Source organism: Trichoplusia ni, chromosome 6 (genome assembly GCF_003590095.1).
Source record: "Trichoplusia ni isolate ovarian cell line Hi5 chromosome 6, tn1, whole genome shotgun sequence".
Lineage (NCBI taxonomy): Eukaryota > Metazoa > Arthropoda > Insecta > Lepidoptera > Noctuidae > Trichoplusia > Trichoplusia ni.
The window spans coordinates 14954496-15076391 of record NC_039483.1 but is presented as its reverse complement, the minus strand read 5'-3'; the positions used below and the strand labels follow the sequence as shown (position 1 = coordinate 15076391).

Sequence of the window (121896 nt, the reverse complement as noted above, 5' to 3'; positions counted from 1 at the left end):
GAGAAGATTAGGCAGAAGGAAAATTAGTCTAAAGTAGAAAGCTTTTTGATTAAGATTTAATTATTACTTCACAGGAACAGCTGAAACTATTCTCATTAGCAGACAGTTGTTGAGATTCTAAAGACATAAAATTCATCACCTACTAAACTATGTTCAGACGATGTTTCAAGGTTTTATATGAATTTGTATGCTCGAGGTGCAGGTTCGTTCTCATTGCAGACAAAGTACCAAAGTAGCTTTTTCTAAGTTACATATCATCTTTAATATTCTAAGACAAGATAATCAAGGCTCACACCTTCCCCATACGGGAAGATTTGACGTTTATGTAGACTGATATTATTTTTTTTGTGAAGGAAATGGCGATCATCTCCATTGCCTTAGCTTTAGATAAAGTGCTCAGTCTGGAACTGCAATCATAGTATCTTTGCTCAATGCTTTGAAAAACTGTTGAACTACATTGATCGTAATCAAAACAGCGGATAGTATCTCCAAAAGTATGTTTTCAATTTATCACGGAAAGCCGCAATGTTTTGCAGTCAATGGCGCGGCACGATTCGTAATGGGCGCATCTTAGATTTACAGGGGTCGTCAACATAAGGTATGTAATTAAAATTCGTAGATTATTCATAATTGTAGCTAAAAATAAAGTTCATATTAAAAAAAAGCTTCATAGCAACTTTTGTAAGACTAAGTCTAGTTTTATGTGTCATAAAGTTGTATTATACGTTAATTATACTCTGTTCTGTACTGGCACTATAGTCAATTGGTTTTGTCCTAAATATGGTAGATAAGATGGGAAAAAACCCAGCCACTAAAGTACCTAACGAAGTAGTAAACAAACAATAAACAAACATTTAATACTTAACTTTTGGAATTTCACGTGTCAGCAAATAATTTTTGCGTATCAATAGCTTAAAATAGACAAACGGTTGTTGACCACTGCATAAAGTGAATTGTGACCGTCTTGTCTATAAATGTACTACCGGACTTGTTGATCACAGACCTTCGATCAAACAGCCAAGATGTCACAACGTCTTGACAATACGGTACATTGTACTACATTTTATTTATCTGATGTTATCAATAAATAAACATTTGAAGATCGAAAGAGATTTGTAGTATTTAGTGAAAGTGATCGTGATACAGTGATGTTCAATTGTTATAGTTGTAATCTTTGTTTTGCATGAATCGGAACAAACTCTCTTTCGTTATAAACCTCTTTTTTGATAGTTTAAAGAAAATAATTGAAGTGTTCGAATGATTTGATTCATGAATTCGTATTACTTCAGATTCGGCGATCCTGATGTTGTTTAAAAAATGTTCAATTTACTATTTCTTTTAAATATGGTGATAATTGGACAACGGACCGACTTGCTAAATAACTTTTATGTATCTCATCAGGGAAATTCAGAAATCATGTTCAAAATGTTCAAAAAATGTTTTAATATTTTCAGAAATGGTTTTGGTGCTTGCTAGCCCTTCATGCGGGTTCATTATGGGGGACGACACGCTCAGCTACAAAGACCCCTTCAAATACTCCATCGACCATTGAGGCCCAAGCGAAATTTTTCCAGTAAGTAGTGACAATTGACCGCAAAATTGATTTAGAAGCTTTCTTTCAAGGCTGTTCGCTTAAATCAAATGTGTTTCGGTAGTGGAACTTTCAATTACGTTTCTAAGATCGTTGCTCTTTAAAGTCACAAGCAAAATTGACTCTGAAACCGTCTATAGAACTGTCATTAAGGAATATTTTCCCGTGATATGTATAGCACAATAGTCGTTAAGTTCGACTCTACTTTTGCCAGTACTGGCGCCATTTGTCAGCTTTTAAATTTTACTGATTCGTTTCAAGAGTAATAACTCAATAAACGAATATATAGTTATTGAAATAACCTCGTCCAAAATTTCGACTTTTAGTCACAACCTTCACGTTAATTGGTTCTATTGTCGCATGCAAATAAGTTTCGTCATAGCCAAACATTGACATAGTTAACACAGTAATTAGAGAAAGGGGTTTCGCGACACTAATTCTTATTACTTTTAAGTTATTTTTGTTATAATTGAGAAATCGGGCACCTTGAAAGGCTATGTTCGTTTGACCGCCATCGATTGAATTTATCAAAATAATAAGTGTGATTAAAACTCTCCAGTGGGTTTGAAAACGTGAAATGTGGTCGATCCTCCTTTATAGTTAAAGAATTATTGTCAATCTAAATACGCTGCTGATGGGAATTTAATTTAGTTTTCATATATATGTATTTTAGAAAAATGATTAGCATCCTTATAGTAATTATTTTATTATCATAGATGTTAACATGCCATTTTCTAATAAATTATTTAAGTAAGCACAGAAAATACTTTGCTTTATAGGGATTTTTTCTCAGTACAGTTGAGTCCGTACAAGATAGAGTTCGGTCACGTCTGCGAGGACCCCAACACATGGGAGCAACGTTACGAGAAGAAAGACTTTAAGAATCACAGGGACATGGGAAAAGTAAAACACATCTTTTATCTCGCTCTGTCTCTAACCATTTCTGTTTCTCTCTCTTTTCCGCTTTGCTTCGCTTGGCTGAAGGTATAGGAACTTACCGACAGCGGACCAGTTTAATCAGGGACATCGGTTGGGCAGCGAACGACACTTCACTGAAAGACATGAGAGGGCTAAACCCTCGGAAGGAGTGTTCTCTGCCAAAGTATGCTTCTATCGTGCTTATTTAACCATTTCCTAATTTTCCTTGATTGTACAAATGCGTGACAGTTATTGAATTATGAAAAACTGCCAAAGACCGTATAGTTGACTCTTGAACCCTTTGTACATTCTAGGGAAAGGACTATAAAGACGTAGATATGTTTTTTGCGAGCTTTAAAGTACTATTAATCAAACTCTTGTAAAGGACAATATCTGCGTCACTTATATTAATTAATTGTTTTCTTTAACATCTTGTGAAGCTAACCTCAATTTCTGTTTAACCTTTAACTATCTTCTCTTTCTTCTTTCATTTCAAAACTAATTATTTTAATTACTAATACTATATTTACTTAAATATATTCTAACATTTTGTTTTTCAATTATTAAATTTTTCTTCATCGTTAATGTATACTTAATGTGTACTTATGTCAAAATAAAGGTACGATGGGGCGACAAAAAGGGTGGGTATGGAGAACACTATTGGGATCTGAATCACGCTGGAAACGCTGACAGTCACGGTGACGACCACTATGATGGAGACAATGGTTCTTATCACGAGTTAAGCGATAATGACCCTTATGATGAACCCAGTGACAATATCCCAACATACAACAATGATGAATATGATCCAGAGAAGTCAAGCTATGAAGAGAGTGGACGGGCTAAGAGAGCCCATCCTAAAATAAGGGTCGAACGTAAACATCACAAAGTAGAAAGAGACTATGATGAAGAAACTCGCTCTCAAAAGAAACAAAAGCGTAAAAACAAAGAACAAATTAAGGAGGTTGAGACTTCCGAAGAAGAAGAAGAAATAGAAGATGAGAACAGTGAGGAAGACGAATCTTATGAGAAACCAAAACCTAGAAGACAGAAACAGAGAAAGCAAGAAGACAGCTCAAAACCAAAGGATAAGAAACAGTTCGTTTTAGTAGTAAGTCACAAAGATGACGACGAGAAACAAAAGAATGAGGAAGCAACTGAGGAAGAAACAGAAAAGCCACAGTACGTAACTGAGGAACAACTACCTCGGTATGTGCAGCCACCGCCAGAATTACCTCAATATGTACCTCAACCTCAACCCGATTATTCACAGTACCCTGCAAATGTACAAAATGAGCAACAGCAACCTCGTTACTTCCCTTATGAAGGTGGGGCTGGTGTAAGACATCAACCAGAGGCAGCAGCTACAACTGTTCCAAGGCTTTTCTTCGAAGCCTCGACAGGTCACGTGGTCGACCGAGCAACGGGTCAAGCTTATGTATTGCAGCCAATTGCCGTGCAAAATAATTACAATTAGAAAGTTGTAGTAACAGATTAGTTTAGTAACGTAGTTTTGTTAAAGTTATTTATTTTTATAATTAAATTTTTGATACCTTTATGAGTTGCTTTTATTTTTTCTTGACATTTTTGTTTCAAAAATTCTTGTATTTCATGCACAAATATGAAATCGCACATAAATATGCTTATATGGTGCCTATCTTCCCGTGAATCATTTACAAATTTTAATAATTTATTGATTTTTGGTTTCTCAAAAGTTAATTATTTGCTCTAACCTTTTGATAGCAGGATCTAATATAGGAAATGGTTCTAAGGTACAGTTTTAATTTGCTAGTTATAAAGCAAATGCAAATGAGTATAATATAATCGTTTGTATTACTGGAAAGTACTAACCGGTTTGCCAGGAAAGAGAACCAGATTTGCTTTCCATCTATTAATGTTCAAGAAAATGCCGTTTACTGTATTTTTTAAAAGAAATCTTCAAGACATAAAGTACCGTTTAGATTGATGATAAAATGTTTCTTTACAAAAAAAGTCACAGTCACGTAGATACTGTAGATAGTCAGATTCCGCTTTGGTTGAGTGATTTCTAAAAATGTAAACCAATCTCAATCCTTACTAAAAATGTCAGATGGTTTCATTTATACTAGATTTTTATTGATTTTGTTTCATAAAAAAACAACAACCATATCATAATTTTCTCTGAAAGTGAACTTATTCATTCCATGCAAAAAACATCTACCTTTACAACATGTCATAGATTTAAAAATCATTAATAATTATGGTTAGGAGCTAGATTTACCTCCAACACAAATATATGAAAATTTTAGCTTCCATTTCACATTAACATCAAAACTCAATTGAGTTCCTTGTGGTTTGTAGTGCAGGGCAAAACTATATAAATTATATAACTGTTACTGTCTGTTACGTTATTCGTAATAATAGCTGTTGACCTGCCACCATATCCTAAAGTATGACTTTTGTTGGCTGCGGAAGCGAGACAGCGCACGTCCCGGTATAGCGCCATCTCTTTTTTACGTAAAGGTGTAACTTTAGATAGTTTTTAGGGTTCCGTACCTCAAAAGGAAAAAACGGAACCCTTATAGGATCACTTTGTTGTCCGTCTGTCCGTCCGTCTGTCCGTCCGTCCGTCCGTCCGTCTGTCAAGACCCTTTTTCTCGGGAACGCGTGGAGGTATGAAGCTGAAATTTATATCAATTACTCAGGTCTACTGTCCCTTGAAGCTGTGAAAAAATCAAACTTCTAAGGCAACGCAATCAAAAGATACAGCCGTTTATGCCGCAAATTTTCGACACTTGCAAGGGAATCAAAACCTACAGGGTGCTTCCCGTGAACTCAGAATCTTGAAATTTGGTACGAAGCAACGTCTTATACCATAGATAAAGGAAAAATTACAAAAACCATAAATTTTTAGTTACATCACATAATATTTTTTAATAATTTTAAACTTACTACCTATTTCCTCATAAACGCGTAGAGGTATTAAATTGAAATTCATACCAAATACTCAGGTCTATAATACCTTTAAGCTGTAACAAAATCAAACTTCTATGTCAACGCAATCAAAAGAAACAGCAATTTAAGCTGCATATTTTGAAACTCGCAAGTACTCGCAAGGGAATCAAAACCTAAAGGGTACTTCCAGTCGACCTAGAATCTTGAAATTTGGCATGAAGCAACGTTTTACAATCGAGTCATATATATTTATATGACTCGATTGTCGTAATGAACGAACTTTGTAAACCTTGCAGGTTTGTACGGAACCCTCGGTGCGCGAGTCCGACTCGCACTTGGCCGGTTTTTTTTTGGTAGGCCTACAGGTAGTTCGTGATGTCATTGCTCGCTGTTGATATGATCTGCATACCGCTTTATGTCTGCAGTCATTATGCGTAGCGATACTTTGACTTTTACTTTTGAGACGTCTAGACTAAATACGTGTAAGTTATTGTATCGGTAATTAAGTGGAAGGTAACTTTTGTAATAATTTGAAGCTTGCATAATAGGTCTATTTAAAGATAAAGTTTTATTCTTGTTATCATAAAAAGTAGAGTCATTACTTTCGATGCATATCGGTAGAATTTCTTAGGATTTTTTTATTTGACTTTTTTATATATAATGGAAACAGGTATTGCTTATGACTGATGATGGCTGTTCTTCTGTTTCGAGAAAAAATAAGTAGAGTTTTTGTCCGTTGATTCGATCCCAAGAAAACCATGTGATTTACTATTCTAATAAATAAACAAAAAACCAACAAAATACGTAATATGAATTTGATCGGAACACAAAATTTAGTTCGAAATGCACTCTCCATTCCAAGAAAATCCATTCCTTAACTGTATATCCTTGTTATTACTTCCCATTCAAAGTGTGTTCACCTTTTTATTCAACAATAAACCCTCATACATTCATCGGGTCATGTGGGGTCCTTCAATGGGATATGTAAAAAGGGGTCAGTTGTTTCCCAGGTCCCTAATGGACGAACAGGTTTGGACTGCGAATTATCTTGATCAGTTTCGGAGTAACTGTCCTTCAATTCGGATGCGGGCTATGAAGTTTTTGTTTTGAATGGATAGATGGTATCTGAGATTGTAAGTGGAGTTTTGATGGGAAATGAAATTGGTAACTGTTTGTTTTTTGTATTCTTATTAACATAAGAGGAAATACTAGAATTAATACCAAATTATAGTGTTGATTGAAATCCTTTTTTTCATAATAAAACAAAATTTTAAGACTTCCCCTGGGCATTCAAAAACTTCACTTAATTACAACAGATCGATTCTAAAGTCAATCATTTCTCTAAATGACTCTACATATTTTTTTCATTCCTTTAGTTGACTCTACATTTTTTAAAGTTCAAAGTATTTTTACATATTCCATACTATACACATCCAAATAAAACATGATACTACAATAAACTCTTAACCAAATACTTGTATAAATAAATCAGACAGGTTGTTTATCCCCCTGCTCCAAGGAGAGCACAATGCATCCCGCTCTTCCATACAGATGCAAAGTGCGCACGCGTCTGAGATGAAAAAAATGTTAGGGCTGCTGGGTCCCATCCATTGTATTCTTACGATTATACCTTAGTGTGAAGTTAGTGTAAAATTTCATATTTCATCACCTCCAAATGAGATTTGGAGAATAGGTAATTGTATAGCTGCAGAGAAACTGTTAGAAGGATTTCGTGTCTAAAGAGTGATGATGTTGAGGAATAGCTAAAGGTACCTTAGTTTATTTTTTTTAATATGGGAAGAGCCCTAGCAATGGGATGGTTCAGGCCGGTATTATTATACTTGGAACTTTCTTATCTTATTACCTGAAGAATAGTAATGATTAGATTATTTTTTTGGGCAGTATTTTGGTTATTTTAGTAGGTTTTAGTTTCATTACTCTCCCGTATCTATCAAATCTTTATTTACCTCTACCAAGTATTGTCCCTTTTCATCACAGACTTTTTTACCTTCTCCACAACATCTCAGATTAGTTCACTTGAATTTGATCCCTCTCTTCATCCTTTACCTCAATACCACTTGTAACCAATCTATACTTATCTCTGTATCTCGAACAATGCGTTACGGTACCAGGTGTTCTGTTGAGCCGGCACTAATACTTCCGTAAAATAACATCTGGGTTAAAGAGTTACTCTTGTTTGGTTCGTTGTTCCTGTTTCGCTGAGTCATTGATCTTCGTTGGAGGTTCCAAGAGCTATGCGTGTATAACATTCAATGGACTTTGAAGTAGTATTGTAGGTAGGTACATGATCGCTATAATCCTTAAGACTTTCTCAATAACAAAATGATCGATCATTTATTGAAAGTTATCATCAGAATAATTCTCTAGTTTAAAAAAGCACATCGTACGAAAGATGAACTTTGGTACTTCTTAAGTACAAAATTTTGAGGTGAAACTTCTCATGTCAGCTGATAATTAAAATTCGCAAAAATTGTACTTCAGTTTTTCTTAACTCAAAAGAGTTCTTAACCACATTGGAACTGCTAAAACCATACATCGACAAAACAGTTATTCTTACCTACAGCAGTAACGGCCGTCACACCGGATTCCCACACATTAATCCTTGCAAAATAACCGCTGTCACGTTCGCATTGTACTATCTTTAAGACGGTCAAAGGGTGTCCACCCTTCCCGGTGGCTAGCCAAACCAGTTTGACCAGTTGCAACGTGGGAACCATTGTCCAGTTCCTTGCAAATATTACGATGTACGTCAATTGTCTTTCGTCCCTTGCCTTGCACTTGTTCGTTAGGGTTGAATTGAATGTCCCTTTTAAAAAGAAGGGTCGACTTGGGGTGAATGGATGATGGATATAAAGATAAGTTGTTTAAGTGTTTTGTTTTATTTCCGTTTTGTTGTTTCTTGAATGTTATGATAAAGATTTAGTTAAACTGTTACTATGATACAATATTATTAATAATCATATATTACTTTGTGTTTTGTATGTTTCTTGAAATAATTATTTTATATTCATATTTAGAATTTTACAGGAAAAAACGTTTTTTTTTTTCGATGACTTTTAAAATGATACTATTCAAATGAGGTCGACTCTTAATTCTTAATTTGACTAAATGTTTAACACTTCTATTTTTCTTCAAATTGCCAAGCTCAACCAACCACACTGTTCGTTTCAATTCAAAAGGACACAATTTCTAATAACAATTGAACCACGCATCACTAGCTAAACATCCTTTTAAACCGTGTGTCACTTTCGCAAGGAACTCAACATGCAAATAAAGGGTCATTCCAAACTGTCCTTTCCCACACTGCAACTGGTCAGACCGGTTATAGGACCCTTTTCCCAATTGAAGATGCAAGGACAGTGGTGTCTTAGGAGCCCATTGTCCAAAACTCGCCGAACCTGTTTTGGTGAGAAAGGATAGTACTGAGCTAATTATTTTTTAGAGTGATTGGTATTTTGGGTGTTTTGTTCCGGGATTCGTGAGGCATGAGAATATTTCTTTAATTTTTAAGTAGTAGTAATAGCTGTATCCGATTTTAAACTAAACATGTAGACCGTTTTAGGATTTAGAAATCTAACCTTCAGTAAGTTATTTTATGCTTAGTTGGTTCTTCCGGTATGTTATCTACATATATTAGGTACCTACTTTGTAAAGCTGACGAAATAACGTCATCCTACCACCTCCTCTTAAAGTGTTGTATAAAAGAGGTAAATAGGACTGGCGAGGCTAATAGATTTTGTTTCTGTATTTTTTTGGAATAAATTACAACTAAATTATAAGAAAGCTGTTTTCATTGAAACATAAACACATGCGGCACTATTTCTATCTACCACTCGAATCGGGAACCTGTTACTCGTCCTTTTTCCCAACCTGCCAAAAACTTTTAAATCGGACAATGTGTTAGCAAATAAAATTATTATTATTATTTGTTTATTTTTATTCGTTAAATATACAATTACAATATGTAGTGCTCCACAAAACCGGTTTATCGGTTTGCCTGTGGACGAGTCGCCATTTAGTTAATTTTACACATATATTATACATATAAAAGTTATACACATAGGTATGTATTTACATATTATTTAACAAGTACTTTTTAAGTCTCCGTTTGAATTTTTGTTTATTTGTTTCTTGTCTGATATCTGCTGGCAAACTGTTCAACAGATATGGTAAGCGTTTCTTTAATGTTCTGTCGCCGTAATCTCATTAAGTACCCCAAGAATAATAAGACCCGATCTAACCGAGTGTTTGATTGGTACTGTAAGTCATTAAATGACGTTTACATAATTCACTGAGAAGGGACGATTGCTTAAGATATATTATTGACCGTATTATTTTATTACGTTTACCTTTTTCTTGCGAAGTCGTAAAAGTTAATAATGTATCATGATTTCGAAATGCTTTAATGCTTTCGAGATATGATCCAGTCATTTTGAACTTGGTGAATAAATCTCTTTATTTCATTTTTCGAACAATGAGCTGGTTACTAAACCACATAAGTTATTATTGTGGTATCTTCGTTGTATCTGAATTCCATTACACAAGTGCTTTAGCAACTTACTTTGGGTTCAGAACAATGTATGTGATGTTTTCCGCATTTATTTATCGGTAAATAAAACCAGGCAAGTTCTAGTCTAGTCTGTGGGTCAATATCAACAAGTCGGTTGGGTAACAAATGAATTTGAGGGTTGGTACAATTGTTTGTTTGTCGTCCAAATTCATGACTTCGATCTTTATTTCCAGTTTTCTTTCTAAATTTTAACCCTGATGACTAGATCACGGTTCAGGATATAGAATACGGGATAGTGACAAACAAAAGGAGAAGAACGAAAATGAAGAAAAAATTTTTTTGCTGTCTCTATCACCTAATTTGTTACCGATATTAACCAATTCTAAATTTACATTTTGACCGTTATTAGTGTAAGTTGTGTGAAGATATGTGATATCGAGACAGCCAATACTTACATCTGCTGCCTATTAATAAGGTGAATTATTGCTATTTTATGAAAAAACTTTACTAGTGAGTTTAGTGATTTAGGTCACCGTTCTATGGCTGCTAATAGATAATTACTTGACAGAAAATCCAATTAGACTTTAGTCTTTTTAAAGATAATCTAGTAGAAAATAGCTTACGACTTTTACATTTTTTTAGTTTTATGTGGCAATATGGAGAACAAGATCAGGAAAGTCGATTCTATAGTGATCGAAGATGGCTGAGTCGAAAGACAATAGACGAACGATATGGACCACTGCCCAGCGTGAAGTGCATTTTCTACAAATTCAATAGCCTTTCAGAATTGTATCCAAATAATTTCCAGACCTTATTTCGATACAATTCTGAAACAGATGGATATAGGTTACCAAAACCGGCCTCGCTAATACTGAAGGCACAAGAAAAATCTCAATCGCCAACAATTTTGTGTTTTGGTTTTGTGCAGTTTTAAGGAAATGACTGATTGCGATAACGTCACCGTAGCAACTGGTCGCCGCTTGGGTAGTACGGGAAAGAGGTAGTCGTAGATTACCAGCACCCGGAATTTAAGAGCTAAGAAGAACAATATTCCCACATCTTCCATCATAATAAGTAAGTAAAAACAAACGGATGCACTGAATAAATATCACATAACCATAAAGCATGTACGTACAAAATTACTATTTACCAAACAATAATTATCTAAAGCATTTAACATTTTTGTGGTTACTAACATAGCGGAATTTCGTATAAGTATTTATTGATCCGTTACGTCGTGAATGTTGAACATATTAAACCTAGATAGTCTGCGAAACCCGTTGAAGGCTTAATTAAATATTAGTTCTCACATGTCTGGTATGCGGGCCATATAACATTCAACACATTTTCCACAGATGATAAAATAAGTGAAGAAATTGCTTTAACGGTTGTCAGTGATCCGATTTTTTACAGAGGTTTCTTAAATTTGAAATTGTACCTCAGTAGGAACACCTTTATCAAGCTGTGAATGGGATGTGGAGGTAGACTAGTGAGTTAAGGAAATCAAAGTTTCAATATCAAGAAGGTAACAGAATAATTTATGAAGAAAAATGGTCACTTTTAGTTAAATCCAGGGTGCCGCCACGTATAAATATGTGGAATTTGGGTGTGATAGAAAGATCCCACTCTACGTCTTGTATTGCGCTGTTACACTCTTACAACCATAATAATATTACTAAAAGGCGTGGTTGACATTTTTAAACATCTTTCATGAAAAAAGACAGAAACAAACCAAGATAAATAAGTATTTCTTTTAGCATCGATACGACATTATGACGGAAGACATATTTCCGGGACGCGGCAAGAATCCACAATCACAATAATAAAGACCCGTATTTGACAGTGAAAGTCTAACGGACTGATATTAAGGTCACAATGGTCATGAAACTGATGCTAAACAAACGACAGAATGTTTTCTAGTACATCTTTAAAAGGGCATTATTTACCTACGGTTTAACGTACCTACCTATATTATTAAGGAAGGTCATATATACGTGCGATGGGCCTTATTATTTAAAAATACATAAGAGACAAGAGAGAACTTTATTAATTCGTAAATTAAATTTACAGCTCAAATAAAAAAAAATACAAATAACAATTTTACAGAAAAAAATCTTTTCAAATGACGACACACGAAACACGACCGGACAGTGGCTGACAACTACAACGCCTTTGCATAATCGTTGTTGTAATCATATGCATGGGGTGCCAAATAGGGCGGGGAAATCAAAACCCTTTTTAATCGAGTAACAATAGAATATGCAAAAAAGTATACAACTTAGATCCTACCTTTGATCTTACGTCAGTGGTGTATTAGACGTGGTAGTGGATACTTCATATCATTAGAATAGTGAAGTCAAGGTGAAAGAAAATTCAAAGATTTCTGGTGAAGTTTATTTTCTAATAACAGGATTACAGGAAGGTACACATATTTCTTTATACTAAATTTTGAACACGAGATTACAATGTGTTCTAAATATATGATTGTTTATCTACTTTTAGAATAAAATTGAGTGATTGAATACAACATCTGATTAAAATGACGTTTAAGTATAGTAAGACACGATCGTGTGGTATGGACCTCGATTTTTATTAACCGTCTGATGTTAATGACTTAGCACATGAAGTACTTTGGTATAACTTGCTTGATTCCCAATTTTTTTTTGTATTTTATTTTTAATTTTTCTGTTTTTTTTTGTGTATGAGTTTTACGAAAGTATTTACTCAGGCTCGTTCATCCTAAGACGGGCGAAGTCCTCAAACACAATGTTATCTTCCTCCTCGTTGGTGTAAAGAGAGTTCTCATAACGGTGTCGTTCAATAGATTGCATTTTCTTCATAGCGTTGAAGCGTTGACGTTCAATAGTTCCTGGAATATCCGAAACATTTTAAAAATCCATCTGGGAACTAAGTGTGATTACGGTCTAAAGTATTACCTTCAGCTGGGTGGAGTAGTTTGAACGGCACGTCGGTGACCAGCTCTCCTCCCAGAGTGCCGCAGTTCAGCTTGACACGCACGGAGTAAGAGATCACGATACCAATGGCATCAGCTGGGCATTTGCCATCAGGCACGAGAGTAGAGCTGGCCAAGTTCACATCGTCTTCCTTCAGGTGGCCGTCAAGAGCCACACCTAATATACCAAACAATTGTCATTAAGAACTATTTAAATTAGGTGATCAAATTATTCAAATTATGTGTTTGAGTGATATTATACTGACCACGAATGTCCTTATTGCTGCGGGCCAGTGGCACCAAGTAGAAGGTTTTGGAGAGACTAGCTCCAGGAGTAACAGGGCATCCTTCACGGCTCTCAAGGGAGGCAACATGGCGACTGAATTGAGAATTGATCATCGTGATCTCAACGTGCTGCACAACCATGGCGCGGATGTTGCGAACAGACTTCCTAGAGTTGTTGGAAACAATGACGTTGGCAGCGATCTTCTCTCCATGGTAGTAAATCTCGCGATCCAAGGTCACTTCGAGGTTGATCTTGCCGTTGCTGAAGGTGAAACCTTTGCTGACGAGAGAGCTAGGGAGTCTGCGTCCACGAGAGGCGGGGGCATGTTGCAGCTGAATCATACAAAAAGACAAAATTTATTTTTAATTGTGTTCCAATTGGACTCATATGGGAAACCGATTAAAAAATATGAGGTACCTTCTTAATGGCAAGAGTCACTGAGCTCCTCTTGTGGCTCTTTTGGTCTTCCTGCTCGGCGACGTAAGTGCGCACGCAGTATTCGACGCCCATAGGCTTGCCTTGATCTTCTTCGGCGGGTTGCAGAGTCACCTGTAGTTTAATATTGTTAGTATGCTTTCTTTTGTATCTAATAAGTGCAAGCAGTGTCGTTAGGTCTTACCGAGCTTGGGGCCAAGTCAGGGAAGTTGAAGGTGAAAGGATAGGCATGAGGTCCAAGCTTCTTAAGCAGCTTCTCCTGCACAGGTGTCAGTTCCATTTTGGAGTTGATCATAGGCACGACTTGGTCCTGGCCTATCACCATCTCCTTGGAAAACTTCAATCCCATCACTTCATCTTCCTCCCTACCGTAGCGGTACGTCGTAACGAGCTGAACAAGAACACATTGATCGCATTAGAATAATGATTAAACAGTTCATAACACATCACTTTTTGATTCACTGAACACTGCACTTTGTACCTGACTGTAAACTTTTCTTCCTTTCAGATATTCGGTATCCACCACCACAACTCCATCGACGGGATCGCAGTAATCCATATGATCAATGAAGTCACGCTTGCCAAGGTAAACCGTGACTTTGCCATTTGGAGTAGTTTTCTTGAAAACTTTTACGGCAACCACAAAAGCCAAAGAAAAGTAGTCCAACATTTTGTTGGTTTCGGTAAAGAAGGCCAAGTAAATGGAAAAAACGTTTGGAATTGAGAGGACAATACAATATTCAAGTTGTTAGTTTGAATATATTGGAGTGTAGGTTTTGAGGTGTCCACCAGAAATAAATGTGTACAGGAAATTTCGCTTATATATGGGGGTAACATGTGAGGTTTCCTGCAGAATACGAGCGGCTAATAGGATTTTGTTCGTAGGCGTACTAATAAGATTTGAGCCGTATGACGCATACACGCAAACCTCTTGGCTTGTTTGAACGTTGTAACAGTTGCGTTAGATGCATTGTCAATGACGTATTTATGGATCGTTAAAATAGGTACCATTATTTATAACCCTACGTGTTACTCAATTTAAAAAAGTTTCTAAAAGAACGGAATCTTAGGCGTTTCTGCGCAAGTTTTAAGATTCTCACATTTTTGGTCTGATTACAAGCTATCATGGCAAAACTATTAAAACATGTCGCAAATTGCAGCAGTGTTTATTTTTGCATTGCAAATTCTTTGTTAGTAAACGCAGACATTTACAATTCTATTCGAGTAGATAATATCGATTTGAGATTCCCATTTATGGAATAATCGTTTCGTTTACCGAACGTCAAAATTGACGTTTGTTGTGACAGTGAAGTCTAGGAAAAGGTTATTTGAAGATGAGATTATTATTTACGCAACAAAACCAATAAGATCCTAATATAAATCGACTTTAGTACTCATTTTCGTGAATTAATATTTACGTAAAGAAATATGACGTATTGAGTTTAATCATTGTAAGTGTTCATAAGGTATTTTATTACCTTTGCTCGTTTTTAGAATTTAAAAAATATTTTTGTTTTTTTTTTCTTTAGTTATACGCTCAGTATGCCTACTTTCCTGACACCGGGTCGGCATGGCTATAGTGTGCGGTTTTCTCGGACGCGGCCCGATACTCTCGCTGTTGCCACAAGCCAGTACTACGGCTTAGCTGGTGGTGGAACTTTGTTCTTCTTGGAGCTCTCCCCTGATGGTAGCACCTTGATAGAGGTCCAGAAATTAGAGTGGAGCGATGGCCTGTTTGATGTCGTAAGTACCATCATCGTGTCTTTAAATCAAGTTTCATATCTTTCAAGACTGCGTAAAAAATCCAATTAGAATTCAGTGTTATTGTCAAAGAAGAAGTAGTAAATCAAAAACTAAGTCTACAGTTCTATAGCTCTCTAGCTTTATATTATAAAGCCATTTATATATCTACTATTCTCAAAACAAAGGCAGTGGTTTAATTTCACTATTGAAACTAAACTCAGTCAGTCAGAAGCCATAATTCCAAACCTTGACCTAAATCTTTAGTCACAATTCAATTCACATTGTGAATTAAATATCACTGCTCCATATTCTTTTCAAAGAGCTGTTGGCAGATTATAAATTCCTTTGCTTATTTTAGAAGTGATTTTCTTTCATTTGACTTTCATCAATTTTATTGTCGGGCTAAGTATCTCACATTCATCCAAACGTCTTCTCCCATGTAATTATATTAAGACCTATTTTATAGCCCTTAGAAGGCCTAAATACTAAGAATATGATACAAAATATCATACACTGTAGTAATTCCCACCGTGAAGCCTAACAATACAAACTATACTTATAATAGGCCGACATGTTTGTTTGCATCACCACATAATTGGATTACTTGCTGTTGGCATTACTTTATTTATAGACAATTGACTTAAGTTGATGGTTAATTTGTGTTCAGGATTTGTCATGTAATGAAAATTAAAATAACATTTATACAATGTTCACAAACATGTTTAGGATGTACTGAGTTAACAACAGTTATGCCATCTTAACAAAAAAATATAGTTATATGTCTTCTTGATATCAGACCCATATCACACCAAACTAATCAATCTGCTGTGTGGTTTGTTATAAATTTATGTTGAGATCACCATGCAGACTGACTAAAAGAGAATTTTACATTGACTGGATTCTATATCCCATTTTACTGGGTAAGCAACATATCATCGTCTCATCGGTGGTCATTAAAACTTATAGACTTTACATCAGTCAGTTAAGTACATAAGATCATTTTTTTAAAACATTGTTAGTTCAGAAATAATCATAATAGATTAAAAAAACCATCATGTTTTAGTACCCTTATCATACTTCAGTAATAAAAATTAAATGATTGTAAGCAGGAATGTTGGTTATCAAATACTAAGCCCCATAAAATGTTTGTAATAATTGTGTTGTAAAAGACTGATTACAGTTATAAATTATCAAGTATTAGTCAAAACAATCTATATTTTATTTAAGTGAATTAAGTAATGTTTTTAATCAATGTTTACTGATATAAGTACTATAGCATAAAATTATTGTTACATAGTAAACTTAGATGAAAATGTTGCCAGTTTATAAATATGTTGTATAATTACTCCTATGTTCAAATTCATTCTGAGGATATTTAGCTACATATTAGCTACTAATGAAAATTTTATTATCTTCAATTTCTATGCATACTAAAATACTATAAACCAGTAAAAGACCATGCTCCTGCTCATTCTAAAAATCTGCTATAGGTAGAAGAATCATACTCCAGAGGGCCTACCACATTATGTCATAGCAGCTGTGAAAGCATGACCGCACAATACACATTGTAGACCACTGTCTTTCTTTCACACACACAATAATCTATACTAATATATAAACCTGAAGAGTTTGTTTGTTTGTTTGTTTGTTTGTTTGTTTGAACGCGCTAATCTCAGGAACTACTGGTCCAAATTGAAAAATTCTTTTTGTGTTGAGTAGACAATTAATCGAGGAAGGCTTTAGGCTATAAACCATCACGCTGCGACTAATAGGAGCGAAGATACAATGGAAAATGTGAAAAAAAAACAGGAAAAAAAAAATTTAGATTCTTAAACAAGAACATCAATTAACCTAATTTTCTTCTTTCCACAGACATGGTCCGGCACAACAGAGAGTGCAGCGGCCTGTGGGGCAGGGGATGGAGCTGTCATAGTTTGGAGGGTTGGCTGTGCGGCTCCATTGAGAGTCCTGAGGGCTCATACAAGCGAAGTGTGCTCTGTGGACTGGCCGAGGTCACACCTCCTTAGTGCTAGCTGGGATACTACAGTTAAATTGGTATGTTACTGATGTTTTCATTGCACTAATATTATAAATGCGAAAGTGTGTGTTGTATGGGTGCGTTTGTTACATCTTCACTTCTTCCTCCAATTTGAATGAATTTTCTTATGGAGGTAGCTAACACCTTCAATTAACAGTCTGTTGTTACTGGCTGTGATAAAGGAAGGTTACGTTTTCAGCTACGATATAACTGAAAACCACAGGCAAAGCCGCGAGCAAGATCTAATAGCCATATAATAGTCTGGAACTAATGAGAGTATATGAAATTATTAAATTGATAGGCATTTTCATTGTATGTGGTTTGTTTCTAAATTGCTGATATAATAATGTTGGTAGATGCTGTTGCTTTGTAATCTCCTACTAATTTACTCTCTGTCTGCTACTCCTTTCTAAATAATGATAGTAATTTTGGAGATTTTGGTAATTTTTAAAGGTCGTTTTTCACATAGCAAAAAAAAAAAATGCTATCTTATACTTTAATGATATCTGTTTACAATATTATGTTTACAAACGTGAAACTGAACTGTTTCCTTGATCATTTCAGTGGGACCCTGAATCGGAAGCATGCCTGAGTACATTCGTGGGTCATTCCCAACTGGTCTACACAGCTGCTTTCTCCCCCCACTCGCCGGCCACCTTCGCATCAGTGTCAGGAGATGGGCACCTCAAACTTTGGACGTGTACTGAACCTTCAAGGCCGGCCGCAGTCGTCAAAGCACACGATGCTGAGGTAATTTAAAGTTTACGTCTTACTGCGTAGGTTCTGATTTTGATTGGATTTCATTGAGACAGCCATGTTCTATAAAACTTAGATGCTGAGATAATTTCAACTTTAAGTGTAACATCATAAGGTGTAATTTAGATTGGTTTTAGTTTCACGGTAATCGGCCCGGTGTAAATACCTAATCCTTTTAGTAGAATATTAAGACGCATGTGCTATTTTTATTCCCAGTAAGTTTATATAGAAACGCGTGATTGCTTACGCAAATGCGAAGGTTGTGGTAATGAAGATAAATAGATATATTTATAAGGTATATATGTTTGTTTTGTCTGGAACGGTTGAGGGTGTCACTGTCAAGTATCTAATTAACTTATGGTTGACTTTAGCTAGTTAGTGGTAACCTTCGTTAACATTCTTAATAAACAACGTCATTAAGTTGTTCACTGACTTTGTAATTTGAATTTAAAGTAAAAAAAAATGTGAGGCGATGATTTAGTCCGACGTTTTCATCACACTGACTAGTTTCGGACACAACCATAATCCTTAGTCACGTGCTGCCTAGGTGAGCCTAGATGCTGAACTTGTCGGGCTATCACGATAAATAAGCATGAGCAAAAGGCTGCTGTTATAGTATTTCATACGTGTACGGATATGTAAACCTCTATCTAGTTGTTACTAGCTATTGCCCGCGACTTCGTCCGCGTGGTTAGAAGATATAGGTAAGTTATGATTTATATCTGCCCTGTTTTTTCCACATTTTCCATTGTATCTTCGCTCCTATTAGTCGCATCGTGATGGTTTATAGCCTAAAACCTTCCTCGATGAATGATCTATTGAACACAAAAATATTTTTTCAATTTGTACCAGTAGTTCCTGAGATTAGCGCGTTCAAACAAACAAACAAACTCTTCAGCTTTATATATTAGTATAGATTAGTATAGATTATAAGAAAATAATTGAAATAAATGATAGGTCAACAAAAACGGCAAAGGGTTTTTAGCTAATAGTTTATATAATAACTTATTTAATTAGACAAAGTCTAATAAGTATCAATTTGTCGTTCATTTCTATATTTTGTTTGTAAGTTGGTCAGTGGGTTACTGAATGTAGGTTAAGCAATTAATTGGCTTCGAAGGTGTGCACTCACAAGTGTGATTCTAATTCCATTTCCAATTTTAGTTACTGACACGATTTATTCGTAAAAAATATAGCTGTATCGGAGGTGACTCCCATTATTGGTTTTCGTTTGGTTTTTATTCACTTTTACCCAAGAAACTGTAGATTAGGAATCTTCAAACCTTGTTCTTATATAATCTCTTTAATTGGGGCTCACGTGGCCAAAAATCGCAAAAGATAAAGAGGTCTGGCAGAGGCCTTTGCCCAGCAGAGGGAACTAAAATAATTTAACGGTTAAATTACAAAATATTATATTGGCATTCTAAAGACTAGATTATTTGCTAGGATTGTACGCCTGTCCTAGTCCCAATTTCCGTCCTCTTCGTTCGCTAGTGCCTTGAAACTTATCAAGTATATAATTGTATTCACAGGTGCTATCATGTGATTGGAGCAGAACGGAGACACACGCGCTGGCGACCGCTGGCTCAGATGGTCTAATCCGAGGCTGGGACTTACGGAGACTCACCTCTCCTATGTTTACGCTTAAAGGTATGTATCGAATTTAACTGTCCAAAATTTTGGAACTAATAAATATAAGCACAAAGAACATTAGAAATCTGATGAGTCTTCTTTAAATTGCTTGTATTTTTCGAGTTATTGTGTTAAAATGAAAAATAACTCATTGTGTAATGTTTTAGGATGTGAATGTGCTGTTAGAAGGGTGCAGTTCTCACCGCACGCGCCCTCTATAATAGCGGCTGGCTCGTATGACTTCACTACACGGTAATTAACTAGATTTAACATATAATTAAACTAGCTAGCTTATCTCCCTTTTCAATTCATTAATATTCCACAAAAGAGCCATCTTCACGTATATGGTTGACGTCACTACGCCAAACCCACTGTGCGCGACGTGCCGTAGGTTCCATCCTTGCGTAGGTCGAACATTTGTGTGATCCACAAATGCTTGACCTGAGTTTGGGTGTCTTTAAATTGTGCATGTGATTTGAATGTTTGTGAAACCCCCCGAGGATTAAAAAAAAACTATAGAAATTCATTGCCGCCAGCATGGACTGTTTAAATTGTATCTACCCATCAACACGTCCAAAAGACAAAACGCGAAACTAAAAAAGAACTTCGTGAAATTGTTGCTTCTTAATCTCCCAATTTAAGATGTGTTCCGTCCACAAAAGCGTACCTAAGCGAAAAATTAAACCTAAAAAACATCGTGAAATTGTTACAATCTCCAATAAAAAAAATGCTACAGAAATTCATTGTTCCCAGCTGTTTCAATTGTACCTATCATAAACGCGTTCCGAAGAAAGAACTTTTTAAATTGTTGAAATCTCAAATCTGTGATGTGTCCAGGATATGGGACCTGAAGCGTGGCTGCGAGCCGCTGGAGACCATCCGCCACCACTCGGAGTTCACGTACGGGCTGGACTGGAACGCGCTGCGCCCGCACCAGGTGGCCGACTGCGGCTGGGACTCGCTCGTGCATGTCTTCACGCCGCGCTCGCTCGCCTGAACGTATCTCTCATGTATGTATCTATGTCTCTGACCTACGGTTTGCTCCTTGTTACTCCTTTTTTTTTGTTAAGGCGGTGGTATCCTTATGGACACCCATTGTCAGACTTTTACTAACTAAACCTGAACCGCCATGCTACGTCATCCGCATTTTTGTGTCGGTGTATGGCAATGCGTTGCAACCCTTCATAAGCTCCTTGTTACCCCTAGCTTCTAGTTTAGCCAAGTGTGTTAAAATTCTCGATTAAATTCTTCCACGATTCTCTAACCTGGGCCACACGGAATCAGCTCTCGCGGTAAGCGTCTAGATCGTCCACATAGCCATTGTTTCCTGAGCCGCCCAAGGCAGAATTATTCTGTTTTAATTAGTTCCAAAAGTATTTACCTTTTTTTTCACGTTTTTACTACGTTCCATTAGTCATATAAAGGATGTCGGACAAAATAAAGCCAAGCTTAAATAGGAATGGACTGGTCACGTCTTGCAAATGCAACTCGACTCATGGCCAAAGATTGTCACTAGTACGAACCCATTTTTAATGCCGTGGAGGTAGGCTCCAAGAACTTAGTTTGAATAGCTTAACAATAACAATAGTCATTAATAGCTCAACTGTAAAGCTTAACAATAGTTTTTCAATGTTTATAAATAATGTGCATTTGTTTCAGGATTGGTTGGACCGTCTGTGATTAAACTGAAGTGAATGTGGAAGAGTATCGTGCCAAACCATTATAGTGTTTATTTCGATGACAATCAGGGTCATAATCGCTTGCAAGCGTTCTCACGGTGCAGGAAACGGTGTTAACAGGGATATCGAGGTTTTTGGTGATAGATGTCATGTATTGTAAATTATTGTTCGTTATAGTGTTAAGGATAGTTTGCCTTTGTCTATGGAGTGTTGTAATCTAAGAAAAAGTTTTATTTAACCTAAATACACAACCTATAGTAAAGAACTATTAATTTAATGATAATGATCGTAGGTCACCAGTGACCGACGAATAGAATCATTTGTACTCAGATCGGTCACCGATGACCGACGAAGGAATTACGTTTGAAAACATCGGTCACCAATGCCCGACTATCATACTCTGAAATCTCTCAGTAAATATACACATTTGAAGACAAAGGCAAGTTTTAAATGTGATTAATAGTTATAGCTTTTAATATCCTATGCAAACTGTAAAAGCTGCTTATCGAATGTTAGATAAACGAAAAACCTGTACTTAATTATAAAGCACTAAGTACTTAAGTTATATATGACACTTTAAGCAAATAATATTATTATTAAAATAGTCTAAAAGGTTATCTAGCCATCTATCTACAAAGGAGCTTTACACTACATTAATTTTGAGTGGAGAGATCTTAAAGGAAAAAAGTGGCTTCTATTATTCCACAAAAATTTTGAACCTTTTTCTCTCAGCACAGAGTTCATTATAACATATACACAATGAGTCAAAAATGTATCATCCTGCCTAATTTTTATACCTGTTATACTTATATTTCAGACCCAACCGATTACTATAACAATATGATGAAATCTGATTCAATGTAGTGCAATACTCCCTGTATCACTAGATATTTTGTTTTGTTATAAACAAAGTAGTTTTGAAATATTTCATGACAAGTATTGACTAATGGACAGTCCCAGTAATCTTTAAAGATTATGAATAGACCTGAATGAAACGCCTTTGTAGGTGTGGAAGCGAGAAGGCACTACACAATGTAGAGCGGCGTCCCTTTTCCACATTTCCAAAAGTACTGCTTCAAGGAGTCGTAGGTTACAAATGATAGAAGATTGGGATCTGTATTAATTTGTTATTGTTATTTAACTTATTGCATTTTATTTAAAGACTTTTTAAAACGTATTAAAGTTTATAATCGTTTGTACTTAGTTACATTCCGTCTTTTTTATACCTGTTTTTATATTTTAACGCAATGTAATATGTATGTAAGCGGTCAAATATAAACCTTATTGTGATGTAAATAAAGTCTATTAAGATTTTTATTATGTTAAGTATTAATTTGTTGCTCATTATTATAACCAATCAACTTTATGCCGTATTATTAAAGACTTAAGTGCTTATTTTGAATGATATTCTAATCTTCATAGCACAAAATGGCAGCTGTTTTTTTATGTGGGTAGTTGTAGTTTAAATTCGGTGTATCGTCGATTCGGGTTCTAATACATGTTATTTATTATTGTAAATATCTTTTTGTATATTATTTGTATAATTGTATATTCTAAATTGTATATTACGCCTCGAGGGTGTTAATCCTATGTATATTGAAGCTAGTTCGTTATGTTATTGTAAAACTGTATCATTGTTTAGAAGCCCCTCAAATAACTAACATTTATACAAATGACAATGTCGATTGTAATGTAAGTTCATGAACTTAAACGTTTTAAAATGCCTATTTGTGTCAACATTCCATCTGAAAATGACACTATAATACAAACACAGTATGACGCTTATTTTGACTGCACGGATAGCCGAGTGGTATAGGTCATCACGCCAAACAAACACTGCACAACGTGTCGCGGATTCGATCTGCGTAGGTCAAGCATTTGTGTGATCCACCAATGCTTGTTCCGAGTCTGGGTGCCTGGGCATGTGTCACGAAGTTTGTGAAATCTGTGTAACAAATATGTATGAAATTCCTTGGTTTGGGAGTCGTTTATTTTAAGTGTACATTTTGCTCATGATTATGCCTAAAACTTTCAGACATTTGGTTGTTCTAAGACCGCTAGTGATTGTATAAATGTTACTTGTTTAGATATTATTGGGTTCATAATATTCGTAATGGACAGATATTATGCCAGAAATTTATGAGTAGAAATATTCCAAATGAATTTAAGATTTGATTTATAGGAGTGTTTGAAAATACTGTCATTAGTCAACATATTACTCGAAGAAAAAAGTTTATTTCCAATTGTTTTCTTGATGTCCTTATCACAATATTCTAATTGTAAAATGTTCTTGCTGTATATGAAACGAATCCTTTTGCTACAGAGTTTTTATCCTATCAAATAAAACAGAATAACATTACTAAAATATTTATTTTACCTCTTACTATGTATGTATTTCTATTAGACAAATAGTTTTCAATATAATATCACCTTAGTAACTCATTTTAAAATTTAATTACTTACGGCATAAATGTTACAGGAAACAATATATGTGAAACAAAAACTGGTTCTAACTTTTACTTCATAGAACAAGCTCTACACAGTATAGCGACATCTATCGGCGACACCAACAATCACTTCCGTACTTCTAAACAAACCTTCATACAAACACCCGACGGATATTCGAAACACTCGAAACAGCGACATCTACCGACATATATCCGAATACGGAGATTTAATTTTTAGCCGTCGCAATCTACCTTCAATCGCCGATAGCATGTAATACACAGAATTTAAGCCTTTATCGTTTTTGCAAATATCTGTTAAACTGACAACGGGGGAGAGAATACAAGACATGTGCCTTCGTAGCTTGCATTTAGGTTTAAATTTGATTGTCTGGCTTGCTAACTCTTCTTTGCCGCTCGGTTTCATGGTACAAGCTTCAGAGTTCTCGTACTGCAATCGCTTTACGAACAAGTTCTCGTGGACAGGTTGCGCTAGATGTTTAGTTACTGTAATTTAACTAATTGTCTGTATTAATACATTAATGGCTGATATAGAAGCTACCAATGCCTGTACTATGGTCTCTTGATGAGGGATCGTTGTCATTGTGAAAGGGAGACGGCATACTATATTTCCTTGCTGCGTCTCGCCTCCACAGCGGCAATGGTCTTGCTTTAAGAGCTCATAGTACAGGCATAGATTAACGTGTTCTCTACACGTTAAATATCAAAATACTGGGTTCCTGGGAGGCAAAGACGAAATATATTTTCTTGAAGGAAAAAAAAAAAGTAAGTCTGTGTCAGAAACTTTCAACATTACACTACAAAACAGATAAATGATAGGTCACGAAATAATATCATAATGTACCTATCATATCATATGTGTGGTTAATTAAAAGACAGTCATCGCAGACAGTATTAAAGTCGTCTAAAACTTCTTTAATTTCCCCTGAGAACTTCCTAAACGTTCGGAGAAGTGGTTCCTAATTGAAAAAGAACATGTCGTTCCTTTATTTCGCAGAATTGAAAATATGTTAACATCGAGTTTTAATTGAATACGTATCTGCCATAATAGGGCAAGAAGATCACGTGCTTCTAAACCTACATAACAGAGGACTTGATATAAATGTAGTGCAACATCGCATTAGGATAAAAAGGAATTATAAGTTTAGATACCTATCCCATTCAACAAGGGAAGTGACATGAACATGTCAGTTCAATACATTTTGGTGCGATTCTGTCAGCTTTAGAGTTTGGAGAAATGCAAATTTAGGACTGGACATTAAAAGCACAATCAGGATTGGATATCAGATGACAATAAAATTGTTAATCTTTCAGGAAGTACTCACAGTTTTGTTTGACGCGACCCAGCTGTTTCGTAAGCAGACTGCTGTAGTAACGGCAAGATGACACCAGGTGAGTCTTCATGCATTCTTCTACGCAACTACCTGTATGAGGCAATAAGGACTTGTGTGAGATTAAAATTTTACACAACTGTCACACGACGTGATTTAGTCCCAAAGTAAGTAAAGCTTGTATTATGAATACTAGACAGCAACTGATAAAGCAATATTCAAATATTTACATAATTATGTACCCCTTCACAAAAGTGTGCATTCGATACTATTATTGTCTGCTAATAATCGGAAATAATGTTTATCGATGCCCAATTATGTATGATAAATGTAGGGTTCTTTTTTGCCATTTATCGCGTCTTTTTCTTATGGCTTTCACCACAAATCAATGATGATGGATGATGATCACAAATTTATGATGGATGATGATGTTGGATTACTTTTATTCTCGTCTGGGAGTTCCAGCAGCCTTGCATGCGTGTACGTGGGAGAGTTCTCCGCTACGTCTACTCCTGTCGCCACATGGTAAAGGGCACATCCTGAGAAAAAATATACAGAGAAGAATTTCGCATCAAGAAAGAGGAAAGGAAGACTTCTCCTACTAGTTTGAAAGTCTATAAAAAGGAGGTGAAATTTTTCGCTGTTTTGCTCGAGAAGCCTGTTACTTGTACCTAGTTACCAACAATATGACGTGGTATAAGTTGAGTAAATCTTGTAGTCTTGTTCCAGAAAAATATTCTGCGTCCAAGTTCTTTCAAATTATATAGTTGTTTCAAATCCCACTTACTTGTGTTAGGATGAGTACCCCGATCCCTGCAGTAGCAGCGTTGTGGGAAACCAAAGCCACGGTACTTAGATGTCACAACACCAGCCGATCTGACGTCCGGTACATGAAACTTCGCGGCTTCCACTTCTTAGGATCAAAATATACATTAGTCATTTAGAGCCATACTCAAAACGACCCTAAGATGAATTTCGTTCTAAAAGTTATTTGGAAATGTGAAATATAGTACGCAACTTCCTTTGTCATCGTGGTCTCAAAGGTCATCATCATCATCAACAACATTATCTTGAGCCCATATTCGTCCAATGCTAGACATAAGCCTTCCCAATTGCACGCCATCGAGATCTATCTTCGGCTGCTCTTACATAACAGCCATAATAGTAACTGACCTGCATCAACGCGTGTGATCTTTTCTTGGAAAGGAGGTTTCGGGACTTCCTCATTGACCACCAGTTTAGTGGTCTCGTAGAGAGCTTTATACACTGGGGAAACAAAAATTACAACATTAGAATCGTAGGTAGATTGTGAAATCAGCTGTTGAAAGTTTTGTAACTTAGCCCAAAATAAATTTATTTAAACGATGATAAACTTATTAAATTATTGTCTTCTCCTTATCTTTTATAAAGTACCGTTGGAATTTAATTTTGAATTATTGTTCCATTTTAATAAAAATATTAATTTTCCCACTTAGATGTATTTTACTTTCTATTAAATCTATTTCCCAAATTTTGGCGCAGTTATAAGACAGTTGCAACAAACTCAAAAACATTTCCCCTTTAATATTTCCTGGCAAAAATACCAATCCAAACATTCAGATAACACAGAATATTTCATTACCATTCGCTTACAGGAACTGGTAAATAGAAAGCCGTTGATTCTTTGCCAATGTTGCGGATTTTCCTAAGGATCCCAATAAATCAACGCCTAAGTATGAGAGGGCGTAGCTCTGGTTACTTTCTCAATGATAAAGGGCAAATAACATACTGGTTTAGTGTCTGTTACACTACTGCTTCAGACCTTATGTTACTTTCCTTATTTGACTCTATATTTGCTGGAGCGTATCTGATTATACAAACAATTTACCTTTATGTAAAACTACGGGAAAAATTTCGACGTAACTAATTCAATTCAACATTACGTACGGCGTTTTGGGTGGGTAACCTTGTGAATATACAGTGTCGATGTGTTTTAATTCCGCCTTTATTTTTCACACAAATTAAAGCTTCAATAAGGAATAATCGTCATAACATAATGTCCCTATACTAAGTAAAAAGGAGCTCGTAAATCCTTTTTCTTTTCTTACCTTTTGGTGACAGAACCTCTCCTATCAGAGCATGAGGTTTCCGTTGACTCTTCTCCTCATTAATCGTGGAGTATGAGTTCAGAACCCCGACAGACTGATTAACACATTGTTTCTTCACATTCACTTCTGTAAATTGAATTATATTATTTCTATATCAGACGATTTTGTTCCGAACATACAACATTAGCAAATTGACTATTCTGTTCACTGATTTCATTAGCTTCTAAATTTAGAGGAACCTTTTAGAATAATATTTTGAATCAACATTGGCTTTTATCAATAATTTAGATATTCGGCTCATTTGGGTAATTTATTCTAAGTAAGTATTGTTTTTGCCTCAAGTTTAAGTATAAAGTTATATAAAGCCATTACACAAATCGTGTTTGGTGAGTTATGAATGGGATTGAAAAATTCCCGCTAGGAGCAAGTCCGTCTCGCTGTTTTGAGGGTTCCGTCCAAACAGATTAAAAACAAATTTGCAAAAGTAACTGTTCGCCCAATAAAATAAAACCGTACCATTGCATGAGCTGAATTTTAAGTTTTATTATTTCATTTATTCCGGCAACAGAAATACTTTATCTATGAAAAAAATTATACCTTGTAGGATATGTGAAATATAGGGCTCAAATTAAAAACTCAACTCACCCTGATCGCATGGAGGATAAAATTGCACTGCAACATCAATGTTATCTTTGTGGACTGCACACTTTGGTTCACCGTATACGAAAACACATTCTGTAGAACAATTGTGTAAGTTTATGCAATATAGGTAGAGAAAAACAAAAGTTCAGACAACGTCTTCGTCTGTGTCATGTATGAAGGCTGATAATAATATAAACAATGTTTTAAGTTCCAAAGAATATCGTACCTGTATCCCGTTTTTCCATTTTTTGTTTAGCATTACATAGCAGTGGAGGTGCCGGCAAAACACATAGGGTAGTCAATACACTTGCAGATTTCTTTTGACAAGCTTGCAACACTGATTCGGTTCCTAAATCCGATAGATAAACGATTATCATCACAACAAACGAACGAAAATACAATAATAAATAAAAAAACAAGCGAAAACTCAAGCCTACCTAATGCATTAACTTCGATTTTGTAAAGTTTATTGATATCACGCATTTACTTTTATAATAACTGTCCAATTTTAATATGATACTTAATTTTGACTCCTTGTTGATCTGAGATGGAGTTTCTACGGGAGAAACGAACTAGTATGACAATTTGTACAAATATAATAACAGATTTAGTATAAGGCATCAATATACCTGTTTCACAAATGTCGGGGCAAGCTTGTAGCATAGACTCTTTCACATCTTTTGTTACATTTTCATCTAAAATTGGAAATTCGTCTTTGATTTTTAGTTTGATCATTGGATAAATTACGATTTGAGTCCGTTTGCCCAATTTACCTGATGTTACTCTGTCAACCATTGTACGGTTGACGCACTGTTGCTGATTCATTTTCTTCACACATGCATTTATATGAATCGATTTTTTGACTGGTAATACGTCGGCTAGACTGTCCCTTGACAGAATTATTGTTGGCGGTCCTATTAAATAAAATTAAAGTTATAATTTTTACTTTTGTCGTTATTGTTACCAGTATTCATTTTATCGTTATCTGCTTAATACTGAACATCACTACAGGTACCTATGTTATTAAGTGAACCTTGAACTGACCTATAGTGATTACTTTATTGGTATCTTCATCGTCAGATTGCAAGGCTTTTGTTATATACAGTGTGTTTGTCTTTATGTCATTGGTAGGAGAAGCCTCAAAACCGACCAGAGACGTAAAAGCTAGAAAACCAGGAGAAAAGGTTCAAGAATCAGAATAAGAAATTTCGTATCGCTTTTTAAAAGTCAACCATCATCATCCTAGCCTTTTCCGAACTATGTTTGCCACTTGTTTATAAAGAGGTACTGCCTGTTTGACCTCTTTAGCCCAGCTATCTGATAGGCAACATGGTATCCCTTAGGTAGTCTGGGTATCGGACGTTCTAGCATCTGAATACCTGTAAGGACTGTCAATAAAAGCGAGAACCCACAATTTAACGTGCCTTCCGCAACTCGGAGGAACTCGTTATGGCACAGATGATCACCCATTCATGGGCCGACCATATCAAGAGTAGCTCAATCCACTTGTGCAGTTGTAGCCTAGCCACGAGCTAATTATCGCATTTAAAAATTGTTCAATTGACAATTATTCAATTGATCATTATTCAATGGAAAAGTATTCACTTTATAGACATACTTGACTTACTTTTCCCCGATGTCATCCACTTATCGGTGCCATAATCGGCTGTAAACACAGAAGCAGTAATGGAAGGGTTGAGGGCTGCAGTCGGCCTCCTCTTACCGATCATACGAGATAACGAGATGAGTTGGCTATTAAGATCTGAAAGATATAAAACGCAAATTTTAATATCGTTTTAAAGTGACTAATTTTCTTCTGGTTTTTTGATTTGGAGTTTTCGATTTAAATGTAACTCGTTTTTGAGTATCGTGACAACTCAATATGCGCTTCAAAATGCGTCAAATTAAATTAAACGGGTAAAAATTGTGGGGGTTTCGGCCACGGAAAAAGCAACATAAAGGAGCCAAGGTGCATTATTAAATTAATTATTTTAGACAAATACGCAGTTAATGAGCTTGGTATGTTTCAAAAAGGCTAAAATGTAGGGAAAAAAGCGGTTACGTTTTTTTTTTTAAATAAATTTTTTTTCCATACTTATGAGTAGAGACGAAATGTTACTAGTCTGCGAGAAAAAACTAGCTTGGGGTTAATAGTTTCAGTTAAAAACAATAAGGAGAAGTAAGTGTAAATACTGTTTTGAATTTCTGCCATTGATTTATTTCTGGTCGAGCAACTGCAGGCTTCGACGGGTCTTTTATCAATCGAAGATTTCTGAGATTGGTCGAGTTCGAGTTCAATATCTGTGGAAAAATATTGTTATCAGATACAAAATATACGATAATAAATTCACTTGTTTTTAAAGTAACCCTATAAATCAAATAAAATGTTATTAGAAGTCTAACCATTTCTTTTCAACATACTATAAAAGGAGTCGTCTCTTAATTCGTGTGTATTTCTTTCAGAATCTGTCACAATTTCATGTTTCAAAATTTCGGTCTGGATGGACCGGTTTTGTTAATTCTTTTGAATCAGTAATTTTATTTTAAAGCAACATAATTGTTAAAAACACCCTCTTGGTAGGAAGTGGTAAGTGTCAGTCACTTTGACGAAACCCAAACCGCTACGTTACGTCATCCGCGTTTTAGTTTCGGTGTATGGCAATGCTTTATAATACTTTATGAACCAACTACGGGATTAGTAACAACATTTTAAATATAGAAATAAATCCGAAACAATATACTCAAGTACCTATTCAGTTATTTACTCTTAATATTGATTAATATCATGTCTAGACAGTCTGGTTCCTTTGAGTACGTCTTCAAAAGAACGTGAAGGCTATTTTTATTCTTTCGGCCCTAAAGCTAAGATAGATGACTGTTTCTATGTGGTGTCTAGATATTGTGTGAAGAGGCTTTTGTTGGAAATGTAAATAGCTTAATTATGCTAAGGCAACAGGTATGTTGTGTTGGCAAGTTTTATGTAAAATATTTTAACAGATCCTGGAACCCATACTTTGTATAATTTTGTCCATATATATTTCCAAGTGGACTTGAAATACTTAGGGGTCCGGCAAAAAGTGGCCACCTGTCAAATTTATGTCCGTACCAACTGCTGTTAATCTCGATTTTTACTTGTATATTTGTTGATTTAGCGGCAAAATAAAACTATGTCAGCTGTGATTTCAACAGCCTTCTTCAATATTACCAGTAACGTAAACAAAAAAGGTGGGTAGCTATACTATACTGGTTGTGAGCTACTCCTTTAGGCGTAAGGCGGGAATTGCAGGACGACTTTTGGCAACTGTTTTATCCCTGTCTTTCATTCTCATAAGTTGCGAACATTAAAATATACGATGCTATTACAACTAACCTAGTAAATGTTAATGACAAGTTTGAAGCACCAAAAGTGTTTTTATTTGGTTATTATTTTACGATTGGTTGCACAATACATCTCAAAATAACATGATATTCATATCGGAAAGAGAACAATCGGATTTGTATCCAGCCATGATATTTTATTGTGTTTTTATTGAAACCTCTTTTCCTGTTTCTGTTATCGTATTTATATTTTTATGAGGGTAGTAGTATCGCGAAGAAATGTTTAGTGGTGAAACTTTGTTTACGAAATATAAAAATCTATTTAATAGCTTTGTTTCGTTCAATTTAATAATATTAAAGAGAAGATATTTATTGTGTAACTAGGACTAGATTACATGACAGTAGTTTTATTACAGTACATTCACAGAGTTAATATCAATCTAGTTAAAGGATTGAGTACTGTTTCCTAGATAGGCTACAGAATAGCTTGTGTTTAGGAATTGTTGAAGTGTGTGAACTGTGTTGAAGATTGTTATAAAATATTCCATAAACTTCACGCAAAATCCTCTAGTGTTACGAGCAAAGCTTGTATTACGAGTAGGCACTCAATAAACATACTAATAAATCTATAAATAAATGGATAGATATTACTCTAGCGAAATAATCCTCAGACACGACACTAATGTTCGTGTTTATCATTCAAACATTTGTCCTAAGGAATCTTGTCTTGAAAATTGAAGCCTTTGGTATACATAACAGTCAGGACAATAACCCTGATGCATACATTAAAAAGCGACATTCAGGGAAGACATACAGTCTTTGTGAGACTTAAAGCGTTAAGTTTCTGGAATACAAAATATGAAAATAAAACAATTACTTGGCGGAAACTTTAAGTCTGTGTTGGTCTCTGTATTGTTCACCGATGGGCCATCATATGGCTCTCCTGAAAATATAGATAAGTATATTAAATATTTAAAAAATAAGGATAAAAATAAAGTTACTTAAATCTTATTATAGAGGATGACGACTGGGTGTAAAAAGATTTTTAATCCGTCAGATGGAAAATTAAAAATATTAGACAAGTATTTGCCTTTATCTAAACAATAAAAATGTACGTTGAGTGAGAACACTCTTAATTCAAATGAACGATCACCTGCGATCTTTAACTTTTCGTACTAAAACAATATGTATAATTAAATTGATATTTTATAAGACCCAACACTGACCTGGTTTTTCGGCAATTGTTTTGGTTATTTTAGTTGATATGTTTTGTTTTGTATCGGCATGGCTACAGCAAGATGACTCCTTCGGCGATGAACATACAGACGGAGGGACAGGTACTGAGAAGGCAAATGCGACCATAAATTACTCTCAATTATTGTTATTTGATCGACGATTAAAGATGTGTAATTTAATTTATTTTTGACTAAGATGGGATGGCAAAATACACTGTTATTGATTAGGTAGATCATGCTATCACATTAAGGCTGAGTTACCTGGTAAAACATCTACATAGTTAAATAGTACTAAACAAATCACTAACATGTAAGCAAGCGCGATAATAATCCATACAAACCATAAAAATGCAATGCACGAGACATTTACAGCCTGATAAAACAAATAAGTTGGCACTTAACGTTCAGAAAATCGTTCATCTGCCCTCGAAAGCTATGAAAACCGTCATACGAAGGCGCTATATCTAAAACCGCAATGTTTCTGAGCCATTACGCACAATTGTAAAGGGCTTTTCGAATAAACGCCGTGAAAAATCACCAAACGCCTTGTTGAATGTTGGGGGGGACGTTTGTGATTACATACTCCAAAACTTTGCATGCCCCCGTAGTTTGGAATATGAAAACGTGTACATTTGTCATAAGTGTGGAAATGTTAAAGAATAGTTGCTTTTTATGCATGTGACTTTAAGTAGGCGACAAACATTTGAATTGGCGGATAATTTTGGAGATCAAATTTTGGATGATCAACTTCATCTCACCGCTGGTCTACATCCAGCATCATCCTTTACTGTATTCATACGTTATTGTCATGTACTATTATCAACCATGGTCCTTAATAGTACTTCACCTTTGTAAGCCAAGTAAGTACATAGTACCCAATACTACCTACCTTTTGGAGTCAAGTCACATGCACAAATACACCTTACAGTATATTGTGATCCACAGCATGCAAAATACACAGAATAATAACTTACCACAATGAGCAGCATTCCATTCGGTTTGTGTATTCGTATCAGTAGTCTGTTGGTTCAACATGCACATTGATAGCAGCTGACTTTGGGCTTTCGTTGCAGATGCATGGAAATCCATTTCTGGAGAGAATTGGAAGTGACTTTAGTAAAAATACTAGAAATAATTTCTTGAAAACATATCTGAGGATTTTTTTATAGTAACCATTGTGAAAATATTTCATTATTAAACAGCGGTTAGGCTTGAGTAAACCGGTACGGAAGCAACGGTTTACTCACGCGTGTTTGTCGGGATTGCACAATTAGATTCGGACCAATCCGGAGTCAAATCACGAGCAAAGTCTCTGCTCGGAACGAGGACTAAAATAACCCTATATTGTTATTATTGTTTTATTACTATTTTCTCCAGCTTAGCGTTCATAAAGTGTTAGAATTTCTGTTTTATTTATGGCATGTCACTTGCTATCTTCAGAAGCAATTTATCAACTTGCGATATGACTTGATTTTTTGAGAATTTAGCTTCAATAAAAAGACAAACGTTGAAAATAAATAGTCCCAATTGGCCATTGATATTTTTTATACAAAACTTACAAAACTAGTCATGTAAGTTTAACAAATTCATTTTTTCTGATAAAATTAAAAGAAAAGAAATTGATATGCTCAAAACAGTTCACTTAATTCAAAATTGATTGCACGGCTAGCTATATGGTTGAGGTCACCTCGCCAAACTCACTCGTGCGTCGGGTTTCTACCCCGTTGTAGGACAAGCGAATGTGTATTCCACGAAAGCTTATCCTGATTCTGAATGTCTTTCTGCATGTGACTGACAGCTTGTAATATCCCCGTAATTCAGCTTGAATTCCTTAATGTAGAAACCGTTTTATAAATAAAATAGTCCATTTTGTGATCGATTACCATAATCGGTACTTTTTTGCTCCACTCAACTCAACAAAAAGGCATCACGGCTCATATGAACCATGCAATAGCGTGCAAGGCTTTGATTACAAGTATTCCTTAAAACATTTTTGTTAATGTGTGCCGGAAGACAATAGACATTGCTATATGATTTTGGTTTGACAGGAGGCATATAATATGAAGTAAAAAGGTAATATAATTTGTTATTGGTCACGTTTACTAAGTGGTGGCATTGAATATGTTTGAATTGTATAACGATAAAAGTTTTTTTTGAATTTTAATTGATGGGTTAAATATTACACTGTAAGACATAGGCAAATATGGTTTTCTGAATTACAATACAGGCTGTTAAAATAAAATTAATGTTTGAACTGTCTTATTTTAATCCATGTGCTGACTAACGGTTTCTCATACATCCAAGTCACACGCACGAAGACACCCAGACACCAGAAAAATTCTAGTCCCATGCGGGGATGGAAACTAGGACACGACGCGTATAGTGGGTTTGGCGTGGTGACTGTCACCACTCGACTATCTTTACAGTCAAAGCAAGGATAGCCGAGTAGTAATAGTAATAGTCTTCATATATTTACCTGGTTTCCCTGGCTTGTCCAGCATACTGTACTGTACTCCCGTGTCAGTCTTATCTCCGACGTCGATCAGTTGTTTCATTTCTGACAGAGTGGGCCCAGTAGCTTTAGTCTCGAAGCCGATGGCCGCGTCAGATCCGGTCGTTGCATGGCTCCCTGAGAAAAACCATATACAATGAACATCAATCAAGATTCCCACTAGAATGTTTGGTCAAACCTAGCTATTTGGTCCACAAGCATCAGTTAATTCCTGATCATTCTAAGACACCGACCACTGACAAATCATGGATAAAAACACGGTGAAGAGTTTGATTTTGAATGAATTTTGAAAGAGAAATATCTTACTTTTCCGGCTGGCGCGGGTCGGAGAACTATTCACTCCCACTAGGGCCTTCTTTATCAAGTTGTTTAATAATATTTCTGAAACAGAGGTCACAAAAATGCAGTCAAATTATTATAAAATTACCTTTTCAACGCACTGTTAAATGTACTTAAATAAAAGGAAAAAAAGTCTTGATGTGAATTTCGTACAAAACACCTATTAAATAATAAACGACTGACATATGTATATCAACGGTTACAATAAATTTGATTTTTGTAATATACGAACAACTTATAATGTAATGGTCAACGCAGACAAAGAATTTGGGCGTACCAATGTTAATCATCTGAACACAATTTTGTACAGGATAATTTATTTTGAGGGTTGACTTGTTTTCTTGAATAATGTTTTTAATATCTAAATGTCTGAGGACTCTCTGAACATGTTGTTTCTAAAGAAATGCGTAACCACGTTTCATTATAGCAAAAAATAATAATAAATTTTCCATAATTACTTTTAGTGTTCTTAAAACTATTAAAATAAGCATTCTCCATCACAATTTCAAAGCTCACTGCTGTACCGACTTTATAATAATAACAACTACCAACCTAGATTAAGTGATCATTATTCATATCCACTAATCAAACAGAAAGCCTAGGTCCACTTCTAAATAAAGATTGTCAAAGTTGTGGGAGCGAGACAGACAGACTTCGTCATACATAGTGCCATCCCGTTTCCGCCCTCAATTCAAGAGGTAATGGTGGAACGTGATTACTTTTGTAACACAGTAATTAATCTTACCTGTCTCATAGTAAGATTCGAGGCCTCTTGACGATGTCGACTTCGAGCACTCATGACAATGCTTTCGATCTGAACCTGTTTGCAAAGGATTTTAATAACTAATGTACAAATAATGTAGTTATTTTAGGTTATCAAGTAACTTATTTATAAGCTTTAGATACACAGACTCATGATTTACAGACTAAAAGATTTGGTGTTTAAATAACAAATTGAAAAAAAAACTAAGCAGTTCATGCTGTAAAAATAGTTCAGAAAGGCTAAAAAAGATTTTTATTCTACATCTACTAGGCATTCAACAAAAATGTTTCAATTTCTCAAATACTGAACACGGGGATGCGCAATATAAAAACTGTCGGAATATTCCGTTGTCCGATCACAAGTTTTCAATTAACAAATCGATGAGACAGGAAGGTTTAATCGATTTGTTCCATAAAGGGTTTTCAAATCATGATCAAAGTTCATTGATGGTTCCCAAAATTTCCTCAATACTGCAATGTCGGTATCGACTTTGAACGAAATGGGGTAATCCGAAGCCGATCGACGTTATGTCTATAGGATTAAATCGGGATACGGAAGTAGTTCGAAGGATTTAATGCGGTGGTATTTTCGTCCCTTATCAATCAGATTTGTGTCACGTTGTTTACAAATATACAGTAGTTGCAAACATTTTGGGGTCCAATAAATGTGAAAAGGAAAATTGTAAGTACAGAATTACGGTTGGATGCTTTCGTTTCGTGATGATTCGTCAGTTTTTCTGCACAATTGCTGATAAAAATATTTTCATGTGTAATGGTTTACTCAGGTGTATTTATCGGGATTACCTGTCTAGTTTCGGACACAACCGGACTCTACCAGATTTTGGAAAAGGAATCAATCAATTAATGCAGCCTATTGAAAACCACTGATGGATATAGCTCTCTCCAAAGTTAGGCCACAATAACCGGTCTTCTGCTTTTCGCATCCAGCCTCGGCCAGCGGCCATGGGTCATTACATTGGGATATGACAACTATTCTTTGTAAGACCACTTTTCAATAGTTTATATACTTAAATACATAAGCATAAAACAAAAATGTAATAGAAAAAAGTAAACCTTTACCACATGACACTTTGGAGGTCTTGCACGGACACAAAGCTTGTGTTAAGTTCCCAGTGCTTTTATGTGGAGGCTTGTTCATGGTAATTTCTGTATAAATAAAAAAATAAGATGTTTTTTTTAAATTTGTCTTTGTACAGTATCTATGGACATATGTTTAAAAGTTATATGTAAATGTTTAGTATGTGTTTACCTGTACACGAAAGATTTTTGTCTGTTAAGGCTCTTGATGATATAGACATTATTTTTGTTGCTGAAAGGGAAATAAGAGAAGTTTTATTTAATAAAAAAAATCGACGTCATGAGGAACAAGAACAAAATCAAGTGCCAAAATAACAATACGAAAGATAGAAAAAAATAGGATTCTAGGTATTTTTCTTTTTAGTTATCAGAAGTCCATATATTCCACCAATTGGTGCTACAATTCAATCAGTATTTGACATCGTCTAAATGAGTATTCATTTAGACTCTGTTGTCTATTAATGTATGTATGTATATTATTCATACCTGTGCATGCAAGTTTTGGCTTATGAGATGACGTTTGTATCGAATAACTCTCTTTCTCAGTTTCACTATCCATTAAAACGCAAGCTTAAACAAAAATAAAATAGAATTTAACAGAAAATATTTTAAGTATGATAATTTTCACCTTTTACGAACGTAATATAACTGAACTTAAATATTCACATTGATTCTTAGAAAAAACGAGAAAAAGAAACAAAACCCATTTACAAAATGTTTTCACATAACTTACTCTTCGATAGATCATTGATTTCAGTCAACAAGCCTCTTTTATGGGAAACACAATTCGACGATATTTAAAACTAAACCTTAAGTTGTAGACATAAAGAATACTTTTGAATACAGTTTTATATGTATCAAGTCAACAATAAAATCAAACAGTAGGCGATCTTACCTGATATAAAAGATGATGTCCTCTTTCCCGTGAACTTTGGGTTGGACGGAGAGATGCCCGTCGAGGTTTTACTTACTGACGCACGTGGAGATATTTGGGTCTCTAAATAATAAAATAATATACCATAGTAATAATAAAACACCTAACGAAATATGGAGCAAAATATACTGAATTAATAAGATCGCGTATTTGGCGGAATCGAATCGCGACTTCGTCGTCGTGTCAGCTCAGGCCACGCGGTGGTTTGTCCAAATCTAGGCGATTTGTGAAAAGATGTGTAATTATGAATCACGTTTGTGTAATTATGAATCACGCCTCATTAAAGTTAGTCGACAGTTAATGCAATTATTGCCTTAAAAGCTCATTAAATTAGTTTAATCAAAGAAATATTACCTGCAATCGCTTCTGGTGGTTGTATTTGAGTTGAGCAATTTTTTCTATCTACTGACTTTTGTATTAAAGTATCTGAAACAAATAGAAAACATTTTGATCAAAATTCAATATTGGAAAATATGTCTTCAAAAGATATAGAATCTTAAAGTGAGACGCAAAATTACTGAAGTTGTGGCAAGCAATAGACCAAAGACAGCTAAGTCGTCAAAAAATACTTATTATTTGTTTTTTTTATAAAGACAAATTAACTACATGATATTGTTATATAAAAAAACAAAATTTCTATCGCTGCGCAGAAGACAACTAGACAGACGGACGGGCAGCGGAGCCTATGTTTTTACGGAACTGAACCGTACATTTTTTGCCTTATAATTACAATTGGAATAATAGAGTTTACCTTCGGTGTTACTGCTGTGGTTACTGTTGGCTATCGGTGGTACAACCGACGTCGCTACTCCCAAAGATACTTTCGGAACTGTTTTTTCTGTTGACACCTGAGTTTCGGTCTCTGAAACTATTAACGTTAAGCCAACAATAATAATTAAACAGGTTTTATTGTCTTTTTCTTTATTAAGTAACGGGACCTTAAAACATTCTTACCCTGGACACACTCAGCCCTGACAAAGCTAATATTAAGAAAAAATATAATGTTTTTTGTCAAAAGCGTTATACTGGCCAGAAACCCGACGATGGAACTCAGAATTAGATAAAAACATTAAAAACGGATCTTAAAAACAATGATATATACTTATTTATTAGTAATCTTACCGTTCGATGGTTGTCTGGTAACCGTCTCTGTGTTAGGAGTGCGAGGAAGATAATTTCTTAATATAGGATACAGTGCTTGTTGAGCTCTTGTCTCTGTTATTAGGTGAGTTATATCTGGAAAACGGAGGAAACGAATTGAAACCTTCTGAGTGTGTGCAAGCGTTTCTGCAACACTGGCCTGAGTAGGGGAGGGGACCGGTGTGAGGCCAAAAACAAGTAATGTTTTTGAGAGAGCAAGACAGCGCTCTGCAATACGCTTAGCGCTTGGCTTCTTGATAATATACATGCATCAGCATTCGAATTGAAGGCGCTGAAAGGTTGTAGTGAGCTAAAGTTGAAGAAATCCCTACACGTTAAAGGTTTTTTTGTTTGTTTTGCCATAACTGTCCCTATTCTAAGTTGTGTGCTACTGAACACACAGCGTGGGTGTGACTCTTGAAGTTTCTAACTGAAAATGTTCTTTAGATGCTGACCTGTGCCTGTCATTGGCCTGTAGTATGTTATATCACAGCCTGATGTAAGTGTTCCCGTGGACATACTTTCTAAGTGAGGAAAGAATCTCACATCAGCTTCTGGAAATTAATCATTTGAGAAGTCGTTAAGATGAGTAATGAGGTAAAAACAGCCAAGTTCATGAAAGCTCCAAATTGTATGAAAGTAAAAGGTTTAAAACAAGAAACGAAATGTCAGTTACATAATTTCAATTCATTCATATAATAAATCAATTCCATTGAAGCAATTAAAAAACGCGCTCTCCTTTTATGTATCTCATTATATCTACTCTACTCAGTGGTTTCTTAGGTTTACGCGAATGTTAGACATTGAAATGAAACGACTTTTACGGATTTTATCGCGGTTTAATTTTTGGTTTTAGTTCCCGACGTTTCGACACCTTTGCAGGTATCATGGTCACGGGCAGACTGATGATCAGTCTGCCCTTTAAATTCTACTCAATTCAATATCTACTCTACTCTTCAGGCATGAGTCATACCTGCGTTATTGCACGTAATAACTTTCTGTGTGTATGCGTCCTTAGACGTGGCGTTCCTCAGCTGGTACGGGTTAAAGCGCACCGTTGTGCTCGTCACCTTATCGTTCATGAAGTACCGCAAGTCCTCTGTGTCTGTGAAAAGAAGTTAGTCATGACTTTGGTACTGATTTACTTGTAATTACGTAATGTGGGGACATCCTAGCAAATTTCGGTCACAGCGACTTCTTTACGCTGAAGGTGGCGTTTGTCAGGTATAAAGTTAAATTAAACCATATTTGGGGGATTTATTGAGCCTAATATTTAAATTAGTTTTGAAAAACAGGGCTTAGTTTACTCGGCCCGTCTATAATCGTTATAAGCCAATAGATAAACTAAGGATATCGTAAAATCCAGGGTTGAGGTGTATGTCAGTCCAAAGAGCCTATTAATGTCTTAATTAGTAAGATTTAAAATGTTTTTATTTGTTATAAATTAATAACATTGTTTTCACCTGTAAACACGTCGGACGTATTAAAATCGGTCATTTGGTAAAAACTAGTCGATCTCTCCACGTTGCCGGGTATTGATTCTGAAATAAGATATTAAAATATATTCTGTTTGGTAACAGCGCAATAGTTTACAAGAGCGAGGAATCAAATAAAGGCATCCTGCACACACGTTAAAAAAATACATATACAAAACGCATCGGGATAATAAGAAACGACGGATAAAGGGAATAATTGAAAGGTTTATTCAAATCATCACGATAGTCATTTGCTATCTACCTTCGAATTGACAGCTTTTGACCATGCGTTCCATATCGACGCCGTGCTCAATGTTCCAAGTGATATTGTCGCTCTGTCTCGCGCTGCGATTGCCGTCCTTGTTGGTGTAGTAGAGCAGTTTTGGTCGCGATTGACCCCTATCTGATGTTTGTAGGGATAGAGATTTCTTTTCTGAAAAGTTAAGTTTTGGTTAAAAATGTTACGCTTTTTAAATGTCATGTATTCGGAATTTGGAGGCTAAAAATCATGTAGTGTAAGCATGTGTAATAACTTTTTGCTGATTTGACATGAACTTACTAGAATCATATAGGAATGGAAACATAGAAGGCCCAAGGTTCACATGCCTAAACTTCGGCTTATCCCTGCTACCAGACTTGTTAACTGAAAAACAAACAACAATAAACATATTTGACTCCAACTTGTTAATTAACAAAACAATTAAGCGAACTGAGCTTGTTCTTCTCTTTGCCCACATTTCTAATGTTTTCCAAAAGGCTCAACAATTTTGAAATTAATTATGAAATTTTAATTTTAAAGAAGATTGGACTGCTTAAATTTGGAACCAAATCGAAATCGGAAATATAAATACTTGTTCTTAGTTTCATTTGAAGGTTATTGTTTTAAATTAAGTTTGCTTAATGTTCTGATCCATATCTGGATAAAAATATTTTTACTTACGTTATTGTATTTTGAACTTAGAACCTGCAACTTAAGATTATAATTTGGCTGTCTCCTATTTTCGAGTTGACGTTTTTATATATTATCTTATTAAAGTTACCTGAATCTTTATTGCTTGCCGGCTGCCAGGAGTTCATGTTCACAACCGTGCCAATCGCCGCGGATTTTCGTTCCGCCAGAGCACTATCTGTGCCTAAAAGCAAAAGTATGTCGCTTGCGTAAAGGAAATAGTTTCAACGATTTACGAGGGAAAGTACTTAAACTGGCAACTTTACACGTAGGGATTGTAGTCATAGGAAATAGGCCGTATTTTAAGATTGGCAAATGACTCCCGATCAATGTTTTACTTCTTAAAGTGTTGGGGTAGAATGAGAAGATTTTGAAATGAGTATGGCAAAATTTTGGGAAATACACCGAGTACATAATGTTGTAGAGTACTAAAAGTAAACTGAGTGAGGAAGGTGTTGTTAGCAGTGGCATAAGCAACAATTTTGCTTGGCAATTGTTATTGCTCTTAGGAAAGAGCAACTCCTACTTCTCGGAATGTTTTTCCCTTCCTATTACCATTTGAAGCGCGGTTATAATATTGCACCATCTTTAATCCCCGACGCAAAAAGAGGGCAGTTATAAGTTTAACGTGTCTGTTTGTCTGTGGCATCAGAGTTCCTAAACTGAGTGAATTTATTTAGTATCAAATTAAAAGTAAATTTTATGCAAATGTTCATGTTTGATATAAAATATTCGAGCCATTTTCTGTCGAGGCTATTATTTTTTTATTTATTATTGTATAACTTGTACTATCACTTCTACTTACCCATTTCATTATAAACAAGTATGGTCGTTTGTGCGTCAGCGTCTTCCCATACGATGGAGCGTTGCAAACATTGCATAACACGGACTGAAACAGTACTTATATAGAGTGATGTGAAGTAGTGAAGCTTCTATTGTCTCTTGTCATGCGATACGTAGGAATTAATGTTTTGTAATGTTACGCCGTATAACTTATTGATCATTTTTGTTAAGAGGATCTAACTTTAACGAGTGTTTTCGGCTTTCGGACCGATTCGAGATGAACAATAAAGAGTTGAGTTGATTAGACTATTCCCCTGATGAAAATTGTGTCCTTATTGAAGTTTCTTTAATTTCAATATTTCCAGTACTTGCACTTAAAAAAAGATTAGACGCCAAAGTTATATTAAAACAAACAAATAAACAAGAAAGTGAGTTAATAAAAACGTGGTAAAAATTATGTTAACTAAAAGGTGTACCAAAGTTTTATAAAAATAATAAATACAAACAATATAAAATACATACATATATTAAATGTACTTACTCTTTCTAAACTTAGCCGGTGATCTCGAAGACCATAAGGCCCACCGCTCCGCAGTTTTCTTCCAAACGTAGTTCCAACGACGACGGCATATACGACGGAACGAAATTCGCCGGCGCCATGGCCCAACCGGTCTTTGTGCTACGATGAGTAGAAACACATGAAATTTACTATATTACCGATTAATTTTATATTATCATTTAGTCTAGTAGAGTTAGTAAGATGTGAACAATGAAAATTTCCCTTCTTCGTCCATCTTATTCGATGATTATATTCATCATCATCATCATCATCATCTCAGCCTATCGCCGTCCACTGCTGAACGTAGGCCTCCCCCAAAGAGATGATGAGATGACATGATTATATTATGAGGGATGAATACATTTGCCTTCTTTCATTTCTAATACAATAATTTTTACTGATTTACTTTCACGTAGCTGCTACACGGCTATGGTTTCGTAATAATTGCTAAGTTATGCAATCCCATGAAATAAAAAAAATATATTCTCCAAACTGTTCAAAGAGTTGTTGGTGCTTTTTCATCTTTATACAATGCTAAGATTATTTTTGCAAGTGCGATCTCTAATTATTCTGTCACGGTCGTTGTAATTTTATGAGATGGTATTATATTGTTAACGAAACCTCCTTTTCAAAGTGAAACCTCCTTCAAGATCCTTAGTGAAACCTCTTTCGAACCTGGGATTTGACAAGCAGTCCGCTATAAAAGACGGAGCGCTCTTAGCAACGCTCTCTCTCCGGTGTCAGCTGGCTTCGCTGGAACATCTCCGTGACCTTCGTTGTATTTATTCAGCATAGCAGCCATATTGTTATTTCGATAATTGCCATTCATACCTATTCCTTTGCAGTAATTAGAGTTTGATGTATTAACTTTAAGTTATCTTTGTAATGATTGGGTTTAATTGTTTGTGACGTAACCGTGCTTGCTTTTTAAAAACCTGTCCTCACTTCTGGTTTCTAAGATCAGAAGTGGGATAGACCACGTGCTTTGTGCTGTTTGTGCCATCTGTTTTCAGTTAAAGTAAAGGATTTGTTGAATTTCATCTAATTACTGCAAATTTTATTTTTGACTGTGCCACGAGTATCGGTGAGCTTTTTATTTTTATTCTGCTTTTCCCGAGACATGCCCGAACGTTTGAAAAAGTGTTAAAAACCAAAACGATTCGCGTAGATCGTGTCGTAATTGTTCTCGCATGTTGAGAAGTAGATCGCTTTATCATCGCATAAACACCGTGAGTTCCGTAGTCCATGAAGTGGTCATAGACGTTGTGATAACTCATATAGCTGCCGTGATTCCACGCGTGATCGGGCCTTAGGTTGAATATTAGCTCGTTGAGGTTATGTGTAACATTTAAATAAGTTCATGACATATGCCGAAAGTCTCTTTTGCGTTTTATACCAAAAAGGTTTGTCTAACGATCTGAAAGTTGCAATAATAGTCAGAGGTGTTACTGATACTCAAATGCGAAACTTAAAATAACGGACTTTAGTTGAATTTTTGTTAGTATGTGTCAAGAAGGACTTTATTTGTTGTGTCAAGTTTTGAGTAGTCGCGAATGCTGGTTTTTTTCGGTTAATTTAAAAATACTTCTTTCGTAGATACTTAAATAGATTACTTTGGACGTTTTGTTCATAATGGTCAGGAGCGGCCGAGCTCATGAAAAATTGAGGCTCTGGTAGGCTTCTACACAAGTATCATGCTGTATAGTGTGTGACGTAACACTTGACAACCGTAACCCTAATCGAGAAGCATTTATGTCTCTCAGGAGATAGCGTGCCTCAGAATTGTTTACAGACAATCAGCGGCGTCAATACGACTTCACCAAAATCAAAACAACCACGAGAATACGCTGCTGGCGACTCTGTAGAAGGCTTCGTGGAGTGCAGCAAAGCTGGACTCTGGCATGCGGGAGCCCTGTAAGTTCCTACGTGTACATCATCGCTGCGAGCTGGAACTGCTGGCTGGTTCGGCTACGGCTGCCGGGCGTATGGTGCTCTGGCGCGGCGAGTCACGCTGGACGCATGCTGTGCTGTCTTCGAGAATTCAGAGCAACAGGAAGACTTCTGTTTGGCCTGGACCTCTGGTTCACAGCTTCTGTTTGGTCTGAGCCTTTGGCTTATGGCTTCTGTATGGCCTGGACCTCTGGTTCATGGCTTCTGTTTGGCCTGAGCCTCTGGTTCATGGCTTCTGTTTGGTCTGAGCCTCTGGCTTATGGCTTCTGTTTGGCCTGGACCTTATGGTTCATGGCTTCTGTTTGGTCTGAGCCTCTGGCTTATGGCTTCTGTTTGGCCTGGACCTTATGGTTCATGGCTTCTGTTTGGTCTGAACCTCTGGCTTATGGCTTCTGTTTGGCCTGGACCTACAGTTCATGCCTTCTGATCTGGTTAAGTATATCAGCTTCAATACCATCTGTTTATCTTGGCTAGCATTCTACACAATGAAAGTTGGGAATTTCATTGCTTGGAATGTTACTAAGCTCCATTTACATTTTAATTTTAAGAATCAGATTTTGCTGTGCAATATTTTTAAGTCTTAGCTTTTAAGTTTATTTACTTTTAAGAATCATTGATTTTGCTGTGCAATATTTTTAAGTCATAGCTTTTAAGTTTACCATTTCAATAACATTCCTGAAATCTTTCTGTTCGCTTGTTGGGTACTTGATGGTGGGAGTGCACGCTCACTATCGCGTACTTAACAAAATCACTTCAAATGGTTTCTGTTTTCCAGCTTCGACACAAGTGTCGCAAGAAAACAAATGTTTAGTATGTGTTGTTGTCATTTTGCAGATGATTATTTCCAGTCTGAGAGCGACAGCAGTCTGGTGATGCTTGAGCTAGTGAAGACTCCAAGCAAGATGCGGTCGAGGACGCCTCGCTGTCAGGAACGGCCGTGTTAACGAAACCTCCTTTTCAAAGTGAAACCTCCTTCAAGATCCTTAGTGAAACCTCTTTCGAACCTGGGATTTGACAAGCAGTCCGCTATAAAAGACGGAGCGCTCTTAGCAACGCTCTCTCTCCGGTGTCAGCTGGCTTCGCTGGAACATCTCCGTGACCTTCGTTGTATTTATTCAGCATAGCAGCCATATTGTTATTTCGATAATTGCCATTCATACCTATTCCTTTGCAGTAATTAGAGTTTGATGTATTAACTTTAAGTTATCTTTGTAATGATTGGGTTTAATTGTTTGTGACGTAACCGTGCTTGCTTTTTAAAAACCTGTCCTCACTTCTGGTTTCTAAGAATATTATATTATATATATATAGCTGTATAAATTATGTATGTTACATTTTGGATATAAACTTTACTCACTCTTGAATCTATTGCTGGGGAATTTCTTAAATCGGTGACACCTTTTGCAACGCTCTTTGAAATCTAAATTACGATCGTCGAAGTATCTTCTACTGATTTCCTGTTTCCATGAATTCCAATGACCTTGATGATTGTCTAGACAAAGAAAGAAAAAGGTAAACTGCTTAATCCATCCTACTAACATTATAAACGCTAAAGTTTGTACGTGGATGTATGAATGTTTGTTCCCCTTTTACGCAAAAACCACTGAACGTAACACATTGGCACATGGGTAGTTTATAACCAGGATTAACACATAGAATAGTTTCTTTTCCCGTGAGATTATTTTCGAACAGCAGGCGAGCTCGCGGGCAATCCTTGACCGTTATATAAAGCATTTTGAACTGACCCCACAAAATATTCAAGTAGATTTTTTTTTCAAGTTATACAAGAAGGTAATTGATTTGTAACCTATTTAAATCACCTGAACTATTGGTGCATGCCTCACTCCCTTCACTTCTGTATTTGCTTGACCAGTCGTTCACCGTGCCGAAGACGGATGTTCCATCTGACTTCGTGAATGTGCAGTTGGCAGTTGGCATGTAGTGCTGGCGACTCCACTCCATGTTTGATTGCTCTTCTAGAATACAGAGCTCGTCTTGGTCCATAGCCCCATCGTTTGAAAGATTATCACGAACTTCAATGTCCGTGATTGCGATACTGCTTGGCGTTTTCGGTATACCTAAAAATGGAACATAAAAAAAGTTTTCAAAGAAAATACGTGTCTTAGTACTCAATGGTATATTAAAAGATACATACTGCCATCCGGGTTTTCGAAATTGGTTGTCTTTTGTAATATCTCTGAGAAGCACTCGGTGTACGATGGAACAGGCATACGACGTCCAGGTGTTGCAATAGTCTCATTGAGATTTTCATCTGGGAAATATAACAATTGCTTCAAAAGTCAGTAAGATGATTTAAGGTTGAACCATAAATTAAGTTGACTGCACGAATAGCCGTATGGTTGAGGTCACAACGCCAAATCCACTGTAAGTACGAAACCAATGCGGGTTCGATTTTAAACGAATCTTATAACTTATTAACGAATTTAATCATTGTTTTACAAATATGCAAATCACATGCACAAAGACATCCAGATTCAGGACAAACATTCGTGGATCACACAAACGCTTATCCTACGTAGGGTTCAAACCCGCGACTCGTCGCGCCTTTGGCTTTGGTGTGGTGACCTTAACCACTCGGCTATTCATGCAGTCGCTCATGGACTAACATTATGACTGGAAGGAAGACGTAAAACATCAGAAATTGTACCTGAACTTGATTTCTTTGTGTTTATATCAATATGATGAGACATGCCAGTGCCTTCCTCGACTTTCTGTTTAATACTTTCACGTGTTTTACATAAAAGCACTGTCGGCTGTTCTGATAGTAAGGAACTTGTAGCTGTAATATAAACAGGCATTAATAATTTTTACCTGTCACTTGCGTTGAATGAGGTGACACATTATGTATACGATGCATTTTGGGCGGCGAAAAAATGTACCTACTTAATGATCAATGTTATAGCTCTGAAACGGTAACAAGAAAAACACACAAAAGGGATAAAACCACAGTACAGGTAAGGATATGGCCAAAATACGGAAATAATTTCCCGTTTTATCATCAGATTCTTGGTCAGAGATTAAAACGTTAATGAAGAGTTTTTCTCAACCTTACCAGTGCCACATTCGACATTCGGTTCAGCTGTGAATATTTCTACGTCCACAGCTTCGTCCATGAGACAAAAAGTCGTGTTTGTCTTCACACTAGTACCATCAACTATTGACGCTCTAGACGTAAGCTTTTGCGGCGGAGAATAACTCATCGTTTGATATCCTAGAAATTGAAAAATTTGTATTTACATTCAAACAAATTTGATGAAATATTTAATTGTGATAACATAGTAATATTTGAGTTTTAAGTACGGTATGTCTCTTGATCATTTGTTTCAGGAATTATAATTTGTTATCAAGTATTGTACAAAACAATCGTATGACATATGGTATGTATTTGGTATTTAGAGGAATTTTCTTTTAATAATTTTGTCAAAAACACCCAAAGTTCTTTTCCAAAATTTATATTTACGATTGTTTATGAAATGTAATAAGTAAAATTATCATCACCAGACAGTTGCAGCTCATAACTTGATCATTGGTATTTAGTGATTTAACTGTACCTGACTCATTATCCCTTGTTGGATACTCTAAATCAGCAGCAAACCAGCCGTGAATGGTATCATGAGTTGTAGTAGCAGCTGTACCGAAACCTTCCATATTCTTGTCCTTTCGGTCCAAGAGTATTGCCGATCTTCCTAAAACTTCTTGATGGCAATTTGCTGGTGAAGCAACTGTTCAAATGAAAATGTAATTAATTAAAATATAAATCGACTGATAACAAGATGGAAGCACTTTTGAAATAAAGTTCTTAACATAGTCAGAGACGTAAGAGATTTAGGAATTTTTTTTTAATATTTTTATAAAACGTGACTTTATCTCATATTTATTTTATTTTCATATTATTTTTGTATCAGAAGACTTTATTGAAATAATTGAAATTGTCAGCGGTTTTTATTGCATGAACTTCACAATTATTTGTATTAGTAAAATTGTAGCTCAAACACGATATAATTGAAGTTTTCATTCGAGTCTGCGTAGTATTGTTTTGAGGGAACAAATATTTGTCAAAGTCTCACTTGTACTAGCATTGCAGTCATTGTCTTCACTATTCACAGCTCTGGGACGTCCTGATACTGAACTTAGGGGTGTGTTAATTTCCATAAACCATTCTGAAATATTAAAAAAACACTTACAATAAACGTTCCATCTGTTTATAGAAAACTAATAATATTGACTGAAAAATCCATTTTCTGTATTATATTGCATCTTAAACTAATTTCGGTACAATAGTATGAATTCTGTTTACCGTTAAGTCGATCGCTATCAATCATGTTGATGCGACCGTAAATCTGTCCGAGGGTGGGGATCGGTCGCGTTGAGGCCACCGATGCGGGTTGCGTGTGCTCTTCAGGTGGACAGAAATCTGGAAAATATTTCATTATTGTAGGTACTTGGACTACTTGGTAATATCAGGACATGTAACATGTATTGAAATTATTGCCAATGAGTGCTTTATTTAAATCTGGTTTGGGTCCATTGTTGGAAAAATTTCTCCCCATTGAGCTTCACACTATTCTATCTATTCCACATCGATCCTTTGACAAGAGATTGTCATCACCCTGCCATCGTCTCCTTGGTCTGGCATCTTTAATGAAGTATTTTATAAGATATTTTAAATTTTCCAAAATTTTACCATTAAGTACTGCCAAGAAAATGTTCTGAACCCTTTGTTATTCTCAACCCAGACTGAAAAAAATGGTCTCGAATAATTAAAAGATTACCTGGATTTATCAGCATGTGAATTCTCTGCACGTTTCTACCTTCGGGCAGAAACTGCTTGTTGTTTTGACAAAAATGGCATCTTCTTCTTGATTCACTGCTATCTCTTGATCCTTCTTTTAAACATCTGCGTCTAGGAATCTGACTCGGTTTTAATTTCTCTTCTTTTGCTGTACGAAACCAATATATTCGTCTTATTATAAATTTAATTTTCAAATATGTATATGACAAATAAATAAATACATACATGATTCTTCGTTTGGAATGTTCGTTGGAAAGTGCACCATTTTGCTCGTGCCAGGTACTACGTCACCTATAACATTAATATCGGGTTTCACATCATTCCTTACACTAACAGTAAATTTGGTTTTCATTATTTAAGTATATTTCCTAAACTTGCCTGCATCATCCAATGGTTCTCGTAATTTAGGACTGCTCTTAGTTCTCTTGTAGAATGCTGATGGCGAGCGAATTATTCTCGGCAGTTTACTGATACTCTTGACTTTTTTGTGATCTGTTGCGCAGTTTTGTTCATTTCTCATCATCTTCATAACTATGTCGACAACATTATTTCTTACAACTTATTTTTTACTTAACTCGATACAGATATTTTGTAGGTATACCGATGCAAACACACTTATTAAATACCAAACTACTAAATATAAAGAACAAGCCTATGAATGTAAGGTTACGATCTTTCTTTCTTTACCGTTAATCAGCGGCTTTGTAGGTACTTTGCATGCATTGTGAATAAATCTACACCTCGTGCATATAAACCACAAGCAACCAATGCATAATAATACATGGACCATAATAATATCCTTATCACTATTTTCTAGAAATGCTCATCTTACCATTACTCCTTTCCTTAGATTTTGGGACTTTCACCCGAGATTTCTGCGATCGATTCGGGGACTGAACTTTCTCCTTAGTGCATTCGGCTGGTGGATCCATTGGTGCCACATCAATGCTCTTTTAAATTTTACCAAGGTCAACAGCTATATATTATTTTTTGCAAAATTTTGTCCCAAAACTTCAGCTAGAAACCGATGTGAACACTGCACATACTTTTAATTGGTTCAAAGAGATGGCTTAAAAGAAAGTATTGTTTTAAATCGAATCACTTTATAAATGCAAATAAACTCCGACTTTGAATTTAATGTTTTCAATCACAAATAACAAGGAAACTTGAACACAAAATTGTTTTATAACTTGCGACTTTTTCCAAGGTCCTTAATTGATCTGTATTGTGTTAAATAAAACCAAAAAGTATTGTTTATGTTTATTTGAATTTTTACAATAAATTTTATGGATATCTAAAAATTATTGGATTTCATTTTGACACAGTGAATTTGGCATGTCATCGAAAAGTCAGAATGTTTTCTTCTAAATTGTTTCTAAACTTCTTGCTTATAAAAGGAATTCGATATCCCCCTCGACACTCTCGACGGGCGTACTTCTATCTGTATTAGTCTTCTGCTCCGCTTGTATTTCTTCTAATTTCTTAATAAGATCCTCTTGAACGCTATCCACTATTTCTTTTAAGTTTTTAGCTGAAAATATTAATAATAATTATTTTCACTTGCTATCAATAATTCAACATCGTTTATCAATAAGTCTTTACAATTTCTAACTTTCTACTCATACATACACGGTGATTTATTAGTCGTCTTACAAAAGTAGCCCAGTTCATGTATCCGACGTAAAATACCCCTAGGCGCGATTAATATTTTCTTATCATGAACTAAGATAATAAGTACGAAGAAAAATGCAACAAGAGAAATCTGAAATATACTCTTAAAAATGATAAAAACGCCGCCGCCCGCGCCCCTCACCATTGTTACAAGGCTCGGACCGCGCTCGCAACAGAGCTGTGTTTCTAATAAACTACGAATTGCATTATAATATTGAATAAAAATTGCATTTTAAATTTATTCTAAATCTCATAAATACCTATTTTTTTATCATGAATGTATTCTAGTCATTGGATACATGAACTGGGTTGCTTTTGTAAGACGACTAAAAAATCACGGTGTATAAACCGGGGCAAAAATCCAGTTGCTTTAAAAATATTTAATTAGTAAGCGCTTATAGTAATTTTATATTATACTCAATAAAAAGAATTTACCAAATATTTGACTCTTACCAGTTTTCTGGTTGAATTCCTCAGCTATTAACGATATTTTCCTTAACGTGCCGACATGCTTAGCTATCTCGCTGGCGACATCATGTTCGGTTCCTGTGTTCACTGCTTGGTCTTGCATTGGGATTTTCTTTTTCTTTTCTACATTTGCCATTTTCATAACCTCACTGCTGACTAAGGGCATTTTTGGCATTTTGAACGATGCTACTTTGGGTAATAGATCTATTTCTTCCATTTGAATATCTTCGATCAAACTGGACGATGTCGGGGCGACTTTGAACGTCTCGTTTGGTATGAGTTCCGGAGCCATGGTCTGTAATGTTTCAATTTTCATGGGGGATGGACATTTTGGAGGGGATCGCTTTGATAGTTTGACGGGTAAGGCATTTGTGATACTGTCTATGATCGTTTCTGTAACAGATGAATATTTTGTTTAATTCAATTTTTACAGGTGTATTAATATTGCTTATTGTCTTGCCTGTGACTGGCAGCGTATGGGATGATATTAAATTATGACATAAAATGATAAAGAAATGTTGCAGGGTAAACTGTAACTGTACTGAAATAGATATCAAAATTCTGTCTCCAATATATAACTAAGTTTTCTGTGTGTCATAGGCGATATATTCTATTTTATATAGTTTTACTTTTAGTTCAATACTTACGGACAATATTCCTAGGCTGTTCTTCTTCTTGCTTCTTCTTGAGCGCAAGCTTCCTGGTTAATTCTGCTAGAAACATAGAACATGTTGGACCTGGAATAGAGAGAAAATTATTGAGGTCATTTGCAGTTACTTTTGTCTATTAATAATTTGAACGTTAAGCAAAGTTCTGTAACTGACATTCATATTTTACGAGTACATGATGTCAATATGACACCGTTTTACTTGTAAATTCTGTTCTATTTGTCTGTGCATTTGTGCCCTGTAAATCAGCAGCGGCTTATCTGATTCAATTATTTTCTTTGATGTATCGGGATTAGCTCTACTTAACATTTAGTGTTTGTTTCATGTCAATCGGTACATAAATTGAAAGACATGCCAATTTAGAGCACTTCGTATTGTTTTTTCTAAAAATACTATTATTATTTGCAAAAAGGATTGTTTTGTTACCATCGCTTTTTCGTTTCTTAGCAGTCTTTGCTTTAGCAGCAGGTTTCTTGTTTTTCGCTTTATAGCGAGCAGGTTTTTCCATGGCTGCAAATGAAGATTATTATAAAACGATTTGTACAATTAATGAATCAATCAATGTGTTAATATAATCTTGATTCTACACCATAGAATTGAATTGAATTGAGTTTCCGAGTTCAGTTAATTTATCCCCAAACTAATAAAGATTCACATCAATTATAATTTTAAACTAGTTTATTTTAAAATCTAGTTGAAGCAATAGCCTTTTTTATATTAGTTTAAGATAAAAAAACTTAGTTTTAAAAATGACCAGAGACACTTCAGGTGCTTAAGTGTTCACATTTTGGAATTACTTTTTAGCGTTGCGAGCTCCGAATATTATGTGTGGCCTAATGTGGCTTCTCCCTATAGCTATACAAATTTGTTTAACGAAATACGTATGTGTTGAAAAGGTGAGCAAATAGTAATTAGTTCTTCTTCTTCCTTGTCGTTACACTCTTGCCAGAGTGGTCGTGGTCGTCATTTCTTGTTAAATACTAATTAATAGTAATTAGTATTTAACAAGAAATGTTGTTTGTTTACGTTATCTACGTTTACGTAAGCCTGCTTTAAGCAAGACAATATCACACTTCTTGGTGTAAAATTAATCCCTGTATCAGAACAGCAATGGTCTTCTCAATTATTATGTTCACAAAAAACTATCAGTACGGTTTTTGTCGTTAAACAATTACCATAAATTAATCTGTCAGTTTGATTAAATTAGCTCGATCTGCATAATTATAATTCATCATTTCTTTTCGGATATGGAAATCGAAAACAATAACATAAACATTGTTGATGGATCTAGTCTAATTCCACCGATATTTTTTACCTGTTGTTATCCGGATGACAAATATTTTCAAAGAACAATTTAGCAAACATTAAAGAACACGTCCTATTCTTAAAATTGGCTAAAAGAGAACGGGTTAATTATGAATATTGTACTTACTCGACAGATGGCCTCGGGAAGTCCCGGCTACCGGGACTTCCGAAAAATAAATAAATGCTCTCTTCCTTACAAATACCACAATAGGACACTATAAATTTTACACTATCTATTGACGGGTATCGTAGCTATGGTAAATAGTTTATGCGTGAATGCGACGAAGGAGGTCGTATAGTTTGCTATTGAGTTGTAAACCTCCTTGGCGTGTGATGCCCTTTAAGCTTACGACTGACTGAAGGTGTGCTTAGCTTTGTATTACGACTTGAAAATAATATGTTTAACTTAATCTTCTGTTTTCAATGTAAGCCCCTTACATTCTGTAGGTACTTTCTATTTTTTACGTGGGTTCATGTGAGAATGTATTATTTGATTACACTGTTAACGTAATTTATTAAACCATTTGTAAAAATCATATATTTATCAATGTCGTGCAGTCAATAAATAAGAGACACAAAGAGAATAAAGACGTTAGTAGGGATAACAGAAAAAAAGATAGAAAAAGCGAGAAAAATAACCTGATATTGCATAACCTGAGAATTCATTTTGCGATAGCGCAACCTTTCAGACATCTATTTTTTGCGTAGTGTGCCTTTACAGGTGTGTATCGTCGTCGACATTTTCCCTGTACCCAGCTTAAGTTGTTAAACCTTTAGTCAAGCTAATGGAGTTTAAAGTTTATAACAGTATAGAAACGTACAGGTACTTTTATAAGAATGTTAAATTGAATTTGAATTTACATTGGTATACGTGCGACGAAAAGTTAAAGTTTCGTGTTCGCCGAAGTGGGTCACTTATTTATTTTAAGCACCTATTAGGACATCTTCAACAAGGCTTATTTGGTGGAGCTTCGCAGGGCGTGTGCTAGCAATTTCGTGACTCAGGCAAAAGCAAGAACGTGTCTGAGGTGTTTTCTATGGTGCAAGTCTAACAAATTTTTTGGCCGCGTCATGCCTTCGGCATGGGATGAAGTGATTACACACCGAAATACAAAGATAAAACTTGTGAAGTGCAAGTCTCCAGTTCAACTAGCAAAATTGAAGATTACTTACAAATAAACTACAGAAAAATAATTTTTCGGCAGACAATTATCAACAAATCACTGTATTTGATTTTTATTTATTGTTTAGCGGCAACAGAAATCGTTGAAAGTTTCAATTCGCTAGCCATCAGGGTACAGTGTCCACAAAATAATGCAATAGCCTGTAATAGGGTTCCGTTTTCAGCCTTTGGGTACGAAACCCAACATTATTTTTAAGAAAGGGATTGAGAAAAATGAAGAATACAGGTATTCGCTTTATATTTTTTATTTATTCATAATACGACATTAAAAGGTCTCCTGTTTCTTAGGGTCATTTCGTTCTTGGAGTGCTGTACTTTGTTAAACATGTTTTGAAAAACAACAGTTAGTTTAAAAAAAGTATTAATTGTAATTGAGGAGTGCAAAAAAAGTTTGATAACTGGATTTTTAAACTAGGAAAACTGCGCTAGTTAATTAAATAGGGAACGGATAATCATTTTAGTCCAGTAATAGTCCGGAGTAACCGTTCGCCTTTTACAGGACAAAGCGAGTAGGAGGATTAAAAACGTGTCACAAAAAAGGTAAAAGGAAGTAGTATTTACTTCAGAAAAAATATTTAATAAGTTGGACATTTGTTGCTAACTATTGTATACATGTTTTCTGCATACCTAATATATAGGTTATTCCGTTGGTTTCTGCAAAAAAAAGTAAACATATTAGAATAATAACTTAAAAAAAAGAACTACAAGGAGTAACCAGAGCGAAGCCAAATTTAAATAAAAATAGGTTATGGTTTAAATATATTGCGATGGCCATGCAAAATTTTCATAAGCAAATAAAATGAAAAACTCTTTTTCTACTGGTATGGTTGAAGTACATCCTGGTATAAGATTTTCAAAAAGGCCTCAAACGTGTTTCAAAAGCACCGATGTTAAAGTTCTTAGGTGTGCTGGTTTTCTTACGACATTGTCCTTTACTATTTTTTACTTGGTAACACGCTCCCTTATTTTGAAAATCTCGTGTGTCCCAGGATATAAACCCACGACTTTGAATTGGCAGGTTCACTTCGGCAATTCTAGTCCCAATAACACCACCGCGTCGGCTTATAATTAAGGATTCTATTTGAGTCCGAAACTAGTCGGACGGTCTTGAGAAATATGCGTGAGTAAACCGTTTATCATCAAAAGAAATATACGCAGAACATTTTATCATACTACACCACACTTGAAAGGGATTCTTTCATATTATTTTTAAGAAAATACTCAGTAATTCAGTATTGAACTTAAATCAAGCGTGATTCACTTCAACTGCTGAAATAACAGCTGTTTATCGAAGAAAGTGTGGGAAGTTTTTTGTCGCCCACACGTTTTTTAAGCTGATATCAATGGGACCAAGAGTGTGTTAAAAATGATTTGATTAAAAAATATTTTGCAGTAAATAAAGCAGCATTTTAAATGTCTATTCATTGTAACATAATATGTAGTTGGATTGATTTTAGATTCTGAACAATGGAGATTTTTATTGTCTCCGCTTAATAAACGCTACGATGCTACGACTACGAAACTGCTACGACGTAGGTCGAGTCGATCACGACTTTCAGTGGAGGGAGACGCGATACGAGGGATAAGGAGATTAAAAATATATTTAAACTAACGGATATGGTAGATGGTTCCTTTACTGCAGTGGCTGTGTTGGTGGTAGCCGTGTTTTCTTCAGTTCCATCGCTCAGGGACGGCGCTGCCGTCTTCGGGATCTCGGTTTCAGTAAGCTCTTGCAGCCGCACTGCCGTGGCGATGGGTGGTGGTGGCTGGGTTTCTATAATATTCATATTGATGACGACGGTCTTATATTATGACCACTTTCAATAAATTTGTCGGGTAGATTCCTATAGTACGGCACCTCGGATTCCACAAGTTTGTACTTTAAAGCTAGGTATGGATAATCCTGGTCATATCTGGGCAAGTATTTGTTGTAAGGTTATTATTTTTACTATGTTTATAAAAAAAATTATGTTAGGAAACAAAAAAAACAGAAAATCTATGTTGATGGCCCTTAGTCCGGGTCAAAACAATGGAGTTAGAGAACTAAGGTTAACAGAAAGACAAGGCCAGTCTCTTAACCAGGGTTGTCAAATGTTTGTTTTTAAGTTACTTAAATGGTACCAATCAAACCTGAGGGCGGTGCAACCGTCTTTGTGATCTCGGCAGCGCCGGTCGGCGGTAGAGGTTGGTTTTCTATAAAATTTAAATACAATAATATTATTGCTTTTATTTCAATGCTTATTTTTCTTAAGCATGTCTACTTCAATTTAAATAATATAAGAATTTATAAACAAACCTGAGGTTGGTGCTATCGTCTTCGTGGTGTCAGTGGTTTTAGTGTGCTCTGCTCCGGCGATTGGTGCTGCTGGTTGATTTTCTATAACATTTTTATATTTATTTATTCAATAGTTGAAACAGGAAGTAATGGAAAAAATCTACAAGGGTGTTGCTTAGTTCATGAGAAGTCCCTTCAAGCAAAACCGCTATATACATGTTATATAGTGGATAATATGAATAATAGGCCTAAGCCGTCGTACACCTATACTTTCAATTCTGCGGGTCATCTTTACTGCAGCGAGTGCGACCGAGTGTTTAGATCCAAACTCGGTCTAGCCAGTCACAACAGGGCTCACGTTAGGAAGTGAATTGCCATGGGACGCCGTTAGCGAAAACGATAAGAAGAACTATATATATATATATAACTAGCTGTTGCCCGCGGCTTCGTCCGCGTGGTTAGAAGATATAAGTTATGATTTAATCCGCCCTGTTTTTCCGCCTCTTCCACCTGGCAGCTTTATATATTAGTTATAGATTATAGGTATAAATAATAATATAAAGGTCTTTAATCAAACCCAAGGGTGGTGCTGCAGTCTTCGGGATCTCGGTAGTTTCAGTGTGCTCCTGCTTTTGCGCTGTCGCGACGGTCGGTGGTTGATTTTCTATAAAATGAATAGGTATTGACTGTTATAAACTGACATTCAATAACTTTATGTTTCTTACTAGTGCAACCCTTAGTACGGGTCAAAACAACTGTGGTAATGGTTGACATAAATATGAGAACTATTTACAGCAAAGTAATGAAATTATTTATTTTTTGTTATTTACAACGGTTTAGAAATGAACAAAGTTTTTGTCTTGATTATGGTATCTCTTCATCCTTTTGTGTATATGGCTAGATCTTTTTCATAGTACAAGTAAGAAATATAAGAGTATAGATCAAACCCAAAGTTGGTGCTGCTGTTTTTGGGGTCTCGGTGTCAGATCGCTCTTTCATTCGCACGGTTGTGTCGATCCGCCGCGGTGGTTGCTTGTCTATAAAATGCACATTTATTTATTCTGTTATTTCCTAGCTCATATTTCTGAAGCTTATATACCGTGATTTTTTAGTCGTCTTACAAAAGCAGCCCAATTAATGTATCCAATGACTAGAACACGTTCGCGATAAAAAAATAGGTATTTATGAGATTTGAATAAATTCAAAATTATGATGCAATTCGTAGTTTTTTAGAAACACAGCTCTGTTGCGAGCGCGTTCCGAGCCTTGTGCCCAACAATGGTAAGGGGCGCGGGCGGCGGCGTTTTTATCGTTTTAAGAGTATTTTCAAATTTCTCTTGTTTAATTTTTCTTCGAACTTGTTGTCCTAGTTGATGATAAAAAAAAATCGCGCCTAGGGGTATTTTACGTCGGATACATGAACTGGGCTCCTTTTGTAAGACGACTAAAAAATCACTGTGTATAAATAAATAAAGAATATATTTGCTTATTCAGATAACTAAGATCCATAACAACCGACACAAGTTAAATTCTATTTTCAATCTATTCTATTTGCTATAGCACCCAAAATGCTGTGTCGACTTCCACGCAGTTGACTGACAAATGATGCCGTCTTTTACACCAAATGGCTGCAAAGCCGTCCGTGAATAAAACTCAGCAAATAAAATATTAACAAACCCAAGGTCGGTGCTGTCGTCTTCGGTTCTTCAGCGGTTTCAGTGAGCGCTTCCCCTTCCCGTCGCACTGATGCCACGATCCATGGCGGTGGTTGTTTGTCTATAAAATTAATATTTATTTATTCCATAATTTGTAAGTTATGTTTTTCACCTCTGTAAGTCTTTGAGTATGAGTCGAAACAATTGAGAAAATTAAGGTTAACACAAATAAGGCCAGTTTCTCTAGCAGTATGATAAAATAATCGTTTTTTTTTTGTTATCGAACTGGTAGATATTTTAGAAATCAATGAAATCGTGTGTCTGGCTTATGTGTTTCATACTTCAAAGCAAAAAATGACTTAACATGTATAAAATTACACGTCATGTTTCTCTCGACAGACCCCTTAACTACTTACCACGTGCAGTATCATTTAATTAGAAAGACATGCTAGCTACAAATTTTAATTTATAGTTGCAATATTATTTAATTGCAAGTAATTTGTCGAAGTTCCTCTGATCTGCTGTAAGAGTATATAAACAAACCCAAGGAAGGTGTTGCCGATCTCGGGATCTTGGTTTCGGTGAGCTCTCGCCGTGGTACTGCTGCGCCGGTTGACGGTGGTGGGTTTTCTATGAAATTTATATATTTTTTTAATATAATCTATATCTATACTAATATATAAAGCTGAAGAGTTTGTTTGTTTGAACGCGCTAATCTCAGGAACTACTGGTCCAAATTGAAAAATTATTTTTGTGTTGAATAGACCATTCATCGAGGAAGGCTTTAGACTATAAACCATCACGCTGCGACTAATAGGAGCTAAGATACAATGGAAATGTGAAAAAAACCGGGCCGGTATACCTAAATCATAACTTATATCTTCTACCTACGGGGACGAAGTCGCGGGCAACAGCTAGTTTAATAATATTCCACAACTTTCACACAACGCCATCTAGTCTCAAACTAAGCAGAGCTTGTATTATGAGTACTAGACAACTGATAAACATACTTATATATTTCTAAATACATACAGAACGTGCTCATCACATAAACATTTGCCCTGGGTGGGAATCGAACCCACGACCTCCGGTATAGCAGTTAGGGTCACTAACCACTAGACCAACAGGCCCGTCGAATTTACACGCTGACCTTTCTTAAGCTTAAAACTTCAAAGTAAATTATAAGAGTATTAAGACAAACCCAAGGTTGGTGCTACCGTCTTTGGGGTCTCGGGTGCTTTAGTGCCGTCTTGCCGTCGTATTGGCGGGACTACCGGCGGTGGTGGTTGATTTTCTATAAAACGTATGTATATTCATTTTATACCGTCCTATTCATTAATTCATTTTATGATTATTAACAACATTAATATTTCGTAAGACTATCATTTTTCATTAGCATAACCGTTAGACCGGGTTAAAAGAATAATTGAGATAGAAATAAGACATAAGTTAACATAATATAAATGCCAGAATTTCCAGCAGTATGCTGAAATGATGGTTGTCAGTGACTTAAATAGTATTCAAGAATTCACTGGAGTTTTTCAACTTGATGATAGCGTTTTCCTTCTCTATTTCCTACTTCAGAGCAAATAAAATAGGGTATTGGAACAAACCCGAGGTGGGTGCTACCGTCTTCGGGGTTTCGGATCTCCTAATGCCGTCTTGCCGTCGCACTGGCGTGACGACCGGCGGTGGTGGTTGGTTTTCTAAAAAACGTATATTCCTTCATTTTATGATTTTCAAACTAATATTTCTTAAGATTATCTTTCTCAGTAATGTAACTTTTAGTCCGGGTCTAAATAATTGGGAAAAGACATAATTGAGGTTAAAAATAAAGATAAAGTCAGTTACTTCAGAAGTGTGATGACATGCTCCTTTTTAGTTACTTAATAATAGCATTGATTAACTCACATGGCCTCTCTTCACTATCTTGTTTCTGGTCAGATTTATTTCATAGTTTAAAGCAAATGATATTCAACAAACCTATACCATGGTAACTTTCATGGGCATCATAAAACTTTTCCTTAGCCTCAGCAGCCAGGGCAGTCCCAGAACTAGTTTCTGATAAACTATTGGATGTTAGACTGGAATGACTCTCGGTCCTAGCTGGCTGGCTTTTCTTCTTTTTTCTATGTTTTTTCGTCTTTGAAGGGACCACCTGCAAAGGTGTATCAGGTGGCATTGGATCATCTTTCTTGTTGTTATTTAGTTCGAGGACAAAAGGTTGGTGAACCTCAAATATGCCAGGGTTTGATGAAGACGATGATTCTGTGTCCGATAGATCCATCATGTCATCTTCATCCTCTGCATATGAAATGAGAAATTTTATGATAAGTGTTTGGTGTATGTGAATAATTTCATTACTTTAATCTTTGCGATGGAACACTTGTCTGTAAATAATATTATGCCTACAAAAAGTCGAGTTGGAAGAACTTTTATGTTGTTGAGTTCATTATTCAGAAGATTCTCTTGTTTTGGTTTTTTCATCGTGGTGCTATGAAGTGGAGCAATTTTTAAAGAAGTTAAATCTATAAAATTGTGCCAGATTGTCCACATAAAAGCTTTGAACTGATGGCTAGTAAAAATGATTAACTATTTCATGTTCTTTAACGACAACGCTTATGATCGAAAAACAGGTTTAAGTTTCAGTTAAGCAGTTCGATACAGGAACATGTGAAGTGAAACTACTTCTTTGATTATTGTCATAATTCTTTGGTGTCCAAAGTGTATATATTTATTCATCGTTTTCTAGCTTGCATTGAAACAATTGGAATACGAAATGGTTTCAGAAAGACTAGTTTAATTGTCCTATGCCATACCTGTTTATCAGATTTAATCAAATTACTTACGGTATCTGCCATCCATGTTTACGAGTTACTTTACCATGTACCTTATTTATTTCCTATTATGATTTATATTTTATGAAGGTTTCTACTGTAGCTTTCCATATTTATTCCCTTTTAGTTTGATTAATAGTTCGTTATTATGATTTCCAGTACATGTTTTTCAAACTGTCTTGTTTGCTCACGCAAATATTATGACAAGTTTGACTTTGACGGCGGAGTTTGATTTCGGAATCAGTCGGGCGTTGAAATGTAGTTTATTGAATGAAGGTTTTAATAAGAATGCTGGGAAACAACTTTGTTTTTTTAGAATACCAAGAACTTGTGAGGTAAAGTTGTTATTTGCTTTATGGATGATGAAGAGTCTAGTGCCTGGGGTTCTTAAGACACCGCTGAAGTTAATCTTAGGCTCGCCTCTTTAATAATGATTTTATCCTTCACCTTTTGCAGGAAGTTCTAATTACTTTGCAATACAAACATGAACTGTGACTGTCAAGCACTCACCTTTGTTTTGACAGTTATATCATTATACTGTTTGTACATAATTTGTTTCTGTAGTTTTAAGTTAACGTTATATATTTGGTTGATAAAAAGTATATCATATCTGTCGGTAAGTTAGCGTATGTGAACAAATTATATTTTTACGATTTAAAAAGAATTGCGACATGACAAACCATTTCACCCCTATCCAAAAAGTCACTTGTACTCGTAAAATAATGGGGTCAACAGCACTAGCCATCATAAACAGGAGAGGAAACGAGTGTGAGGCAGTATCATAGTTACTACCACGACTTAAACCTAATGTGGAAGTGAGACACAACTCGACGCTGTGTAGTGCGCTTTCTCGCTCCCACAACCACTATTATATTACTTGAAGAGGTGGTGTTAGGCCCCCCTGGACATAGTCCACTCACCACATAATATACCGATGGACATTTTTTATATAGTCCATAAAAGTCTGAAGCTTCGTTTATGATGTGATTGACAGTGACCTTTATGTTCGAAACGTTAGGCATGTGTTGAAAACTAATCATATTTTTACGTCGCACTGTAATCTTATCGAATGGTTTGTTAAGTAACGTGACGTTCATAAGGTTTTTTTATGACCTTGTGATGATGTCGGGTTTAAAAGTTTTTTTTTACGGTTCGCCAGAATTCTGATGGTTTTGTTAGAAATATTTCTCTTTTTATTTTATATCTTCACTTTGTTCGTCTAATCGAATTTTAAGTCAAATTCAGTGGTAACCAACCGTTCAAAGTAACAATAGATTATGCATTTTTTGATGAGTTTTTAAATCATTTTCAAAATATTATTCTCAAGTTAAACCAAGTAACTTTAAGTTACTGAGTGATAATATCGTAAATACATCGTAAGCTTGATATCGGTTCGCATCCAAAGTGCGTGTTCGGGGAACCGTTTATTTTACAACCTTGTTCGTTTTACGGGGTTGTAAACATTTGGTTATTTTAAAAGTTTTGTCGTCAAGTCAGTTCCCATGTTTTTGTGATGATAATCCTTAAACGCTATATAGTCAGCTATAAATATGTTTGATTTGTTTTGATATTTGCGAGTTCAAAGATAAAAAACAACATAAGAGTGAATTGAAGCTATTATACGTAAACCGCAGGTAATTGAAAAACTCGAATGAAACCTAATACCAGTTTTAATTTAAAATATTTTATTAATTCAGTAGACACAATAGGAAAATGTTAAAAGAACTAATTTCGTTGCGCGGGTACAAAATGTCATTCTATAGAGTAAGTAAGTAAACCCTAATCTTCAAAGAACACATTTTCAAAAAGTGATCATTTCGAGGTGTACAGTTTCCTAGTCATGATATCCCGATAAACACGCGTTATTAAATAAACAAACATCAGGCGGCTCACGAAAGTTATTACAATACTTTTCTCAAGCAAAAACAAAAGAATAAATAATAGTTTTTTAATGTAAAAAAAAAAGAAATAAATCAGTACTATCACACGAAAACATGTCCGTCACTTCATACAAATATGAAAGTCATAAATATAGCAATATCACCTAGGAGAAACAATTTATCATAGTATATTTATTACAAGACAAGAAGTAACACCAAGATCTGTGGAGTCAGCGGATTCTATTTTAACTTTCGTAGGGTACATCTAGATTTATGTCCGATGCTTACAGAGCGGTGCTTGTAAAAACTGTCTAGATATTGTATGCGCGACTAGGGAATGTGCTGTGACAATCATTTGAGGATGCAGGGAGACAAAAAATGAGTTTATTTTACCTTTATTATCTGTCAATAAAATTTACCTAGGTACGTAGATCAAGAGAGAAGTTTTAGAGCAAAAGAGTAAAATTGGAACAAGAAATAAATAATCATGAGCATTTTTTGTGTCTTTTTTTATTTCTTTAACCTATTTATACGGAATCCTTAATGTCGCGAGTCAGATTTACACTGATCGGTTTTGTATTTAAAGTTAACAATTGACTTATAATAAACTGCCCAAATCGCCTTCCATTTTAGACGATTATTCCTCTTGTTTCAATAAATCACCAAAAAATTGGAAGCGAATATCGTCGCCAGAACTACTTATAATTAAACTGCAAACTGGTGACTAAAATACATTTTTTTCTACAAAAAATATGCAAGTAACGCCAGAAAATGCTGACGTATCTATCGATATTTGATTCCATCATAAATCAATGTGTTGGTCGCTTTTCCGGACCGAAAATCATGTTTGATGTTGGATCTCGGAAGCCCCAAACTTTTTCAAAAATAGACAACACTCACCAAGTTTATTACGGCCTCCTGCTCCCATAAGTTTTATTAAGAATTATGGTGTATGTGTTCGGTAAGACTTTGAATAAATTTATGAGATTGGTACTCACTATGAAAATACTACTGAAGGAAATAATATTTTAGGCATTTCTACATTATGTGGTACTTCTACTTTTATTTTAAACATTTCATACTTTATATTAAACATGTCACATTATACTCTTGTTGATCAAGATGGCTGGGGACAATGTCTATCTAGTTAAAGGCACATCCATAAATTACGAACTAAGGTCACGAGACTTTTTACAGTTTTAGAATTTTAGGAATATCCTGTCAAGAACTTAGTCACCCTGCCGTACATATTCTCAATGTATTTGAATAGAAACTGCAGGCAATAACAAGTTGTCTCGTGCTTAGTCGTTAGCCGGGCGTTGGTTGGTGGCGGTACTATCGTCAAACCCTGTCTGCGTCGACTGATAGGTGATTCTAAATGAAAAAAGTTACACGAATCGTTTAGTTTTTGTTTTTGTTTTATTCGTTATTATTCAGTCACTTTTTCGAAATTCAAACTTTTGATTGAAGGCATCACTTATATAAGTACGTAGTTATGTAAATGCAATGCAACGTTTCTGAGCTTGAACTATCTTTTTATACTTACGAATTAATTTCGGACACCAGGTTTTACATCAACCATACGAAATAGAAAATTTAGGATAATAAATTTCTAGAAAAGCACTTTAATAAATTTGTCGGTCCGTGGTTTGTTCTGGATGGACTTCTAAACACTTAACCGGTTTCAATCAAATGAGCACACCGTATGCACTGTGTAATTTGATCCCACTTGAAAGAAAAAATAGCTCCAATTTATAGTCGAAATATTATTTTAGTATTATGTTCCTATTATGAGGCGATACGAAGTTTGCTAGGTCAGCTAGTAATACATGTATTTTTGCTATTTTCGACCAAGTATGTATGAACTCAATTGCGAAGTTGATTGACCTACGATATAAAATAACGATCACCTATCTCCATATACTCCAGTAAATTATACTTAACCGATATTCCCCTTATTGTCCTTCGAGTAATAAAAGTCCATTAGAAAGGAGTGTCGCTATTACGACGTTTGCTGGTTATGGTTGAGCTGTCACTAATTGTGTATGTTTACGACTGTGCCCTTAATCTTAAGCTCTGGATACACCTACGTAATTGCACACTTGTGAAATGTGACCCAAGCTTAAATATTTTGTTGATGTGTCGTATAATATTGGTGATGGTAATTGTATTATTTAAGTTGTTTTATTTTTTGAGTTTACGGTATTGATATCACTAAGGTTGTTTTAGTTTATGGTCTGATTTAAGACTAAATGTAATGCCTGAATATTATCAGGATGCAAAAAAAAAATCTATAATAAATTAAGATCGTGAAAGATAAAAAATAAATAAATAAGTAAGATATATTTGAGTGTTTTTTTCCAATACAAACAGACTACTGAAATGTGATCTACATGTTGACATCCCTTTCCTTATGATACTTTACTGTAAATCATTGCTGTTGTATAGTTTATAATTACCATGCGACCTCTTTTTCCATTTCCAAGAAAAACATTATCACACAGTAAACGAATCACCTTAAGTTATAGGTACTGTCGTACAAAAAATCTCAGAGTCTTTGTCTAGACTAGACTCATACTCCCAAACATCGTTACAAATAACAGTACCACCTAGTTTTGCTTTGCAATTATAGTAGTTAACAGGACAATTAGACTATCAACTGTTACTATTACACTGTAGTTTGAAGCCAAATATTACATTTATTGGTCCTTAGATCCGCTTAGCTGTTATCTTAATTTGGTCCTTTGTGGCTTAAGTGCTTAACGAGTGTTATAATTTTTGATGGTATCTTTACTCATGTTAGATGTATGCTTTTGTTGTTTTACTCTGATTTACTGGTATTTGAGTTGTTGAGTACTAAAGGTCTAGACTTAGGTCTTGACCATGACTCGTTTATTTTAACATTATCCAAATTATGCCATAAAGAAAAACGGAGAGATGCACTTGTAATATTAATGGTTCCGTACAAATAGGCTAAAGATAAACAAGTAGGTTTGATGGCACCATCATATAGCGACCGTTATAACTGTTACTTAACTTCGATCTTCATTATTAGTTTTATATATGTATATTTTATAAACAGCGACATCAGAAATACTTCATTTTTGAATATTGTAACTATTTATCACGGTTTATCAGAGACTGTCTGGTGACAGATGGAAGGACACCGATACCTAGGGTGTCTGTAATAGGGTTTGTTTTTACCTTTTGTTTAGGGAAACCTAAAAAACCGTGAAATCAAAAACGCTCTCACAAGCTCTTCACAATAAAGAAAACATAATAAAAAGATTATTTAAGAATGAAAAGTATGAAACAAACCTGATCTTACCGTCTAAACTAAAATCTTTTTATCAACAACTAGATTGACATTCGAAAGTTTCTCTAGAAAAATAACGAACTCTTTTTCCTGAGCAAATAAATCAAGTTTGTCCGATGAATCGACAATGTTCATATAGTGCAGACAAAGTTTAAGTTGAAGAATAGAACGGTGAAGAGATACGTTGATATCAAATGTATAGGAAGGAAGAAAGATATATTTTTGTTTTGATTTAAGGTAAGCAAGGAGGTTCTGTGTAAATAGTTTGGAGTGAAACCTTATTGAAAACTAGCTATCGCCCTTGGGTTTGCCCGCTACAACTAGAAAATGATCCCTTTAGAACATAATATCGTGATATAAATGTACTAATCCTCATTATAAAATCTGTGTACCAAGTTTCGTCTAAATCGATTCAGCGTTTTAGGTGTGTAAGAGGAACAAAAATCCATAATGATACATCCACACATACAAACTTTCGGTTTTATAATATTAGTAGGATATTTTTTTAATTCTTGATTTTCTCAAAAAAGAAAATACATGTAATTACCTACTTAAAGCATTTCAAAATCCACGAGGATTTGTCATTAATGCCTCACAAGTGTATATAAAGCAACATAAATCCAAATTGACATAAAAACGGCTGAAACGAGTTTAAGAATGTTTTGTTTGTCTTTGATTTCACACCTGAAACACGCCTCACCTAAAACTCAGTCACATTATTATCTTGTAGCAATTAATATTTCTGTGCGTATAAATATACATCAACTGTCTTTGATCATCACCTCCTGAACTTCAGTAATACTGGGTAATATTTTGCAGTAACCATAATGGCTTCCAAACATTTACAAATTCATCCAAAATATACACCTCTGATTATACTAACAATCATTCAATTAATTACATGTCTTGGAGACACATAATTATTTATAATTTGGACCCCTTTGATCAGGAACCCATACTTTTCTTTGAGACCTTGTCATTAAATTGAGGTACGCATTTACAAATTGGATATCAATCAAAGCTATTTCAGAATTTGTTGGGGGATGTCTAAATTGGGGTGAAAGGGGACAAAGACGAGAATTTACTGTATTCCACGTTTAATACAATTCATATGTGGTTTAAAGTTTATTCTTGCATAAGTTGTATATGTAATTGTATATAGGCATAGTTATTTTTTTTATTTGATAGTAAGAACAAGGTTACATAGAAATGATTGGGTATTTCGGCGACTTCTTTCATCCCCTGAAGCGTACATGGTACGTTGTTAAAATTATTGCAGTTGATTTTTTATTCAGAAAGGCCATGAGATTTTATAAGTATATACTATGAAAGCATGTATGTATATTTTGGCTTTGACTAAAAATACCTCATTACTCCGTAGGACAAATTTCACAAAACAGAATACCATTTTTGTCTTATGCCTCTTAAAAAAATGTAAGATTTACATTGAGTTGAAATGTTTGTGACGTCACTTATCTCCCCCTTTTTCTGGCCTTTATTGATCCCTACTTTTAAGTATTTTTTATTGATTTGATTAATTAAAAAAAACGTATCCATATTTTTAATATCTATCTGGTATTTAGAATTGATTTATAATTACTAATAAATAACATACAAATTACCTTTCAGTGATCAGTCAGTACTTACCAATTAAATATCTATACAGCAAAACATATTTAAACGATCGTATCGCTGGTGACATTTGCTTGAATGGTCTGACCGCAACACGCAGACCCTTGTCACCAACGGGTCTGGTCTAGAATATTAATGATAGCAACTCAAAGGATATTATGAGGTGCTTTGATGTTTGTTCACTAAACCATCTTGAAATATTAGGGTATTGGATATTGGGGTGATTTCGTTGAGTGACGTTGCCAATTGATAGTACAAATGCTTGTTTGTATATGTGATTTGAATGTTTCTGCAACTCCCCGCGATTTATGGATTAAATTTTTTGTGGGGATGTTTTTTTTAATGGATGAAAGTTTTCGTCTTTGATTTTATTTTGCATATTATTAACAAATGTAGGTTTTTTCTTAACATCGAGTAAATAATTATTTCATTATTAGCTACTGCCAATAGTAGTTACCTGACTATATTTTTATTTCTGAAATCTAGCTCTTTATAGTTTTAGTATGATATTGTTATTATTCTATGACCAATAGATACTTATGTATGTACTAATGTGTATACTAAAGTGTAGGTCATGTGACAAAAATATATTTGTTTTTAGAACAGAATTAATTATTCTAATAGCTTTCGCTTCACCGGACTAAAGATTGGATATAATAGTTTCGATGAACGAAGATATGCAGACACACTTTTTGATTAATTACGTACCATGATTTTAATTTACAATTTTTCCCTTCAATATTACCAACATCATTTCTTTAGCTCAATAACAGATAATATTCAATTTATATACCAGAAATAAACAATCAATATTTCCTCACAATAATATCCATTTTTTATAAGGAAAATATCAAACGTAATATATTTCACCTAATAAAATCGGATGAACTTTGATATAGCCGAATATTGAATAATTCAAGGCAGAATGTATTGGCCGCATCTTTATTCATGTGCTATGTACCTTGATGTAACGGGATTTGCATGTTATTGGACGAAACTCGATGTTTTGAATGTGTTTTTAGAAATAGAATTTTTATAACAGGTAGTCCGAGTAAATTTGTTGTTATTTCTTAAAGAGCGCACTTACTCGCTAGCTTGCAGGTTTACTGCTCTTTAAGTAAATTAAAATTGGTTAATTGCGCGACTTATAATGCTGAGGGGTCCCGTGCAAATAAGCTTAATTAAAACAATTCATTACCCGAAACACTATCACTTGAACTTGATATTTACTTTGAGTATTAATTTGTTTTTATAGCCGATATAAAAATTTATCAGTGATAAATGTTAGTATGTATCTATATCATGGGTCATGAAATACAGCCTGATGACGGATGCACGGAGACTCGCCGGCCAGACAGCCGGGACTCAGTAAAGGGGTTCCATTCTTAAACTTCAAGTATGAAAACCTAAAACTAAAAATCTTGACATTGTACAAGAGAGATAGCGCTCTACGCCGTGTAGAGTACCTTCACACTTCCTTAGACCTTGCAGGGCGGTGCGACATTTCCACCTTTACAATCGTCCAACTTCCACTGCTCATATTAAAGGCAATTAGGAGTTAGCACAAGTAATAAACTACTCGTGATACTCTGCAAACTAATCACAAGCTATCCTGTTCATCGAAGCAATGTTAACAAAAATTTAATACTCAATAAAGGTTCCGATCAATTTCAAACTCTATTTATACATAAACATAAATACTATAAATACGAAGCTCCATAAACGAGACCTTTATCGCTTTAAAATCTACTACCACTACCAAAAGCAAGACTTGTATAAGTGAGAGCAGGATACTGCTCTACATCGTGTATCGCGTTGTCTCGCTTCAACAGCTGCAAACGTCTTTGAGATGTAGCAGTAGATGCCTCGATCTACAATCACGTGACAAATATTTGTGAATCCGCGCCTTCCGCAATAAACAGCTCGTAAACCGGTCCCCGCACACGCAACACTGAAAAGTTACTGTTAATTAAAACCTTTGTTTATAACCTCTTACTGTAACCTATATCTTGAGAGTTTATAGGTAGCTAGCTGTTGATCGCGGCTTCCTTTGAAATGTCAATTATTCCTGCAAAAACAAAACCCGCCTCTTTCGAAGTCGGACATCAGTACTTTCATACCAAATACGGATCCTACAACATATTTAAAGTATAAAGATAATTTAATGTTAATATTCTAATAAGTAATAATACGTGTTTAAAAAAATTTATATTATCTTATCTTTTCTAAAAATTAAATCATCTTACGTAATCAATTCGAAAAGAAATGAAATTCATTGCCTTTTATAAATACGTGATATTGAATTGTTCATCCTGACAAAAACATTTTTGTACATTTTTTGTACAAAAGAAGGGTGTTAGCGATTGGTGCCTACGTGGGCTGTTAACATTCAGATCAGTACCCAAATATTTGTCCCAAAAAGGGATCAAACACAGACGATTGGAAATCACAGAAAATTCATAGAATTCGGACAATTCTTTGACAATACGACCTCCTTTAAACCAGATTTGGGTGTTCAACGAAGTTATTAACCATTGTTCGGGATAGGCCTTATACAAAAAAATGTATCCCTTAATTTTAAATGTCAGGGGCCGTGAGAATCAGACAAGTGATTTAATCCGGCTAATATCGGAATGGACATTATAAAAAACTGTTTCTATTTGTAATAGGGTTTTGGAGATTACGTGTAGGTAAATTTCTATCGGAAAAACGTCTTTCGAATTTCGACGACCAGAGTACTTTTGTGCTTACCTTTATAATCGTATACGACACCGAGTTTGAAATCACCTAAGCCTATGTTATATTTTGTCACAGCCTCATGGAAAGTAAAGATCAATAGAAATTTAAAACACTACTTAGTACATTATTGCTCGTGAATGAAATGAGGAGTCAATTCATGTTGTCACGTTCACACTATTGTCAAGTTCATGTTGATTTTGACAATAGTCTGTTATGGATAAAATTATCTCCGGAGGCTTTGGAGTCTTTTAGTACAAAAAAGTAAAAAAAATGAGAGATTTGTGAGGCATGAGGGAATCTTTTCCCAGCAATGGGATAGCCTGGGCTTATAATACTTTCTTTTGACTCAATAACTAACACTAAATTACATAGAATGACGTCATTTTACCTATTTCGAGACTACTTAACTTGAATTTAATGTAATACTCGGCTACCAAAAGCTCGTTCATGTTTAAGGCTTCCTACACTTACGTCTGTCTCTCGTTGTGCTTAGTTTCTTAGCAAATAAGACTTGAAGTTACATTACAGATCATTTTGAGAAGGTGAATTAAGTAAGCATGTAAGACATGGTTTAGATTACTATGCTAAACATAATGTGCGTGTCTTTCGCGGGTTGTCGAATCGAAGCCCAATCGGAATCTTAATTTTTTTTTAAACCCAAGAAGAGGTTTATTTTAAGTTAGACGTGGCTGTCTGTGGGTACAGAACGCACTTAATTATATATATATGTATATCCTGGGACAACTCACACACGGTTACCTGATCCCAAGCTAAGCAGAGCTTGTGTTATGGTAACCAGAGAACTGATAAACTTACTTATATATTTCTAAATACATACATATTATGGATAAATTACACCCAGACACCAGAACAAATGATCATGCTCATCATACAAATTTGTCCTGGGCGGGAATCGAACCCACGACCTCTGGTACAGCAGTCAGGGTCACTAACCACTAGACCAACAGGCCCGTCGAATTTTTCCACTGTCATAAAATCAGTTCATTAGTCGAGGTCCTCCTAAAGCTACAAAATTGTCTTCAAACCTTATCTTCGTTTCTATACGCGCACATTGTCTGAGTAGTTCCAGCGAGTGTATCACGTCGTCGCGGCTTGGGACAGTCCTTTTATGAAGTTTTTACGCGGTTCCGAGGAACCGGCTAACATTATTTTGCACTTTTGCCCATGGAACGTGCTAAACACAATTGTCCCGGGGTTTTTGGTCATATGTATACTTTTTGTGTTAAATCCGGAAAGGGGAGTAAAAAGAGGATATTATTCAATTGCCGCTTCTGCACGTGACTTTTATAACACGCCTCTCGTTTTTATTTGCTGGCGAAATTAAGGACGAATTTCGGTCTGCAATTTTGTTTTCTAGTTGACTAGAACAAAAGTTTTTTTTTAACCCAAAAAGAGCAGCATGTTCATAAACGGATTTAACGATTTCAATTGTTTTTTTAAGTTTGCTTTGTATCAAAGGAGTGATTGTGGACAATGTGTGGGAGTGATCTTAGAAAATCTTACTGAAGCAATCTTGTTACTTTTTTGATTCACAAATTGCTTCAGTAAGGTACTAAATAGGAAGATTTTTTATTAAATTATATCTGAACATGTTCTTTTTATGTTTATCTCAAGAGGCAATATTAGTTTTTTTCATTCGTCAAGGTCAATCCTAGTCAAGGCACTGCGACAACCCAGTCACCTACATAAAGCTATGTCAACCATCTAATAACAGCTAACAGGCATAGTAAAACTAAATTACACTATTAGATTAGGTTGAGCAAAGGTCCATAACATTAGCATTATTATAGGTAATCGTAGAGATACTAGTCACATGTCATATTAGTGACGTGATTATACTGAAATGACTGGATACGAGTACGCTGTTTAGTTATAAGGTATATTACTATCCATAGTAAAGTGGGATCAGAATCAGTCGGAGGAGCTCGTGGCTAAGCTATAATCGCATAAATGATTAGATCACAGTTTTATGCTTGACGCGGTTGGTCCGTAGATGGGTGACCATCTTTGTCATAACGAGTTCCTACGTGTTTCGGAAGGCACGCTAAATTGTGGGTCCCGGCTGTTATTCCTACATCTTTGACAGTCGTTACAGGTAGTCAGATGCTTGAAAAGTCTGACTACCAGTCTAACCAAGGGGTATCGTGTTGCCCAGGTATCTGAGTTGAGGAGGTCAGATAGGCAGTCGCTCCTTGTAAAACACTGGTACTTAGCTGAAACCGGTTGGACTGGTAGCCGAACTCAACATAGTTCGGAAAAGGCTAGGCCGATGATGAGTGAAGTAGGACCAGGATTTGGAAGTGGACTTACGGATATACGAGTAAGTTGGCGTGGCATTGAGGTCCTAAGTCAAGATTTGTAAGTACAAAGTGCAGGTTCGATCGACACGCAGGCAAAGTTCCATCAGCGGGACTGTCCAAAAGGGTTACCGTGGCTCCGGTGCACCGGGCAAAGGAAGGAACATGGGTTTTAGTCAGGTGTCTGACACCCCCTTCCGCTTAACCCAAAGCAGAAGGAGTCATTTGATGATTTTCCATCCGAAAAAAAGGCTCATATTTTCAAAGTTATAATATGTACCATCTTAATTAGTCAACCACTGACAAATTTTACAATTTGTAATCGAAAGTCTGCAGTGAGTGAGTGTGGTGATCACTGCTCAATTGCCTTAGCCTTGTCTATATGGGAAGAGGTCTGTGCCCAGTTTTTTAGCTATATAAGACATACGGAATGCCGCTTAACTCTGCGTCTTTTAGAGCCTGTTGTAGTTCTCCTAACTAATATAATAGGGAAAATCAGATTAATGGAACGTCGATGAAAAGTTAGAACCTAGTTTATAAAGCCACAAATATTTCTCATGAACATAATACAATTTGCGAAACCAAGTATATTGGTCCCCGACCTTAATATAAACCTTTTGAAATAAGCTGTCGAGGCGGTCATTCTCCGAAATAGTTTTGCGCAAACAAAGCCGGGGCGAAGATCAATATCGCGATAACTCAAGCCTTATGGGCACTCCGTCATACATACTCCAGTTATAAATCCAACAGAATACAATGACATGATATATCAAATAACTGTTTTGTTTTTCATCAGTAGGGTTTCCTGAAACGCTTTAAGGTATTAAGTAATGATCGAAATACATGGCATATTAATAAAAAAAGGTAAATTCAATTTTTGTAAGAGCTAAGGGTTTTTGGCATACCTACAACCAAACGTCGAAAGAGTTGCAACCGTCATAATATGCATTCGTTCCCTACCCACCTTTGAGGTAATAAGTATTCTCAGCGAGCTTTGCTGCTTGCGCAATATCACAGAGGCTGGCGAAGGTCACCAGGGACTTCTGCGCTTCTGGACAAAGTTGGCGTAGTAGAGCATACGTGCGGAAAAAGGAGGTCATCACCAGTAGTAACCAGTAACTAAAGTGATTTTTTAATTTAATTTTCTCGGTAGCCTTACTTCACGATGTGATTATGTTTAATTTGATATATGTGTTTGTATACGCACAGGGGCTTTGCAAAGTTTTTCTGAAAAATCTTTCTTTTGTTGGCGGTATAGGTTCTTTAAGTAAAAAGGAATTCATTCAAACGCAATCATTCGCGAAGATATTCCATCCGTCATGTTAGATCATTCTAAACACGCGACAAGAACGGATGTTTGAAGATTTTTTACAATGAAACCGCAGAGTCACTGGTACATTTTTCTGGAGCAAGTATTAAAAAATAGAAATATACATTTTTGTAACCTCACTCTTTTATTTGGTCTAGATTTTAGTACTATATAAAGAATATTACACACACTAGGCTGTACGGCAAGGGACTGTACTAAGTAAACTAAATAAGTCAAATCGTATAATACAAAGGACTTTACTATCTGCTACTAGCTTAACTTACAGATAGTCATTGCCAACACAAAGCTCTCTTTTTGTCTGTTTGTACGTCTTAGACATAAATATAACAGCTTCCTTGTTTAGGAAGATTGCGATCTCGCGCCTGGTCTCTCTCTGGTCGTGTCAGATTACCGGCTTATCAGGTTATGAGTGCAAGGGAATAGTAAGTGCACCTGTGTTGGCCCACACGTTTGTGCACTATAATAATAATATTATGTTCTGCACAGCTGGTGTTTTGCGACACAAGCCGCAATGGGCAAAATCATCATCATCATCCACAGCCTTTATCCTCCCACTGCTGGGCATAGGCCTCCCTTTTCTCGTGCCAATTTCTACGGTCCTGTGCTAGCCTCATCCAGACTCAACCCGAGACCTTTATATCATCGACCCATCTTGCTCCTGGACAAAATGCGACCAAGAAATTATTATTATTAGTTAAGATTGAACATGCCTACAAGTAAGTGTGGTTACTATGGAAAATGGTTTATAGACACTCGATAAGAAAATTGTTTGTTTTCGATATAACGAGAGGAATAAGTTATGATAGTTTTAGTTTCATTAATTACAGTGTGTTTTGATGTATTGCTTGTACTACACCCACAACTTAATAATTAATTATTAGGTGTCGTGTGCGTAATAGCTGTTACTTCTTGAGAAATTCGAGGAACCTTTATGAGAACAGAAAATTTGCTGTGAAATTGGTATGATTTATGTTGAACATATTGCTCAAATATGTTGAATTTAAATTATTATTATTTATCAACTGCAGTTAAATAATCACTGTTTTTTTTTTCAGTTGCGGTATCTTCCACATATTAAAGGGTAAAATTGGAACCCTACTTCTGAGGCTCTACTGTATGCTCGTCTGTCCGTCTATCCATCTCAGGAATCGTGATAGCCAGACAGTTGATATTTTCGCAAATTATGTATACGTAACCCATGTAAAAAAATAATGCATTTAATTATCGAGGCTAAGCAATAGCATTTTTAATTAAAAATACGTCTTTCGCTTTGTTACGTTTATACTCTGAACAAGCATTCATGGATCACTTAAACGCTTGTCCTACGCAGGGATCGAACTCACGCCACATCGCGCACAGTGAGTTTAGCGTGGTGATCTACCACTCGACTATCCGTGCAGATATACATAATGAATACTATGTAATGTCATTAACTGTGGTCCATTTGGTTCTACGAGTCCTTGTCACAGCGGGGTCTTAGTGTTTAGATCCTCAGAGCCGCGGTTTAATCCAATTTCTCTTCAGATGTGATTACTCTCGTACTTACACTTCACTATGTATTGTTGAGGTTCGTACACTATGTGCTAAGTGAAAAAAAGAGGGTATATTAAGACTTGCTTGAAGAGATGACAATAGATGCAAGGGAGTATCTCTGTGAGATATTTACTCCTATAATATTTTACTATCTTGTTGTGTAGTTGATAGGTCTAGTCTAGTAAAATACTATTTTAATAATATTTAATCATGATTAATTATTAAAATGAGAGGTTTTAAACGATAAACGTTGATTGCTACTAAAATAAAATAAAAACCTGTTAAGTGCAAGACGGACTTGCCAAACTAAGGGTTCCGAAAAGTAGGTTCAGAAAAAGTATTTCATCATAGGATTCCAATTTTATGCTTTTGGTACCCTTAAAACTACTTTTTATGTTGCCCGAATTTATAACTAAATATAAATCAAAAACATCGTCGCAGAGTGATTAAAACAGTTTTTCAAAAGAAAGAATCTCGACCAACATTTTGACATGAAAATTAATTACCGAATAAAGCAATTTCTTGTAAAAATTGCTTCGGACTTAGTCTCAACGGAATAGCAATCTTCGTTAAAAAGAATTTTAATGGCGTACGTTCATAGTGATGTATTTTAAAGTGTTCTAAACTCAATTATTTTTAAATAGAAGACAATTCTAAACTGTCACGAAAAGGTTTAAGATTAAGACGGATTAGAACCACATACTTTTAGATTTATTAATTCATTGAGCATTAACTCATGTAGTCGCAGTTCTTCAATTTGATTATATTATATCTTGCTATACAACCTACTTCTAAATTAGGTAGAAAATTTATATAGGCTAGGCGTATTGACCCTGATAAAAAAGCTATTCAAAGATGATGATGACTATTTGAAACGTAGGAGATCATTTTATCTTTGGTCTACATAGTTCCACATAGTCAAGCTTAGAGTTCAATAAGCGTAGGATTGATAGTAAGTCAGCTTAATAGCTGCGTTAATAATAAAAGCCACCTTATTGCCACAGAAATAGTCTCCAAATGTGCTTATGTCTCAAGTAGAGTCATAAATTATAGACATGGCCTGCCGTTATATTATTTTCTGTTATTTATCGTTTAGAGGCGTTTACTTTGTTGGCGTTTTGATAAATATTTATAAAATAATAAAATATTTTTCATAATACCATTTGTTTTTCGTGTGCCTTTATGAAGTTCCTTCACTTTTATTTATTTGAACCAAGTTATTTGGTCAGCGCTAGCCTGATTTTTTTTTCTGAAAGAGGAAGATTCTCGATTCTTCATTCTCTTATTAAATTTGTGGTAGGCACAGTTTAGTACGTCCATATAATAAGTATAGGAAAAATAAATAAGCACTTAGATTTCATACATTTATTCTAATGTTCTTTTTGATACAGTGTATAATTATGTAGCCTTATTAAATTATGTTTTATTTGATTAAAGCGTTGGTAAGGTTAAAAACAGAATACGGTATTAGACTAAAAGACATATACTCTTCCAGCATCGTAAAAAAAAAGATACATACTTTTCATCTTATTCAAAAGACAAAAATAAATCCAAAATAATAATAAACCAATAATCAAATAAAACACCATACAATAAGGGAATATAGTACAGTTTACATTTACAACACGTAAAACGTTGACTAGAGTTTAACTCCAATCCAATTTGGCACCTTATACAAGACGTCATGTCAAATGTTTTGAACATAATACCTCGTATTCATAAACCTTTCATCAAATATTCAATGTAAGCCATTGTGGCCAGTATTAATTAGAACGCTAGTCAAGAGTCTTAAGGTCATGGTACACTGAATCAGGACTATTTATGTAAATATAACGTTGTCTCGAAAACGGTTCGCACCAAGCTATAAACGTATGAAAAAGAAAGTTTTATGTTTCTGTGGTCTCCATGCTTGAAGCATATAGGCCACTACTTCATGTCGTGAAGTTTTGGTAGTAATAAGCGAAATAGAAATCCTAGAATTGCATAAAAATGCTTTACTCAACCTATTTCATATTGGTTTAGGTTGAAATTTAAAATTAAGTTTGCCTGTAGTTTTATCCTTTACATAAAAGAGTTATGTTTCAATTGAATCGAGATCGAGCCGCCCAAATCAAAACTACGTTCGATCGAAAGCTCGCTTTAGGTTTTGTTCAAAAGTATCATTTCAAGACCAAATTTCGAATCAAATCAAAATAAAACTAGTTACATGTGCCATGACCTTAAGGTTTTTCACTTCTATATGTTTGAGCGCTAAAATTAATATTAACGATTGTGGAAATATCATTCGTTTGAAGATGGATCATTAATATAAGTTAAGGTTTATGAACACGGGTTATAATAGCTACTTAACTTATTAATAACTTACTATATACATGTTTGGTTCAAGAGATCTAGGTCGTCGTACAAAATACAAAGTAGACTGACATTGTAGAATATTTTCTCTATATAGGTAGTCCCTGTATCTTGTTTGCTACTTATTTTTATAATAAAACAGTTATTAGGTACATCTTTATGCCAAATGCTATAGAGATTAAGCGAGTTAAAAGTATGTGTGAGAAGACCGAAAGAGTTCGTATCTAAAAACATTCTCACCTTCTTTTCTGCCAGCGACAGTTTTATACGGTCAGACACTTTTAATTATTTCGCCTTCTTGAAGATAGCTGACTATTTCAAAGCACTTATATGTTGTTTCAATTGTGACTAGGCTTGAATGATGTGTTATAAAACAATAATTATTTGATAGCCTTCAAGTAAACGCAAACTATCAATTTTATGTTTTATTGAAAATTGAAAATTTAACAACATTTTCCGTTTTTGCTTTACTTTGATAAGCGCAAATTATAATTTAAAAATCGTGTTTTATACTTAATGTACTTATAATAACAGTAGACTATAATTAATACATTTACTTAATTTTTGAATAATTATAAACATCTTACACTCAAACCGTTTACTTAGAACTATGTTCGATTTACAAACACGTATAATTTTGACTTATTTAATTCGTTAATTACACAAAGATTAGAAATACACAGTATACATTACGTTATAAATATACAGTTTACAGTCATATGAAGAGAAACCACAAATAACAAATAAAGTAGCAACTCTTTGGGCAGACCCGGATAAAAATGGTGGCATGTCCTGTCTTCTTACTGAACTGGTCTAATGTCTAATGAGAGATGCAATTGGAAGAAGAGTGAGGAGGCCTTTTCCCAACGGTAGAACATTCCAGGCTAGTTTTAAATACAGCCAGTGTCACTCAAAAGGTGGTTATAATTGTAACAATACACCGTGCATTATAATCGGTGAAGACATTGTTTATTTATGTTGGAATAAAAAAAAACACGGAAATATGAACCGGGAACGATTTGTGCAGTTGTGTACTTAATTATACAAAGGAACTATTACGCTGTCATTGACACTGCGAAAATTGCGAAATTTTTTGAAACAATATGGTTGCAAAGAATGTTTGCAGCCAATGACGTCAGATAGAAAAGTATGGAAGGAAAAGACATGTTGCGGCCTAAACAACCTATGGCGTTTATACATATACATTTTTTAAGTATACACCTTGCAAGTTAATATATATCTTTATGTTATATAATACACTACAAGAATGTGTCTTCTCTCCTTCTTTGGACTGGATGGCAATTGTTGTTGATCGGTTGGTCCGGGAGGTGTAAGCGGACCTTTTTGGAGTTGGTGCTGTTGCATTGGTGTAGACGTGGCTTCGGGAACTTTACGCTGTCGTCTTTCAGCTAGATTGAAGGAATAATATGTTAATTTCAAATAAGTAAATGATAAATTCCATTTTTCCTTAATGTGGCAACATCAATGACTTCAACATTTTCTAAAGAAGTTCTGACTACTTTTACGTTTAACTTGATGTTTTGTTTGTTTCAGGTTACATATTAAGTTTGTTTTTTTCAACGATATGATGAACTTTATTTCGAACCTTAGTTTCTAATAGGAAGAACAGATGTTATAGTTTCAAAGAGAGTGATCTGGTTCCAAGTGGCGCTAGGTTAGAGAATCACGGAAGGTTTTCAATCAGGCCTTGCCTGGCCGAGTTGTCGGCTGTCATCGCTGCAGCGATCGGCAGCCGGGCGGCGTGGGATGCATTGGCCTCCTTCTGTGAAACAGTGATGTCACAGAAGGAGGCGGCGGAGCGCGTTCGGGAAACTGACCCCAGCGCGCCCGCCATACGCCGACGTCGAGTGGGGCGGCGCAGAGCCGCGCATGAGCGCGCTCTCCCGCCCTAACTAGGGTTCTGGGCGACGGCACGGGGGTGTCTGTCGTCCGAGTATATTACCCACGGCGGAGGGCCACATTCGGTGCTATGGATGCGGTCCCAATATGAGGCGAGGAGGCCGACGCTCTTTACACGTCGGCCTCCACACAACACAAGAAAGTGACCTACCGGCCCACATTACTGGCCGGTGGAAGCCCGCGGTCGGTGTATGAAGGATTGCAACGCATTGCCATACACCGACACAAAAACGCGGATGACGTAGCACGGCGGTTCAGGTTTAGTCAGTAAAAGTCTGACACTACCCATTTCCTCCCCGAGGGAGTGGGTGTCCATGAGGATTCCCCCGCCTAAACAAAAAAAAAAAAAAAAAAGGCCTTGCCTGGCCGTGGAACAATAGGTACATAGCAGATAAAAAAAATACACTAAAAAGACCGCTCGCAAAAATTGACCAACATTTAATACTACTTCATAATATCCCACTCACTCGTATAGTAAGTTCGTGTCGTGTCCTCCTGTGTGATGACGTCAGCAGCTCGGTGTGTGCGCGGGACTCGTTCCCGATGGGACTGTCGCTTGCCCGCACCCAGCACCACAGCCACTTGTATGGTGGGATGTTCCTGTAGGAAATCCTTGTGTTATAGCATAAATTCTTGTCCCATTATATTGCAAGTTACATTAATAGTTGCAAGACAGCAGTTACGTACTGAATGATGCTAGCTTTCGTTTGCAATGTCAACATTATTGATGAGGTACCACAATAACCTCTCAAAATGTAGTTTCTATTATTTTTTCGATGAAATATAAAACAATTTTTTAAATGCATTAATATTTAATAGAAAGTATTTAATAATAATAAAGTTTAATTATAAATAGGTGTGGTATCTTTATTTTTCAACTGATATTAGGTCTGATATTCGTAAGACATGTATAACGAAAAACAGTTTATAATTATAAACAATATTATAATCGTATATTAATAAAATTACGAAACTAATTAAAAAAACAGTATTAAGATGAAGTGCCGAAGCACTCACCGGTTATAACTAATTAAATATTTTAATGTGTACATAAACGGCAAAGTTGGCTCCAACGTTAATTAAAGTATTATTTCCAATACTTTATGTTGTAAAATGGAGTGTTTGAGTTAATCTCGTTAATCTAATAAAGTTTTAATTTAATTTGGTTTAAATCAACTAATTCGAGGGTAAACTGTTGGAATTATTTATTTAACTACGCGTTTTGGGCAAAGCAATTTGATAATCCGTTTAAACTATTTGATAGTTCTAAAATGGGTTTTCTACATGAATATTATTAGAGGTATTCATGTTCTTACATATTAAATCAAAAAGGTCCCAATAATACTTCATCAATTTTTTACTTAACTGCTCAACAAAAGCCTTCATTTGATTTTCGATTCTGTCTTGTCTTTGCGCCTCTAGTTCATATCGTGATGATGGTTATGATATTCTCAAATTAAAAAAAGCAATAATAAGAATATTTTCCTTGCTATCATGATTATTATTTTGAGACACAAGTGGCGACGCCGCTTAGCCTAATGATAAGTCTAAGGACTGGGCTGAGTTGGGTCCAGAGACTCCAAAACTAATCTGGCAATATCGATAAATACGTGTAAGTAAACCATTCATCAAATTATAATGAACTAGCTGTTGCCGGCGACTTCGTCCGCGTGGTTAGAAGATATAAGTTATAATTTATACCTGCCTTCTATCTATCTATCTGTCTTCTATCTATCTTGTAGGATTCAGTCAGCGTTTGCAATGTAAGCGCAAAAAATGTGTTTTTTTACGACCTCACATTAGAAACCTCAAAAATTGTAGCCTATGTGTTATTCTGATGTATAAGCTATATTGTGGTAAAGTTTCATTCAAATCCATTCAGTAGTTTTTACGTGAAAGAGTAACAAACATCCATACATCCATACTTACAAACTTTCGCCTTTATAATAGTAGTAGGATCTAACTCACGAAATGTTGACGAAAACCCTCTCTAATATAAAAGCAGTAGAGCAACAGCTAGTCTCTTACAGAGCACTAAATAAGGTTTATGATCTAAAAAGCATAAACCGTTTACTGGTTAAGTGCACTTTTACGTCGTAACGTTGTATTCAGTATCATGTTAGTCGCTTGACGACGTCGTTAGTCCCTACTTAAACCCTATTTCTGGTTTTCAAATATTTTAAAACGTAAAAGCGTTTTCTTTTATGTGGAAGTATGCTTGGAAATGAGCTCATCCGATGTTTTTATGACAATATAAAAAATGCATGTTTTGTTGCATATATGTTTTACTGCATAGCGCACCTAGACGTACCGCCATACCATCCATAGACATTGCTCTAAATATGAGGATATTTGATATATTATCTAAATCAGTTCTTTAAACATAACGTGAAAACATGACACATGACATAAAATTGTCGAAAGAAAATATAATATTTATTTATCTCCATTTAAATTAGAGAAAATTAATAAGACTTGAAGTTTAATAAGAAAGTAAAGAAACTATTTAAGGTTTATCCTAATCTTTCAACGCTGTGAATATCTCCAACTTAGCGACGCTACGTTGAAAAAGATTCTGTTTTGGACAATCACATAAAACCTTTAGGTACCTATTTATTTTAAAGACACAATTATTAAATTTAATAATGTTTGAGTAGCTTTTTTTTAAAAAACGAAAGTTGACGGTTTTTGATAAGACACGTCTGTGTAAGTACCAGAAATTCTAGTCACGACTTAAAAAAAAATGAGAATGAGAGAATAAATAATAATTAGCGATATAAATCCTCAAAGGATTTAATGGGGCATAAAAATTATCTATTCTAAATACTCTGAAATGTCACGATACTTTAAAATGCTTTGTTTTAATAATTGACTGCTTTCTTGTCGAATTTCTTCCGAAGCGCGTGACTTCGAGTTTTAATTGTATTAAGTTTCGCTTTTATTTCAGTTTTTTGTTTGTACATTATTTTGTTTTTTCGGAAAAAAGTTGATGGATTGCCGATGGCATTAAAAAGTTTAAGTTGAATGTGGTTAGATAGAGGCATATAATAATAAAGAAATGAATAAAAAACATGACCTACATTGAAAACATGGGCACTGCATTTATTTTTGAAGAGTGACGTGACTTTGCTACGTCAGTTTAGAAGATTAGAGTGATTCGCCAGAGTTAGCGTTTGGAGAAAGGTAAACAATCACGCAGCACTGGTTGGTTTTCATTATTTTGCTGAAATAGGAAGAGACCATAAGTGCAACTTGACTCTTGGAAAAAGTTTGAATTTAAAATATGTGGTTCGATATTAAAACATAATTCAATCTTCTTCCTAAAATTGACCAGTCTCGCTACAGGATTGCTCTAAGGCTGCTGTAATTTTTAGGCAAGACAAGATTACAATATTACAATTTTGCAAGGTAAGCGACTGTGTAATGCGCTGCTCAGCGTCTACAATTTCTACTTCCAATAAAATGTCTTAACAAATAATATTTATTAAGAAGTGATACCAGGCCCGAACTTCTTACAAATTAATGTATCCTTTTAGGTGCATAATAAATGTTGATAATGCCTTATCCTTGAAATTTTAATAAAATGAAATTTACTCTAATGACTTAAAACTCATTAACAAGCTAAAACGGCAACAGAATCTCGGTAAATGTATAAATTATACAAGGCACTTAAGTTTACCATACCACGGCATTCTTTTTTTCTCTCTCGCGTTTTCAGTACTAAGATTATTATAATAAAGTATGATGTTATAAAATGCCCTTTTTATGTGTAGGCCTAGACTAAGTTGAGGTTTTGTCGTAAGGAAAACAATGTTAGCGGTGAGCTGTGTTCCTATTTAAATTAAACGACAAACATATACAAAAATACCTAAAAAGAAGTTTTATTCAAACTTAACTTTAATACTAGTCTACCACAGACTGTGAAATTTACCCGGTACGTTCCCTTGCGTCTTCATCACACCACCAGCTAAAGAGATTTTTCTAACTTACCGTAGGCTAACAAATATCCTGTTGGAGAATATGAAGTAGATGACGGGGTTGGCTGCGGAGTTGAGCGGAGCGAGGCTCTGGATGAGCGAGGCTATAGCAATGTTAGCCTGAGTGTCCGGCACGTACCCGTACACTTGGAGAAGATCGAAGATCATGTACGGAGACCAGCAGAGGACGAATACTGGGAACAGAAATAGCCGTTAATGTATGCCGATCTGATATTTATGTACACACTAGTTAACAAAGGACAGAAAATTATAATCGTAGTGTTAAAAGGTACTGCTTATTACTAAACGAGATTTCTTCCAGCAGACCTACAATACGAAGAATTAAAAAGGGTTTTTTTTTTGTAGAATAGTGGCACCTAAAGGGATGGCAAACATTCAATTATGGAACGTGAGTAGAAAGAAGAAATTTTGTTAAAATGTGAACATAAGTACAATAACAAAATCAGAGATTTTTTTTGGATAATATTGTTCTTTATTTAAACTAGGGAGAAAATTTTTCAACTGCGGGACATAAAGTATCATGTCACATAAACAAATTAAGAGAAAAAATGATTATTGTAAGCATCCTGCTTTCCAGCCATGCAGAAAAAAATAGCTTATCATTTCGTACAAAGAATCACAGAACGTGACGTCCACCTAGATGCTGTCCCCTCATATAAAATCAATACATTTTCATAGCTCAGAGGATTTTACCATATTAATCATCGAAAATTGAAAACCATAAGTCAACACAGTTGTTATTGCGATCGTTTAAATAAAAGCTGACAGCTAACGAGTGACCAACATGACGCTGCAAGTACCAGTCTAATATTATACAACCAAGACCCATGGATGAAATGAATTGGGGTAAAACACCATAAAACTGAAAGTTATAAAGATTAATGGGGAAACCCATGGGGCCCTCGAAAACAATGGGGTATGGGCAATTAAGATATATTAATATTTATGGTTTGAATTCTTTCGTTAATCGTTGCATTCGGTTTGGAACGATGATGAAAAGTTAATGGTGATGGATTTGAATATTTATGACTTTTGGGTTCGAGACTTTCGTGTTTTAATTTACGTTTGTCATTTTAACGATTAAAAATACGGGTACTGGATTTGAAAAAACAACTCCTACTAATAACTACAACAACTACTTTATTAATTCAAATCTGATACATACATAAATTTCCGAGCAAATTGACTAAAAGGATTAACACTGCAATTAGGACGATTATGCTAAAAAAATTGTTAGACTTTTAATAAATTCATTAATTATTGTATAAATTAAAATACCGTTAGCCAAATAACTTTGACAGGAACGTTAAAATTATACATTCTAAAGTTGGTCCAATAAAATACAGTCCAGCTTTACAGCGAAAGTTTTTAAACTTTCCTCGCCCGGGAGTGATTATTGCGTCCCCTGTAAAATGTAATCTAAAGCTCTAGACTTTTCTTGTTGATACCGGGATAAAAAATAAACTAGAAGTATCAGAAGTTTTTATCCAGGGCAAGTTTATGAGTGATTAAAGGAGCGTGTTGGGAAGACGGTAGTGTTTTGAGTTAATATTAGTTAGAAAGTTTTCTTCTTCATTTATGTTAGCCTGGTGTTAATCTTGCACTATTCTTATTATAGAAAAAAAAAAACAGAATTTCATACAGACTTGTGCCCTTGTGGAATTGTAAGCGCAAATGTGAAATCCCAACGCAGGCGAGTACTGATATGACTTTTCCAAAGTGATGCGTACTTTCTTATTTATTCAAAGTAATCATTATAAATGGTGAAGGAAATCATCGTAAGGAAACCTAGATTCTGAAATCGTTAACCTCAAACTTCCTCTTTATGGAGGCCAGTGGCCATTATAGTCTGGTATTATTTTATGTAATACATTTATTTTTAATAGAGAAGCCTTTCACAGGGACTTTTTAAGAGCATGTCTGTTTTCCTCTGTATTTTTTTTATATTTTACTTTTTTCTGTGTTTTCTTCAAACGTCAACACATAGGCCATAGAATCAAATAAGTACGAATATACAAACAAACATTCGACGATCAAGTAAAATTACGAAGCTCCATGTCCCAAAAAGTGTCACATAATCGAATGTTCTAGAGAAAAACAAAAGCTAGAGATCAAATATCTACACGTAATATTATGGTAATTCATGTAATCAGACGAAAGTAAATGTGGATACACACGATTGAGATCGATCGCGCCTTCGTTACGGCTGTAATGAATGTCTATTGATAGATATACTTGTGATAATACGTTTGGAAAATAAATCAAAAGTGGGTCATATTGGGATTCGTTTTTTGTTTTCTATGTTTTTTTGAGCAGGATGGAGAGTGGAAAAGTGTTTTAACGACATATATTTGACTATAATAATTATTAAATTCAAATAGACGGAAATCTGTCAATGTTTTATTTTTGATTTCTTTTTGTTACCCCTTTAAAATTAGTAGTTCGGTACTCCAAGTCATCTTACAAAATGAATCCTTTAAATAGTCCATATACTTATTTAAAAAAAATATGTACCTGGCCAGCTTCACCAAGGAACCCAGGAAATATGAAGAAAAAAAATATATTATTTCACTCAAAATATTATATGACTTTAATGTTCTCACAACGTAAACACTTAAAGTGTTAATATATTTATGCGTATTTTATGTCGTCAGCCCGAAAGCCGTAAGAACAACAATTTCTTCCAGTTAGACATGATGGAGGGGATCGTAAAGAGGTTTTATTGTCCTCAGTTTTTGTGGCCTCTCGTCATATTGTGATGGCTCTTACGACTTATTGTTTTCTAAGAGATTTGACCTTAGAGATGACGCGGCTATGGAAATAGGTAGGGTTTATATAACGCTTGAACTTTTGGGGTACATATTTTATTAACAACCTCTTAGTATAGTAGGATGTCGATATTATGCTGCGGGCTTTTGTACGTTTGGGGTTAAGCCAACTGTTCCCTTCCCTTTTTCAGTATCCAAAAATAGTGGAGCCGTAATGAACCTGACAAGGATGACGATATTTCCATAATGATTTCAGATAGTTTAAAGAATAATATTGGGTAAGTATTTTTTATTTCCTCCTGATCAAATCAAAACTGAAAGGAACTTATGCATGACGTCACTTCTATGCATAATTTTTGCTAAGATTTTGGTTACAATTCCTTTTGTAAAGTAGATAAACTAAGGACCTTCTAACATAAAAAAAACATGCTTATTATTAAGATAAAAACAATATGTATTGTATATTTTTGAACTTATATCTGACAGATTAAAAATATGTTTACTTTAGATTATCAGTACATCCCTATTCTGTCATTGAACTGAATGCTTGAACTACTCAAGTTTGTAGAGTGAGATCTTGACAAAAATGTGTTTATTTCAATTTGGCCTCTACTTTTGATATAATCAAGTGTGCTGCTTGAAAAATTCATATACAAATGTACTCTGGTAATTTATTATTTATCTAGGCTGTCTATCAATTTGTCATGTTTTTATAGTGTTACACAATTGTGACAAATAACGTGTAAGTTGTTATTATATTTTCATAACCATGTCTTCGGTACGTTTTTTTAAAAGCGAAAACTTAGGTATTTTTCATGAAAATTTTATTTTTCAAAGTTCGACTATGTTGTAGTTGAATAAGAGTTAAATAATAAAATACTTTTAAATAACAGTGAATATTTTGCTACCTAGCAAGGCAAGACTTATGACCTTTCTCACTTGAATCCTATTAGGGCTGTGGGGTACTTTGTCTATGTAAGTACAATGTGCTTACATTATTACGACAATTATTTGACGTCTATTTGACGACGCCTATGTATTAATTTTGACTTTACATACTGTTTAAATCAAAACAATAGAACATCTCGTTTTAGGAACTAAACTAAACTAATATTTACGTTTTGAAAGCTATATCAATATAAAAAGAAAAATACACATTATTTACAAAGCGTCAAAAAAGATATCCTCATCCCTGCCAAAGTCGGGAAACGTGCCCTGAAGGCTGGCTGCATTGCCACGTTGTATGGCAAAAGTATCTCGTTTTAGTATAAGCTCGTTTTTACTTACCAAACACAATAACGAAAGTCATTTTGACAGTTTTAATTTTAGCTTTCGGTATGATGCCGCGGCTGCTCGCTCGCCGGCTGTCCAAGTCGTCACTGTCTGCAAATAAAAATATTTTCACAACCAAATCCAAATAGAGAGAGAATTTACAGACAGATATTGGAATGTTATATTGTGAGAAACACATATAAATAGATAGCAATAAAGATGATTTAATGCTTGTCAAAATTCAAGCTTCATCCTTAATATAATAGTCAGGATACACTGTCCGTGTGACAACCTCCGTGGTCGTGTGGCGTACGCACCGGTTTCAAGGTGTCGCGAGGACCCGGGTTCGATCCCCGGTCGGGTCAAAGTAAATTCTCGTTTCTGGATGTTTGCGGTATCTTCGTTGTATCTGAATTCCATAATACAAGTACTTTAGCAACTTACTTTGGGTTCAGAACAATGTATGTGATGTTGTCCGCATTTATTATTTACTGTCCTTATAGAACTATGTTAATACTGCTACACTTCCCGGTTCTAAAAAAACTTTTTTACTGTGTAAAAATATCCCTCTGTTTATCTTGGAAAGCATATAGCCTAGAGCTTGAATGCGGAAGGAGTAAATTTATAACTGATAGGGTTGGTGTTGGAGTAAGGTCTAAGGAGATTAATTTAAACGGAATTTTTGACTTGACTTTTCATAAACTGAAAACTAATTCGATATCTGAAATAAAGTGAATAGTCATGGAAATAAACAGTAATCCTGATTTTTAATCAACTTTTACATATTACAAAACCTGCTAAAACTGGAAACTCTTAATACATTGTTTAAATTTTTACAAATATTACATAGAACCAAACTCGAAACAACTTATTAGAATCAAATCATTTTCCAATCCCCGAACCGGGTTCAATTGCACCAAACTCCAGCACCCATTTCTATTTATCGACTTTACCCAAGAGTTCACTTATTGTATTTTCCGCTTCCAAATAATCCTTCATAACTTCATCGTTTTCCTTTACCTCTGTATTCAATATGAAAAGGATAACATTTTATTATCCAGTATAAATCCAGAGGTTCTTACCAAGGAGGCTCCATAGCTTATGGTCCATCATCGTCAGTTTGGTCACGTTTCCTTGATTCGACCTTGACTTCATCTTCTCGCCTATGTTTACTTGCATGATGAGCTTATTGTGTTCGCAAAAAGAATAATTTATTTTGTTGTTGAGGTTTTTGCTCCCTTTGGGAGTAGATTTTGTTGAAGTATTAGTAGTTTTCTTTTACTTCACATTACTTTGACTACTATTACTCAGATAAGGAATGTTTTGTAGTTTAAAGTATACGGGAATACGGTTTATCTAAAATCTTGTATCCAGCAGTTTTGTGAGTACTGGCTTAATGCACCAATCGCTTTACCAACTAAACCATCGCAGACCAAGAATTAAAATTAAAATAAGTCGACGAGTATTCAATTAGTATGCTTAGCGACAGCTTTTATACTCAAGATAGTAAATAATACATTTTAAATGACCAATGGTCAAAACTACCGTATTTTACTATATTTATTCACGAGACCATTTTAGTCGAAAATAGACTCAATCTACCGCTAGATAAACTTATAAAATAAATATAGATCCATAGCAAGAAAGAAGTGATATGTCTGTAGTGGTACATAGGCACGAATTTGTAGACTAAATAATCAGTGCATGGGAACTTACTTAAAGATAAGATAAGAAAGTAAAGTCTACTTACGTGCCTTTATACACGTTTTTGGTTTTCGTCCGACTTTTATCTATCATTTGGTAGGTATATTATGTTTTATATTGCATCTATGCGTACCTACTGTTTACATGAGAAGAACAGTTTTATGAGAAGGATAACAAAGTTCAATTCCTTGTTTTTATGTCGCTATAAGGATACTAAAATTCTCTCATCTGGCCCTAAACATTTACAACTCCCGTGTGTATACGTATTAAAACCTATTTGCACAAATGAAATTAGGTTAAATAATTAAGCATTCGTATTCTATTATCCAATTTCCGTTAGGTTTACATCCATCACAATCACGTACATCCAATCACATTTCCGTGCGAATTTTCCTAATTAAACGAAATACCGCGAAAAGTTTGCTAATTATTCAGTTTAATTAATTAAGTATGACTGGTGGAACTCACATTGTCTGGTCGCTGTCGCCCTTCTGCCCAGGACTCGGTTGCTTTTTTGTCGTATTGTGACCACAATCACACCGTAGCAAGCCGATATTGTGAGTGCAGGGGCGACGAACAGGGACACGAAAACGCTCGTCATCCATATCCTCCATTGTAGCTTGCTGATACTTGACCAGCATTGGTAGATACCTAAAATTAATTAAATTAATGAAAATAATATCCTTATTTCAGAATATATTGTTCCTGTATATTAGAGCTCTTAAAGTTTATTTTATGGCAGCTTTGATGAAAGAGGAATTTTGGATTACTACACTGCGTTAGCGGCATTTGGCTTATAGAGTTGAAAAGTTAAGCTTCTTCAAACTTTGAGTGATCTGTTACTGTGTGATAGAAGGATTTATTACGACACAGTTTTAATGGAATTATTTAAAGTCATCAAATATTCTCAAGAGATTTAACATAAGAAACTCATTGACATCTTGAATGGAAAAGAAATACGACTTTATTTTATTTACAAGAAAACTTTAGTCGACGTCTTCTAATATTTTACGACTACTTAAACAGTTTTACTGTCACAATGTTTATGTTCAATCTGTTTATGCACTTCGAAAATATTCGTCACAGTTTTAAGTTGGTTGCAAGATTTCTATCATTTTCTGACTTCTGAACCCTAATAAAATAAATACGGTTAAGATTTAAGTCCAGACAGCTCATCTGCTGTATCACGCTTTTAAGTTTCACATGACGACTGTTGATGACTTCTAAAACACTAGCTAGAGACTTTATAACTCATTTAAGTGGAATGACCTTTATCTGCTTGATACGTACCTTCTACGTTGGCTTCGTCGAATAGAAACAGCATCGGGACACAGAATAGAAAACTGACGAACCATGCTCCGAGGATGAGAGCTCGAGCGCGGCGCCCTGTTTGACAAGTAAAAAATTTATAATTACTACACGATGAAAGCCTTTAATAAAAATGATTGAATAAACTTGAAAAGTTGAAACATGAAGAAGCAACGCAAATCCTAAGATACCTGATAAGTAAATTGCCGTGTATTAAATTCTGGCCTGAGCATGAGTTGGAGGATAGATTTTGTTTTAAATGCACGTTAAATATGTACGTAATTCTTCTTATGTTTCTGTGCGGTTATTTTTAGATTTGGAGAGTAGGAACAGCTGACACGATCTAGTAAACGGATAAAATTGTAATAGAAAAAAGTTATATAATAATAAACCCTGCTAAGAAGTAACACTTTGCCAAGCAGAAAATAATCTCAGCTCCAAGAAGAAAACTTTACAAAATATGCAACGACAGTTCCAACTTCGTCGCACTTTAACTTGAAATAAAACTAACTTACAATCCTCGTACTCGAAAAGTTCGACTTATTCCAGATTATTTCAACTATCTTATGTAATATCAGTTCCTATATTTGTTTGGACATCCCTAAGATGTCATCGCCCAGATAACTACCAAAACACAGTTGACCGACGTCGATCAGAAATGTGAGTGACAAATAAATTACGGTGTTTTCCTTCTTACCTAGTTTTGGATGACACGTTGGTATATTTTTGGACTCAGTATGAGTTCAGAAACTTGTTGTGATTTGATAAAAAGAAGTAGGTTTGTTCAACGTGTTGGTTTGCCTAAAGTGTCCGAAAGATGGCGTTATATGATGGAACTCATTAATTGGTTTAACTAAATTTGGTCATGTGAGAGAGCTTGCTTTGGATAAATCATTGTTTTATTGCTTTGAGGGTTTATAATAATATGGTTGTAATAGTTATAGGCAAAATGAGCATAATCAAGGCGTCAAAGAAGTTCAAAAATTGATAATAGAATACTTACAGCTGCCGGTGAAGTTCATAGGATGTGTGATAGCATCGCATCTGTCCACGCTTAGAGCCACCAGAACGTAAGTCGAAGAGTACGTGACAACCCCCTAGAGTTAAAAATAAACTTTAAGAAACAAAACAAAATAAAAACTATATTATGAATTATTTCGAGCTTATTGATATTTTTCTATTGGGCTTAGATAATGAAATCCATGAAAACGAACTTAAGACTTACCTGCAAATATTTCATCATTTTACACGTAATGGACCCAGCGAGCCAAGTGATCGTTATCCTCTGTATTAAGTCTGGCAGCACACTTATTAGTCCCACTAATAGATCTGTAAAAATATACTTTATTACTCTCAAAATACTAGATAAAGAAATATAATTATTGGAGAATACGAAAAAATATCTCGTTTCAAAAACCTTTTAAATCCATTACGCTGGACTTAAGTTACTTCGTATACTTGAAGGGAGATAATTTAAGTCTAGTCTAGTCTAGATTTTATTAAAATAGTCCAAACAAGATTATTTTTCTGTTCTCAAGTAATAATAATTTACAAAAGATTTCTATTTAAGTAGAGCATTTTACCTTCAGTAACTAGTCCTATATTTTTTTAATTTTCTTACCGGCTATTGCAAGCTGCATGATGAAGAAGTTCATTCTGCTTTTCCGTGTCTTCGTGAGCAGTAGTGCCAGGACCACGGTCGCATTGCCTGCCACTATCGTCACCAGCAGCATCCATAGTATTGCCAGTTGCGCTGACTGTGATCATATATGAAATAAATGACAAATAAATATTTTTTGTATGATAACTATGTTTACTACGGTATTTAATACGTATATGACGTGGGAAGTTCAACAAACATTCAAGTCACATGCACAAAGACCGTCGATCAAAGAATTCGCGGACCACACGAAATGCTTGCCATTAGCGACACGTCGCGCACAATAGATTTGGCGTAGCTACCTTTTGCACTTGGCTAAGGCTACCTGGCTAATACATTTTTCAGTTTAGTCAAGATTATAGTATCAGTTAGTGAGTTCGTGATTATCTACTGTCAAAGCCATTGGGAGAGTAGAATTTAGGGACGCCTAGTATAGTTGTTTGAAGTAGTCTACGTCGTTGTTGTTTTGTTAAAATCATTTTAAACGAAGTTTCATAATTGTTTGTTATAGTATTAAATTCTTTAGCTGTAATGACTTGTTTTAGATTGTAAGTATTCTGTAGTAGCTTTCAGTTTGCCCAACTTAATTAGTTATCATTATTTTCACACTCTAAATGTTGGAGCAAATTAATTAAATGTTTGAATACCAAACTTGCGAGACATTAGTTCGTCGAAGTAATTTGTAATTAATTGTAGCTTCATATTCTTATGTCGAATAATTAAATTATGAGCAGGTGGAGGCAGTTATAATTTAAAATATTGCTCAGCCTCAAGTTATAGTTTATTAATTAAAATAGTTAATGAAATAAATTCATGTGTACAACTTTTAAACGGCTTTTAAACACTCACACATAATTTACGATTAATACAAACCAACGAAATTAAAATTGCTCAATCCGTTCGGGAGCTATGATGCCACAGACAGAGAGGCAGATAGACAGAGAGACATATACGTCAAACTCAAAACAAACCTCTTTTTTTGAAGATTATTAAAAGGAAAAAATAAAGTATCATGTCTTAAAACTAATTAAACAGTTCCTTACAAAACCGCCCCTAAATTCCTCCCTATATCCTAAATCAAGCTAGTCTTAGACGAGATTAGAATACCTAGATTGAGTCTAGACTCATCCCTTAGCTAGAAGCAAACTGTAGACGAAATTAATTCCAAACTGCACATTTTAAACTGCATCAAGTGAATGTTCTCCTACTTAATCTATTTATAATTTTCACTTGTTCTTAATGCCAGTTTTATGAGTTGAGAATTTGCCAACAATTTCATAATTATGTGCTTGCTATGTTGGTAGAAAAAAAACTCGAACAAACAAACGTTCCCCACGGGTTTTTCACGATTCCGTATAGATCAGCTGAAGAATTAATCGGGTGGGTGAGTTACTATAAACAGCTCACGTAACAACGTTGCTTAGTTTCTATCTTTATTTTTAGTATATCATTAAGCATTTATGAAAATTTCAATTATACAACAATCACAACATAATAGCTGGTGACGGACAGACGGATAGACAGCGAGCCTCAGCATTGGGTTTTGCGATTTTACCCTTTGGGTATAGAAGTAACAGGACCAAGGATAAAAAGTTAAATGAGTTCTTGTTTGTACCTAGGTCTTTGTTTACCGAGTAAAATGGTATACATAGGGCCGGTGGACGAATTTTGTAAAGGGATTACTTATAAATTATAAAACAGCAAGAGACATCGTAATCTATTATTTTATTCTGAAAATCATTTTAAAACAATTGAAATTCCCTCTCTATTTACCCCGTTTTCAGTAAATCGTCTTTATCTACATGTCACAAACTTATGATTACACAATTATCTAATACACTAGGTGTTGCCCGCGACTTTATCCGCGTGGTTAGAAAATTAAAAAGGTTATGATTTATACCTGCCCAATTTTTTTTATTTTTTACATTGTATCTTCGCTCCTATTAGTCGCAGCGTGATGATATATAGCCTTTAACCTTCCTCGATGAATGGTCTATTCAACACAAAAAAAAAATCGATTTGGACCAGTAGTTCCTGAGATTAGCGCGTTCAAACAAACAAATAGCATAATTGCGATATTATAAGCATTTTGATGATGTAAAATTCTTTTATAATTCTACCATCCTCGAAAATTTCATTACATCTTTAAATATTTCCAAAAATAATTCTACACATACTATTACTACTATAACTTGGCTAGAATATATTTACTACATGAAAACAGAATAGTAAATTCCATAATCTAGATCAGATTCTGGTCCTCTTCCAAACTTAGATATTCTCAGACTATTAACTTTGCTTCGTACATCGGTGGCAGCAATTTATATTATTTTATAGGAGTGACAGTTTGACAGGTCATTCCGTTTAATGGCACGTGCAATAATGAGAAAATTCATTACGAAAATGTACTTGGTTGATTTCGAAGTATGAGTATAAAGTTTTTGTGCGTGTTGAGACATTCATTTGGGTTGAGATTAACTTTTTACTTGGATAAACCCATTTTGACTTTTGTGAGTAATTTTCTAAATGCCTTTTGTTTTTCTTTGTTTAATGACTTTTTTATCACCATTTTCACACGTAGTCTGATACGTGAATACTGATGCAAAAGTTTCATCATGAAATAAACTAGCTGTTGACACCGGGAACGCCCGCTAGGATGATGACTTAAAATAATGCCGCGGGATCATAAAATTGGGACGAACACTAACCTATGTATAAATAGAGATTATAAAGTATGTGTTTGCCAAATTTTGACCAAATGTTTTTGCGTAAAAGTTTTACAAACATCCACATTTAAAAACTTTCGCATGTATAAAATAAGTTGTATGTGATTCTGATTAATATATCTTATAGCTAGTAAGGCAGTTCCCGTTGTAGATTTAAACGACGGTTGATTGTCACATTCAAATTCATAGGCTCACTAATTTCTATACAAAATTGCTGAGCCTAAACCCTAATTAAATAGAAGAAAATTAGGTTTCAAGTTAATGAAGTTAAGCCAATCTGTATTCATTATTTTTAGTCAGTACCCATAGAATTATTAAGATGCAAGGTTCTTCATATTATTTTATAGGACTTACATATTTTTGCAGACAAAAATAACAGAGATTAACTCAACAGATTCTAGAACAGATTCTTACTCTTTAGACTACAATAACCAATTTTTGATAGTAACTGTCGTGAGAATGATTCATTATTAAATGATGTAACGGTTTACTCGAACTCTTGTTAACTCGACTCGCGATCCCGCCGCGTCTGCTCATGATTAAGGACTCCGGTTGGGTCCGAAACTAGTCGGGCAACCCCGATAAATACGCGTGAGTAAACCGTTACATCATTTAATAATAACCAATTTTGCATTTTTTTAGGGCATATTACAAGCTTCAAAACTTGTAGTTGTAGAAGGACGCTATACTGCGTATAATCTTACTTTGGGGGATATTGGGAGGCTTTATTTATTTTTTAAAAATGAAATGCTTTTGGCTTCAACCAACATCAAGGGTATATTCGACTAAAACCCTTCTACTGCTTCAGCCACGGGACTGCTGTTGATGATAAGGGTTTCGAACCCCACGGAGGACAAGCATTCGTGTGATAAACGAATGCTTGTTCTGAGTCTGGGAGTCTTTGTACACGTGATTTGAATATTTGTTTATGCAGAAGTAGATCTCGTAGAAGAAAAAAGTAAATAAATTCATCTTTTTACCTGATAGAAGTAAAATTTGTTGATCACCGTCTCATTTCTTGTTGTGTTTCTGTACAGAGTATCATTGAACTCGGTGTACAGGCTACAGTTGTAGCAGTAGTCTTCCTCCATGGTGCAGTCACTCACATCTTGCGATTACAGTACCTGAGAACAAATAAATAAATTTAACTGAAGTATGCAGCTAAGCACACTACAACTGTACAACAACTTAGATAATTCTTTAGTCGCAGGGTTGACAAAACTTATTATTTACGGCTCGTCATTTGAAATTGAAATTTCTTTACTTTTAGCGAAAAATAGCTACTATAAAAGGATAACATTCTTCAAGTTTTCTACAATTTTTTAACACGAAAAAAAAAAAATTCTAAAATTCAATTTTGCCTCGTGTATACTTTCAATCATATCTGAAATACGAATTTAATATTTAGCATCAAAATATTATACATAATTGACTAGCAAAATTAGGACAAAACATCTTTTGTTTGCTATCATATCAGCGTTAATTGACAGGTCCTATCAATAAACAACAATATGATTTAAGTAACATAATAATCTTAGATCAATAAAAGACCTAGACGTTACGTCAATCCTTATTATATCAAGGATAGAGCAATATTTATATGAAACGTTCCAAGTTTAATCTGACCTTTATCGTAAAATTAATCTCGTATCTTTAATGAAATCTTTGGAGGTAATGGGGAGAATGAATTCTCAGAGTACTGTACTGTAACGATAAGTAGACGATGTTTTATTTTATGTAGTTAAAGGTAGTAAGTTATGTCGTCTAAGAACAAATCAAATGTACGTTTTGGACTTAGAGAAAGGCATTCGGGATGTGGATTAGACTTCAAAGTATTTTCCAACCGATTTCAATGCGAAGTTTCTCATTTCTTCTACATTTCTTGTTTGTTTGTTGCCTCGGAATTTCGACCTGGATGAAAAGATTCTGTTGATTAATTGAAAAAAAAAAAAACTTTTTTTTTTTAAATTAATCAACAAAATTGCGTGTCAGTAGTTTCTTAATTAAGTAAGTTCGGTTGTATGATTTTGTTTTTAGTTTAATCTAAACCAGTATCGAAAATGTTGAGATTATCATTGTTTCAACTCCCGAATTTACGAGCTTGCGACAAATAACGTAAAGTAAATTTTAGTATGATGGTCTATGACCATCTTCATTTGGAGTTGTACTGTCTGTTGTACCAATTTCTCTTGATGTATTTTCATATTAAAATATTTATGAACAAGCTTTCCCAATAGTACGTAAATAACTTTTAGTTTAAAACTTGGCATCGGTTAACGTTCGTATATGTTATGTTTAACTGCCTGTGAATGTTAAACGGCTATATTGTGAAGAAAGATTTTAAAATATGATGTTAAATCATTTCGGTGATATATGTTGCATAATATACGTAGATATATTATGTATCGTTGAATTGTTTGGTAAAAGGGAGCATGTAAATAAAAGTATGGTAAGTGAAATCGTGAAGACAATGAATAAGACATCGATCTTATATCGCAAGGGGTTTTTCATAAACATTCAAGTCACCTACACAAAGACACGATCAAGCATTCGTGGATCTCACGAGTGTGTGTGGTGACCATTCGGCTATCCTGATAGGCGATAGTTTTGCCAATCGGGTAGCGAAACCCTAAAAGCAAACTATCTGAATCCTTTCGACGTGATTAAATTTTACATCCATACATCAAATGTACAGATAAAAATATCCACGCTATCGGCAATGAGTCATGAGCCGAATATTTATGCGACCCGCAGATGTGAGCTCCCAGTGGTAGGTCGCCATGACATATTCATGTCTGGAACACATATTTGATGCAGGAGACATTTCTAATGAGGGATCACGTAAATAGGGAAGCAGTAAAAGATGTTGTTTTGTTTCTGAGTTCACTCAAAGAATGCTAACATTTCGTATGTCGGCGTAAGTTTAGGAGAAGAAATGTTTTATATGTATTATACGTTTTAACTTACAGATATTGTTATTGATTGTATTATTTTAATTCACGCTCTAACGTTATACCTGGTCCTTTTTAAAAGTCTTTCAAGAGAAAACTGGTCATACATGTCCTCAGGTTCAACAAGCAAACTTTTCAGCTTTCAGCACAAAAAGATATGTCACCGAACAGACATACTTATGTACTAACAGATATGCTTAATTCATTTCACTTTTCAGAAAAGTTTGAAAAATTTCCATAAATCAGTCAACAGCTGCAGACGTTGCAATAAATCAGACTTTATCGTCCATTTAAAGATAGACGTTTGAAAAATTGATCTCTTAATACATTTGCAGTAGCATCTTAGATATTAGTGTAATAACTTAATGTAAGTTCAACTATTATAAAAATAATTAATAATAATAATTTTCGCCGTTTTTGTGCCAGAAAAACTCACAAGTTTGGGGCAAAATTTAGGTTATGATTGTGTTTTATTTAAAAAGAGTTTCATACGACGATAACAACACTATTAAATTTTAATTTCTTTAAATTGATTTTTCGCGCTGTGAATGATTTTGTTTGCGTTACCTGATAAAATGATACATTGAAACTCAAACGTGCTTTTCTTGAAACCCAGCTTTAATTTATAATAATGCACAAATAGTCAAGTGGTTAAGGAAAAAACGCCAAATCTGTCACAGGGTTCATCCCCACGTGAAGCAAGCGTTCGTGACGCTTGACTTGAATCTGGGTGCTTTTGTGCAACACAGCAACGACACAGCGTATTTCAAAGAACTGTAAAAAATTTTGACGAACTAGGATCAAGATAAATTACAATAATATGATATAATTAATCTTCTACACGAAAATTCATCAAGAGAAATCGCTACAACAGTCTAAAACTAAATGGAAGTGGTTTCAGCTCATCATACTAAAATTAACTTAACATTATTTGACGTGAACTCGTAAAGCCGAGAGTTGTAACCAAGATAAACTGAACTTCTTCGACACTATGCCTTCAGAACAGCCTATAAAGTGAGACTTCAATCAAAACACAGGTGTTCTTACAAAACCTCTGCACATCAGACATTCGAATTGCAACCTTTTGCCTGTTGCATAAAGTTGCTTTTTTGTTGCGTAAATCACGATTGCTCGTGGTACTGCAAATTTGCAATCAATCAATTGGACAGCGATTCAATCGGTATTTGAGAAAGTGTTCTAATTTATCAAAATTTATCCGCGACGGTTGAAATTAATGCGCTTTGCGGGCAACGCCTGTGCGCTTTAGTACGCTGATGTATTACCAACACGGCATCGCCTGCAAATAAGTGATTAGTAACGACTTTTCAATTGTTCCCGAAGTTTTACTAAGGAGTTCTGAGGATTAGGAAATTAGATTAGAGAAAAAGAGAGCTTTTCGAAGAAGAAGGCTTTGGCGTCGGATTTCGGTTTTTAGAGTTCCGCTCCCAATGGGTAAAACGGAACCTTATACTATGGCACTGTAATATGGTCACACCGTCGTTCGTCTGTCTTTCCGTCAATGTGTGGTAGCTAGACAGTGAAAATTGTGGCAGATGGTGTAGATACTTTCGTCGGTACACATACCAAAATATAAATAGATTAATATATAATAAAGATTTTTACGATGATCAATTACGTGGATGGCAAATAAATTTGTCGACAACATAAATAAATTTGTGTTTTATCTTTCGCCTATTTGTACTTTGGCCTTGTTACAATTTGTTACAATGTGTTGAATTTCAAAAGATATTTCAAAACTGTGAAAAATTCTGTTGAATTAGCCTTTGGTTACCAAATACGCCTATTTTAACGAATAAAAAGGCAAAATTTTCCAGTTCATAATTATTTATTTTCGTATAAAAAGATTATCGTTTAACCAGATTCTTAGAATTAATACTCAGCTTTGCTACAGTTGATCGTGATGAAAAGAACTAACATTATATTTTATGTAATGGACTTGTTTGACAAAGTAAAGGGATCTTTCAATTCGAAGAAAAACAGTCAAGGGAAATCTTGGCGTAAATCTTTTTATCAATATTTCAGTGAAAAGGAATACCAAAAATATATATTTTTGTTTGAAAAATGAATTTCTTGGAACTTATTTTGTATATTTTATAACTGAAAATGATAAACATTTGAAATTTGGTTTCTTAAAATTATTAAACATGTTTTGCTGCTTATTTATTCCTATACCTACATTGCTTTATACATCTTTGGGACCCATCTAAGGGTTAGTTGTGTTGGCTTTAATGAATAAATAGGCAATGAATCAAAGATTAAATGTTGAAAATGTACGTGATGCATCGGCATCTATCGCGTCTTTTTTCGAGGTAGGTACGTAAGTGTCAATATTTTATGTAAAAGTTTACCTACATATTTATAAATGCTTGATACTTTTTAGAAGAAAAAACATACCGTCAAGAGGAGTACCAACGCAAAAAAAAACAAAGTTCATTCACGAGTCAGTTGTTTGGAAGAAAGATCGCTTACTATGCAATGCAGCATCTTAATATGACGTCACAAAATCTTCAGTCTTATAGCTTACTTTCCGCTCTAGAAACTCCTAGAAGTTATGAACGGGAAAACTTAACATATTGATGTACAAAACTACATGCACTACTGACGTCTTGGTTGCAGTTTTGTACTTTCATTTCAAGATCCATAATGACTGTATTCTGGGTCTTAGATCAAAACTCTTAACTAATATAGTTCAAGGGAAGGCTTAATTAAAGTTGTCAAAAACATCATCATGCAAATTGAAAAAAATATATACCTACACAAAAGAAACCATACTAAAAAGTAGCGAAAATTATTCCAAAATGTTTCAAAGTAAATAAATCGGAAAATGTTTAGTCATCTGCAGAGCTAATAACGTTAAATATTTAGAGGCATTTCTGTTGAAGGATGACTTAAATAGGAAAGTAATAAAAGGCGGCTTTTTTTGCTTGTATCTTAAGTTACGAAATAAATTACATTTGTGTCTGTTAGTACTTAAAACAATGTAGTGTTTGTCCGACTCATCTTAATATGAATGTTAAGTCACGAACTAGCTAGCTAAAGCTAGCCTGGTGATCAATGCCCACACCATCCCTATACGGGAAGAGGCTTATGTTCAGCAGCGTAACATTTATTTAAACCCTCGTAATATAATTACATATCGATATCTTACTCTCAAAATTCCAATAATTGTTTCAAATAGTTCACAAATAACTACGAAGGTAGCTATACCAAATTCCTAGTTAACACGTTCTCTCAAAATTGGGTTGACGTCGACACTCCGGTATCAATTCACTTCAAGAGTGGTACGTTCAGAGAAAACTAGTCCAAAATTGGATTTCGATTGCCGAAACTGTTGCACGGCAGTTGACATGGAGTATTTGCTCAAGGGTATACGAATAGGTGAGGTAGAGGTATTCATGAGATCCCGAGTCATTGGGTTCGAAAATAAAGTGCAAAGGTGAGGTGAGTTGATGAGATTTATGTTTCTTTGATATCATTATAGATTATACTGTGAAGTTTGTTGCGCGGTTTCTTCTTGATAACCAGAGCACTTAGGAAACAGTGAAGGGTGGGTGATAGTGGGAGCTGTCGATGTAAAAAAAAATTGCAAAATGTAGTCCAACTTAAAAAAAAATGGTGTTACTGAAAGTTAGTTGATGCCCCTCAAATCATCAAATTTTTGCATCGTTTAGTATTTTCTTACTTAAATTTAATGAAATGGGTAGTTGAAAGAATGTGTAATATATTTTTCAGAACTTTTAAGGTTGTGTGGCGAAAAACTGAAATAGATTTTTTACAGTTTACCGCCTAAGGTAAGGTTTAGATTTTTTCATTATTGCAAAGTGAAATCACTTTGTAAGTGTAAATCACTCAATGACAACAATTCAAACACATACAAAAATGTGAATAAGCCTAATAAAAAATCCAAGAAATCAATAACATAACATACTCCTTTGAAGTGCCGTAATGGGTTTAAGCGGTGCTTTCAAAGTAAAGTGGGTTCACTTTATTCTAAATGTAATTGGAACTCAGCTTCCTAGAATGTCTTTTTAAATACAAAAATCACTTAAGCTTTGCAAGTAAAACTCATTTGAAAGAGGATTAAGCGTACGTGATTTGCTACGAAACTTTTCTTATATTTTGCGGTAAATTGCTATAATTGGTTCGTATATCTGCTATTGACAGAATTATGTTTCCGTTTGAGGTGTTTTCACATACGATGAGTTTCCGTAGTTAATTAACTACGAACGATTTTTTGTGTTATAAAATATGTAATTTTTGAATTTAATCTTGTTGATGGGAAAAAAAAAACTTTACTGAATTTTACGGTGCTTACACACATATTCTTTTCCTTTTATTCAGGCTCTTTGCAGAGGCCATACCCATAGACATGCATCGTTGGAGACAATTTTTCTAATGTATCGAAAATTTGTGATTTCCTACTTTGCGTTGCAAATGGGGAGAAAAACGCGATAACGGAAAATTCACTTAGTTCCTATTCGTCAACATCAAAGTATCCACGACGAATAAGTTTATACGTATATCGTAACAATGACCTAATTTATTTATTTCAGATAAGTATATCTTTTTAAGTAATAATAATAAGTAGATTACATAGTACTGGTGCTTTCAATTGCTTAATAATTAATTAATCCAATTTTAGCCTTGAAGTTATCTATATAGATTTGTATGAATGAGGTGCAGACTCAATCCCAAAGCAGGCAAAGAACGAATCAGGTTTTTCCAAAGTGACATCACTGACTAACGTTGAACGAAAAAGAATGTGAAGAAACCTAGATTTCAAATATTAGAATCTGCAAATTCCAACCCGTAGTGAACTAGCGTAGTAATTAATCCTGAAACCCATTGGCTACATTGATTGTGAAATGCCGATATTTTTTTCTCATTTTCCTTTAAATTGTAGTAAAAAAAAGATTAGAAGTTTCATTATTATTTTTATGAACATTTGCTCATGTCGGTATACTGTCTCCAAATTTATTTCTAATTTAAAACTTAAATGAGAAATATCCCTTTTGACTTCAAAAAGTCAAATTGCCTACTTATTTCTGAACAAACTCTTTGAATTGATCGAGATTGATAACTTAGAATGAAGGTTTTTGAAATTACTTTATAGATTGTTTACGGGAAGTAATCATTTATTGGTAAAGATGTTTTACCTGATCCTTTGAAGCCTTTGAACATTGACGTCTGAAGAACAGATATTCTATTTTTGGAGAGCGATGTATTAATGAGTTCTCTTATCTCGGCGATAAGTTTTAATAAAAAAGTTTTTAGGGGTTACTACTAAATCTGGAGTCCAAATGTACGCACTTAAATGGGTCCCTGAATAAAAGATGTCACAAAAACTTTGATCTCTCTTTTCATAGGTACCTTATTTAAACAAGGCGGTTTTCAATTTTGCTTAACTTCATCACATTATTCGGTTCCTCAAAGACTGTTATAATATAATATTTAACTTCATCAATCAATCAAAAGTTATTTCAAGTTCCGGATTAACTTTTGCGACTCGTTTCTTATAACATTCTATCAAAACTTACCACAGAGATGTATTACAATTTAGATACGAGGCAAAAATCTCATCAGCATTCAGAGTCTACAAAGCCATCTCAAACCGAAAATTTCTCGACGGATTTAGGTCTCAAAATGAAGGTCAACTTATCAGAATATTTCGTTCCACAAACTGCGTTTTATCTCCAATACTGTTCTGTATTTTCCCTCGCCATCATTGTCTTTATTCATCGCACTTTGCCGGGATTTCTTCCAACAAATTCAATTTGTGTAAGCTCTTTTACGGAGCGTGGTTAGGGCTACTGAACCTTGACGTCAAGCATTTGTTTAATTAAGATATACGTTACTGTCTTGGCATTGGAACTACTAACTGTGTGATACAATAGAACGACCCTATAACGTGTTTAGTGTAACTGTAGTTGCAAACAAACGGAAAAGTTTATGTCATTTATGCTTTTTCTTTTTATTTTAGAGTAAATGGATAACTCTTATGCGGGTCTGTTTAGTTAGACATTATGTTTTCGATAGTTTGGGATTCATTAAAAAGTTTTTGTGTACGACATTGGCAGACTTTTTAGGGTCTCGTCCCAAAGGGAAAAACGGAACACCATTACTGAGGCGCCGTTGTCTGTCTGTCTATGCGTCACCAGACTATATTAGATGAATCGTGATGGCCAGACAGTTGAAATTTTCACAGATGATATATTTTTACAGATAAAGATCTGTGAAACAACTGTGGTTACGGCCACAAAGTCATTACATTTATTTGTCACCCAACTGATTTGCTTTTCTTCAACCTATTTATACGGAACCCTTAGTCTCGCAATTCTGTCTGGTTCTATACGCCTTTTTTCAAAAAGGTGACTTAATTTACTTCGAGCAATATTACTTTGTTAATTTGCAGTTTTCAGAGCAATAATGTCAAGCATTTTGAAATTAGACCGTTAGAATTCAAAATTACACGGTATGACACAGGTCACAAGTATGCAATTAGAAGCAAATTTCCATAATCTTATGTACGCCCTGTTAGACAAAGGTGCAGTAATCGTCGACATTTCTATTGCAAGAGAACCGTTACTTGGTACTAAAGTGTTGGGTTAAGGCTAGGTTAAGTACTGCTTGCGAATAAATGCTAGCTACGTATACTTGTACGTATAGATAAGGCTCTATACAAGGAAAGGGTAGGTAGGTCACGCCACTTGTACGAATTATATTATTATGGCTGGGTCGAATTGGTATGTGCTAAATGTTGCTAATAAGTAACGCTGGGGAACGGTTTGTATTGTAACAGAGGTCGCAATCTAAGTAGGCGTATTAGGTACAGGGTGTGTTTGCCGATAGCAATTTTTGGGTTAGACTAATTGAGCAGGCTAATAGCAGTAGCATAAGCAGAAACTAAAATATTCTTGTTTGCCAGATTCTGCAGAATTTCTGAGCTTGTGTTTTTTTTATTTTTTGGTTGTTTGTTCTGTTTTAAAAATCAGCTTCCGCACCAAAACTCATCCCACAAATGCATACTTGTTGAACGAATATGAAAACGAACTGACGGAAAATCACCTCGACATCCCACTTGACTCAACTATTGTTTTTAATCCTTATGTAGGAGTATAAGTTTGAATAAATATATTCTGAACAAGACACGCTACACACGATACCAAAGCCGTGTTTCAGGAAATAAACCTAAACGAAATATAGCTTCTAAATCGGGAGCACTCGACGTTTGCTTTTCCCGAAAAGAGAATCCATCAATGCCAGTAGCAGTTCCCTTTTTACTGTATGCGGAGAGAAAGGGACAAAATTTTTGGGCACAGTGCCGTCTGTTAGCATTTTTCTTGGTTTAAAAAGTTTTTATGACACGTTCTTCGTTTAAATATCTTTAGAGAATGAGGGACTGTTAAAATAAGACAAAACACGAAGTACTTTTTGTTTTTGCTTTACTCTGTGGTTTTGATTGCTTAGTTTTTATGACTGGCTAGATGTTGGCTGTCTGTTTTGCCATATAAATGTGTTTTTAGAGAATTCCGGTGTGGAATAAAACGTTTATTTAATAAAATAGGTAGAGCCGATTCTCAGCCCTACTTATGCATTTAAACATCATACAAATCGGTTAAGCCATTTTTGAGGAGGTTCTATCAAACATCGATGATCACCCATCTACGAGCCGACCGTATCAAGCGTAGCTTAACCTGTGATAGATCACTTGTGCAGTTGTACCTCAGCTACTAGTTCCTTTATGTATAATTTTAAACAACTCAAAAAACTCAATTTCTATCGCGTGCACTTAAAATCATTTTTGATTCTCAGTTATTAATGGTTTCTATTAAGATCTTAATATATTATAACAACATTTTATTTTTATCTTTATTTACATTATCTAAGGCGCCATAATTTACGCTCGTCCCAAGCATCTAAATTACTCGCTAAAGTTTCGACCCAAAATTCTTGCAGTTAATTTTCGAAGACTCTTTCGTTGCTTTGGAACATTGAGTATTTATTATTGACTACAGGCTTTATTTAATTAAGTATTCAATTTGCATATTTCATTTCCCTTAAACCACCTCAAATTAGTGAGGTTTGTCTGTAATATTTCAACTTTTTTGGCTGGTTGGTTGTTTTCACAACAGCTAAAAGTTATTTTTATGGGTCTTTATAAGAAGTTGTCAATAAACCTTAATTACATTGCATTTTTTACATTAACATTTTTGCAAAACGTTTTAAAAGCTCATGTATGCTGTAAAGCACACTTAAACTAATTTCGAATGATCTGACATTTATCATTTGTTAAGATTTTCTAGCAAAACATTTTTTACAGGAATCATCAATGCTCACTATTAATATTTAAAACACTGGATGTTATCTGTTGGCTCGCCCTCTACGAATCGAAAATGATCCCACGGAAACATGAAATCGAGATAAAAACTGATGCTATTTGTTATTCCTGTTTATAAACTATCTGTGTACCAAGTTCCGTCTAAATCCATTCAGTGGTTTTTAAGTGAAAGAGGAACAGACAACTATACATCTACACGCACAAACTTTTGCGCTTATAGTAATATACTAGCCCTCGAAGATGAATAATTTTCCCTGTTTTTCCACATTTTCCATTGTATCTTCGCTCAGCGTAATGATATACAGCCTAAAACCTTCCTCGATGAATGGTCTATTAAACACTAAAATAAATTTTCAATTTGAACCAGTAGTTCCTGAGATTAGCGCGGTCAAACAAACAAACTCTCCAGCTTTATATATTAGTATAGATATCGATATAGATTAGTAGGAAAAGTTAGTTATTGAGTGAGTTCTCACTTGGATATTATGTCACCAAGCGATCAAACTGTTCCAAGTTATAAACTTTGATAACTGACACGGAAATCCAAATTATGAATGTTATGTAAGGCCGGTGTTGTGAAAGTTTCGGTGTCTTATTGGTCTGAAAATTAATGTCTCGTGTCGTATGTAGCCACTTTGTCTTAACTAATAATATAAAGTTTAATTGTTTACCTGATCGTGCTAAATTCAGCAAACGGGAAAGTTTTTTTTTGTTGGATAGTTTAGTTATCGAGGAGGATTTCTAAATTTCTTCTTAAAAAATTCAAGACCAGATGATACGAAATAAAACTCAACTGACTTGTCAGAAAACGATTTTTAGTTAAATGTCTGTGAAATAAAAATATAATTTTATTTGAAACTAGCTGTTGCCCGCGACTTCGTCCCCGTGGGTAGAAGATATAAGTTATGATTTATACCTGCCCTGTTTTTTTCACATTTTCCATTGTATCTTCGTTCCTATTAGTCGCAGCGTGATGATTTATAGCCTAAAGCCTTCCTCGATGAATGGTCTATTCAACACAAAAAGTTAAAATTTTTCAATTTGAACCAGTAGTTCCTGAGATTAGCGTGTTCAAACAAACAAACTCTTCGGCTTTATATATTAGTACAGATTGTATGGTACTTAAAATAGTTGACATTGTGCATAAAAATAATAAATGCAACAAAAACAATATGCATCCAAAATTGCTGGATAACGAATGGTCATTCCAACATTCGAATCACGACGAAATATTCGAAAATACATGTATTGTTCATATAAATAAATATGAGTACAATAGCCAGAAATTTAACTGGTTAAACGGTATTGCCATTATTCATATTGAATCATGCCAGCGACAATGATTTGTAGTTCGGTTGACATGGTGTAACATCAAAAGAATTTATGGACACTTGTATGAGTAGTACCAATTTTTTATATATACTATTGTTTTATAATTTTATTTTGAACTAATAGCTTGTAAAATACTCCATGATACACTTATTTTGATAGAAAATATCTATGTTATTCTATTAAATTGTTTTATACGAGATAAAAACGAAACTGATGTAAATAAAGACTCTTATTATAACTTTACTCCAGTGATTTATTTAAATGTACTTAAAAAATTTAAAGCTCTTTTTAATATATTTAATAAAAAAAACTACTAATCTATTTTAGTAGTACATTTGTTTTAAGTTCTATCTTTAGTTTAAATGCACATCTATTTTAGTCGCGTTTTATTTCTAAACGGACTTTCCCTAGACAAAAAGACACACCAAGATCGTTTACCTTATTTTAATCATTTTTGTTTTTCTAATTTCCTATTGCTTTCTTAACATTTTTACCTACAAATCACAGTAGTTTCCCATCTCAATTTTTCAGAAAATCCTGTATACGAAGTTACATCTCCGATTCGCTTTCAACATTTGAAATTGGATCAAACCGTGCATGCAGTGCTACCACAATTCTTATTCGAGTCCGGAATCCCGATCGTTGCCGAGCTTTGCCGAATACATCCGATTTCTAGCTCTCAAGAAGTCGAAGTTTTATATTGGCACACTTAATTTCTAGAACTCGGTTTGATTTTATTGATCTTTATCTTTCAAGATCGGAACTACGGTATTGAATTTTTAATTTACTTAAAAGCAGAATGCTTTGGAAAATGCTGATATTTTCCAATGTAGTTTGTGCCAACGTCTTCGGTTTAGTTTACCATATTTTTATTATTAAAAGAGGATACCCTAGATCAACCGGAATTAATAATTTCTATCAAGATTTCATAGCGGTAGAAATTGGGATATGAATTAAATACATTATTTGATTATCTGTTAATAAGAAATGCGTCAAATATGATGAAATGTGTTAAAGTGGTAACTAATAATGTTGATATTGAAAAGTGTACCTACTGACATTACACAAGATTTCAGCACTGAATGATAATCTTATTTTTTTATCAAATTCTGCCCAAAGTTACTCAAGTACATTACACAAAGAAACTTAAACCGTATGAAATTTAAAACGTGCTCTTTCAACTGAGATAAACATTCCATAGAACATTGAACATCCTACACCTCCACTTTAAATATTCCGCAGGAACTCATCTAAGACATAAAAAGACAAATTGGATTTTTCAACGACAGAAAATTCCTTTGTATGAATACCATCTGTACGATACACAACTGGAATACTAAGTGAAGTGCAGGCAGAGGACCTGTCACCAAGTTCCGAAGAAAGAGGATTGGAGTTGAGGAAGAGAGATAACGTTTTTCATCGCGTATAGTGGCGTCTCGGTCGCACAACGTCCAAAATATTGCTTCGAGGCGTGGTGGTAGAACCTTAAAAGGGGTAAAGGATGACTTTGAACTGAATTGGATGAAACCTCTGATATTATTTGAATGTGGATTGTGAATAAAAGTCTGGCTGCATTCAAAACTAGAACTTTGGGATTTCGTTGACGGAAATCTTTGTGTGTCAAAAACGATTGAAAGACGAAAGGTTAGTTTTATTTGAACAATATTATTAAATGATATTTTCTGAAATGTAGAAAACATTAATTTCGTTTTAAATGTGGGAAGCAGATAACTATTCGAAAACTTATGCATGCTTTAACGTTACCCGTTTAACTAGAAAAACTTCAAAAAGCTTCTTAAAAAAATCAATTCCTCATGAATCTGGTACCAATTTATTATAGACCATTCTAAAAATGTTACAAGAAAATTAATTCTTAAAAATCTATTTCACCGAAAACCCCAAAACTAAATTTGAAACATTTAAATTGCAGAATGACTCTCCACTTGGATACAAGCGCAATCCATAGATACTAAACAATGTACAAAACTACATTAATACCAGCGTGCTATAGTGACAGGGCGATTCTGCGTTTTGTACGACATCACCGAGTTTATTGTTGCGGTTTTTCATGTCAGACAGTGATTAACTGCCATCAGATGGTGCACACTAGCGACCTCTTTTGTAGTAACTGTTTCTATTTTTAAAATAACTGGAACTCGTTTGTTTTAGCCTTTGATCCTGATTTAGTTTCGAATGTAAAGTTCTTTGTTGAAATGAATAATGAGCATTTGTTTTCGCAGATAGTATATTGTTTCTATTTAAAGATTCTTGAGAAGTGTGTAAAGTTTATTTGAGTAATGTTTATGGAATCGAAAAGTAGAATGTAATAGGTTATTTTTAAAGCTGCGTTTTTTAGAGTTCCATACCGATGGGAGGGGTGAAAATGAAACCCTATTATTGAGGTACCGCTGTCTTTCTTTCTGTACGTCCATGTATTATCAGCATGTAGCTCATGATCCGAGATAGCTTGACAATCTAAATTTACACAGATTATGACGCAATATACAACAACGCAATATACGACGATTACCTCTCAAGTTTTAAGAAAAATAAAATTACTACTCAAGTTTGTCTCCAAAAAAAACACTATTATTAGAAGTCAATCCGCCTAATGAGTGCCAAATATAAGCAGTGGGATATCAATCACAATTTTTTATTCGATTGCACAATGTGACATTTTGCTCTACGTCTGTGAAGTAACAACTTTCTTAGCGATACTCTCAGGTCCTGACCGTGTCATCCATAGCCCGAGGCCCTGCAGACTACAGTATATGAGCGCATCGAAACTAGACATTGTTAGCAATTAACTTAGTTAACGAATAACAGTATCATACGTGTTGATACATATGTGTACATGAATTAGACGGTAGGGGGTTAATAATGATTACGTGTTACGACGTAATCAACTCGACACACTTGTTTGTGTTATGATAGTGATGTACTAGAGTGTTTACTTGTAAAAGATAGATTTGGGACCAAACGTACTACGAGTAAGAGGTCGAAAAAAAGGAAAGAAAGGAACATGGAGAAATCTTCTCGAAATTGAAGGAGCGGAGACAGAATAACCATGTTTTATAATAACGTTTGGGAGAATGATTCATTATAAATGATGCAACGGTTCTCAAGCGTATTTATCGAGATTGCACGTATAGTTTTGGACTCAACAACGGTCCTTGATCATGGGCTGAGTATAAGTCAAGAGTCAGCTCAGGTCTACGGTTTCGTCTGAAACTATAATATCATTACTATCATAAAAATAACGGTTACTGCTGTTATTTTATGCTTGATGTAAACCAACATTAACAAAGCAACGAGCTACTCGCTAAAATGCTCTAGTGACTTACCAAGCGCATAAGGTATTGTCCAGGGCGGGCGATGAGACGAAGCGAAATGATAAATATGAACGGACGTCACAAGAAAATTATCAAGAATCTAGTGTATATCCATCCTTACATACCTTTGCTAGTATATGCCTCGAGTGTTTTGTTTTGAAGAACTCTCCACGCACTGCCTACACAACTAACCTAAAAGCCACCCTATAACAAAGGGATTAAGGATTATTTTCGTTAATAAGTTGTAAAGGAACTAGCGGTCTACTATAAACATGGAAGTTCCGCGTCTTGTGTGAGTTATGATCGTGTTGGAGAATATGATGAGAGTTAATAAGGTGATAGTGGTGTCTGCATTGTTGCTAGTGTAGGAAGTTTTACCCATAATCTTAAGGAGAGGGCATGGCAGAATTTGTTTCAAGTTGTTGTTCCGCTTAAACTCAAAGTAATATGTGGTGATAAGACATTTGTTTAAGGTTTTAGAGCGTTTATCCACTGCAGCCGACACTTGAAGGATAAAATATTTAGAGTAAAGAGATTGATGGCCATTTAGAAGTGTGGTAGTGTCGATTACGTACATAAATGAACACTGTTTTTTTTTTTCGGCGATTTAGCCAATAACATTGCATTTAAAAACTTAGATTGAAACTTTACTTTACCGACTGAAGGTACGCTAAGACTACCTATAAGTACGGCAAAATCAGTTGACCATCGTGAAAACCACCTGAAAATCGTTTATTATCTCAGCTTCTATTATTTGGGTAATAATCATAAATTATTTCACTACGTTCGTAACTGGTACTATGTAAGATAAACTGCGATTTCACAATTTATAAGCCTAGGTATCTGGCTATTGTAAGTTACAATTACATCTATAAATTTACCTGAAAACTGAAACCGTTATCTCGGATTCCTGTTGACATATCAGGTTTCCAATTAACTTATACCCTTGGAGTTAGCGAAAACAAGTTATTATCTATTCGAATGTTACCAAATTTTACGAGTAAATTACTAAAGGGTACCTTTACTGACGATAAAGGCTTTGATTTGGTCGCTAGTTCATTTTATTGCTTTTGGTCTATGGGATCCCTTATGGGGTGTGTTTTTGTGGACGGTGTGACATATGGGACTTTTTTTATAATATCTCCGATTTATTAACTCGATTTTGCCTAAGAAGGGGAATTTTTTGCAGGTATATGCATTTGGGGTGAGCACAGGATTTGATTGCTTCACCGGACTGTGTTAGAGAAATGTAGGTGTTGTATAGGTACTTATGTTTTATTATTAAGATTTTGTTGAAAGTCTAGGGAAGACTAGGAAATTATTATGAGACATACTTAATTGAATTTTATTGATTTTGGAATTTCTTCATTTCATCGAGAAAAAACTCTTTTAAATTTATAGGTGTTTTCAGAACACCTTTAAAAATTTTCTCAATTTTGAGTCCTTTCGTAAACTCGCAAGCAAAGTCTAGAACATTATAAAAATAAAAGCAAATACTGAAAGGCATTATAATAAAATCGGGACCACGTGTACCAACATACAATTTGAATAACGTTTGTATATACAAATATTATATTGTGAAAATGGAGATTATGTGACAAGCATTCATCAAATAAACTTCAAAAAAAGATGTTACGTGACGAGGGTTGTAAATAAAAGCCTCAAATTTACTTTTTGGTGTTAAATGTAAGAATCGAATAATAACGTTATTTAATTTCAAAAGGTACAAAGGGAATACGGTGACATTTACTATCATCATAGTTATTTTGTAATATGTTTTGATTTTTATATTAATTAAAGTGACGTTATAAATGCCCTAACTAGGAAAAGCTCGTGGCTAAGTTTCAACTGTCGATCAATCACGGGTTAAGCTATGCTTGATACGCTCGGTCTGTGGGTGGGTAATCATCTACATATTATGTCATAAATTATAATTATGTTCCTCCGTATTTTAGCAGGCACGTAAACTTGACTGTTCCGTCTGTTATTCCTACATTTTTGACAGTCCGTGTCTAGTCCAAAATGTATCCTATCTTAAAAAAATGTAAAGCAATCTGCCTATTTTGATAAAAGTTTTAAATTTCTTTTTACCAAGTGAAACTGAAAGGATTCTTAAAAATCTGTTTAGTAGTTTATCCTCGAAAGACTATCAAACAAATATATACACTTTCCTTTGTTATTTTATTTCGATTTCCGAGTTATTCATTCACTACACTACAAGCAAGAAGTTTGCTTACACATTCATGAACGTACACGCGTAAAAGACGGCGTTTTCCTTTACTCGTGCCGTGATTAATGTAACCTCCTCGGTAAATCTCAGGGAATGCACAGACAACGAATTTACCGCGTGTTTGCCTAACGGTGTTGGTACACTAAACCATTATCTGGAGCTTTACTTCGTAATGTAATGAATGTTCGAATGCTCGGCGCTCTGTTCGGCACATTGTCACAGCGGGCACTTGTACTTGTCTTTTTTTTTACAAAAACATTTATTTATCTGTTTGTACAGAAGCCTCAATGTCGCAAGTCCGACTCACACATGCCAGATTTTTATAGTTAAAGTACCTCACGACGCTCGTTCGAAAACTCGTCAAAATATTCGGTTCACTTTTCCACACGTTACAATAAGTGCTCCAGTCTTCCGTCACCATTACATGCCATGGGGACTATTTACACGAAGCCAAGACAACCTGTTCGATATCAATCCGGTTAATGTTTGTTGGGAGGTTTCCTAACATCACCTTTGTATTTGTTCGTAATAATGATTAGATAGGGAGGTAAGTACATGTACAGGGTTAAGAGGAACTGAAATGTTTATTATAAAACTAATAAACGCAATTTTCTAAAGCCTGCTGGAGTTGACATTTCCTCACTGGACACGGTTTGAAGATACGTCAAAACCAACTTAGAGTTGTTCCTCTTGTGTAGACCTGAATCTCGTGTTTCAGAATGAGTCACAAATGTGCCTTCAGGCAGACTATGGACACTGTAAACCCGGTAAAATATTAGAATAGAGGAAATTGGTAGGATTATGTGTATTTTTATAACAACCATTTTAGCGTAAATTGAATTAGTAAGACAATGTTATCTGTTACCAAGCTACATATATCTCATGTGTATGAAATTTTATCAAATGTCTGTGGTGTCTATACTCGTGGAGGAGCTCGTGGGTAAGCTATAACCGCAGAAGTGAAACGATCACAGGTTAAGCTATGCTTGACGCGGTTGGTCCGTGGATGGGTGACCATCTTTGTCATAAGGAGTTCCTCCGTGTTTCGGAAGGCACGTTATATTGTGGACCCCGGCTGTTATTCTTACATCTTTGACAATCGTTACAGGTAGTCAGAAGCTTGAAAAGTCTGACAACTAGTCTAACCAAGGGGTATCGTGTCGCCCAGGTAACTGGGTTGAGGAGGTCAGATAGGCAGTCGCTCCTTGTAAAACATTGGTACTTAGCTGAAACCGGTTAGACTGGTAGCCGACCCCAACATAGTTGGGAAAAGGCTAGGCCAATGATATGTCTGTGGTGTCTATAAAAATAAATATAAAAAATCTCAACCCAGGGTGAGCAACGATTCGCACGGTCAATAATTTGATCTCTGATCTCTTTTTGTGAAAATTATTTCTCTTTAGCCTTTTTGTACACTGTACGGAAACCTCACTATTCCGTGTCCGACTCGCACTTGACCGAATTCTCTATATAATTTTCGTATTTATTGTGTTGTGGATTGACTTAATTTGTTGTTTCAGAAACAAGTTCCTCGCATAAATTAAACTAGGTATAAGTAGGTTAGAGACATTTATTATGATAATACTCTTGACGAGTAAAAAGTGAGCGGTGATCGTTCTATAGACTAAATTTGTCTATACTACAAGTTACTTTGTCTGTATATGTAGTACACATGACTAGTAAATACTGCAAAATTTTATAAAAATCGGTTCAGCAGTTAACAGCGTTTTTAATATGCATACAAACTCACATGTAATATGCGTTTTACAGATCATATTTTAATATCACGTGTGTTTTACGACTGTTTTCACAGGTTCCTTCAATAATCTGCTGTCTGTTCCAAGATCACATGATTTTGATGGTTAAACTAAAAATCATGATCAATATAGAAATTGTTTAATCACCTGCTAAACCAAGCATTGTGATTGGTTTTTCAATTCATTGTGGTTGATGGTCAAGCAATCAGTGTTCAGCGTGAACAAACACATACGAATTTGAAATTGCATTACCCAAACTGAAGGCTCTATTAAATCATCATGACTGGCCTGTTGGTCTAGTGGTTAGTGACCCTGACTGCTATACCGGAGGTCGTGGGTTCCATTCCCACCCAGGACAAATGAATGTGTGATGAGCACGATCATTTGTTCTGTGTCTGGGTGTAATTTATCTATATTATGTATGTATTTAGAAATATATAAGTATGTTTATCAGTTGTCTAGTACTCATAATACAAGCTCTGCTTAGTTTGAGACTAGACGGCGTGGTGTGAAAGTTGTGGAATATTTGTGGAATATTTATCTGTTTATTTACATGTATTTATCGGTTAGACTTGAAACAAGAATCAGATTGAGGCCATTGGAACTGAATACGCCAACCCGTCTTAAGCAAGCATGGTGATCAATGCTCAAATGTTTCCTATAGGGAAAGAACTTTAAATGACATATTTTCTTAAAGTACATAAAAAAATTGAGGGTAAAAATCGAAAAGAGGCTTATAGCCTGTAGTGAGACATAGACGACCTTATTATTTAAAGTACCTAACTTTCCTAACCTACCACAAAAAAGTAAAAGAACTTTAATAAGAACAAAAGAAACAAATTACTAACAATGAATAATCTTTATGAGTTAGAGATGATAAATGGTATGTTTACCTGAAGGTAACGCAATACGCCTTTTAGTGCGGGCAAATAAATGGACGGATTAACTAACAGCAAATAGTTTTATGTAACTCATAGTGATACAAATTAGTTCTTAGTAACTTAAACCAGGCTTTGTTGATGTTTGGTTCAAGTTGTAAAAGAAAAGAGACGTATTTATTTAGTGTTTTGCTTTCAAATATAATTTATAGCAAGTATGATTGAAATAAGCACAAAGGGCTTAGTTTTGATGCACGCTATTATAAATAAATGAAAATACAAAAAAAAATCTGTAAATTTAATGAAATAAGTTTTAGTAACTCATTATATTAAGTTACAGACTATAATCCACATCAGGCTTAAACTCTGTCACCAGGTTGTACATCAAACAAACTATAATAACAATACTGGCTTCGTTGTTGCGTGAGCTAAAATTAATGTACGAAATAAAGTTTAATACCCAAATCTAGCAGAGGCAGTCTAAAGCTTAGAAGTAATTTAAATACAATTACTTTTTATAATTTATAATAAACATAAGAGGCAATATTGTCTGTTTATATTTTAAAAGTTTGAAGCGTGAATTGGTGTCGCCATTGATAGACGTCTACGTTCAATTGTCCCACACCTGAAGTAATTTCTTAATTAATCCTGTTGTCACGACTGGATATTAGTTTCTAGGAAGTAATGCCTGCCCGTATAGTAGTGTACAATCCAATCGAGAATTAGGGTGCGTTCCAACCCGAGGAATGAGCGGAACGTCACGAAAGCTTGACGCGGAGAGGATTTTGATTGGTCAGAGATGATGACTGGGTTTGAAAAGAGTAGTAGCACTATTTAGTTTGTTTGTTACCTATATTGTATTGCCTTAACCTGAACAATAAATACTAAATCTATATATTAGTAATATATAAAGCTGAAGAGTTTGTTTGTTAGTTTAAACGCGCTAATCTCAGGAACTACTGGTCCAAATTGAAAAAATATTTTTGTGTTGAATAGACCAGTTATCGAGGAAGGCTTTAGGCTATAAACCATCACGCTGTGACTAATGGGAGCGAAGATACAATGGAAAATGTTAAAAAACAGGGCAGGTATAAATCATAACTTATATCTTCTACTCACGGGGACGAAGTCGCAGGCAACAGCTAGTTATTTATAAATTATTACTTAATATTTGAGCTACATTCCCTAGCTTTGCGTTAGAGAAAACTGTCGAGAAATTTTATAAATAAATTTCACATTTACTAAGGCAGCAAACCTCCTTCCTAGAAGTACAGGAAGTCTACAATTGCACCAAACAGGTTGTATTGTATCACAAGAGAGGAACGTGCTGAGAAACCTTAATATCATAAATCTGGAGGGTATATAGCCATAGAAATATTATCTTCCATCCAACAGTATTCGCTACATGTCCAACTTTGATGGACATACAAAAACCTAGACTTGAATCTAAATTAGGCTTTAGATAAGAAAGCTCCTAAACTGCTTAACTTTTGACCTAGTCCCATTTTCGACATTTAATTTTTTTTTACCTTTCGGGACTGGTATTATAAAAACCTTGGCTTTTCAGAAATTAAGTAAGTTGTTTAGGTCACCACGCCAACCCCATCAAGAGCGACGTGTTGCAGGTTCGATCCCCACATGGGAAAAGCATTTGTGTGATCCAAGAATGCGTGTCCTGAGTCTGGGTGTCTTTGTACACGTGACTCCCCCGCGACACAAGGATTAAATTCTTTAATATTTTCATTTTAAACGAGAAGAACAGGGACTTCAAATATTTGTTGTATTAAATTAAATTCTCATAACATTGGAACACGCGAGCGTAGTTTGTAGGGAACTATGTCCAAAGTAAATGTACCCTTGTGAACGAAGATAATTACGCATTCATGTTAGATACTTGCCTACTTGTTTACTCCGGGCCTATTGGGCAAACTTAGAAAGACAGCCTAATTCAGTGCCCCTACTATGATCTCTTAAAGCCGGATTATTGTTACAGTGGAAGCGAGACATTGCTCTACTTTGCACGTATTGTTGTCTCACTTCCACAATGGTAACAGTTTTGTTCAAAGAGTAAGTGGTCAGGTCAGTTTCTTTTCAATGGAACGTTTGTGAACATAAATGAATAAAAAATGTACAAGTAAAAGTTATGATGTTAATTTCCTTAGACTTGAATTTGAAAGATACATATTTTTTTCTTACTCGCGAGCATTATTAATAGCTTATTCTCACATCTAAATATTAGTGTAAATCAGAATCATTTTATGAGCACATGAATGACATAGCAAACACATGAAAAATGCTCATGACAAATGTTTGTGTGATGAGCACGATTATTAGTTTTTGTCTATGACCACGTGAGTTCGTTAATATTCTACTTGTAAAAACTAAATAAATTAAAAGATAAATAATATTTACCTTGATCTATTTTACTAAATTGTACAATTTTATTGAAACGTAGTTTACTGAACCGATATAAGTACTAGCCTTCTTTTCATTGAAGTTTAAATTAGAATAGTTTTTTTTTTAAATCTGTAACTGTAATTATTTTTGCAGCAGTGGGACACAGTAGGCTAGGAAACTGTAATTACTGGATGATAATTCGTATTCGAACTTAAATTATTATGTTACGGTTTCATAAAAGAAAAAAAAACGAATGTTTATTAACAAGGCTGCGGTGTCTCTCCGTCTGTCCGCCTGTAGAGAATTGTTAATTCCGCAGTTAAATTTTTGTTTGTGAAATCAGAATTCGCAGATACTGTATTTCAGTAGCCCAACACATGAAATAAATTTAACTTCGAGGTCATTTTGGTCGAAGCAAAGATTGGTGCGGCCAAATATTTGATGAAAGACCATTTTTCTTTGGTATTTGTTTTATGTTAATAGTCTGCGTTATACTGTACAGTTGTACATATCTACTAAATAAACGTAGGTGTACCATTAATGCAGTATAACTTACAAAGAATTTCGCAAAGATCCTCAATAAAATCCGAAAACATGTCTCAGAAGCCTACTCAAAGCATTTTAATCTTCCCACACATACATAAGGTCAAATAAATAGGTCACTAAAATATACGTTAAGTTTGAGTCATCAAAAAGTTCCTTCACAAAAAAGATTAATTAATTCTAGCAACTCCTGCGGAAACTGAGAAAGAAAATATTTTCCTTAAATTTTCTTTGGGAAAATGTCACTATTGTGTAGTTTGTCCCAAAAGAGAACTGGGGCGTGCAATCAAATTGTATCAACATCATTAAAATTGTGCAATTTTTCACCGAAATAAAGCTATGGACACTGTGTTAAAGCTCAATGTCACTTGACTTATTTGTCGTTCTATTTTCAGAAAATAACATTATAATTATTTGACAAATGAGTGACTGCTACTAATGAACAGTGTGACGACTAAGATACTGATAAAAAACGGGTGATTTTTGTTAGTAATGTCTGGAAATCCCACTGAGGAAGTGGCGCTGGATTGTGCATGTAAAGAAGAGACCAGACAAAAATTTGTCCGAACAAGTTCTGACGTGGCAAGCGTATGGGAAGAGACGGCCAAGTCGCCCCCGAACTATTTGGAGGCGTTCAGTTCAGAAGGAAGCTTTTTTTTACCCGGGGAAATCCTCATAGGGAGGTGTGCCGGACTCCTACCAGCCAAAACCACCGGAGTTCACCCTTCCCTTGTACGGGAAGACCACGGGAACGCAATGCAAGCTACCGCGAAGTTGGGAAGGATGCTGCCTCAACTTGTCTAGGCTGGAAAGACATCGATCTTGCTGTTCAAGATCGAAAAGAGTGGAAAATTCTTCTGCGAACCCTATGCTTCTGATGAAGGATAGCAGGATTTCATCATCATCATCATCAATGTCTGGAAAATCGAATGTAAAGTATGTAACCTACATTTTTTAAGGCGGTTCTGCTTTGTAAATAAACTGAAATCATATAAAATATCATAACGGTTTTTTTTTCAAAACAACAAGTAAAATAATCTAGATCTCATTTGTTCAAATCGGTTCAGTAAAACATCGTACCTACATCCCCAAATTACCTAAAATTCACAACAATGTAGGCAGAAAGAGATCGTGTTTAAACCTTTTACACCAGCCAGAGGTCATTGCCCAGCGAAGGACATTAACGCACTGATAACATTTGAATAATTGTTATCATAACTTTGTTTTTTATTACATTTAAATTTCGGACTCTAGGTTTCTGTCCTAGTTCGGGTTGCCATTACTTTCGGTCGTGACTTTTCGCTGTATTTCAAATCGTTCCATATTCGATTTTTTTATGGAAATGTTTTCTTTTTCTGGTTTTTATAATTCAAAGATGGCGTTGATAGATTATGAAATGATTACGTAGTTAGTTCGTATAATCATAATTTATTGCCCTCAAATTAAAAAAAACACTTATTTTAATAGTTTGATTTAGTTTTTGCTAAGCACGTTTGAGTAAAAATCACATTAGAACCTAGTTATCGTGACTAAAGAAATAAAAGGGAAAAAAGGAAATTATACAAAATTAGCCATATAACTTTGGAAGTTTATGGTCCATTTACAAAATTCGTTTAAATTAACGATAGAGACACAAAATTATGGTTTCCGTTCATTAAGGCTGGCTTTCTACAACTTTGTTTTGTGGTTTCACAGTATAATTTTGCTTTTG

At 34.9% G+C, this 121896-nt stretch overlaps 7 protein-coding genes across 18 annotated transcripts; 2 read left to right on the top strand and 5 right to left on the bottom strand.

Annotated features, from left to right (window-relative positions):
* The first annotated feature begins 1022 nt into the window (after positions 1 to 1022).
* On the top strand, positions 1023 to 4056 carry LOC113495182. Its single transcript, XM_026873791.1, has 4 exons — positions 1023 to 1046; positions 1455 to 1573; positions 2371 to 2494; positions 3129 to 4056. Exons 1-4 carry the CDS (start codon positions 1023 to 1025, stop codon positions 3984 to 3986), a joined length of 1125 nt encoding a protein of 374 aa, XP_026729592.1. The 3' UTR covers positions 3987 to 4056.
* An 8005-nt stretch (positions 4057 to 12061) lies between these two features.
* LOC113495202 (arrestin homolog) lies at positions 12062 to 14643 on the bottom strand. The gene is made up of 6 exons (XM_026873822.1): positions 14130 to 14643; positions 13833 to 14039; positions 13631 to 13762; positions 13194 to 13545; positions 12911 to 13105; positions 12062 to 12843 (listed from the first exon to the last, which is right to left on the bottom strand). Exons 1-6 carry the CDS (start codon positions 14316 to 14318, stop codon positions 12695 to 12697), a joined length of 1224 nt encoding a protein of 407 aa, XP_026729623.1. The 5' UTR covers positions 14319 to 14643; the 3' UTR covers positions 12062 to 12694.
* A 302-nt stretch (positions 14644 to 14945) lies between these two features.
* LOC113495203 (peroxisomal targeting signal 2 receptor) lies at positions 14946 to 23861 on the top strand. Its single transcript, XM_026873823.1, has 8 exons — positions 14946 to 15099; positions 15178 to 15391; positions 17264 to 17446; positions 17994 to 18179; positions 19718 to 19835; positions 19985 to 20069; positions 20655 to 20827; positions 21477 to 23861. Exons 2-7 carry the CDS (start codon positions 15191 to 15193, stop codon positions 20812 to 20814), a joined length of 933 nt encoding a protein of 310 aa, XP_026729624.1. The 5' UTR covers positions 14946 to 15099; positions 15178 to 15190; the 3' UTR covers positions 20815 to 20827; positions 21477 to 23861.
* Positions 23862 to 23940: 79 nt separating this feature from the next.
* LOC113495199 lies at positions 23941 to 51063 on the bottom strand. 9 transcript variants are annotated; one of them, XM_026873812.1, is made up of 45 exons: positions 50721 to 51063; positions 50267 to 50419; positions 50114 to 50179; positions 49869 to 50036; positions 49394 to 49510; positions 49164 to 49256; positions 48648 to 48818; positions 48149 to 48307; positions 47744 to 47875; positions 47231 to 47347; positions 46896 to 47153; positions 46433 to 46567; positions 43108 to 43245; positions 42589 to 42672; positions 41875 to 41967; positions 41394 to 41477; positions 41097 to 41267; positions 40823 to 40900; positions 40333 to 40464; positions 39815 to 39913; positions 39342 to 39455; positions 38971 to 39087; positions 38574 to 38645; positions 38181 to 38282; positions 37772 to 37855; positions 37458 to 37517; positions 37268 to 37354; positions 36171 to 36245; positions 35393 to 35467; positions 35051 to 35203; positions 33549 to 33665; positions 32566 to 32679; positions 32217 to 32282; positions 30215 to 30322; positions 29640 to 29783; positions 29066 to 29185; positions 28795 to 28935; positions 28651 to 28716; positions 28248 to 28370; positions 28025 to 28114; positions 27380 to 27505; positions 26466 to 26558; positions 25733 to 26205; positions 25287 to 25385; positions 23941 to 24458 (listed from the first exon to the last, which is right to left on the bottom strand). In XM_026873812.1, the coding sequence occupies exons 1-43, from the start codon at positions 50818 to 50820 to the stop codon at positions 25964 to 25966; spliced, it is 5037 nt and encodes a 1678-aa protein (XP_026729613.1). In that variant the 5' UTR covers positions 50821 to 51063; the 3' UTR covers positions 23941 to 24458; positions 25287 to 25385; positions 25733 to 25963. The 9 variants fall into 9 exon arrangements, with proteins under 9 accessions (XP_026729613.1, XP_026729615.1, XP_026729614.1 ...); XM_026873814.1 differs by having other exon boundaries at positions 23941 to 24447; XM_026873813.1 differs by having other exon boundaries at positions 23941 to 24432.
* A 73-nt stretch (positions 51064 to 51136) lies between these two features.
* Positions 51137 to 54263, bottom strand: LOC113495201. Its single transcript, XM_026873821.1, has 5 exons — positions 54128 to 54263; positions 53122 to 53205; positions 52675 to 52764; positions 52013 to 52420; positions 51137 to 51419 (listed from the first exon to the last, which is right to left on the bottom strand). The coding sequence occupies exons 2-5, from the start codon at positions 53201 to 53203 to the stop codon at positions 51277 to 51279; spliced, it is 723 nt and encodes a 240-aa protein (XP_026729622.1). The 5' UTR covers positions 53204 to 53205; positions 54128 to 54263; the 3' UTR covers positions 51137 to 51276.
* A 1149-nt stretch (positions 54264 to 55412) lies between these two features.
* Positions 55413 to 62174, bottom strand: LOC113495419 (proline-rich receptor-like protein kinase PERK8). 4 transcript variants are annotated; one of them, XM_026874128.1, is made up of 13 exons: positions 61963 to 62174; positions 61347 to 61417; positions 61097 to 61271; positions 60727 to 60819; positions 60315 to 60407; positions 59657 to 59743; positions 59136 to 59234; positions 58406 to 58495; positions 58036 to 58122; positions 57480 to 57560; positions 57314 to 57376; positions 56797 to 56957; positions 55413 to 55513 (listed from the first exon to the last, which is right to left on the bottom strand). In XM_026874128.1, the coding sequence occupies exons 1-13, from the start codon at positions 61976 to 61978 to the stop codon at positions 55436 to 55438; spliced, it is 1194 nt and encodes a 397-aa protein (XP_026729929.1). In that variant the 5' UTR covers positions 61979 to 62174; the 3' UTR covers positions 55413 to 55435. The 4 variants fall into 4 exon arrangements, with proteins under 4 accessions (XP_026729929.1, XP_026729926.1, XP_026729930.1 ...); XM_026874125.1 differs by having other exon boundaries at positions 61097 to 61417; positions 61963 to 62172; XM_026874127.1 differs by having other exon boundaries at positions 55442 to 55837; positions 61097 to 61417; positions 61963 to 62171.
* A 17335-nt stretch (positions 62175 to 79509) lies between these two features.
* Positions 79510 to 97543, bottom strand: LOC113495316 (cardioacceleratory peptide receptor-like). Its single transcript, XM_026873988.1, has 10 exons — positions 97387 to 97543; positions 93642 to 93777; positions 93246 to 93349; positions 93024 to 93117; positions 92003 to 92098; positions 91181 to 91363; positions 89024 to 89119; positions 84961 to 85141; positions 81438 to 81570; positions 79510 to 80459 (listed from the first exon to the last, which is right to left on the bottom strand). The coding sequence occupies exons 1-10, from the start codon at positions 97495 to 97497 to the stop codon at positions 80310 to 80312; spliced, it is 1284 nt and encodes a 427-aa protein (XP_026729789.1). The 5' UTR covers positions 97498 to 97543; the 3' UTR covers positions 79510 to 80309.
* Positions 97544 to 121896: the final 24353 nt, after the last annotated feature.

What these genes read in the sequence shown, in the direction of transcription:
- LOC113495203 (XM_026873823.1), top strand. Translation starts at nt 15,191, where the DNA reads ATGCCTACTTTCCTGACACCGGGTCGGCATGGCTATAGTGTGCGGTTT. An exon ending in GGGATACTACAGTTAAATTG is followed by an intron (nt 17,447 to 17,993) that starts GTATGTTACTGA and finishes TGATCATTTCAG; the next exon opens with TGGGACCCTGAATCGGAAGC. An exon ending in TCCTATGTTTACGCTTAAAG is followed by an intron (nt 19,836 to 19,984) that starts GTATGTATCGAA and finishes GTAATGTTTTAG; the next exon opens with GATGTGAATGTGCTGTTAGA.
- LOC113495419 (XM_026874125.1), bottom strand. An exon ending in GACGGTAGCACCAACCTTGG is followed by an intron (nt 59,744 to 60,314) that starts GTTTGTCTTAAT and finishes TAAATTTCATAG; the next exon opens with AAAACCCACCACCGTCAACC. An exon ending in GACGGTTGCACCGCCCTCAG is followed by an intron (nt 56,958 to 57,313) that starts GTTTGATTGGTA and finishes TGAATATTATAG; the next exon opens with AAACCCAGCCACCACCACCC.
- LOC113495182 (XM_026873791.1), top strand. Translation starts at nt 1,023, where the DNA reads ATGTCACAACGTCTTGACAATACG. An exon ending in GCCCAAGCGAAATTTTTCCA is followed by an intron (nt 1,574 to 2,370) that starts GTAAGTAGTGAC and finishes TTTGCTTTATAG; the next exon opens with GGATTTTTTCTCAGTACAGT. An exon ending in ATCACAGGGACATGGGAAAA is followed by an intron (nt 2,495 to 3,128) that starts GTAAAACACATC and finishes GTCAAAATAAAG; the next exon opens with GTACGATGGGGCGACAAAAA.
- LOC113495202 (XM_026873822.1), bottom strand. Translation starts at nt 14,318, where the DNA reads ATGTTGGACTACTTTTCTTTGGCTTTTGTGGTTGCCGTAAAAGTTTTC. An exon ending in CTGACTTGGCCCCAAGCTCG is followed by an intron (nt 13,763 to 13,832) that starts GTAAGACCTAAC and finishes ATTAAACTACAG; the next exon opens with GTGACTCTGCAACCCGCCGA. An exon ending in TGACTCTTGCCATTAAGAAG is followed by an intron (nt 13,546 to 13,630) that starts GTACCTCATATT and finishes TGTATGATTCAG; the next exon opens with CTGCAACATGCCCCCGCCTC.
- LOC113495201 (XM_026873821.1), bottom strand. Translation starts at nt 53,203, where the DNA reads ATGGAAAAACCTGCTCGCTATAAAGCGAAAAACAAGAAACCTGCTGCT. An exon ending in TAAGAAACGAAAAAGCGATG is followed by an intron (nt 52,765 to 53,121) that starts GTAACAAAACAA and finishes TCTCTATTCCAG; the next exon opens with GTCCAACATGTTCTATGTTT. An exon ending in GGAATTCAACCAGAAAACTG is followed by an intron (nt 51,420 to 52,012) that starts GTAAGAGTCAAA and finishes TAATATTTTCAG; the next exon opens with CTAAAAACTTAAAAGAAATA.
- LOC113495316 (XM_026873988.1), bottom strand. Translation starts at nt 97,497, where the DNA reads ATGGAGGAAGACTACTGCTACAACTGTAGCCTGTACACCGAGTTCAAT. An exon ending in ACAAATTTTACTTCTATCAG is followed by an intron (nt 93,778 to 97,386) that starts GTAAAAAGATGA and finishes ATATGATCACAG; the next exon opens with TCAGCGCAACTGGCAATACT. An exon ending in GACTTTCGTTATTGTGTTTG is followed by an intron (nt 85,142 to 89,023) that starts GTAAGTAAAAAC and finishes TTCTGTTCCCAG; the next exon opens with TATTCGTCCTCTGCTGGTCT.
- LOC113495199 (XM_026873812.1), bottom strand. Translation starts at nt 50,820, where the DNA reads ATGGATCCACCAGCCGAATGCACTAAGGAGAAAGTTCAGTCCCCGAAT. An exon ending in CATTCCAAACGAAGAATCAT is followed by an intron (nt 50,037 to 50,113) that starts GTATGTATTTAT and finishes GGTTTCGTACAG; the next exon opens with CAAAAGAAGAGAAATTAAAA. An exon ending in CGAATCTTACTATGAGACAG is followed by an intron (nt 35,468 to 36,170) that starts GTAAGATTAATT and finishes CCTCTGTTTCAG; the next exon opens with AAATATTATTAAACAACTTG.